The 144,179-nt window shown below is 41.6% G+C and overlaps 5 protein-coding genes and 1 non-coding gene across 7 annotated transcripts; 3 read left to right on the forward strand and 3 right to left on the reverse strand.

Moving 5' to 3' along the window:
* The first annotated feature begins 27,144 nt into the window (after positions 1-27,144).
* Positions 27,145-28,442, forward strand: RRS1 (ribosome biogenesis regulator 1 homolog). The gene has a single exon (XM_058831829.1). It carries the CDS (start codon positions 27,229-27,231, stop codon positions 28,312-28,314), a length of 1,086 nt encoding a protein of 361 aa, XP_058687812.1. The 5' UTR covers positions 27,145-27,228; the 3' UTR covers positions 28,315-28,442.
* Positions 28,443-30,842: 2,400 nt separating this feature from the next.
* On the forward strand, positions 30,843-48,444 carry ADHFE1 (alcohol dehydrogenase iron containing 1). Its single transcript, XM_058831942.1, has 14 exons — positions 30,843-30,964; positions 31,228-31,265; positions 33,551-33,594; positions 33,769-33,822; positions 34,959-35,113; positions 35,284-35,480; positions 35,883-35,960; positions 37,097-37,202; positions 38,440-38,592; positions 39,756-39,854; positions 40,790-40,868; positions 41,011-41,107; positions 44,240-44,397; positions 47,979-48,444. The coding sequence occupies exons 1-14, from the start codon at positions 30,909-30,911 to the stop codon at positions 48,060-48,062; spliced, it is 1,398 nt and encodes a 465-aa protein (XP_058687925.1). The 5' UTR covers positions 30,843-30,908; the 3' UTR covers positions 48,063-48,444.
* Positions 48,445-60,046: 11,602 nt separating this feature from the next.
* On the forward strand, positions 60,047-77,613 carry VXN (vexin). 2 transcript variants are annotated; one of them, XM_058832291.1, is made up of 6 exons: positions 60,047-60,284; positions 63,213-63,268; positions 68,994-69,141; positions 72,017-72,078; positions 73,736-73,821; positions 74,657-77,613. In XM_058832291.1, the coding sequence occupies exons 1-6, from the start codon at positions 60,218-60,220 to the stop codon at positions 74,841-74,843; spliced, it is 606 nt and encodes a 201-aa protein (XP_058688274.1). In that variant the 5' UTR covers positions 60,047-60,217; the 3' UTR covers positions 74,844-77,613. The 2 variants fall into 2 exon arrangements, with proteins under 2 accessions (XP_058688274.1, XP_058688275.1); XM_058832292.1 differs by having other exon boundaries at positions 72,020-72,078.
* A 14,271-nt stretch (positions 77,614-91,884) lies between these two features.
* MYBL1 (MYB proto-oncogene like 1) lies at positions 91,885-115,561 on the reverse strand. The gene is made up of 16 exons (XM_058833582.1): positions 115,262-115,561; positions 111,447-111,549; positions 111,250-111,321; positions 108,577-108,669; positions 107,181-107,401; positions 105,322-105,505; positions 105,027-105,101; positions 103,465-103,569; positions 101,983-102,216; positions 101,313-101,678; positions 100,695-100,837; positions 100,356-100,470; positions 98,642-98,758; positions 98,451-98,555; positions 96,355-96,534; positions 91,885-94,486 (listed from the first exon to the last, which is right to left on the reverse strand). The coding sequence occupies exons 1-16, from the start codon at positions 115,279-115,281 to the stop codon at positions 94,358-94,360; spliced, it is 2,262 nt and encodes a 753-aa protein (XP_058689565.1). The 5' UTR covers positions 115,282-115,561; the 3' UTR covers positions 91,885-94,357.
* Positions 115,562-116,069: 508 nt separating this feature from the next.
* On the reverse strand, positions 116,070-116,159 carry TRNAY-GUA (transfer RNA tyrosine (anticodon GUA)). The gene is given in 2 exon segments: positions 116,070-116,105; positions 116,123-116,159. It is a non-coding gene; the product is annotated as a tRNA-Tyr (tRNA).
* Positions 116,160-126,113: 9,954 nt separating this feature from the next.
* On the reverse strand, positions 126,114-142,186 carry VCPIP1 (valosin containing protein interacting protein 1). Its single transcript, XM_058830914.1, has 3 exons — positions 139,287-142,186; positions 134,250-134,336; positions 126,114-131,339 (listed from the first exon to the last, which is right to left on the reverse strand). The coding sequence occupies exons 1-3, from the start codon at positions 141,973-141,975 to the stop codon at positions 130,468-130,470; spliced, it is 3,648 nt and encodes a 1,215-aa protein (XP_058686897.1). The 5' UTR covers positions 141,976-142,186; the 3' UTR covers positions 126,114-130,467.
* Between the last annotated feature and the right edge of the window lie 1,993 nt (positions 142,187-144,179).

The raw sequence follows: 144,179 nt of genomic DNA on the forward strand, positions 1-144,179 counted from the left end.
TTTTATCACTTTTCCTGCTGACCTAAACCCACAAAAATTACCTCACTTGTCTTACAGAACTGGTTGTTACCAAAACTGCCCTATTCTGAAAAAGAGCTAAATGTCAGGTCTTCCAGCATTTATGTCTGGAAGGAAAAGGGAATGACGCTATTTTACAAATACAGATTAAGGCTTATACACCTAAATAAAATATTGAAATTATCTCCTGTCCAAATACCCAGATATTTTGACTTGTCTTATTTCTTGAATTACGTTGAAGCCTGCCTTTATTTTCCTTTCCAAGGAAGGATAGCAGGATCCTGAGGTAGAGTAAATGTTTTAATACAAAAGTAAAAGAAACATATTGTTCTATACTCAAGAATGATTAAGATGATCCACTTGTGGTCAAGCAAGTGCCTTTGGTGGGTGTCCAGCCAATTTCCGCAGTGCCATTATCTTGTCTACAATAGAGGAAACAAAAAAAAACCCAACCCTAAACATGGAAGATTTATCTTAAACATTTTTTAGAGCAGTTACATTCTTTCAAATAACTAACAAAGGTCCCACTACACTAATTAGACATTCAAATCCACCTAATGTCTTTGTTGACACCTCCCACACATCTCCTGATGGAGCTGTGGATAAGATGCAGGATCCACACTGATGCTTTGAGAGGCTACCTAGAACAGAAGCTGGACAGAGTTAAAGGAATAAAGTAGGTATTTATTAAAAGGCCTTCTAAGGATACACCTTGGGCAGTACAAGAACCAGGCCATGGCTACACCCAAGATGGACCCCCAGCCACGAGTTTTCACGCTTTTATAAGTTTGGGTCCATTTCCATATTGGGGTTAATGGTCCAATTACAGCCTCAGGTTATGAAGTCACATCCTCCCAGTTTGCTCTCCTCAATTTGCTGTTGCTTATACCTTTTTGGGCCTGAAGCTGCAATGGTGTCCTTGGTTCTCAGGGTGGAAAAGGATTGTTTTGTCTGACTACCCTGTGAAGAGAACTTGCTAACACGATATATGAAGTTCAGAGTTATATACCAGTGCAGTACAGAATCTGGAAAATATGAAAGCTAAAACTTAATGCATCAATAGAGTTATCTTAAGAACATCTTCATAAGAGAACTGTTGCAAAATCTCACTAATGATGCAGAAATACACAACTGGAAATTATGCAAACTGATGGTGGCTTTTGCACTCCTTTTGCAAAAATCATCATGCAACAGAATTCAAATTTTATGCACTGCTCTATACACACAGCGCATCAAACAAGTACATGCCCTTATAACATACTGTCATTTATGTCAATAACAACAAAATATGTCTGAAGCAAGTTCATCATTTGAGACAGAAAATTCTACAATTTTGCTCTGATCTTCACTATGTTCAAAAGGAACAGTAGATGCATTTTTGGGGCAGAAATTTGCTGCTCAGATGCTTTAAAAGGGGCAGGGGACAAACACGGATGGTTGGGAAAGGAGCTGTAGAGCTACAAGGAACCAGAGTGACAGCAGCAGGTCCCCCCTGAGGCATCCCCTGCTCTGGGTGCTGCCATCAGGGCAGCCCAGTGCCAGCACAGCTGACATGGGATCTCCCATGCCCATACGAGAACATGACCAAAACACAGCCCGGCCATCCTGGGCCGTGTGTACAGGTTCCCCACTGGATCACATCCTGATCCCCACTATGGACTAACACGCTGTCCCAGCCTCAGCCTATGCCCAGAGATGTGCCTGAAGCCCAGGGCTGTCCCAGTATCCCCCAGCTGCTGGGCTCCTGGCTGGGGAAGTGAGTTCCCCAGCTGGTTCCCCACTGCTTGGCCCCACACAGTTGTTCTGACTTTGACCCACAACAGCAGGTGCAAGGCATTTTGTGTTCTGTTTGCATGGAAGAACGTATGAGTTTGAAGCTAAAGAACATCAAGCTTTCCATGAGAGATTCACCTCAACTGATTTTAAGGGCAGAAGCCATCTACCTGAATGTGAGAACCTCGTCCCACGTGAGGTTCCTTAGACTCTGCCACCCAGCCTCCTGCACTGCTCCAGCAGGACACAGACTCCCCACAGCTCCTGCAGGATACCTCCAGCCCTTCCATGGAGTGGGTCATCTCTGAACACCTATGCCATGAAACTACACTAAGCACTGATTGTCTATATGCTAAAAGTGAAATTCCTCTTTGGTTTCCGACACTTAAATTTAGCTGTGACAGATGTTGCCATGGGAGACAAGTGTCTGAGCCTCCCATCACTGCCAGCAGAGCTTTAATCAATATAGTCAGGGGAGGTAAAGATCTGCCCAGACAGAATTTGTTTACTTTTTGGTGGGCTAAATCACAACCATAAGTGTCAGGGAACAGCAAGAGTGGGTCTGCTTTGGAAGGGTGTTGGGATCCAAAGGTAGCAGCAGGATAGGCAGGGTGGAAACCTTGCTGACACTGGGCACTTTCTGGGAGCATCCAGGAAAGAGTAGCTTAGCAGGCATGGCAATGGAAACCAGCATTAGCCAAGAGCCCTGTGACCTCACAGGGATAAGCACATCTAAGCTGGTCCTGAGTCCAGGCTGCCAAACCCCCAGGATTCAGAGGGATTTGCACAGATCCCTGAGAGTAAGCTACACGGTCTGCTCTGAGTAGGGGGTACCACAATTCCTCTGTCCAAGGATGGACATCTTGTTATGCTTTCAGGATGTCCTAGTGTACCCTTCCTGACCAGCTGCTGCTTCAGAAGCATTTGTGTCTCATGTAGGTCCTATAGCATACCTGCCAGCCCTGGGGAAATGCATTTGATTTTCCAAGGGATTTCAAGTAGCTATATACAGGAGTTTAGGCATCAGGCAACACCTCAGAGTTCCTCCTCGTAACACCCGGTTGTAATTGCACCTAAATCCCACTCCAGGTGACCTGCTCAGCAAATTGCCTGTATTCCCTCTGCCAGCAGTGGTGAGAGAGCTCCAGAGGCAGTTCAGCTGATTTTAGGTGAGTTGGACAAATGCTCCTGTAGAGATGTCTTCCATCTTTAGTAGAGGAAGCTAGATAGAATCACAGAATCGTTCAGGTTGGAAAAGCCCTCTGAAACCATTGAGTCCAGCAGTTAACCCAGCACTGCCATCCGACCCAATGCTAAACCACATCTCCACATGCCATAACTAGACTTCCCCTGGCACAAATTGAAGATATTTCCTCTTGTTCTGTCACTTGTTACCTGGGAGAAGAGAACTACTCCTGCCTCACTACAAACTCCTTCCAGGTTGCTGAAGAAGATTATAAGGTCCCCTCAAGCCTTCTTTTATTCAGACTACACAATCCCAACTCCCTCAACAGCTCCTCATCAGTGTGGGTACGGAGGGGCCCGCTGGGTCCGAGCTACTGGCTCTCCCCTGGAGAGGAGATACTTCTCTGTAAGAGCGACACAATGTCGCTCCCAGGGGTCTTTGAGTTAGTTATGTTAAACTGTTGTGTTTCATTGGTGTTTCCCCTGCTGTCCCACCCCAATACAGGTATCTCGGGCTTCCCCCCGCCCCTCTCCTTCCCCATAAATATCCCGGGTTTTCCTCTGTTCGGGAGATTCGCTGTTACCGGCACCCTTTGCCGAAGCTTTGCCTGAATAAAGGCTTGTGCCTCGGTGGAACGCTGGACCAGCTGTCTCGTCCCTGCTTCCTGTGTTGCCTGCCGCCGCTGCTGCCGAGCTGAGCTGAGCTGAGCTGAAATCACTATACTATTACTGAGCTGAGCTGGAATCACTCGACTGCTCGAAGCTGCTCACACGCGCTTCGGGCCAGCCTTTCTCAAGGCTGCTTCTGGAGAAGTCGCGGTGCTCCGGGCTTTCCGCCGCCGCGGCACATCAGATGTGCTTCAGAGCCTTCACCTGCTCCATTGCCCTTCTCTGGACATGCTCCAGCCCCTCAATGTCTTTCTTGTAGTGAGTGGCCCAGAACTGAACTCAGGATTCAAGATGTGGCCACACCAGTGCTGAGTATGGGGGGACAATCACCGCCCTGGTCCTGCTGGCCACCACTGCTGATATAAGCCATGATGCAGTGGCCTTCTTGGCCACCTGTGCATATGCTGGCTGACGTTCAGCTGCTGTCGACCAGCACTTCCAGGTCCTTTTCCTCTGGGCAACCTTCCAACCACTCTGTCCCAAACCTACAGCATTGCATGGCATTGTTGTGATCCACATGCAGAACCTTGCAGTTTACCTTGTTGAATCTCATACAATTGGTCTCAGCCCCAAGATAGTTATCTAACAACCAGTTAAAGTGGGATGGGATTTGTCCCAACATTTGTTTTCAGAGATGTGGCTGTGGCAGAGATGACTAAAGACTACAGCACATGATCCTAGTACAAGTTCCTAGTGTAAGGACTAACTAACTAACACTGAGGGCAACTACACTGCACATACACCTACAGTGTAAAAATCTGCCTCTGGGTCTTCTCAGAAGTCCCCCAGCCCTGGCAAAATTAATTCCCCGTTCCTTGGCTCCTGTTTGCATCTTCCTGGGACCTACAAACCAACAGCTCTCTGTTTTGTCTGCAGCACTTGAATCCTTCAAGAAGAAAATCTCTGTGTGACCTAATACATAAAGGGTCCCACAAAAACAGAAAAGACAGAAAAGAGAAATTTCCTCATTTTTTCCTGCTAATTTAGATAAAGCAACAATCAGTAAGCAGGTGGGACTCTTGGGTTCAGTGACCCAATCTCAGCTCTACACACCATTTCTCCTGAGCCCTTTCCAAAGGCAGAGAGAAGAAAGCATAGACAGAAAGAATACATGAGAGCATCTAATCAGATGTGTAGAGCACTCACTTGAGAGAGAAGAAATTAGCACTTCAGTTTCTGCATCAGCTATTATTTATTTCATCAAATGGCTGCCTGATATAAACCACAAACATTAATTGGCACAGAGAGTTGTGGTATCAAAGTTCTTTGTTCTTGTTCTTATGCCCCAAGTAACTATGGATTCTAGTGAAAAATTAGTAGAAATTACATCATTCATTTGCCTCTTTATACATCAACTCATCAAAAGCCTATTGAAATATTTCTTCCTGCTCTCTGCATCACACACCCCCACTAATCAGGCCTGGAAGTTTGTTAAGGTGATTAATACAACAATACAATATCTTGGCATGAAGTGATGTAAAGGTGGAGGGTGTAACAATGACAGAGGCACTCTTTTCAGTGGTGCCCAGTGCCAGAACCAGAGGCAATGCCACAAACTGAAACACAGGAAAAACCTTTTCACTGTGAGAGTGACTAAACCCTGGCACAGATTGCCCAGGAAGGTTCTGGAGTCTTCATCCTTGGAGATATTCAAAAGCCATCTGGACATGGTCCTGGGCAATGTGGTGACCCTGCTTGAACAAGGGGTTGAACAGGTGTCCTCCAGGTCCCTTCCCACCTCAGCCGTTCTGTGAGCCTGGGCTCATTTCATTCTCTGGGTCTGGAAGAGCACCAGTTGCATTGGGTCAGTAGGGTTATTGAAGTGCTTCCAGGCTGCGACACAAGCTGTGACCAGCAGAACTCGGGTGCCAAAGTTTGGAGACTGCTGAAAATCCCCACAGAAGAGAGAATGTTGTAAAAAGAAAATAGATTAGTTGGGCGCATGACAAATTCTGCTTTGCCTCTGGGAAAACTACTGGAAAAGGTCACTGATTCAATTTATTTTTGACCCACTTTAAACTTTGTAAAAAGGACGTGATTTTGTGAGCTCATTTACACTAGGCTGAAGAGCCCAGTTAATATGCCTTGGGTGCTAATCATTTCAATTAACAAAAACAAATAATTTTGACTGAAAAATGTAAGCAGACTCATATTCTTCCTCACAGCCAAATGCACAGGGTCTCTATTAATTTCTGTCAACCCACGAAGTGCAGTTAGTTTTATCTCCTCTTTTTGAGGCCAAACTTGGTATTTGGCTGCAACCTGCCCTCTTCAAAGTCTTACCTGTCACTCAGCAGGAAATCCACAATCCTGGTAGTTGTTTCAGGACACAGTTCCTCCTTCCAACAAAGGGCATCCTCTTCTGCTTTATGAAGCAGTCTTCCTTTCCTCAACAACGATGAAAGCCTTATATAATTAAAACTGTATCTCTGTTTTAAGGTGTTTTTAAAGACATGCTGAAGGAATGCATGAACAGCAAGGCACATAGCAATGGGAGTATAGAATTGTACACAGATTCTCCCTTAAACAGGAAGAACTGGTGAGAAACAAATTGCTGTGCTATGAAAGCTGACTGAATCAGAAGCAAATTAAAACAACCATTTTTCTGGAAAAGTAGAAACATAATCAATGGCATAAGTGTTAGAAACAGTTAATAGCAGAACTCTAAAAGGTTTGCATTCTTATTTTTCTGTAGCTCCCTCTAGCTTGGTAGCTGGACAAAAATATTTCTAAGTTTAGACCCATGAAGATGAAAACTAAATATAGGATATAAAACAACACTTTATGAAAACAAAAATCTAAAATTTTTAACTGTGGGTGTCTCTGGTAAGATGTTCATTCTTAGGCGACTCGATGCAGATCTTAGTCATTTAAACGGGAGTTGTGGAACTAGGGATTTCTGAGCTCAAGGACACTTTTATCCAGCTGTGTCAGTGTATGTGAAGATGTTCTGAACCTGCTTTTCATTGTCCCAATCTCTCTCCCAATTTCTTTTATTCTTCCTTCTTTTCTCTGCTTCCTAATTTAAACCCTTTTTCCCCCTGCTCTTATCTAACAAAGGCAGACATGACTTCTGAATTCCACACATCGCCCATCTGGAAATTGTCTCCTCTTGATACCATCTTCCTGTATTAGATGAGACCAGAAGGAATGATATTCTCCTCTAGAAACATTATGAAATAACACAAGGTGTTGCTCAGTGAAGTATTGAGGTTTTTGTTTCATGTCATCTTCCAGTAGTACATGGAATGTAAATTCACATGTTGTAACAACACAACAGAAGGGAGCACTGTAAACAAACTCCTTCAAAAACCTGAGGAAGTTATAACACAGCTCTGCCATCACAAGGTCCACAGGAGGCAGAAGGCCAGCCTAGCTGTTACTTAGCTAGGTATGGCCCAAACATCTTTGAAGACTTCTCACTTTCCAGCTGCAGCAGTCAAGCACTTCCTTCATAATTTATGTTATTATTGGGGAGAGTCAGGTGTACATTATGTAGTAAGGAGAAGACACTTCATTATATGCACAAAGAACAAAACTCCCATAAAATTAATTGGAATCATTCTACCATTATGGCCAAAGTCAACCTCAAGTGCAGAAAGTAACAGTAATCACAGAATAAACACCAGCCAACAATACTGTTTCTGTCTTAAATCAAGAAAGTTCATTTCAAAGTTGTAGTGGTCACACTTCCATCTCAACTGTAACACTTTTTCAGTGAAGCTTGACTCACTGGAAGCACAGTAAGAGCTACCCCTCTTTAGGAAAACAATATATGACTACTATTTCCTCCTATCTATGACTAACCCAAATCAGAATTTACTCTTTTTATAAATATTCCGGTATCATTTGACGCAATGTTGAAGGAAGATAAATCTGAAACCATTTCTGGATGAGGAAGAATCACAAAGATCATTCAAAGGAGGCAAATGCACTCATCTGTTAGAAATGGGAAGTGAAAGCTCTACAAGGATGGAACACTCAAACTATCTGAAGCACTTGATGGATCTTTTCCCACCCTCTGTGATTAATAGAATGCATAAGCTATTCAGTCGCCAAGCATTTTGCTTGAGGAAGCTTTGATTTGAAAAATGAGACAAGTGCTTCCAATGCTGTCATTGATAGGAAATTAGGTGATAGAAGAGAGCACATTTAAGCAGCTCTTAAATATTCATAATTAGAGCTGTCAAACTGCTATACAATCCCCTCTTTCTCTTGCATTTACCCAAATGTTCTGTCAGGAGTAATGCAAACAGCAAAGCAAGGGGGATGTGACAATACTAAAGTACTTCAGAAGTAATCATAGGAGAACAGAGTAAGGGTTTGGTTTTTTGGTCTAGACCACAGTACAGACATAACCATCAAGTCAGAAAGATGCACCTAAATAATTTGCTCTGTTGCAAGGTTTTGAGTTGCCTTACCTTTGATGAATGGTGCCCTCATAGTTCTGCTACTTCCCCTCTGTTTGGTGCAGTAACAGAGCAATTGACTTACCAACTTTGGATTGTTTTCCTAGAAGTACATTCCATGAGGTTTTCTCTTGTGTATATGAAGTTAAAAAATAAAATTTTTAAAAAAATATAAAACTATCCAAAGAAAAAATATAATAATTATTTGTAATTATCCAATGAAAAAATATATTTATTTTCAAATAGATAAATGAATATTATGAAAATAATATATATTTATATAGATGCTTTGATTCTAAAGCCCCGTACTGACAGAAGAGGTTCTCAAACCAGGATATCCCAAATACAAAAGTAGGTTTACTCAATAAAATTAAGGATTTGTTATGAACTTCTTTAACTTCTGTTCTTTGACTCTGTTAATTTAGAAGAACTACAACTCAGCTCTGCTTTTTCAGTTAGTTCTGTGCAGAGTGTGGCAAGAAACTGCAGAACTTCACCAGCAAGCATGAGATGTGCTTGAGCAGGCAGAGGCACAAGCAAAGCAGTGTCCTGGAGTTCAGGCTGCCCCTGACTGCACCACCTCTCTGCCATGAACAGTCCCAGAGGAGCAGTATCTGCTCAGGGTGCAAAATCTCACCATTTGGTTCATCACTACATAAACATCTTCTGTGAGCACAGCTGCTCCTACAGAAGACAATCTTTGCTTCATTCATCTTTTTTTTTCATACAGTTTGTAAAAGTATGAGTTCCTCCTGTGCTGAGAGGTCACACAAGCAAGCTGCAGCTGCAGGAGCCCCGGGACAGCCGAGGCCTTAACCTGATGTAAAGCACTCTGCAGTGGCTTCCAGCTGCCTTCAGGTCCATTAGGCTGGCCCTTAAGGTGCAGTGAGGACAGATTACCATTTGTCACCACAAATGTGTAACCACTGCTGGGACAATTGCTAAATTGAAACAGAGTTATAAGGTCGACTTGAAACGTAGAGAGCAGTACAAGGCAGTAATTGGTACACAGCAACACTGCCCTCCAGTTCTGGTACAGGAAATGAAGACAAATTGCTTTTGTAGTTGACACTTCAGGAGGATGTATGCATGAAGAATGGAATTACTTCCAGAGACTTTTGGATAAGTCCGCATCCCTACACTAAAGAAACAAGACTAGCGTGTAAAAATTAAAGGGATTGGCATCTCAGTTCTGAGATTATATATTTAGGGCTAGGGGAAAATGACTGACTCACAAAACATATTGATATGGAAATTGATTTTGTAACAGGAAGGAATGAAAAATTTCAAATTTATGCAATTCTACTGAAATGGAACAGAGTCAAGGACAGGCCGTCTTGGTGGTAGATGCTGAATGCCCCGGTGTGTCCAACACTGACATCCCCAAAAGGCAGGCTGATTCACAGCTGCACATGACAAACGTGTGCAATGAAAGATCTGGCAGACTCAAAGAAAGCAGCCCCTGCTGGGGAACCAAGATCCAACCAGGTGTTTGGATCTTTATCCCAAAATATGTGCACGCAGATCATGTCAGAAACCAGGCAGACAGAAAGGAGATTTGCGGTGAAAACAGGATGTGCTGAATGCATAGATTATGTTCATCCACATCTGCAAACAGGTTGATTGAATGTGAAATTTGCAGACAAGTATAATATAATTTTCTACATTTGCGATAGTCCATGTCTTCAAAGCTTTTGTGCTCAATCCACCATTCAAAAGCCTTCCTTTAGAGTCAGAGGGAGGAAGAACTACAGTGTTTTCCCTTCAAACTGGACTGTCTTGTACCACCTTGCATCCTCCTTAACAAAAAAACAAACATTTAGAGTAGCAAAATTGTAAAGGACTTTCAGGAGGACTGGACTTTATGGTTTGATAGGCTGGATCATTTTGACAGTTTCTCTGAAACAAGCAAGGCACTATTCCCTATCCCTTTGTTTAAGTGGTGGGTGGGTACTGAAACATTTCTGCCATCACTTTTTGATTTTATGTTATGTGGCTTCATGCTGAGCTTTAATTTGCCAGTTTTTATAGCTCAAGTGTAAGGAGTACAGCTGAACAAATGTTACTAACCCCTCGCCCTGCAAAAAAACAAAACCAAAACAAACAAATAAAGAAAAAAAGAAAAAGGCAACCAAAACCCTGCTGTGACTATTGATTTGCATTTGTGAACAAATCCACTTGGATTAACTCATGATTTATCTTTGACAAGTAATCTGCTGAATTTGCTAATGAGAAGCAGCAGCAAATGTGAGCAGGGAACATTGTGCTTTGGGCATGGTGCAGGCTCAGGTCTGCTGGGGAGAAGTGAAAGACTTTGCCCAAGCACCTTAATACTGGCCACCCTTTACCGTGTAACAGGACCTGGCTGAGGTTGTGAGGACACCCACACAATCTGGCTTCCCTTTTGAAAAGCCCAGGACAGTACTTGCCCTCTCATCAGCAGCACAATATTGTTCAGGCAAGTCACACTGAACTTCTGCCTCAAAGGATACAAGAGGAGAAAGTAAAAGTTACTGCATATCTTTCCCCCCCCACCACATTCCCTTCATGGCTGGATCCAAAGACCAGATCTACAGATGTTTTAGTAATCATCTGAAATCCCAGATTTCAGCAGTGTGAGCAGAAGCAGGGTGCAGCCTGGTGTTACAACAACACCTAAAGCATAGTTGTATAAGTGCTTTACAGCGCAGGGACACCCCTGGTTTTAGTGTTGTACTGAAATGTTTTACAGTATCTTGGTCTTTGACCATGCAGAGTAAGCAGGAGAATACTGAGAGCATTATAGAAACACAGCAGCAGGGAAACAGCATGAAATCCAGAGCCACTGAAGACAACAGGAATTTTCTGAAGAAGCTGACCTGGATCATTGTGTACTACCTCTTCACAGACATTTTCAAGATGTATATATTGCTTTAACACCGTCTCCCAGAGCACAGCAGTGCTGTACCTGAAAGCCCACAGCTTCAAAGAGAACAAAGAGCAGAAATCTCCTCTTTCCCTCAAAAGAAAAACTCATTCATTTTTAATGTGATCTTCTGCTGGTCCATCCCCTGAGCTGACTCATTCTGAGGTCAGACAAGTGCCTCTGGCACATGAGAGGTGCAGGGTTCTACAGGTAGGCAGTCAGGGGCAGAAAATGTCACCACCACTTTCTTTCAGCAGCACCCAGCCCCCAAACCAGGAGAGAGCTTTAGCTCTGTTATCATTACACCCTGAAAGTCCCAGTGCATGAGTCTCCTGGCAGTGGATGAAATAAATCTGCCATGCGAAATTCCAGGTAGGACAGGAGATCACTTGGAGGAGCCTCTGCGAGCACAGGGCATGCTGGATAAGACCAGTCTCACTACTGTGGACAGCCCCTTCTTCAGATCATAGGCTAGATGACTGGCTGCATGTGGAACCTTCAGGTCAAGGACTGAAAATGGGTGACACATAGGTGGGGCAAGAGGGAACCATTCAGCAAGGACAGTCAAATGAGTCTGTCCAGTTTACTGGCCTGCTTTTTACCTTTAACCCTCAGGAGATATGCAAATATTTTCAAGGAATTTCTTAAGTAACCTCATTGCCAAACCCATTTATATAGACTCACCATCATCTCAAAGTGCTAAAGTGCAGCAGAAAAATAGACTATGAATAAAAAATTTAAACAAGGGATGAAAAGAAACAGGAAAGGAGTGTGGAGGAGAAAAAAAATAGCTTCTTCAGAAGAAATAAAGAGAAGGAAATGAGAAAAAAAGAACCGTGGATAGGAAATACATACATCATACCTTGAATGGTCTCTACCTGTTGTGGTCCCACACAACAAAGATAGGATCATCTCACCTACCTGTGACACTTACTAATGAGAGCTATACTTGGGTTACTCATGTTGTCACTAAGATTGCTGAAGACAAACAAGCACTTCTAGGGCAAGCTTTGTCTTGTCTCATAGAAGCTACCCAGAGTATCTTGGTATCTCTTGTTTACCTCTACTGGCTCTACAAGAAGCCTGAACAACCAGCTCTGTGTGGCTCTCTAGAGTGTAGGCACCTAAAGCTGGTTGAGGTAACTAACAGAGTAGCATATCACACACTCCTGTGTGGTCTCTTCTGCTTCTTGGTGTTCCCAGGGACTCTTGAGTTCTGTGTTTCCCACCTCCCAGAGAGACGTGCCCACCAGAGAAAAAGATGTCATATTGCCAAGCTGAAGATAAGCCAAATGTTTTGGAAACCAGGACTTGGCACACCACAAAACACAAGACAGGCTTAGATGTCTCAGGGTATCACTGACACCTACTGCCAGTTTCTAGCCATAAAGCCTGGCCAAGTAGAAACCAGTGTATTCCCTCCAGTGTGAAAACTTTGAAAAATCATGTAGAAATAGCAACTATGTCCACTTAAATTTGTAAAATACAACTGCCTGTGGTAAACTGTCCTTCATGGGCTGGGTTCAGGTCTTGTTTAAATTCACCAAAGTTAAAGAGAAATTGTAACAGGAACAGAGCACAAGCCCCAGCAGAACAATAGCAGGCACATTAAGTAGCATCCTAATTCAGTTCACCAAATTGGGCACTATCCCACTTTATTTAAATAATTATAGTGAAAGAGACATTTATAGAATGAAAAGTTTGGAACAAAGTTAGATTTAAAAAGAACTGAATGAAATAAAAAGGTGCATTTTCAGTTGGCAGAAAGAAATAGGCTATATTTGGATTTTGGTCAGAAATGCAAGGACTGTTTTTATCGCCTCTAAATATGGTAGCAGAATTCTGAGGTCCCCGGTACTGGAAGTGATTCTGGAGGCACATCCTCTTTGGAAGAAGATTAGGGTAATTTTCCACACATTTGTGTTTATTAATAGAGGTGGGGGGGGGGGAGGGTGGGTGGGGGAAGAAAGATTCAAATGTCTCAGAATTGATGGAACCTTATAAAAGCCTCAGAGACAGGAAAAGCTTCTCTTCAGAGCCTGCACTATACACTCGAGCAGGCATCTTGCATCAAAGCATTGCTGCCTTCAGCCATCCACCTCTTCATCCCAAGAGAAGTTGAAAAATCACCAAGAATCCCTAGTCCATTTGAGAATATACTTTTGAATCTGTTTTCAGGCAGGTGATCAAGTAAAATGACACGAAGTTCAATTCACAACTATTAGTTAGGCAACAAACAGGGACGGTCCCAGTTTCTATCCATGTAGCCTTCCAAAAGGTGCTGGCAGAACCCAGATACCATTGCTGAACAATTACATGGCTCAGCTTTTTTTGTGTGTGGGGGGGTTTTCGGGGGTTTTTTTTTGGAGTTGACAGCCTGAGTAATTGCTGGGGTTTGGGATTTTTGGATGGATTTGGGCCAACAGCCAAGTGACCTTGAGCTCACCATGTTCTGCCAGCTGTTCCGTGATTCTGTCTGCCTACTTCTCACCTCCCTCCCCATTCTCACCTGCAGAGTGCAGGAGTGTCAGCTCATCTCAGTAGAACAACTCCCCTTGCTCCCTTCTACTCTGCAAAGAAAGGTCTTCAGACAGACAAGGCCATGGTTTTCAAGCTTATTGACTTCAGTGGAATAACTTCAGCTTCTACCTGCACAGCAGACAGAGTGAGGATGTGCACTGAGCACCACTGACGTACTAGTGAGGAGCTCTGGGGTTATGTAGCTCTTTTAACACTTTCGTGCAATCTTGTGTCCCCCACAACATCTATGACCTGAAGTTTCAGCAGGATGAGATGCTTGCCAGGGCTGAAGAAACAGTGAAAATGGGAACATTTCCGTGATCCAGAGGTGTGACTGCAGCTCATACTTGAGTCACCTTCAGCTGCCAGCTCTGGTGCTGACAGCAATATTTCTGAACAGACTGTGCAAATCTGCCCAGGACCCTGGGTGAGCACTTGGCTGCAGAAGTCCTCAACATCACAGGTCCCTTGTTACTTGTACCCAATCCAGGAAACTTCAGGTACACTCGGGATGGAAAGGCAAGCCACAGTCCACCTCCTGAAGTGCACAACAGCAAAGGCGTAAACCAAAATGCATGGAACCTCTCGGTACTTTGGAGATCCAAGTGCAGTTGTTGGCTTGTGGGATGGAAGGGATGTAAACAGACTACACAGCCCTCCTGAAAGCATCCTGTATATCTACATGCACCAACCTCCCTGTGAAACAACATCAGGTTAACTACATGTGTTCATAGAATTATTCAGAGGCTTTTAAACCTTGTGATCTTGCTGGCAGAGGAAAGCTGAAAGCAGGGCATTTATTTATAATGAAGGCATTTAGAGAAGACTCTTTTATCTGTTTACTGTGTGGTACCAAATAGAGGATTCTGTGAGCATGTGCATCAGATAACACTGAAAAATGTATCTACATTATTTTTGTTAGATATCTCACTAAAGTGAAAGAAAGACTAAAGGTCATCTGTCAAATGTAGTTGTGAGGCAGGAAAAAAATCCTCTCATGTTGCATATCTTGAAACCTTTCAGCTCATGGTATTTTTGTTGAACAGAGAAAATGTGATCAATGAATCATTCAAAGTCCTGTGCCTAATAATGGAAATCAAGAGTGCCTTTTGACGATGAGTTTAAGATGCTTTTATTAACCTGTCTCAAGATGGTTGATTGCTTCCTAATGTGATGAGATTCTCTCCGGCACTTGAATTTTAAATATTTAGAGATCCTTATTGTCAAATGCTTTTCAATAATACTTCCCAATAAATGAATTATTGTGCCAATTAAGCTCAAGGTAGTTTCTAATAAAATTTCCGTATTCTGTAAAGACTAATGTTTTACAAAGTACTTGCTAAAATAAAGGTAACTAACAAGAAGACGCCTGGAAATTAATGAGGGACTAGGTGGATCTAATTTTCTTTTTTGACTAAGTTTCTGAGTATGTAAATACTCTAATTTCTAATTCTAACTGTCTCCAGGCCTCCAATTAAATTTTGGCTCACCATAACAGTGCATATGTGAGTAGAAATTAATTCATCTATGCTCAGGTCCTAAGGAGCAAAGCCATTTTCAGCCTTAATGCTTTCTGATACAAAATCTATTTTGCATCTCATTGACTATATAGATTACATTCACATTTGTTTCACAATTCGGTTACACGGTCAGAAAAGTTCAAAGTGATGTCTTACTAAATGAGAATCAGGCTGTTGCACATAAATTTTCACTCCTGTTTCAGGATGACAATTCCTATTTCATTTACACAAAAGTGAAAAACAAAGAAATCCATTTAGATCCACCGGACTGTACAAATGGGAAAACAGAGTAAGAAAATTTTAAATTAGATGAGATGAGCAGCAGTGTTCCACATTTAAATGGCTACATGCTTTGTAGCGTTAGAATAGATAGTATTTTGTTCATACACACTTTTCAAAACTCTGACAGCTTAGGCCTTCTTCTTGAAAGACAGTTCCAGTACAAATTCTGAATTTATAAAAAGGAACAGAGCACAGTTTTTCATTAGGTTGTGCCAGCCCCATCTATTCATGGTAGAGGAGTTTCCTGTACCCTATTTTTACCTGGTGATATGTTAGAAGACAAATTATTACTCACAAATTAGGCTGCTATCTGGTCAAATTCATATTACTTTGCTTTATTGTACAGCTATATGACATAGTGCTCAATTGTCTCATCTGCCATCTGCTTTGGTGTCAAGATGTGCTTTTCCCCAAGTGACATTCTGTTGTCAATTGCAGCATTCTTGACATTTCAAAATGTCTTTGTTGAGAACTTTATGGTCTACTTCAGGTTTCCACAAAAAGTGTTTTTGATCACCACTATGGGACTTGCCGTTTGTGGCAGCCAAAGGGATTGTTCACCCTGCCTTTTCTAGGCAGCACCCTAGAAAATTCTGAAGCTTTTCAGTCCTTTCTCCCAATTCTCTGCCAGTTTCACAATTCCCTGCCAGTTTCACTTCTGAGTGAAGAATTCAGATGGGTTCACTCGGTCTGTTTGCTATTTTGCTTTTCACTTGATCTACATGTTCAATATTCTTCTATTAATCTGTACAATGCATGTATGATATCAGAAATCCATGTTGGTCCCATTCCATGAGGCCATAGTCATCTCATATAGGTCAGGACTGCAAGAGTTAATATGTTATTGAGACACTTACCTAATTGTTTCCAATTTAATTTAATATGGACTATATTATACTGTGTGTTTTATTATATTCTAGAAGGGGGAACCTCTCACTAGGCAGCAGTTGTGCACAAAATGATGTTACAGTCTCATGAGCTGAATAAGAAACAAGTGTGTGATGCTGGGAAAAAAAAGACAAAAAACCAAACCTAAACCATTCTTGTTCTTTGAGGTACTGAAAGGAAGGCAGGACATCCATTAGCCAGACTTGGGAGTTATGTTACTGATTTTCATTTAGGGTATCAAAGCCTAAGAAAGATGTAGGCACATTTGAGAGCTTTCAGGGGACAACACAAAGAATAAAAAGTCTGGAGAACCAACCACAAATGAGGATGGCTTAGAGGCACAATTATCATCACTGCAGCTTCCAGAGGTCCTTCCCTTTCACAGTGCTGCAAATGTGTGATTTTTGAATTCTTGACACAATCCTAGCCCACAAACACCGATGTGTTCTCTCAGGAAAACTTAAAAAAATCTCAGGAAAGTGTAGGGAATAGGCGGGAAAAGCTGCCTTCCTGAAGTCTCATCCACAGTGCCTGTGTGAGTATGTAATGCAAGTTACAAGGATGTTACTAATTGTCTGGAGTATCTGCATGATTTTTTTTCCCCTTCCACATCCTTTCAACAGCTTAGCTTAATTGTACTCTCTGAGAGTACCTACCTGTGTCTTGCAGATACTCAGACAATTAGTAACATCTTTGTACCAAAGTGTGCCCTAACTGTACCCCCAGAAACAAACAAAACAGAGCAGCTTTCTGTCTGGATGCTGTAAAGCTGTGTCCTTCTAATTAGTCTCACTGAGAGGCTGTGCACAAAAGCAGGCTCAGGTAGCTGGCAAAGCTGATGTAACTCAAAGCAACACCAACTTGCACCTGTCAAGGCTCAGGCTGTAGACCTGTACAACAGCAATGAAAGAATCTGGTTTGTAAAAGCTTTCTGGATAAAAATCCCACATAACTTTCATAATGAATTTAAATAACCTCTCAAAAAATAGTTTGTACCACACAGAAAAAGGTTACAAGAGCACTTCTGTTTCCAGAAGTGGTAATTAACATATTATTTGGCCTTGCTTTTTTTAGGGCTTGTAAAGTGATGTCCATGGCCAGCAGTTACTCAAGGACTCTGTTTTACTAATGTTAGCAGAGAACAATTTTACTGAGAAGCCCTAAAAAGTGCACAAGTGGACTCATCCTGAGAACAAATACAGAGTGTACATGTGAGTCACTTGCCAAAAGTTGTGTACGTTGAAACGCATCATACATCCAACAATCCATGTTCTATGGGTAACCACGCTCCTTCATGATGATATCATGGTGAGAATGCAGGGCTTTATGATTTTGTGCTCAGTGACATACACTACTGGAGAATTTTGCTTTCAGAACAAGAAGTTAACCACAAATCTCACTTCAAACCCTTAAATCAGTAAGACTCTTCATGTGCCTGAGTACCTTCCTGAATGAGGCTGAAAATAAGAGGAGTTTCCCCACCTAGTTTAGTTGAAGATGAAGCTGAGGGATGAAGTCAGTGTATTTTGATTTGTCTGAACAGCTGTCATCTAGCATTAGCTCTCATTATCTTGGCAAACCCCCACTCACTGCCCACAACATGTGGGAAACCTAGCTAAATTTTGCTCTTCTCTAACACAAGTGGTAACGTATTAGTGTACTTTTAACGCTACTACAGCAAAAGTTTGCTATGCATTTAATGTCAAAATGTGTTTTCTGGACCCTGAAAGCTCTATCATCCCCTCTGTTTTCAGACAGAAGCATAATGTGATAGGAACTTTTCCTTGAAAATTGCTGTCATGCCACCACCCTGAAAGGCAGCAAAACAAAGGAATATTTCAAGTCACTTTGGGGGTTTGTTCATCTGGGCTTTTTGCAAAGAGCAAGTTGGCAACAATCTGCTGAATTTTTCAAATTTATAATGAAACCAACACAGAAGCATAGCCTGTGTCCTGTTTAATCACATCTCAGCTAAATGGCATATAAAAAAAATAGTGGGTTTCTAAAAGGAAGGAACTGAAGCTCCAGTTCATAAAGTTCTTAAATTTATATTAATACAGTCTTAATTCAGCTTAATACGGTCTGCTTGGGCTAACACTAGTGGCTAACTTGCAAAACAAAAGTAGCTAGCTGAAGGGAGGCAGGAAAAAAGGTTTGCAAGGACATATTATTTTTATATGTATGTAATTTTAAACTGGTGTAATTTACACATAAAATGCAAATTTAAATGTGAAACCATAAAAGCAAGATTCATTTTCCTCCCAGAGGACAGCAATCAATACTGCAATCAAAGTGCATTTTCCTTATATGTAAAACAGATTTCACACCACCTTGAAAACCACTGCTAAATCCATTGAGATGATGATCACAAATCTTTGAATTTCCAATCTAGACCCAGCCTTTTTGTCTAATAAGATGTTTGATAGTATCCATCTACTCTTCTCATTGTTCAAATTGTTTGAGTTTGGAGGGTTTATTTGAAAGACAGGCCTAGTATCAGATGCTTCCTTCATAACAATCCGTAGTCTGAACACAATCTGTGAATACTCTCTGTCCAGTCCTAAATCATCTACTGGGTTGGTTTTTACTTTCTCTAATCAGCAAAAACCATAATGAGAATATGCTTTATTCAGAGCTGTTTTGCACAGCTTGAGTAAATTGGAATGAAGGAAAAGCTGTGATCATTCAAACCATTTATTTAAAGAGATGTTGCTCACCTCCTTCTTCCCTACTGATCTTCTAAGAGGCACTTATGAAGTATTTTTCCATGTAGCTTTCCTCTTCTTTCATCTACTCTCTCTGATTGTAGATGTCTGTATTTTCATTGGTGTAGGCTGCAAAACCTAGTAAGGCCAGGAAAGGCCTTACTAAGTGAGCGGAAAGCAATTTCTTTCCAACACGTAACACTGCCCACAGCAGATGTACAGGTGGGATTTTCCATGATCCTGTAACTGACCAGGAACATCAATAAGGGTTGAGTCACAAGCTTAATTCACAACTCAATAATTTCTCAAACTTACCATCAGCTCTTTCTCAAACTTACCAACACCTGTTTCTCACACTTACCACACTTATCATGCATTTATATCAGTGTATTATAGGAAAGTTCAGCCTGCCTTACTCACACAATTTAGTAGGTATGTTTGCCAGGTCCCTAAAAGTGCTCTGTAGACCGGCATCAGAAACTCATGCTCTGACACACCTAGACACTGAAAGTGACTGCTCTGCCCATCAACAAAACAGTCCAGAGACAGGCTACAGCAAGATTTCCTCACAGATCATGGCAATTCAAGCTTGGTGCATCTCAGAAATAATCAGAAACAATAATGGGCATGATCAGGGTAGAGCACAGGCCATGAAGAGCAGCTTCAAATACAGTGGCAAGTAAGTAAATACAGTAGGATTCAAGTAAGTAAATACAGTAGGATTAACAGGTGTTGTAGATCAAATTCAAGAAGTCCCTGCTCACTGCAGGCAGGAAGGACTAGGTGGGCTCTAAAGATCCCTTCCAGCCCAAACTATCCTATGATCCTGCATTTGCTGTATTGCAGTGAAGAAGAAAGAACAACAGAAGGGAGAGGAAAACAAAGATCCAGGAGACTGTTTTTGCAGAGAATCTCTGAGGCACTCCAGATAGAGTATTCTGGATGTAGCAAAGCAAGTATTTGAAAGCTCAGAGAGGAGGAGGCAGATGTAGCATCACCTTCAAGAGAAAAGGAAGGTGTCCTTTGTCAGAGCCAGGGATATTTGGACAGCTAGCGAATGTACATGCTTGGCCATGTAAATGCTAAAGAAAAAGGGGCAACAAAGAGCAACAATGCAGCCCAGCAAATACTTGTATTTCCGTACAGTACCTCACACTGACAGGCAGTCCAAGAAACAAAGACTGAACACAAGTTGTATGAGAAATCTGCAGGTTTTAAATCAAAAGTTAACAGTATTGGGGATTAAGTCATTCATGTATCCTTGGTTAAAGAAGCAAACCTTGTATTTTGCCCCTTTTGTTTATTGTGTGAATATATTTAGTTATTTTCATTTTATTGCTCCTAACTACTTCCACACACAAAATTGCCCTGCCCTGGTTTAAAATTTCTTCAGCAACTCAGAAAAATCACAGATTGAGCAGTTCCCATAGTACCTGTAGAATTCTGGAAATTTAGAATCTATCTTGTTTTGTCCCTTATTATGTAGTGCAGTTGATGAGGAACAGAGGCACATTGCCAAAAACAAAAAGAATAAAGATGCACTGTGAAGAACAGCTGATTTGGGTTTTTGGCAGCATGAGGGAGGCTCTGAGCAGCTCGGAGAGTCTCATCCCCTCCAAGGACTCAAGAGCCCTGACTGCAGATTAGGACAGGGATTTCCTGCCCCAGCTCTGAGGGCTCTGATTCAGCAGCAGCAGCAGCAGCAGGGAGGTTACCCTGTGATGGCCAACGTCATTCCTGCATCCAGTTATTCCCACTCCACCCATCTGAGATGTTCCCAAACCTTTTGCAGGAATGACTGAGCAGTCTGTGTAGCAACTTGTTTAGTTTATGATATATTATAATAAGGTAACAGCAAATTGCTGCCATTTTCCCTTAACACAGCAAGCTGTGAGCTCTGGTTGCTACAGGAAGAGGCATGGGAGATCTCTTCAGCTACATGAGAAGTTAAGCCACCTTTACAAGACAGACTTCTTCAAGAAGAGATTTGGTAGGCTGTATAGGTACAAACCATGATTGCTTCTCCAAGGAAAGCCATCCCTGATTGTGAGTCAAGCTGTGGCTAATTACCTCAGGAAAAAAAAACCAGTTTGAAAGATTGCTGTTCCCTCTCAAATGCCTAGCCACAAATTCACACTCCTATCCCAGCCCAGAAGCTATGCTGATTCAGCTACCCTGTGAGCATGGCCTAAAATGTGTGAATTGACTATGTTAATCTCTAGGACTTCTTTTTCAGCATAAGAACTATTTTAACCAAATCTGTCGTCACTTGGTAATGATGTGGAGCCACAGCCCTAGGCTGTATGACATTCAAAATGAATAATACTTGTTTAACAGACTTTCTCCTAATTCACTCTAAGCCACAACATACATCCTAAGTAGAAGCTCACAGAAGTTTACAGATTATTCTTATCTTACGAAAGTCACCTGTGGTTACATGTGGTTGAAATCCTCCTTAATATCTTGGACTGGACTTTAAAAGTTCCCTATTTATGGGTACAAAAAGATCTAAACAAAGACTATTTTCCTATTTCATTAGTAACTGTCAACTGGAAAAATATTAGCAAGATTTTGAAGTCTTTAATGTAGCTTTAAGAACAAAATGGTCTAAAAGCACACTGAGGACAAAATTTCATCCTGACAGATCAGCTTTGCTGCTGAATGGAAAAATGGGGGATAAAAGGTTACAAACTGTGTTTGGGAAGCCCTTTTCTTGCTGTCAAGTAGTGCTGAGGTTTGAAGACACCTTTGGCAAACTGGACTTCAGCAGGCATCTCCATGTCATCCGGCAAGGGTTGGGGGAAGATTCAGGCAGCGTGAAAGAGGAGTGTGAAATGGTTGTGGTGTGTGTATGAAATGACGTTTGGATCTATGTCTAGTCTCAGGTTCAAACTTCCCCAAAAGGTTTCTGAAGATTCATGGTCCTTTATGCATTGCATTGTCTTGCTTTAAGGTCAGGTCTCGTATTTTTTCCTTTACCAAAATCAATATTTACATCTCTTGCATATGTGAATGCTGCTATCTGCATAGGTTTAATCACATGCATGGAGTATCTGTACATGCACATAAAAGGATGGGATTTTCTATTGAAAACACATCCCAAGAAGGCCACTGCTGGGATATGGATTATTTCTGACTCATAAAAGCAAGAGAGTATAGGAACTGGCATGGTCATTGCCAGCAAACATACATTCACCCTTCTCTCAGATTCATGGTATTGAACCTCTTGCTCCACTTAATTTTTCTTGTGTCCTTCTGTCAACAAAAATCAGTAGTGGCACATCTTTTATGTCATGGATGAAGACTTACAGGTTTCATCTCACTTCCAGTGTTGGAGATAATTCCAACCATGAACCCAACCCAAGAACAGAGGAACTTGTTTTGTTCCTCTGTTTACAAGTGCAGACTTAATCAAGGACAAATCTCTGAGCATGACAGATTTGTTCTAAAAGAAGGAAATGTGTTCACTGGCTTTTTTTAACTTGTAGAAGCAGTCTCATGCCAAAAAGTAGGTCTACTCTAGACAGATGATAAGAAGGACTGACCCTGGAACAGGAATGTGTTACTATGTTGCCATTCTTTCCATCACTGCCTGATAAAGTTTTCATTCTGCTCTTTAAATTATCCTAAAAAACACTCAACAAAACCAAGCCACACCATTGCTGGTATTTCTAATATTAAGACTGTTCTACAAGAAAACTTTCTCAAACAAAAATCAGGTCACAGTTAAGCTCATAAAAAAAGCAAACCACATCACAATCTGTTCTCAGTCTGATTCCCTAATGCATAGCAAGATAGGCATCAAGCACTTGGGAAGGCCTCAAATTAGCTTAGCTTTGTTTTGTTTACCCAAAATCAGTTCAGTGAAACCACACAGTCACAATCAGTCAAATGATGAAAATAGATTCTGGTCTACCCATCACTTTCCACAGTGCCTGTAGTCATCCAAATCTTCCTGCTATCTCACCAGCTATCTGTGTTCTGGCTTCTGAACCAAAAATCAGGCTCTGCTTAGTTATCCACTTGTAACTGCATTCCAAACTACCTAGTCTTATGTTTTGGAACTAAACCTACAGCCTCCTGAGTTTCACCCGTGCATTTTTTTCCTAATAAATACAGCATTCTGCTATAATCACATTAAATCTTTGGATGGGAAATTTAAACCGGCTCATTTACAAACCGAACAGAAATGTTTTGAAGCATGTGAGCACAGATAATATCATGACCATCAACACAACTTGCTTAGAATTAAGCATGTCCCCTATGAGGTTGCTAGCAAGACCTTATAGTCATTATTCAGAAAAGGAATGCCCCATTATCTGTAATGAGAAATATAATTCTTGTAATAGGAAAAGCTCTGACTACCAGATGTATTTTCTTATACTGCTGAAGTCAACTCTCACATTTTATAAAAGATGGTGCCTTAAATCTTTGTAGTTTTTTTTTATTCCTTACAGGCTTTTTTCACATTGAATGGACTAGCAACTAGGAAAGAGTTTTTGTTTAGCCAAATTTGCATTCCTGTGTTTTCTTATTTGGACTGAAAAAGCACCTATATGTCCTAGAAAATAAGGTACATGCTGAAATACATGGAATGTATCTTACAGGGGTAAAAAAATACATCAGGAAGCAGAATTGGGTCCATAAATTGTTGTACTTAATATAGCTTCAGTGAGCAAACAACTTCTCCCTTATACAAAAAAAAAAAAATCCTACAGCACAGATTTTTACTTCAAAATGTATTGAACAAAGTCAGTGGAAGGGTATGATTCGGAGATAGTGTGGATATTTTAAGGGCACTTTCTACTATTTTCCAAAATTATCAGCACTTTGAGTTTACCTGATAAAAGTGTTCTTCATAACAATCCTCACAGCAGGCTTATGAATTGATTGAATCATCTTGTAACTACATCTACTGCCATCCAGAGGTAATTGGCAAAAGTTTGAAGAGTAAATCTAAGTTAATGGTATCACTAACAGTGAGATATGAATCCCTTACATTAGAGCAGCTCCTATCAAACATGAACTTCAAGTTGCAGCCCAGCTGAACAGAAACTACAAAAATAAAATTTAAGTAGGATAATTCTTTATTCTTTCTCACAAGAAAAACAAACCTGACAGTATATCATGTTGATGTTGTAGCTCTTTTGGTGCATCACGTATATCCTGCATTATGCTTTCAAATAATCTTTTGGACAAGCGTTTCTGCAAATTATACTCTGCCATCTTATGTTTCTCATGCAGCTAAATTTTTCATGTGGTTAAAAAAAAAAATAAAAGACCCAAAACTCTACAGCCTTCTTTGCCCCAAAATAAAACTGCACTCTGCAAGAACATCCAAACTCTGTCTGGTCACCTCCCAGTAAAGAAAGCAAGCAAACAGTACATCATTAAGCATATATATGCACATTCTGTGACATGTATTGCTATTGTTCAAACTGAAGAGATAAAGTACCTCAGGGAAAGGGAGAGCAATGATGAAATTGTTTAATTATCTATGGATTTTAAGTGCCCAGAGTTAGCTGTTGTCGAGTCCTATAGCTGAGCACAACCCACATGCAGTCTGTGAAATGTGATATTCGATATGCCAAAAGGAAAACAGGAGCCCCAGAACAGAGATAATCAAAATTGATAAACACTTCTAAAAAATAATTATTTTTAAAATTGCTGAAAAAGTCTTTTTTAAAAGCTGAATTAAACATGAGATAATAAAAAACATTCATTTCCTAAAAGCTGTTTCTATAACTGAACATTGGTATTACCCTTTCATCTTTTGGAAAACCCAGATTTACAGAAGTACACACACAGCTATTCCCTTAACAGAAGCCATGTACCTGGCTATAATCCCCAGCCCTAAACTGGGAGTACAAGCTCAAAGCATGGCTATGATTACTACAGCAAGCTCAGAAGCCCCTCCTCAGAATGGCACAATTTCCCAAAATATCCATGACTATTTATATATATATATATAACTATTTCTAAATTTCTGTTTACAAATCTTTTCCAAAATTCTTCCAACTACTACATTCCCAGTCACACTGTGAAATCACAAACTGCAAACGCCAAAAGCAGGGTCACGCTCTGAGGTGCAGATTCTTGGAATACACAAAAAGGCTGGAATTCAGATCAACACAGATGTTTCCAGAAAGTGATTTTTACCTTCTGAGATTCTTCTACATGTTTTCAAGTAAAACAAGATCAATTTCTGGCATGCTTCTGCAATTCCAGTGTTGATCATTAACAGTACAAGCAACTTGGGAAGTGCAATTGATATTACCAATCATGTCCTCTCAACTCAAGGCATCTACCTGAAGCATTCTAGACTTTATACAGATACAGACCAAAAGAACTCAGAGAGTTAGCTGCATAAGGATACAGGAAGGTACCTAGAGATCAGGGTAGAAGTATTAACCAGACTGCCAAAACAGTGGACCTTCCAGTTCAAAAGCTTAAATTTATGCCTAAATCTAGATAGCGCCTATGCACCTCTTCAAAGGACTGTCTTTAAAATTATTTTTATCTGCAATTCCAGATGAAAATATGAGCTTTCAAGACAAGGTACAAAATATTATCCAATGCCATCTTGTGGTAAACAAGAAAATAGCCCATGCCAACCAGATTGGACTTAAATACACAGGGATTCTGTTGCTCCATAGTATACAAATAATGTTCAAAATGGCTCATTTGGGGAAAATAAATTTTCTGGCTAGACTGTGGGTAAGTTGTGTTATGCTAGTCATTAGAATTTGCGAATCAGCTATTTGTTCTATCTTACAAACACAGCATTTTGTTTCATTTTGACAATACTGCTGTGGCATTACACTCAGAATAATTTCCATGACTCCGAAACTAATGTAAAGGCAAAGATGAGATAATAACTTACAAGAGAACTATACCTTATATAAAAATACCTATCATTTCCCTCCACTACAGCTAAGTGCTATCATGAGCTTGTTTTTTGGGCACCAGGGATCAGCTCAAAATATCATGGCCACATAAGCCAAATCACTGTATAGCTATAAAAGGATTCTTCTGTAGCCCATTTGTTTAAAAATAGCATGGAGGTATCTTTGACCCAGCTGGCCTTTGGGAGCACACCATATCACCCCAATCACCTCACTTATAATTATGTCTGTTGAGACATCTGCCAGATGATACTGCTTCCCAAATGCTTCTCCTCCCCTCCCTTCTCTGCAGGGAGATTTACCCACAACACCTGTCTCAGGAGTTGCAATACAGCACTTGAATTTTGATCCTGCAAGGAGCACTTAGTGTGACTGTTCTACAGCAAGGTGCATCAGAAAGAATCATATGCTTAAAAACACACACACCAGAAAAAAAAAAACCAAACAAACCACCAAACATGGGAAAAATATGTTCCTGTGTCACAGTCTCAATGTTTGGATGCCATGGCAAGTCCCTAGAGCAGGCAAAGGCAAGGGAAGCTGCAGGGCCCCATTGACTCTACGATGGTTCTACCTCTCTGCTTTTGGCATTTGCCTCCCCTCATGTGCTGACTCTTCACACAGAGTTTCCACCTCAGCACCACTCATGGTGGCAGCAAGAGGCAGATTTGGGGCCACCCTGAACCCCACACAAGCCCAGCCTGGGAATCACTGGGGATTTCATCAGTATCACTGGTGATCATCAGTATCGGAGGTGAAGGGTCCAGAAGGTGAAGTCCTATGGAGGAATGACCAAGGGAGTTGTTTTGCCTGGAGAAGAGGCTCAAGGGTGATCTTATCCTTCTCTACAACTAGGTGAAAAGAGGTTGTAGCCAGGTGGGGTTTGGCCTCTTCCACCAGGCAACTGCGCACAGGACAAGAGGATATAACCTTAAACCCCATCCGGGGAGGTTCAGGTTGAGTATTAGAAAGACTTTCTCCACAGAAAGGGGGATTAAACACTGGAATGGGCTGCCAGGGGAGGTGGTGGAGTCACTGTCCCTAAAGGTTTTTAATGAAAGACTGGACATGGCTCTCAGCGCCCTGGTCTAGTCGACACGGTGATGTCTGGTCACAGTTTGGATTTGATGTCCTCAGAGGGTTTTTCGAGCCTAATTGATTCTGTGATTCTGTGACTGGAAGTGTATGCCCACAAGCCACGGCGGCAGGTCCGCTGGCAGAGGAGCTGAGGCGCGGTGACACCGCAGCGGCGCCCCGCCGGGTCTCTGGGGAGCCACGGCTCCCTCTGGCGGGCGGGCACGCGGGACTACATTACCCGGCGAGCATTGCGCCCGCCCCGCCCCAAGGGCCCGGCGCTTCCGGGCGCGGCGCTTCCGGCGCGCTGACCCGGCGGAGCTTTGCCGCGCTCCCGGGGCAGCGGCGGCGCCGTTCGCACGTGGAGCCGCTGCCATGGCGGCCGTGAGGGTGGAGGCGGTGCTGGCGGCCGCCGAGGAGCAGGAGGCGGAGAAGCGGCGGAGCATCACGGTGGAAAAGGAGCTGGAGCTGGAGTACGACCTGGGCAATTTGCTGGCGGTGGACCGCAACCCCCCGCCGGCGGCGGCGCTTCGCGGGGCCGGCCCTCGGCGGGAGGCTCTGCTGCGGGCGCTGGCCCGCGACAACACGCAGCTGCTCGTGTCTCAGCTTTGGGAGCTGCCGGCCGAGCGCGCCGGCGGCGCCGGGGGCCCGCTGGTGGCGCAGCTGCCCGAGCCCACGTTCCGCCTGCCACGGGAGAAGCCGCCGCCGAAGCCGCGGCCGCCGACGCGCTGGGAGCAGTTCGCGCGGCTGAAGGGCATCCGCCGCAAGAAGAAAACCTCGCTGGTGTGGGACGAGCAGGCAAAGGAGTGGCGGCGGCGCTGGGGCTACCGGCGGGCGGGCGGAGACCCGTCCCGCGCCTGGCTGGCGGAGGTGCCTGCGGGCGCCGACCCCGAGGAGGACCAGTTCGCCCGGCTGCGGCGGGAGAAGCGGGAGCGGGTGGCGCGCAACGAGCTGAACCGGCTGCGCAACCTGGCCCGAGCCCACCGCGCCGGGAGAGCCGTGCCCGCCGCGCCCCTGCACCCCACCGGCCACCAGGACCGCGACGAGCTGCGCCGGGTCGCCCGCGTCGCCCGCACCTCCACCGCCTCGCTCGGCCGCTTCCAGCCGCGCCTGCCGAAGGAGCCGGCGGAGCCGCCCTCCCGCAGCGGCGGCAAGAAGCGCCGCTTCGAGCCGCTGCTGGGCAACCTGGCGGCCGAGCGCAGCCGGCAGCTGGAGCTGCTGCGGGACATGGGCAGTAAGAAGCCGGTGCTCGACATCACCCGCGCCGTCAACAAGCAGCTGCGGCAGGAGGAAGCCGAGGCGGCCGCTGCCAACAAGGGCAAGAAGCAGTCGAAGCGGGGCAAGCGCGGCCGGCGGCAGCAGCGGCCTGGGCGCAGCGGCAAGAAGAGCGGAGCCCGGCGGCAGCCACAGCAGAAGCCTGCGGGCGGTGGCACCGGCGGGGGCAGGAGGAAGAAGGCGTGAGGGACAGTGTGCAGCACGGGCTGGGGATGCCCACCGAGGCGTGGGAAGGGACTGTCACTGCCAGCCTCCTGCCCGGCGCTCTATTCACACACGTATCTGTCAATAAATGCGTTCTGACCTTTCTAAAACATCCTGCGTTTGGCTCTTAGCTGGTAGAAGGAAGGCCGTGTTCTCCATCCAAGGGAAATTGATGTCCTGTTAAGGGGGTCGGTAGCCCCAGTTCCCCCCACGGAGGAGGGTTTCACAGGAACTTGTTTCATAGGTAATGTTGCTTCTAAGTTAGCCTGCAGCATTTCTGCCAGGACAAAAGCTGAGCAAAGCTGTCCCGTTTTTAGGTAGCTGGGACTGGCACTTGGATGTGTCCTGGAGTTTTGATGGAGTAGCAGCCGCAGGTCCAGTTAAAGGATGTGGCTGCTGCTCTCTCCCTTGGGCAAGTGGCCTGACGGTGGAGCTCTTGCTCTGTAAGTCAACTAATGCCGTTCAGTTCTATGGTATTCAGGTTCAGTTGCAAAAGGAACGTGTAAACTTAGTGTAAGATTTACTGCAGGGCCTAAGAAATTGTACAGATTTTCTAGAGCATTTTGTTGATGAAAAAGGAAGTCAAAGCTGCTGACCAGCCATTGAGTTCAGCAGAAAAATGTATTGTACAGGTTAGAACCTATACAATAAATCTGTCCCTGTAGTAGCAGTAATCCATTGTTTTATAGAAATAATCTTACAGTTTGAGAGTGGGTAGTAGAAATTCTCTCAGACTTCTTCCCGTTACTGTTTTGAACTTTGTAGTGTCACGTGTACACTTGAAAGAGAAAATCTGCTGTCTCGGATGTGTGGCTTAGTTACAAGGAAGATGGTGTTCCATGGTAAGAAAGTTAGTAAAACAAGTTTCAGTAATCTCAATTAAATTAGGTTTTCAAACTCTGAGGTTTTTGAGTGGTTGATGATATTGTAATGCCTCGCTGCAAGTGAGTTTTTGAAAAAGCCAGATGACTTTAGCAGTTCTCTTACCTCGTTCTGTAGCACTTCAGTTAGGATGGCAGCTTTGGTAAAAAGCATCAGAAAGCAAGAACCTTTGTGTAAGGGAGCTGCTGTGGGCAGAAGGGGTATGTACACCTTGGAGCTTGGGTGGCAATGATAGACTGACCACTGCCCAACCTATGGGCCTTGCATAAGGTGCATTCTTTGCCTCTCTAATGCTTCTTGCCCGTGTGCTGAGCCGTCTGCAGCGCTGCAGCTGCTTTGGATTTGTCAGTGGCTGGAATGATCTTGTGGGCACAACTCTCTGTTGGCAACCCTTGAGTGTAAGTATCAAGGCAAAGCAGGGGCAACAGACATTTGGACAGGTGGAAAAGGTTGTTACAGAGACATACCAGACCTCTATTCTTCCAGGCATTTCCATAGGACACGTCTTGTATGTGCTCAGACAGAGAGAAGGGCTCTTTTCCCATACATATGCACAGCTGATGAGAATTCTGTGCTGCTCACAAGGCTTCTGGTCAATTTTCTCCACCAAAATCCCATGAAGTGGGTTCATCTCCAGCAGCAGAGTGGTTACCTGAGCAGAGGTGCAGATGCTCCTGTGATGTTGCCACTTTCTGGCTCTCACAAGTGGATGAACATTTTGCGGCTTCATGTGGGGGCCTGAGCAGGCCACTAACCTGCTTTCCCAAGCTCAATACCTTGCAAAATTTTGAGTTTTAGACTCATCTGATCTGCTTATAGAGTCATTGGATGGTATGAGTTGGAAGGGACCTTAAAGATCATCTAGGAAGACAAAGACTATGCAAAGGCAAAATACTTTTATCTGTTACAACAGAAAAACAACACTTTTTTTGTCAGAATCCAATGTTTCCTTTGCTTAATATTGATATACTACTCTGCTGGCAGCAAAGCAGCATATCTTACAGCTTAAAAATTTGGTTTGAAAATTTTGATCCATCCTGTACTGTAATTTACTGTGATTCCATAGAATTACAGAATTTTTATGGTTGGAAGAGACCTCTGGAGATCATCTAGTCCAAGGCCCCTGCTAAGGTAGGGTCGTCTAGAGCAGGTGACACAGAAACGTGTCTGGGTTGATTTTGAATATCTCCAGAGAGGGAGACTCCACTGCCTCCCTGGGCAGCCTGTTCCAGTGCTCTGCTGCCCTCAGTGTGAAGAAATTCCTCATGCTGAAGTGAAGCTTCTTGTGTTTCAATTTATGAATATTCCTCCTTGTCCTGTCACTGGGCACAACTGAAGAGTCAGAAAAGTATTTCACCAAATTTCAGGACCATGGAGGTTTTTTTATTATTTTCACTTTGCAATTCCATTTCTTTCAATATTTTTCTGCGCCAAATACACGACACGCGCTCGGTCCTGATTAGATTTTAGTCGCTCTTCATCGGCATTCTGTGCTTTATATTTCAGCAACCAGGTTTTGCTTGCCTTAAAACAGGCGTGAGTTGGGTTTTGACACGGCTGGCTGTAGTACCGCGGGCTGAAGGCGGACCCCTCTGTTCGGGTCAGCCGTGTGCGGGGCCTGGCAGCGGCGCTGTCCCGGGAGGAGGCGCTGCCGCCAGCCCGGCCCCGGCCCGGGCCGTGCCCAGATCCGGGCCATGGCGGCGGGGCGGGCGCGGGTGTCCCGCCTGCTGCGGCAGCTGGAGCGGGCAGCGTGAGTGCGGCGGGACGGGGCGTGGGGGTCCCTCCGGGTCCCTCCGGGTCCCTCCCCGGGCAGCCCTGGGGCCGCGGCTGGAAAGGGAAAAGCGAAAAGCGGCGGCCGCTCCGCCCCTGCGAAGCCCCCTCCGTGCCCGCTCCCGCTGCACACCGCCCTTGGAATGGGTGCTTACAAGGAGACTTTAGTTTTTCTGCTTTAGTTTCCCCCTTTTAACCATACCTTTTTTCTTTTTTTCCTTTTTTTTTTAACATTTTAACTAGTTGTCGGTGCCCGAGCCATGGCCACACTTATTCCCAAGGTAAGACTTAATTTGTGTCTACAGAATAGTTCTGTAGGAGGCCATGGCCCCGCAAAGGGCTGTATGTATCCATGTAACCTGGGCAGAGGGTGCAGGTAACAGGTGGGAAGGAACAATCTGAAGGAGAAGGTAAAGAGCCTGTTATTTTGCAGCTGTACAACGGTAGTGGTTATTGTTGGAGTCACTGTTGCCACATAAAGCACAGTTTTACTGCCTCCTGTCCCCTCCTTCCCCATACCATGTTGATCTGAACTTTGCTCTGGCTGTCATCACCTGAACCATCTCAACTTTAGATCTGCTTTAGGATACACACCTGTTACATCAGAAAATAAACAGGGAGCTGTATGGATAAAAAGTAGCTTTTCACAAAGGTGTGTGTTGGCCTGGGGAATAAAATCCCCTTAGGGTTTTATACAGTCAGTCCCAAGAATGCAGCTCACTTGTGCCAGTTGTGGACTTTGATTAGGGGAGCTGCGCTGAGTAACCCAAGTCACCCTGGGAGGAGTTTCTTTGGGAGTTTGCTTGGTCTGTAGGGTGGCTAGGAGAATAACTATCTGTCAGCCTCTAGGTAGTTGGTAAGTCTCCAGATCCACTAAAAACTGATGGTTTGGGCCATAATTTCAGTAATGTGTAACTCTAAGTATCATGGTTTCACATGCTTAGAACACTTATTAAAGAATTAACGTTGTCATTTTACATACAGAAAAGCTATTTATGTGTTTGGATACTTGTTTTGCCCAAGACCATCGTACAGCAAGACAATAGTGCAGCTGAGAAATAGAATTTCATTCTTTTGCTTGTCTGCTTGATGACCTACTCAGTCAATTCAAACTAAGCTCTTGCTAAACTGAAGCCTGAGGTAAGAAACCTCTCTCAAAGTTTTAGGCAGCAATAGAGTCTATAGTGTAGCAAGATGATAGCAGTTCAGTTGATCTCTAAATAGTGGGAATTGATTAATTGATTGAACACTGACTATAGCTGGGAAAAAAAAAAAAAAGCTGTTTGTGTTTCTTGGCAGTGTTCAAGGAAATAGTGGAATTTTTGAATTCAGTAAAATTTGCCCTGGAAGTTAAGTTTGGTTCAAGAATGCAACGGCAGGGCATCTATTATACTATCAGAAAGCAAGAGAGTAAATGGTTTGGACATGTCCTTAGCCTGACAAATTAATGACTGAAAGTACAGCAGACTCCAGCTCCAGGAGAGGTCAAACATGTACAGCCTGGCAAGAGGTGGCAATGAAAGAGCTGATAGCAGCTGGCCTGTGTTTGAATAGACAGTACGTAATGGGTTTTAATGTATCTATCTGTTACTGGTGTGGGTCAGTGCTTCAGTGCACCTCAGTGTGTCTAAGACTTATTGTCATGGCTTCGCTCATTGGATTGGAATCCAAATTGCATATTTTCAATTCATATAGCAAGGCATGACTTCAACAGGAAGAGCGGAATGCTTCACATGATCTTTTCGTGGAGAATAATGGGCAATTTCAGTTGATGTCATTTGCTTCACTCTGTGGAAAAATCAGAATATGCCAGAAATGGAGTTTTGTGATAATTCATGCAAAAATGGCATCGCAGAGAGAAGCTGTGACTGAAATACTCTCCTTATAAATATATTCTAATTAAAGTTAAGAGTAACACATTGATTCTTATTTATTATTAGCAGTGCATGCGGTAATTTTCTAGCAATTCAGTTTCACCTGCAAGTTCAGGACTAGGCAGAAGTAAAAAGAAGTGTAAACACCTTTTATTATTGCTCCTATGCATACATAAGGTGTTCTGTATTCAGGTGCATAAAGAAGATGACTCACAAATTTCTCTTAAACATTGTTTTGAAGGTTATCATGTAGCCCCTACACATTTCTAGCACCTCTTAGCTTGTAGGTAGCAGCTTGAGTGTTCTACACATGCTCAGTTCTACTTTTTATGTGCTGTTCTTCTCTTTGTAGACTGCAAACAAATTCTCATGCAACCTTCCTGCTAATTTATTCAGCTTTTATAAGAAATACTTAATTCTTGAAAGAACTTGAAAAAACTCACTTGTTTTGTTGAATTACATGTGTGAGATCAAGTACTTGGATCATTTAATCTCATAAACAGCAGAGGATGAAATGGGTAACTGTTATCCAGACAAGATGACATGAGCTGTGGAAATTAGTGATTCTGAAGTGTGTGAAGTGTGTGAAGATTAGTGATTCTAAAAGCAAAGGAATCTATCAACTCTAGAGCTGAGAAACAAATTGAAATAACTTATTGTTCCCTAATCCTGCTGTTTTATTTCCATTACAGTCCCTGAACGGCCCACCCCGGGGAATACAGACTATGCATTTGAGGTAGATTTAATAATAAAATATATTTCATTTAAAATTTGTATAAGCAATACTTCTTGACCAATATGGCATTTAAAAAATATTGACATTATTAAATATTTATGTTTCACTTTGAGTCAGTAGGGCCAGATGCCATTTTTGTTGAGAAAAATAAATGTGGGGTTTTTTTCTTTATAGATGGCCATTTCAAACATCCGATATGGAGAAGGAGTTACAAAAGAGATTGGCATGGTAAGCTGCTGTGGTGTAAGTCCATCACTGCTGAAAAGTTGTTTTCTAAAGGGTTGCCAGTGCTATGAATCCACTTAATAAAGGAAAGCTTATAAATTGTGTGGTCCTATATATCAGTGTAAAAAGGCTGGAGCATACTTTTGGTTGAAGAACAGAGGCATGGTGCATCAGTGCTGCTGTGGTATATGAAATGCAGCTCAGGGGACAATTTGGTTATTGATAACTTGCTAGAATTACACAACAATGTTTTCTCTCTGGCAGGGAATTTAATTCAGAAAGTTTTGAATCCTGGTGACTCACCAGGATTTTCTCAAGATCACTTTCATCTTTCTAGCACTCATTAAACTGAATCAGAGACTTTCTTTAAATTATCTAGATATTAATTCAGCTCTCAGCTTGCCCTGTGTAAGTGCAGAGTTTTTGTTTCAGCAGTATGAGATGATTCACCTGAATACATTGTTCCAGTATGTTTTTATCGCTGGCTTTTTTAATTTATAATTTTTCCTCCTTTTTGGCATTACTAGCATTAATAGATCTCTTTTTTATTTGAAAATTTGTGAAGTAAGATTATATAGTAAATTAAATTAGACAGAACCTGTCTTTAAACAGCACTAGGTGACAATTCACTTAGCAAAGGTTAGGATGTAGCATTATTTTTTTTCCTTTTGCCACCTCATTTTGATTTTTCATCAGTAAATTAATATTCAGTATTACATTTTCATTATTTTAATTCTGTGCTTTGGTAGGCAGTTAGTGTAGACAACCTCTGAAAAGGCTTTTTTCATTCTCACAGGATCTGAGGAAAAATATTTTAAACAATGTTTTATATTTTACTATAGTTTAAAGTGGTTCCATGTGATTCAACAACTTTAGTTTTCTGCTGTCATAAGATTTCAACTATATAAATTTGGCAGTCTTAAACTTAATTCTGCTTTCTGTATTCTACATGTGTGTGGTTAATGCTCTTTTTCTTCAACTGGTTTTAAATTTAATGGTTTTAAAAATTTTACAATAACCAACTACTTTTAAGTCAGGGTTTTATTATTATCAAATGGTTCAGTTTATTTGGATTAATGTTAAACAGTGAAGTGTATGATTCTATACCAGTTGTTTGGTTTTTTGATTCGTTACTCTAGGACCTGCAGAATCTTGGTGCTAGAAGAGTTTGTTTGATGACAGATAAAAACCTCTCCAAACTGCCTCCTGTAAATGCAGTATTGAATTCCTTGGCAAAATATGGTATAAACTTTCAAATGTATGATAATGTCCGTGTGGAGCCAACAGACCAAAGGTACAATTTCTTTCTGACAGTGCACTTCCCCAGGTAGTGCCTAGGTCTTTACAGGGTTCCATATGGCTTTTTAAACACCTCCTTGTGGCCTGTATGCTGGTCTTAATACTTAGTTTCCCTGTGTACTGGTTTTATCCTGACTAATTGGAAAATCTTTCTTGTGTTCTAAGTTTTCTGGATGCCATTCAATTTGCTAAAAAAGGAGAGTTTGATGCCTATGTTGCTGTTGGAGGTGGGTCTGTAATAGACACCTGTAAAGCTGCCAACCTGTATGCAGCCAACCCTTCATCAGAATTCCTGGATTATGTCAATGCTCCTATTGGGAAAGGGAAGCCTGTCACTGTGCCCCTCAAGCCACTTATTGCAGGTAAAGCATGAGGAGAGTGTGCAAAGAGTTCGGGCAAAGGGAAGGTGGGTCATTCTACTCTCTCTGATATTTCTGCTGAAATCAATTTACTGTGACTGTTTCAGCTTCCTTTGGGTTTACTTCTCCTCTAGTTGTATTCAGCAGTCATTTTGCTGTTTAATTCAGTGGAGGTAAAATCAGAGGTTTTATCATTACTTTGTTTAGTTTAGCTCAGTTAGACTCCTTGATTGAGAAAAGAGATCAAAGTGGAAGTTTCCCTTTGATCTGGTGGCTTTTGATCAGGGATACCCCCAAGATTTCCTGGGTCCTGTATTTTGGATGGTGTTACTATTGTGGTTTTATTATTTATTTTGCAGTATTATATATTTATTATTTGTTGTTATCCCCATTCTTCCTTTTCAGTTCCTACGACATCTGGCACTGGAAGTGAAACTACTGGCGTTGCCATTTTTGACTTCAAAGAACTAAAAGTTAAAACCGGTGAGGTTTTGGTGCTTTTTTGGGAGTTTTGTTTGTTTTGTGGGGGGTTTTGTGTGCTATTCAAGACAATTGCTTTTCCAATGTCTTTGTTATTTCCCTGCCTTGAAAGGAAAGGATACTGCATGTCGTTTCAGGTGTCATTTTGTTTGATTCAACTGCCACAGGCAAATTTTAAAAGCTTAAAGGTTTCCTTCTTGAATTAAATTTATAACATATTAACATAATGAAATACCTATGTAATACAGTGGATTATAGTTTGAAGGCAAAACAGGAAACTAAAATCTTTCAAGTCCTTAAATGGCAGAAAATGTTAATTTGCAAAGGAAATTTCTACTTACATTCAAGGTCAACCAACTGTTCCTTATTTCCTCTGTATTTTTCTTTCTACTTTTAAGATTTCTGCTTCTTTGTTGTGTAATTGCAACCAAATGTTCATTTTCCTGACACTGGAAACCTCAGGCCTGGGATGCTGTGCAAGTGAGGGACACTATCTTCCTTTGGCCTTTTCATCCCTGGCAAATAGAGATTAAGGCTAAAATGTCATCTTGAGCTTCGTAACTGTTTTAAGGTTTTGCTTCTCAACATGTGGATTTTATATGCCACACAGTCTGCAGAACTTGGGACCCAGATGGATGTGCTAAGGAGGTTTAACAAGAGCTCAAGAGTTTTCTAGTCTATACGTAGTCAATCTGTCTGTCTCAAAGCTACATCTTTGCACCCTTAACCAAAATACAAGGACATCTGTTTATTACAGATGCTGAAGACAGCAATTGGCAGTAGCAATTGATAGTAGATACAAACCAGTTTTTCCATCTTACACCCACAGAAGATGCAAATCTAAGAATACTGCAGATGCCACAGATGTTTTACAAGGTTGCAAACAGAGAGAGAGAACATTGTCTGGTATAATTCACTTCAGGCAAAAGTCTCAAATCATATAACTCTTTTAGAGAGACTTCATCATCAGTCTTACTTTCATAAATACTCCCTACCCTCCCTTCTCTCTCTTTGCATTCATGTTCATAGTTTCAAATATTTTTTCCCTTCTCATTGTCATGTTTTGATCATTAAGCTTATCTTGTCCTATTTGGTTGCAAACCATCTTTGACTGATTTTCCTTCCTTTACACATTGCAGGTATTGCTTCAAGAGCCATTAAGCCAACATTAGGCATTATTGATCCTTTACACACGCTGTCTATGCCTGAACGAATAGTGGCCAACAGTGGCTTTGATGTGCTTTGGTGAGTTTTCTGCATAGGCTGCTACTTGATGTTATTTTCGCTATAATGATTGTAGTAAAAATGTATTTTGAGAGCACTAGAGGATGATCTTTTTTTCTCTGTTTGCTGTTCTTGTTAAGGTGAGTTCTGTCAGACTTTCCTCATCGTTAGTTTCACTGCCTCCCTCAGAAAATACGGAAACAAATCCTGCATTTGCAGAAATATTAATGTTTTTGCAGTGCACTGGAGAAACTGTTTGCTTCCAGAATGGCCATTGTCAGGAAAGAGTCCAAATGTCCCTTTTTAAGGGATCATGGAGATAGATGATTAATCACAACTGTAATAGCATTTATCATGAATTACAGACATGGCAGGAAATAGAGAACAAGAATTTTCTAACAAAAGCCATGATGTGTCAATAAAAATTTGTAAAACTTATGAGATACTAGCAGAACTTCACCCAGATATGGTCACCTTTGGAACCAATCTCATAGTTTTATTTTCACTTGGCACAAAATTTTATTTGTCTTAAACCAACAGCTTAACTGCACAAAATGCATTGGCATTTCTATTTGGAGAGCCAGAGCTTACTTTGCTTCTGGGTGCTATGTATATTACAGTAATAGATATGTAATGAAACCGTGACTTCTCAACTGTGGTGAAGGACCCTGGCCTGCAATGTCTGTAATGGAAAAAAAGGCATTTGTTCATCAATGAAAATTATTTGTCTGCAGTTTTGTTCATCTTAATGGAGCCATGTAGGCAGTGCCCTTTTATGTGGTCAGGCTTATGAGTATCTGGGAGATGAGACTACTGGCAGTTCCACTTAGCTTAAATATTATACCCATAATTTTTTCAGTTCTTCTAAAAGAAAAGTACCTTAAGAAGTTTCCAGTGCTTTAAAGCTTTTCAAAGCTTCTTATGATTCCTGTCCCACAGAAAGGAAATGCACTCATTGCACACATACAGCCCTCTTCAGTAGAAAACTCTACAAGTGCTGGTGCATCCAACCAGGCTTTTAGCATGGTGTGAACTGATAGAAGGGGACTGAGTTTAGATTGCCTTCTGTGTGTTTGTTGGAGAGGAAGTGCTCTGGAGGTGCTGGCCCAGCATTCTTCCTGTTGTCTGTGAGATTGTATTTCTTGTTTCAGCAACTCTTAGACACCAGAAATAAATAAGAACCTGCATTCAAAGGACAGCAGGGCGGTAAAACGGAGCTCTCCCCCTTAAATAATTAATTTTTTAATCTTTCTGTTAGCCATGCCCTGGAATCATACACTGCTCTCCCTTACAACAAGCGCAGTCCCTGCCCTTCCAATCCCATCAACCGCCCGGCCTACCAAGGCAGCAACCCCGTCAGCGATGTCTGGGCTCTGCACGCTCTGCGTATTGTCGCTAAATATCTGAAAAGGTAACACATTTAACAGCCATCTCCCATGCAGTGTGCTCAGTCACCAGTGCCCTAAAAGACATGCTTGCAAGAATGTAAATTTTGGGCTAGAATGAGGCAAGCTGCAAGATTAAGCTTTTGTTTTCTACCCTGGATTTTTTTGTAAATAAAGGAAAATATTTTTCAAATAAAATTCAAAATAAACTTGGGATTACTAGTTTGTCATAAGGAGGTAGCTTTTTAATGCCTCTGTGAATCTATTTTAGAAGTCCTCAGTTAAAGGTATTTCAAGCTGTTCAGTTAATATGGGAGCAGCATTTACATATTTTTTTCAAGAACCTCCTTTCTATGACAGTATAAGGGGAATATGTAACAAACTGAATAAAATACTGCTAGTATTATTTCTGTGGCCTCCAGTGTAAATTAAGATACCTGCACATCCATCAAGAAGGTAATGACATGCACTTATGAATGTGCAAAATTATGCATTTATTGCAAACTTGCTCATTCTTAGGAGACCTTCAGTTTAGAATAGGTATTGACTTAGATGGGAGTTGGTTTTGATCCCTGTCAATACCGTTTTGGCCTCTTTACCGCTTTTGCATACTATGTGCGCTTCTATTAAAGATCAGTGGGGGGGTTTTTAGCAAAATCTTTTCACAGTACCTAGTGAATCAAAATAGTTGGCTTTTGTTCCTTTGGAATCTATTCATGAGATGTTTTCTTCTTACTGTCAAACTACACAAGGATCACAAGGCACAGGGAGGCAGGAAATCCTATCTTCTTCCCACACTGGTGGTGGAGTCTGGAGCACCACCTAATGAGGTGGTGAGAAAGCTGAAGTGATACTGGAGCCATGCATGGAAATACCAGAGATTCTAAGTAGAATGTTTTAATTCACCACTGAATTGAATGTGGTTAAAGTCACTCTATTTACATGATTTTTTGAAAAATGAAAGGAAGCTTTCCCTTCACTGAACCAGTATAATCTACTTAAGTGATCCAGATGCAAGATTGTTCTTTCACCGAAGTGTGACTTGATTCTGTTTCCATCATTTTTATCTCAGCTTATCTTTTAGATTTTTTGTGTATCTGTCCATAAAGATGCCCTCTGTCCCTTCTCCCTCCTGAATCACCTATCTGTCTGTGAATTCATTGGTACCATTTGCCTCCATGGTGCACAGAGCCATTAGAAACCCTGAAGACCGTGAAGCAAGAGCCAACATGCACCTGGCAAGTGCTTTTGCTGGTATTGGCTTTGGCAATGCTGGTGTTCATCTCTGGTGAGTACAGAGAAATAACAACCCCATGTGAGGTTAGCTTATAGCTAGTGTTTGTTTCAGATTGTCAAAGATGTTGCTGCCCTTGTTGCTGAATGTAGGGTAAGTGATTGTAGCCTGGCCTGTGATGCTGAAGGACCTGTGTGTTGTGACAAACAGATGGGCTCTTGTGATTTATGTGTATAAGGATTATGTATTCTGGATTGTGATACTCAAAACCAATCGCATGAAAATTACAAAACACAGCCTTCTTTACCTTCCTTGATAGTAAAAACAAGAGTAAAAAAGACAACAACATTTAAAGTGTTAGGTTTCATGCCAGCCATTCCACAGTGAGACAGTAATCTTGAGTTTTACCTGAACTTATGCAATTATCTATAAGTTTGTCTGTGGGATAGGCAGTCAGCAGTCTGAAATGAGCTGTAATTAATATTGCAAGGCAATATATTTTCATTTGGATGAAAATCTCCATGAAGCAAAGCCTCAAAGTGAATTGTGTGCAGAAGTTATGAGCAGTCATTCTCTTCAGAGACCTTCCTTTCATTCCTTTTCTTTGAGCAAGTCTACTCTTTTAATTATATCTTAAAATTAAAGTTTATTTTTCTCAGAGAGTGTGAACACATAGGTATGCAGAGTATGATATTTTTGGCATATCTACATTACTTTAGGAACTGAACATCTTTCAGTCCAGTCAGTGAAGTAATAAAACTTCACACTCACAAAGTAAGGAGGTACTGTTTCTTACAGCTAGGTTCCTGAGGTGCAGAGGGATGAGGGTTGTCTGTACCTAGTATCCACACCATACCTGTCAGTACCTTCTGAGTATCTGTACTGAAGAGACTTACATACTGAAAACTGACCACAAAAGGGACTGAACACAAATTATCCAAATACCGGGAGAGCTGCCCTAACCACTCTCTCTCTGCTCTCTGTTCCAGCCATGGAATGTCTTACCCTATTTCTGGTTTGGTGAAAACTTATAAACCAAAGGATTATAATGTGGATCACTCTTTAGTGGTAAATCTTGTTTATTTTTGGGTTTTTATTATACATTTCAAATATCTGTTGTCTGTCATTAATGAGCATTAAAGTCCATTGAAGTTAAAAGTACATGTCCTGTTGACGTGTTTTATTCTTTTTTTCTTTTTTTTCCCCCCAGCCACATGGCCTTTCTGTGGTGCTGACATCCCCAGCAGTGTTTGCTTTCACAGCACAGATACATCCTGAGCGCCATTTAGAAGCTGCAGAGATTCTAGGTAGGAATATCTGTGGGTACAGTTCTCGTGTACAAATGGAATTCTTTCCAAATGACATTTTGGGATTGAAAAAAATTGTGTGCAATCAACTGCCATTGGTTGTTGGGGAGGGGTTAAGTTTAAAAGCACAAGATTCTGGAATTAGATGTAATGCAAATGCAGATAGAATAATGCTGATTTTTGATACTGAATTATGTGATTAGAGGAGCAAGCTGGAGAAATCTGATTCCTGGCCAGAAAAGTGGATGGCAGAAATTAATCTGTTGCAAATCAAACAAGAGTAGCTGTGATTGACAGAACTCTTGGTGCTTTATGAAGAGTAGTTACCATAAAGTGAACCACTGCTCAGGGGTATTTGTTAGCTAAAAGGAAGGATTTTGCTTACCAAATTCTGCTGTGGCAGTGAATTAGAATAGTGATATTCTGAATCACTCCTGCTCTTTTTTCTATGGCACACAGCTGTGGGTTTTGGTCTTTCTAACGTAGACCTAAGCTTGGTTGTAGGTGTTGGAATTTCTCAGTGGCTGATGTCAAGGGAAAGCTTTTCCTGGAGTAGCTCTTCTCTGGACACATATGTAATGACTATGAAGAGATTAATGAACAAAATGTCCTTTTCTGCTTTTTAGCAGAAAAAAAAAGTGAATGCTGCAAGCTGACAGCTCATTTAAAGGTTATTTTCTCATACAGTGCCTTTTTATGTGTGCAGCCCATCACCAAAGGGTATCCTGAGAGAAAGGATAGCTCTTTATTATACCTCCAGCGTGACTATGTGTAATAAAGCAGCTTCCAGTGATGTAATCTCAGAGCTGTTAGCAGTCTAGCTGTGACAGCATGGCTCTGCACTGAGCTAATTTATTTATGTCTAATGTCAGGGTCTTTGCCTGCACTAGGTTTTGTGTCGTGGCTACACTGTTGCTAATAGCCATGCTGGCTAAAGTGCAGTCATAGCCATATGCACAGCAGTGCAGGGAGTGGAGAAAAAGTGGTTAGGCCACCTCTCCTGCTATTTGGAAAATTTGTGTTCAGTCCCTTGTATGGTCAGCCTTTTGTATGCAAGTCACAGCAATCCAGTCATGTATATGACTTGCTTGTGTAAGTAATCTCAAAGCATTTGGCTTCTCAAGGAATAATGGGACTTTTATATAGACTTTTATATAGACAATATCACCGTATTTTATAGAGGGTGTAAAACAACATGGTCAGAAAACTGCATTGGGTGAAAGTTCTGTGCATTTCATAAATGTCCTGTAAGGTTGTTCAGGCTTCCTCTAAAGTATGCTGTCCTGCCTATGGTCAAAACCAAAACACAAACCTAGCTGGAATCATATACTAAGCAATATCTGTGTTCCTACAGCAATAGCATACAACTAAAACTAGATGAAGAAAATGTGCCTGGATAACTGGTCAGCACATCATATCAGAAAATTTCAGCTCTGGCTCTTGATTTTATAACAAATGACTGAAAAGCAGTTCATTTAGGTTTTGTGGTATTAACTTTGCCATAAATTCTGTCTCTAAAAGTTCTGTTAATTTTCTCAGTAGAAATTTTAACTACGTCATTGTATGCCTTGCTGGAAAGGGATTCTGCCAAAAACATGTCACATGTAATTGAATTTACTAGTTCCCATCTGGGGTGTTTACTTCTGAGTCCACTCCAGAGTCCAACTGACTACAGTAGCTGATTCAAATCTGTCATGTTGCCAAATGCAGTGACTAAAAAGGTATTTTATGACATGAAGCAGATTACTAAATAGTTATGTTGTATGTATGTACAGCTGTGTATTTGGGTACAACCAGAAAAAGCTTGATACCTCCCTGGGTGTATTCTTAAACAGTTGAAATAGGTGTGCACGTGGCCAGAAATTTTCTAAGTGCAGTCAAAGACTGATGAATCTTTTAGGTTGAGCAAAAAGAAAGTACTAGAACTACAGCAATATTTTAAAACTGCCAATCACATTTACTGTCATGTTTTATCCTCTCTTTCCCTTTTACTTTACTATCTGAAGATAGTATGTTTATGTTCTAGTTACCCCTCCACAGCAAAACCCAGGGTGAATGCAGACTTCATGGCATAGCCCAAATAGCACAAGATTTCCTACAAGACTGTCATATTGATCAGTTTTTCCCAGACATTATTTGCTAGATTACTGCCAGTCTTACTACCTGAATATCTGAACTCTTCAAGTGGGCTTGTAAGTCTCCTGTTCACTTAACTCCCTTTGAATGTTACACTGAGCTGCATGAGGATCACAGAAGATGCTTCTCCTGTAGCTATGTATTGCTCTTACTCATCTCGCAGTATAGCACTTGGACCTAACGTAGTTCTGGTGTAACATCACTGAGGTTACACCAGAACCAGTTGAGCTCAGGTTACTTTGAAATAAATCATATGGAGGAGCTTGGGTCTCCTATCTGAACATACTTTTATTGTTAGTTTTATGTAAGTCCTGAACATTCATTGAAGAAGGGAACACAAGCTATTCTGTAGGAAATATTTGTAATCTTTCCTTTTATATTGGTGTTTTCGTTACTGTTCAATAGATGTTTCAAAGAGAGCAGTTCCTCCTCTCTGGTTCTACAGTACCCTACACAAGTCACCACATATTCAAACAGCAATAAATTTAGAATTTACTCAACCCACTGAACACTGCCCTGCTGTCTCCTGCCTTTTTCAGTCTGCATGTTGTAGTCCTCTCTGTGAATGTGTAATTGAAGGGAGCAGTCCTCTAGATGTCAGCAAACTCAAGGCCTTAAAATGAAGTTAGCATTTGGCACACTGTCATACAAATAAATACCAGTGACGTTCATGCGCTAGCTTCTTTCCTGCCAGCAGTTAGTCAGGCTGAAAAGTGCTTCTCCCTGTAAGCACAGAGGGAAAGGAAGTTAACCTCATGTGGCAGTTAGTCTTTTTGGCAGTAGTTAACCTGCTTCTGATCTTGTTTTATTTCACCTTTCACAAACTGTTCCAACTGTAAAATGAGGACTGATTCTTCTTTTTACTTCATGTTGCTTTTAGGGCAGTGGCTGTTATGTATGGATATGTATTCAGCTGATATTATGATTAAATTAAGTCCAGGACAGGCTTCCTCTGCTCCCTCCACCCTACAGTCAAGGCATTATGTCTTATTTTAGGAGCTGACATCCGCACTGCCAGAATCAAAGATGCAGGGCTTATTTTGGCAGACACACTCCGGAAATTCCTATTTGATCTGAATGTTGATGATGGCTTGGCTGCAATTGGTTATTCCAAAGCAGACATCCCTGCATTAGTCAAAGGCACTCTGCCTCAGGTAAGACACAGAGCAAAACAGTTTTTCTTGTCAAATGAAATACAACAGATTTTGGCAAAAACAGAAGTGCTTCTTTTCCAGCAAGTTTTATTTCTGTTCCTACATGAAGACTATTTAAATGGAGAAAATTATGGATAGTCAACTGTATTTTGTTTCACTCCACAGCTTAGGCTTTTCTTTTCAGCGGGATGGAGTGCATGCTGCAGTTTTCACATGGATTCAGAAAAAAGGGCTAAGTGTTTGGGTTTGGGGTTTTCATGTTACAGTTTTTTAAAAGAGGATGTTTTTCATAGGCCTGTGATTTTTGTAGTAGATACTGTTTTTTCATAACTACCTCTCTTAATAATGTGTGCAGGTGGTCTATAGATAACGCCTTAATACCAAGTGCTATCTGGTAAGAATGACCAAACTCACTTTGCATTAAACTTTCCATATTGAGAAGTTGCATTTTTCTTCGCAGATGGCTTTTTTGTTCCATTGACCCCCATCAGAATTTGAAATAAGGTCCCCTGGGATGATATAGATTAAACTTGTAATACCCTTTATTGTTTCAGTGCCCACAAAGACACTGCAAAAAGCAACACACCACTCTTAAAGCAAAATCCAGAGTCTTCCTTGTAAAAAGAGAGTTTGATTCATGTGCTATGGACCTAGTATTTGTTTCCACCAAGTTTCAAGGGAAATACATACTTTGGAGAAAGCGAAAATTTTTTAGGCCAAAACGTTCACTTTTTACAGGAGATCCTGTATAGTTCTTCTCACTCATGAATCTCAGAGCACCTTAGAACAGTTGTATAAACAGTAAATATTATTGTTTCTGTTTTATACCTGAGAAAGTGACACAAAGGTGCAACTACTTAGGATCACATACAACAGAGCAGTGGCAAAGCCAAGAAGAAAACTAAGGTCTCTGAGCACCCATTAGGTAGGTTATGCATATACATTGTTATGAGGCATTTGGAGGGTTTGTTTTGATAAACATGTTTCTTCAAAACAATCACTGAATCCAAGTTTTGCATATCTGGAGGAGAGTTCTTCACCAAAAGATGTTGAAAGGTTTTTCTGTGTTCTTATGGCATCAATGATTAATTGTACTGTGTAAAATGAGATGACTTAACAGTTTCTCAGCCCTTATTTTTTCATATGAGATGTAATATTATGTAAACATATCAGTGTTCCTTAACAGTCTGTTAGTAACCATGGGTTAATCCATACATTCATTTTTTGCTATAATATTTTTTGCTTTTCATCTTGCAGTAGGTTTACTTTGTAATACAGCAATGGCCCATTCACATCAGGAAACTAATGTGGTGTAAGTGGTGATAGCACTAAAAATTTTGCCAAGTATATTCCATGCACTGAAGTGTAGGCTGCAGGCAAAAACGTAATCTGACTCCTGGGATTTGGAGTGGGACCTCTGTTGGGACAGACATCAATGCTCGAAGTTAAAACAGAATTTTATTTCCCTTCCTAAGTGAGTCTATTGAAATTGATCTTATTTACAGATAGCAGTTACTCTAGTGAAGAAGATGCTGTCTTAAAGTTCAAGGTGGCTGGGTGGTGGTGTTTGAGAGGAGATGGGGCCACTGGAAATCAGAGATTGTGGAAAGGCTATTCTCTGTCCACCCACCCCCTGCAGACATCCTGGAGGCAGCCACAATGGGGCTGAGCCAGTGATGAGTCCAGAGCTGCTTGGTTTGGCACGAGACCAGAGTGCATTGAGTCCGACTGAGGGAGCCAGGGCCTTGCTGTCTGGGCACCAGCAAATATCAGCAAGCTTGTGCAGAGGTAATGATGGTGCCTCTGTGTCGAGCATACGGGAGGAGCACCCGTTTGCAGCCTTCTGTTGACAGAGCTGGGAAATGCTCCAGTCTGTCAGGCTGTCAGGCTGGCTGTCTCCTGTCACCCAGTGTGATTTTACAGATAACTTTGGACATCTCAGTGCACAGAGCTGCAATACTGGCTTTGGCCCAGATGGTCCTAATATGATGAATTTATGAATACTTGAGCACTGTGTTGTTATATTTTGCATATTATGAGTCTGAAAAAAACAACACACTGTTGCCCTAGTGCTGTTTGAATTTTCCATTTGGTTTCAAAACTTCACAGAAGAATCTTAGTCTTCTCTTTGGCTGGATCTCTGTGTAGCAGCACCAGTGTCAGGAATGGGGAAAGAGGTACCATTTGATTGCTACTTATGCACCAGTAAAGCTTCTTCTGTAGGTAAAATTACGGATGCAGAGCTGCACTTCTCAGGCTTCTCACAAACCATGCTAACCATGATTATGAGCTGTGAATACCTCACAGGTGACTTCTCACCATGCTAGACCACTGTTTCACGTTGATTTGGCAGTGCAGTGGCCTCGGGTGCTGTGTAACCACATCCAGCCTGCCCACAAGTGGCATCTGTGCAGCCTTGTGCTGTGGCATCGCCCTGGGCAGTGGGGTGTGCTCTGTTCCCAGGGGCTCAGCTGAGCCTCCTGCCCACGCAGGGCACTGGGGGAGCCCCTTCCCCTGCATCTCACTCCAATACTGAGGCAAGAACCTCAGCAAATCCACTGTCTCATATGTGAAAAAAAGGAGGGAACTTTAAAGCTGGAGGGCAACATCTTCCACAAGGGAGATGTTGCAACAGGTTGCAGCAGAAGAAACTCTTGCCAAAACACACCTCATCTGAAAAGAATGTGTTCCTAGTGTAGGCCTGTCTTTGCAGACATCTCTAACTCTCCCCAGCATTTCAATAAATGTAAAATCATTGGTTGTTGAGAACATGAAAGTTCTAATCATAACCAGTATGAGTACACTGATGTTAGGCCCTTTCAGCTGAATGTTTCTGCATTAACTGGGTACTTACACTAATGCAACTCCTCATCCTCAGCAGCACAGGGCTTTTCTGAATTGCAGGCCCTGCCCTTGTGGTTATTTTGTCAAGCAGAGCACTAAAGCACATACCTGAGTTTCATTTCAGTCAGTGGGACTTTAGCACCTGAGCATTCTGTTGAATCAGTGTACAAATGAAGACTTTGTACAGCTCCTTTGTATTCTGACTCCAAGGTGTGGGGCTGTTTATTAAGCAGTTTCATACTGTCCCTTGCTGTGTCTCTTTTTTGGAGTCTGACTTGCAAGTGCTGTTTATTCTCCCCATTTACAGCAGCTCCTGGGCCTTGAGAGATGTAGTATTTTGGAAGTCTTGGTCCCTAAAACTCTTAACTCCTAGTTCAGGGCTGGCAAATTAATTTTAAAATGAACTACATTCTCAGGATAATGTCCTCCAGTGTACTGACATCTGTGATGGAGAAGGCCCGTGTTTGCTGTGCTTGACTCTGAGGATGAACAGCATTCTGATCTTGCTTCTGTGTATTTAATTACACTAAATTTAATTTTATCTTATGTATTCTTGAAAGTACTGTGCAGTTGATGATGCTTCAAGTTTAATTATTTTATTACTTACTTTGCAAAACCTTGTTATTCACTATGAAGGATGTTAGTACAGAGACACATAGTTCACCTACTGGTAGGTAGGTATTACAAATAATTTTGTTGGTCTCCATTTATAATCCAGTTTTTCTTTCATCTTGCAGGAGAGAGTCACTAAACTATCACCACGTCCCCAAACAGAAGAAGACTTATCTGCTCTCTTTGAGGCTTCCATGAAACTTTATTAGCTTAAACATGTTGTTCTGGAAAGTGTGGTCTATTCTAACACAGAGGTAGTTTCTCATAGATACAGGACTGAACTTGTTTAGAGCATGGAAGAATCTGGGTACCTTTGACTTCTGTTCCATTGTACACTGCCAAAAGGTCACGTAATTCATCTTTAACTAAACGGTGCTTTGAAGTGTGGACTTGACTGTGGTTTCTTTCTTGCTCACTAGTCAGTGGCATTGACTTGCATAAAAGGTAGAGCAGATTTCTTGCATTACTGAAGGGTTTTTTTGTGCTTTAGAGGTGGTCAAAGGTGAAAATTTTGTTCTAAGGGATATTTCAAACCATTTTGCAAATTCTGCTTCTATTTAAATTATCCATAATTTTGTTATAAAAATCCATGCTAGTTAAGAAATAATGAAGGTAATTTTTAATTAGGGAGAGGAAGTTCCCTGCAGAAAATGTCAGCCTACTGTATTCTGTTCTGCTTTATCATCTTTTTACCATCTGGCTGTGCTAAGAAGGCTATTGAACTGGGGTGCTTTTTCATTGTTTGGTTAAGAAAAATATACACACTTCATAGCTGCTTGAAAATTTGGTTTGGTTTAAAATTCTGACATATATTGTCATACATTTATCTTTCCTCTTGTAATCTCTATAATTGTTATATGTTTGTCCTTCCTTTTATGCTGTATGTGAGGTGTTCATCAGAGGAGCAAAACCAGGGTAAAACATGGTCACATACTCAACAGGAACCATGTAACAGCAAGACAGCATCCATCATGGTCATTCTGTCTCTCTGAAGGCAACATCTCCCTTTTCCTGCTGTGTTCTGTGGAAGGAAGCTCTCAACTGTATCTTGCTTTGCTGTAAATCAATTGCTTCTGCTGGGCTCCTGCAGGTGCTGTCCCTCAGAGCGCAGCCACCAGCCTGAGGAAGTGGCTGTGTGCTGTGGTTCAATATTAAAAAGTGGTGGTGAAGCATTTGGCTGCACGGTGCCCCATGGGGAGCACTGGTTAAATGTGGGAACGAGCGTGCACCTTCCGAGCAGTTAACCTGGTTAACCTGGAGCAGTTAAGCTGGTTGACTGTCAGCTGAGAAAGAGAAGTGAGGAAAGAAGAAAGGAAACTAAAATTTTAATATTATTTTCCTTTATTTAAAAAGTTCACGTGGTTGTGTATACAGTTTGTTTAAATCAGATTCTGCTTCATGTTGGACTCTTGGAGCATCTGATTCATGCTGCAGCATGACAGCACAAGACAAATGAGAGAAGAACCTCGTGACTTCTGGTGTGTGTATTTCTTTCTGCTGGGGAGGGAGCACTTTTCAGTCACCCTGTTGAAGGCTCTGTGCTTACACCTTTTCATTTGTGTGTTTGTCTGATCAAACTAGTGCTGCCCTATAACCTGAGGACAGATGTGTACTGGATATTGGCACTGCATGTGTTTCTGTGCTGGTAAAACAGCTGGATGGATACTGTTTGAGGACTGGTTTTTAGAATCACAACAGGTTTGGCAGCCATAGGACTGCACTGCCACTGTGTAATACACATGCGATTTCCATGTCCTTCTGAACCTTTCCCTCATTGAAATTGCCTACAAGTACCTCTGTAATGCAGGGTGATGTAATAACAGGGGATTCACTTCATTATATTGTGCAAAGCTGACATGTTTGGAAAACAACCACCTTTTTGTCAAAACCTTTTGTCCAGCCCTGTCATTCAAAATCAGGCTGGATGAGGCTCTGAGCCCAGTCTAGTGAAAGGTGTTCCTGCCCATGGCAGGGAGGCTAGAACTGGATCTTTAAGATCCCTTCCAGCCAAACCATTCTGTGGTTCTGTATAAACTTTTGGCCTGTTTTGTCTTTCCACTTCTGTCTTTCTGCAGTCTGTGGTTGCAGTACAGATTCATTGAGGCAATCTTTTTGTCCAGAGCCTAATTCATGGCAGTCATGCTGTTGCTTAGGGGGAATATACTCTCTGGGGAACTGAGCAGCATGTGATTTCATCACTGCAGCAGAGCACTTTGATGGGCTGCTTAGGAAGGTAGCATTACTTCTTCCAGCACACTTTTTATCTGCCTTTTATGCCAGTATGGCTGTTATTGGCAGGCTGCATTTTCAACTGACAGAACCTCACACTTATACCAGGTAACCTGCAGCTTCTGATGATTCATAAAATAAACCTCATATCTCCTTTGATACTCTTATTTTACAGATGAGACAAAGGGGTTTATGTAATACCTAACTTAACAAAAGCAGATGGTGCTGTAAGAAAGGACATTTCAGTTTTTCACACCTCTTTGGCTGCGTCAAGGTCTTCAGCTGGCTTAAATTGGTTGTAGAATCTCTCCCACAGACTCTCTCTGTGCAAAGCTCTCTCACAGACTTCAGTCCCCACTGCCAATTATTAGTTACTGGTTGAGATTTTCTGAGGAAAAATCCAGGGAGCTCTAGTTGCCCCAGAATGCTGTCTTTCAAATAATGATGTGACAGGGTGTCACATCCTGGCTCCTGGGCAGTGGTAGTTTTATTCTCAGCTGAAGAGCTATGTGGGGTTTTTCATGTATTATCTCACTAAATGACTCTGTGCTGGTATTTCTGTGGGGAGCTGGGATAAGACTGTAATTGTGGGTGCCCAGTGGTGGCTGGGCATGTGTGTGAAATATGGGAGGCTTGTTCTTGTGGCTCCTTTTACTGCTGTGTTATTCAAACCCCCTGTGATGGATCTGTTTTAGATTATGCTGAAATGCAAATAACAAAAATAAACTTAAGCTTGTTTGAGAGTGTTTGAGAGCAGCATTTAATTCTGTATTCTCTGAGCTCTGTGCAGGTAAACACAATCCAAAACTTGGCCCATGTGATCACTCTGTCCATTTACATTGATTAGATTAGTTGTGTGGAGCAAGTATGAACAAGTGCTATGTAGTGCTGGTGAAAATACCAGCAGGTATAGTTTTATCTGGAGTACCAAATGAAAAACTCACTTCACAAGGTAGAGCCTGCAGGATTGCTGCTTGGGATTTACAGATATGAGAGCAGCTGGTACAGTAGTTTGTCCATCCCCTAATTTCCCTTGCCTCTTTCCATACCAGTACTGATTTTTCTCAGCAGTTAAGAAGAGAATGAAGCAAAAAATATGTACCTAACATGCCTACGTCTTCAAAAAATCTCACCCTCATCCTGTATGAATAAACTTGGAAGAAACTACACCTAGTTTAGTGTATATGCTCATTCCCATTGAACTGTCTTGTGCTATGACTGTCACCTTCTGTCTTGTGGTTTGCTTTCCATCTCCCTGAGACCTGAAAAAATGGATGAGAAAGAGCAATGGTTAAGGGACACAGCCAAGTTCTGTCTAGGCCCTTTCCGTAACCCCTGAGTAAATCTGCTTAAGTATCACTGTGCTTCAGGACGTGCAGTGTGCCTTGCAGTCAACAGCTCCAACCAAATAAATCCATCACTGCATTAAGTGTGTGCAGAGGGGACAAGGGCAGCCTGATGCAAAGCAGCAGAAGGCCGAAAGGTAGGGTCTCCATTTTTCTTCAGACCATCCCTGTGTCCTTCCTGAATAAAAATGAACTTAATTTAAATCCAAGCACCAGCTAGTGAATGCAGAAAGTGATGCCACCATTTTCCTTATGTCTGCAGCAGCCACAGCTCACGCAGCGTCACACAAGCTGCTTGTCTGCTGCAGTGTCGGCCCTGAGCAGTGAGAAGAGTCTTCCACACCTAGCCATCTCTGCTAATCCTGCCTCTAGGTCTGATTTACTCTTTGACATACCACGTGGCCACCTGTAGAAGAAATTCCTCTGAGCAGTGGTGTGGCGAGACTGTCAGTGACCAAATTTGCAGAGGTCTCAGCTCTCTTTGCATGTGCATATTTTTCAACCTTTCTGCTTACCTGCAGTGTATGTATGAGAAATCACACAGGGTCAGTTTGTCATAAAATGTTTAGTGCATAATTTTTAGGTGAGAATAAGCAGAAGCTTCTACTGTTTGCTCTGATTTTCTCAAAGAAAGTGAGACCAAAATAAAAGCCCCATGATAACCTGGGTTATCATTAGGAAGGCTATAGTTCCCTTAGATGCAATATTCCTGAATGCAGTTTTATACTTTGCCTGTTCTAGTCTTACATTAACCCACTAAAATGCCATTCAGTTTCTTTTTTTTCCCCCATAATACTGAAACAGCTGCCATGAGTGAGTTGGTAGAAAATGTTGTCCAGCCAAAAAATAAGAGGAAGAACCGTTTTACACAGCTCAACGGAGTGGTAATCAGGTTCTTAAGTTAACTGCTTTCCTAGTAATAGGAGAGGAAGGTGGAAAAAATACTTTTAGTCTTTGGTTTCTATTGAAGAATTACATGTACCCCATTTTCAGAGAATGCTAAGTACAACAAATGGCAGCAGATATTTTCATTATTTCTCAGAACATGGGAATTAAAGGGGAAAATTAATTTACATCCATGTGGTGGCATAGTTAAGTGAAGGCAGAGGAAATGGGACTTGTGTCCTTTGGATATAATTAATGTGTTAATTTGTGTTACCCTGTAGAGCCACACAGCTAGGTTCCTCAGCCACAAACACGGGCAGTACATACACCCTCAAAGTCAACTGAGCAGCAAAGGAATATAGGTTGTGCTGACACTGTAGTCTGAGCTCTCATTAAATATTTAATTTAATCTAGTATTACCTTATAATGAAATATATCTCTCATAGCCCAAAATGGTTTATTGATGGGGAACTTTTCCTCTGTGTTACCTGACTTGCAGTGACTTTGACCTACTTTAGCAGTGCACTTGTGCTTTTTCTGGGTGTTTGACCATACAGCCTTAAATTAGCAAGTTGACATTGAAATGCTGATTTACACCTGCAGTCAAATGGATCACACATGTTAAAGACTGATTGTCAGCAGCTCCAATATGTTATCGCTTCATTCTCTGGCATTGTTTCTTGCCTTTATGGGATTTAAGGACAACATTGTGTGGCATTGTTGTTATGGCTATGGACACAGCTGTGGGGGACTGACACTGTGTATGGTCGTTGTCATTTATCTAAAAGCTGACATCACTTTCAAAAAATGACTGTGAAAGTTTGGGTGTTTGTGTCTTGCTGTATGTTTTAAGACAGCGCTGGGAATAAAAAAGCTTTTTTTGCTGGCATAAAAAAAACCCAAAACTGTTAACATTGAATAACTTGCTCTTCTGACCTTTTCACCTTAAGGAAGATTAATGGTGGTTTAGATCAGAACATCCCCCCTGATCAGGGTCTGAATGCCTCAGGGATTCAGACAGACAAAGAAAGTCATTTCACCCCTAGGTCACCAGCACAGACCTGTGGTGTCTCACTAGTGACCACTGGATGATTGCTCAGTAGTTTATGTGCAAGAGTTGGTGGTCATAATCCATTTTCCAATGGACAGGTCTCTGCCTCGTGAAAGCTGTCACCATGTTCTTATCCAAGCAGCAAGAAATGGGAATTAACATGAACAGCCTGCATTGCATTTGCCTTGCACTGCTAAAATCTCAGAGCCTCTGTGTTTCAGTGGATCAGTCTCTCCCCAGGAAGGGTTGAAGCTGTGCTGGTGCTGTTCTGTGAGCAGTGGGACCTCGGTGTTCCCTTCTGGAGGGCTGCAGCCTCTGCCCCCACCTCTGGAGCACACAGGTCTCATTCAGGCACACTCAGAGTGTCACCACCTGCATTTAGGACATCCTGGAATGTCATGTCCCACAGCTTTCATGTAGCCATCTCCCAGGTTTAGTTCTTGGTGTGGTCAAGCTGGCATACTTCATACCTACTGTACTTGCATTTTCAATGGGAAACCTAAAGTTAGGTCTCTCAGTTGGTAAAACTGAGCAGAGAGCTGGCGGGCAGGTTTTGATTGTAAAGTAACTCTTTGTGACTTCTCGTGTCAAAAATTATAATGTCACCAACCATAAAGCCCAATTGGGAGCCTACCCAACAGAGCTGAGCTAAAAACACTGGGGTGCCCAAAAAGGGCAGCCCAGGGTTGGCTGACAGGCACTAAAGCTCTGAGCATGTCCTTCGCCAGGGACATCTGCATGCACACAGCAAGCCAGGCTTTGGGAAAAACTGGCAGACATGTGAGTACAGCTGTTCACAGCTGAGATGTTGAGCCTGAGTATATAACATGGTTACATACATGGCTACAGAGAGAAAACATTGGAGTGCCAGGATCTAGGAGGCTGAGAGTCAAGAGGATCAGAGTTCAGGGGGACATCTAAGATGAGAATATGCATTTTAAAAATAGTGTAAAAACCTGGAGGATGAGGAATCTAGACTTACGTAGTTATTAGGTGCTATGTCCATAGCAAGGCTACAAAAACTCTTTCCTGTTCCCTTTTGGGTTTCTTTTCTCCCAGGGTTAGCTCTGTAAAGTACTTTCCTAGTAGTGGACAGAGCAATGGAACAGATTACAAGTAGAACTGAAGTAATAAAGGCAAATGCTTAAGTGTAAAGGCTAACAGGATAAAGGAAAAGGACAAGTAAAGATCATGAGTTCTGCGAAAATCAGAGATCTCAGAGGCTGCTGCGTGACTTTAAAAGTACTGACCTCTATGTAGCTTATAAGCTTGAAAATCCTCTCCTATGTATTTGCAGCATTAATTCCTCTTGTTATCTGAGGTGATCTACTTTAATCAGATTCCTACAAACAAGTCAAGTGCTTACAGCAGGAGATCTTTGACACCCCTACTAGCAGCGTCAGTGGAGAGGACAGACCAAACCAGCAGGACGATGAGATACATCGCCTCATCTCAGCAAAAACTGTTTTAGGATAATTGGCATCAGAGTTTCCCCACTCCAGGCTCTTACCTGTATGCTCTGTGGTTATTTGATGTACTGGTTGCACAAAAGATACCTCAAAATAATCACATTTCAAAGACACAGCAATCCTGAAGCCTGCTCTGTCACAGTGCCAACTCCTGTGCTACCTTGCTTCTTCACACAGGCCATGTAACCTGGATCAAAAGAGGACTCATAAATTTGATCCTGCTTTTGTGCCTTTAGTGCAGCTTTTACTTCCTGTTTTCTAAGTTGCTAGCCCCATGGTCTCTGAGTCCAAATAATGATGGTCCCTGTTTTAAATTTAATCTCATTTTCACACAGAGCTTAAGCCAGAGGAGGCAATGCCATCTGATACCCTCCAAAGACCTTTCATCCCCATTGGAGCACATGTATTGCATGTGGCAAAAGGAGCTTGATGGCTATGTGAGGACACACAAGATATGTAAGGTGACAGTTCAGGTTGCCTTACTCTTTAGACTTATCCATTGGAGAAATCCTAAGTATTTTGTGCCTGGTTACCCAAGAGTAGATTTTACTGCATATGGTGCAAGACTCAGGAATGCAGTTGCAGCAAGAGGGCTACCACTGCCTAAATCCAGGAACCACAGGACAAGCTTTAATGTGCTTGTTTTCCCAAAAATGGTTATGTTTATTGCAGGAGCCAATAGTTGAAATAATCTTAAAACGTTGTAAAGGAAAAAATTTGTGTGAAAAAACCCTATCTAAAAAATCATCGTGGTTTATCAGGGGAATTAAAGACCTTACTGATCAATTAGCTTGAAAAATTAAGAAATCCAGGACAAATGTAGTTGAAGATTAGCATCTTAATGAACTATTGTTGTCGCAGCCCGGTTTGGACATATCGCTCCTTTGTTGACATTTTTAATGCTTTCTGTGGATTACCAGTACATGACCAGTATATGAAAGCTTGTTAAGCCTCCACGTGCTCAACCTGGCCCTAGCTTTAATACTGGCTTAGTGCAATCCCTGCTGTTGGCACAAGCTCTATGGGACTGGAACCTTGTGGTGCTGGGCATTGTGTTTCTACCTAATCATCATATGGACCTACTCAAGTGTGTTTTACAAGCTTAGGGCAAATTTGTGAATGCCCAATTATCTCTATATAACTTTTATAAGAGAAGCCAACCAGGGTTTGGTGGTTTTTTTTACTTTTTTCCTTTTTCTTCTTATTTTCAGAATTCTGCAGTATCTTTCTGTAACTAGTGGGGAGATGCTTTCAGCCTGGCTTCCAGGTCTGGCTGGTATTTCCTTTCCCGATTAGCAGAGAAGCCTGCGCACTCGTCTTTTCAAACTACACCGCTCTTGCATCTCTCTCTCCTGGTTGCCTGTAGAGAATTTAAAGTTCAAAATGTTTTTGAATGCCTCAATCTTATTCCCATTCAGGAAAAAGATGTTACAGCAGCTTCTAGGCAGATGCAAATTCACATTTACTTTTGAAAATTCTTCACTTATTTACAGACCTTTCAGCCATACAGTGCTACTTCAGTTTTAAACTAGTTTTGCTGTCTGCTACGAGTGTGAGGTGAAGTTACTGATAGTGTATCTGTCTCTCCATTCCTTTAATTCAGAGAAAAACAACAGATTATGTATGAGAAACTCACTTTATAATTTGCTTTTTTGGTGTGTTTCCTTTTCATTTGTTTGCAGTTGAAATTCTTTGGCCCTAAACTGAAACAAAGCGATTTTCCTTCCACAAAAAAATGCTGCTGTCATTGCATCAGGCAGAAGTGGTTTAGAGTAGATGCCTGCAGTATGCATGTGCAGTTTTATCCCATCTTATTTTTAAATGGTCATCTGTGCATCCCTCTGGTTCACAATCCTTTTCCAAAAATACCTGGGGTTTATCCTTATCATATTGCCCAGCTAACTGTAAGAAATAGGCTCAAGTGGCTCAGTACAGATTAGATTTGCCTCTTATGCAACAAGGTACAAGATCCAGGGAGAAGCCAGGGACCTGCCTTGGGAAGAGCTTTGTCCTTCGTGGGCCAGGGAATCCCTTGGCAATACCCCTTGCACATGTTGAGAGTATCAGGTTGCTTCCCAGCAACTTCACTGCACTGAAAAGGGATTCATTTGTTCACAGAGGCCAGGATAAACATGGTCCAGAGGTTTCTGATTCTCATCTTAAATAACTCAAAGTTTTAATTACAGTTTTTGTAGCCGCATTTTTTTTTAAAATTTGATTCCTTTCAAGTTTACCAGCTCTGGCATACTTGGTAAACAGGACAAGCATCTACATTTGTTTCTTCAAAATAGGTCCTAACAGATTCAGGCTTTGGAAGAAACACCCTTGCCAACTCCCCAGAGGGAAATTCAGTTTATGGGATTTTTCTGCCATTTTTACAAGGTTTGCTGAGACTTCTGCTGTTCTCAATTTTTTTTTTCCTTTCAGCCTCAGCAAACATTTCTTCTTCTCTGCCTTTCCCTCCTTTCTACGCACATTCCCAAGAATCGAATACTTTCCCTGTCCCAGACCTGCAGATAAGGTTAGATGTGTGTTTTTGTCAGACGGCATGTGTCTGTTCTCATGTCCGGAGCTCTCCTCCTCTTTCTCCACCTCCTCTTCCTTCTCAGTTGTCCCCATTCACCTTTGGTAACCTCGTTCTGGCACCAGGAAATGTTTTGATCCTTTTGCTATCAACACCAAGAGTGGGTATTTGGTGAACTTCATTTTCACAGCATACACAGGGAGGAATTTGGATTCAACATGTTGACTTGGGAGTCTTAGGTCAAAGATGCAACCCAGGGCAAAAACTTCTTAAGGTCTTCTCATGGCTGCAGTGGCACCGTGTGAGTTAAGTTCATAGCTTATTCTTCACCTGGTTTCTAGACATTTTATGTACTTTGGGGATCAAAAAAAAAAAGATTCATAGAGTCAAAAACTGTTTGATTTTCTCCTCCCACCACAGACTGGGCTCTTGTTAGTGAGTAGGGAGCTGGAAGGAGATACCATGTGAGATTGTCTGATGTGCCTCTGCAATTCCTAGGTTGCACATTGTGGAGAGTTTCTTCTCCAAATCAAAAATTGCTGCCTATACTTTATCAGGTAGCATGCTATAGAGGTTTTGCAGTACACTTCCTGCAGATATAATTACACCTATTTCATAACTAAACCCAACATTGGACATTTGCCCAAAATATCTCCCACATGGGTAGAAAAAAGTAGCCCACAATATGTGCAGTTCTTCTCTTCAAGCCACATTAAGATTTCATGCAAAACCCTGAGCATTCATAGTGCTCAACTACTCTGGAAGACCTGGACAAAATGAAGATGCAAACTCCTTTTCATGGACAGGGGAGAACTCATTCCCAAATGAGGAACTCAAGTTATATTATATCTGTCCTCCTGAGCCCTCTTTTTCTGTCTGAAAGTGATGTGAATGCCTTTCATCAGCTCTCTGCACAGTGATCTGTCCCCAGAGCATCCTGTGCCTTGTAAAGATGTGTCCAAAGCCTATCTGCCTTGTAACAGAGTGACTGCCAGCTGGTGACCAGCTCTAGAGTCTCACTTCAGTTTCCACATCACACCAACCCCCAAAGAATGAAGAATCCAATACTAGTTCTAATGTAAAACTCCACCTATAATTTGAAAATATCTGTAGGTCATACCTAAAATTAGGAAAACAATGACTTAGGTCCAAAAGTGCCCCTCTTCTCATAGGACTCTGAATATCTGAAGCTTAAATAAAGGGTGGGTTAGATTTGTTATAGCTTTTTTTTTTTTTTAATCGACTATTCAGTGTTGGTCTTCATTATTTTTTTTTTATCCTTTTGAAAGCTTTTAGAGCCTCCTGCATAACCGCCTCTGCCCCATTCAGTGCTGAATGGACAGTGCGCTGATCTTTTTCTCGGTGGGTAATGGATTTGGGTTGATTGCTTGACACAGGGACAATAGGGGGGTAAACAATTGCCTTCGCACCCGTGCAGCTCCCCATCTGTTGAGTGCGTGCGCCTTCAGAGGCAGCCGGGCAGGGACAGATGAATGCGCCAGCCGAGCCTGATGTTAATGACATCAGTCATACAAGCAGAACATGTGGCGCAATAAATCAAAAACTAATTGAACTTTTGGTTGATTATATTGCCGTCCCACTGCCTGCTCCAAGCACGGCGCGGTTCCCTGGGACAATGCCCCCCGCCCGCAAAGGCTTTGCTGCCCCTGGACAGCAGGAGCCTGCCCTGGGAGGTGACAAGTGACAACAGCTTCTCTTTGCTCACTGCTTTCCTGAAACAGCGACACCTTCCACTCGACCAAAATGCTTCCAGGCTCAGGACATCTATTTGACCAATATTTATTATTTCAAATAAGAAACGTTCATCAGTATGACAGCGACAGCCCATGTTCGCTGGCACTTTCCATCTGGGACTGTTGGTGGCAGACATCTATAGGAGAGGACAGCACTTGTTTTTGTGTTAATTAGACACACACGTGGTAGTAATGAAGGCTATTCATTAGACTGATATAATTTAATATCATTATTCACACTTGAAAGTGCTCCAACTGCATCAGTTGTTGGAGCCTGCAAGCCAGAATTTTCTTGGGTGTCCATGGCAGCATTAAGTCATCAAAAGTTGAGGGGGCTGATATTTATAGAGATGAAAAGGAACAATTTCTGATGGGAGTATTAAGAAATGAAAAGCTTTGCAAGAAGACCCTTTATTGAAGTGCCTAAATATGGAATTAGGCCCCAGAGCCATCAAGTCAGGAACCCATCTATGACTGAGCCACCTTTCCTCCCCTTGCAACCACAGACGTGTAGGGGGCATGGAGAATCTATGCACATCTGCCCTTCTTAGACACTTGCATTTGTAATTTTATGCTTTTTGAATTTACTTTGAAAAACCCAGGATTCCAGTGTTTTTTTATGAAATGAAAAGGTAAAGCACAAAATGCTTTTCTTAACACACCTAGAATCATCTCCTCATTATATGTAAGGAGCAAATTTTTATGGTAAATGTGTTAAAGTACACACTTAGCCAAATTTATTTAAAATATCTTTGCAGTACTACTGTAAACATTTGCCAATAGAGTAGACTTTAATTATTAGCTTTTAATTGCAGAGGATTCTCCACACTGGTAAAAGGAAATGTAAAATAAAATGCTCCTATCTTAGTAGAGGCTTAAGTAAGAGCTAAATTAAATCTTTGTGTTAATATTATTCATAGAAAGGCAGATGGGAGCAGAAAATGTTGCAATGAAGAATATGGAATGAGATGAGATCACAGCATCAGTCTGTCCTTTGTAGATCTGGACAATGATCACAGAGCCAGATTGGATTAGTGAAACCTATTTACCAGAAGTTCAGAGCGGTTGCATGAAGCTGAAAGGCAGTCAGTAGGGAGAGGCGGAAAATGCACCAGATTTACAGCTGCAGCGATGAAAATTTAGAAGTTTTCACCACTGTGATTTCTTCCAAATGTGAGTACATCAAAATCTAACTACAGCTACGGTGTTGTCTTTTAGAGGGGTGGGATGTTTAGCAGCGGGGAAATATTTGAGGAGAGCAGCTCATCTGTTCTGCTGTGCCGTGCTCTGCCTGCAGCCCAGCCCTCGCTGCTGCTTTCTCGACCTAATCCGTGCAGGTGCTTCAATACTGTGGCTCTGTAAAATCTTTGCTTTGGCAAAATTGGGAGATCTGGAAGCGGTGTTGCTGTACCTATGAGGTAACTGCTAAAGTGACAGCTTGCAACTGTGTGGCTTTTCTGTGTAATAGAAAAGAGAATGAAGTTCTGCGAGCAGTTAGAAGTGGGTGAAGTGCATGAATGTTGAATTTAAGTCTGCTGGCTCAATAAGTGGAACATTTCCAAAGCCATGCCCTGGAAATGAATGCATGATTAACATTAATTGCTTCTAATGAAGAGTAAGAACCGGACAAAGCCCAGCCTGCATTTGATTGAACAAATTAGTTTAAACTCAATGGCTGCATATTTCAGCAACAAGAAAGCAGGGAAAAGCAGGGAAAACAAATTGTGGGGCCAGATCAGATCTTTACATGCAAGCTGCGAGCATGAGCTCTCAGCTGCTTAATTTTGGAATATAAGTGGAAATGACAAAGTGAACCATCACTGTAATTCTATTTGTTGCCCAAAATCTGGGCTGTGCATACAAACATCCTTTTGCAGGCAAATCCACATACATCATCTGCAAGGATTTGTTCCTCTCTTCCTTCTCCAACGCTCTGCAGAAGTTTGTGTTTGCAGGGACAGCCTGGCAGCCCCAGTGTTTGCACTGCTGCCATTGTATTCCCACGCAAGTGGGTCACTTCTGGCTACCTCTGTGATTCACCCTTCTTTCAATGCCTATTCAAGTAATTGCATGTTTGCTGGTGCTGTGACTTCCCTTTCATGCCTTGCCTTTCTTCAGCCCCTGTAAGCCTTTTGCCACTCATTCTGGCAGACAACAGGGGATGAGGGATCATAGGTACCCTGAAAGTAGGTAAATTTATTACTGTTAGGCACATTTAAGTGTTGTTCCTTTTGCACTAGCCTGGGTAGCAGCTATGACAGCACAAGGGCACTTGCTTCTGGTAGAAATCTCTAAAGAACTGTACTCCTTACACTGTGTGGTAAAATACCTAAAATACCTAAAATACCAGAGAGAAGAAGGCAATTCCTTGCATCGCTAAACTTTTCTGCAGTTGAGGGTTTTGCTTATGAGCAATTAGTTTAGTCCTCCCACAGAGAAATTCCAGAAGTAAAGCTGATGGAAGCAGCTTCAAAAACAACTTACAGCCTATTCCTAGGTTTAAAAAAAAACAAACCACTGTCATTATGTTTGTCTGGTTTTCATCCCCCACTCACCATTGTTTAAAATATAAAATGTGTCCTGCAGGAGAAGACAGTAAGGATCCCTGAGGATATCACACTGTGCAGAACAAACTGTAATCACACTGACAGCTCAGCACACTCTAGGCAGGCAGATAACTTACTTGTGACAAGCGCAGTGTGGAAGTGCCCTGTGCTGCAACAGGATGCTCACAAGGACCTTCCCATTTTCCTCTCCTGTTGCACAGGCCAGAATTTCCTCTCCAGTGGGCTCCTAATGCTCAGGACTTACATCCTCACTGGGGTGTGGAGGGATGGCTGTTAGACACACACAAGCTGTCTAGGAAGAGTGACTTTGGTCTCACTGCCAGCTCTGCTTGTAGTGGAGCCCTGGAAAGCCCAGCCACTTGTTATTCCTGCCATCTGAGGAGTTTGGCTGCAGTAACGAGCAGCCTTGGATGACCTCCAGCTGCTTCCACAGCTCCAAAACTCTGGAAGCAGTAATATACAGCAGCTATAAGCACTGCAAGCTAAATGTGTGCCAACAAGGTAAAGGAAAGCTTACCTGGGAAGTAGAAGTCACCCATCATCCTGTAACAAACCTTCCTGGCTCTTCAAAGCCTTTGGATTATACATGGAGCCTGAATAGGAAACCCCCATTCACGTGCCTTGCCCCCAGGGTCAGCCTTTAGAATTGGAGTTAATTCTCCACATTTGGCAGCTTTCTGCAAGCCTGTTTCTGTCACTGGTGGCTAAATCCTGTAGTTCTGGTAGCCTGCAGGGTAAGTAAGATATGATGAGAGGGAGAGCTGGGAGTATCACAGAGTCTTGCAGGCCAGTTTTAAGTCTAACTCAAACAACAAGAGTTTAAGGATCCTTCACTCAGTCCAGTAAAACCATCACCTAAAACCAATTGCTTCAGTCCAGACAAAAGCTTGGCTTTTGGCCCTGGCATCCTGTGTGTCTATTGGCCAGTGGTTCTATGATTTTTGGTGTCTTTGTGGGTCTAAGAAATAAAAGTGAGAAACAGACTTTAAGCAAAATGTCCCAAGCTAAAGAACTGAACAGGTCATTTTGAGGATTGAAAAAGAAAAGATTAGGCTTAGTGCAAACGCTGCGCTTTGGACATCGTGCAGTAAAAGTGAAATAATGTCATGAGGGAGTTTGAGCTTATTGATAAAGGCCCGAGAATTTATCTAGTTAAAATTGATAAATTTTAACTAGATAAAATCAAAATAGTCTCTGAGTTAATGTATACACTACTAATTTCCTACTGAAATGATGGCAGGTGGGAGGCCAGGTCAAAACTGAGAAAGGAGGAGTGTTCCTCCTGGAAGCCAATGGGAGAGGTGCAGAAACCTGGGAAAGGCTGTAGTCCAGTGGCCACAGATTTCTGTATTGTATAGTTAGAGCATGGTCTCTGAGATCACATCAAAAGCCACTTTCTTTTGGATTGTTTCAGCTGGAATCTTCCTCAAACCCTTTATTCTTCCCCCTCTTCCCACCATGCCCCCAGTGAATTCTTACAGAGGCATATGTCCACCTCCACAGCACTCTGACCACGTTCCTGTTCTTTTTGCAGCATGTAGTCCTGCCCGAAGACGAGCCAAAGCTACGCAGCACATCCTCACAAAGAGTGTAAGAAAAATCTCCTTTCCTTTCCCTAATTTTTTTTTTTTTTTTTTTTTACATTCCAGTTGGTTATGCATACCCTCAAAAGGGCTGTGGGTAAATGGGAAGCAGATCTTCCAGGATAAAGAAGAGCATCCATGTCTGATGCAGGGAGCAGGGTGGGAAACAGGAGGGGGAGTTTCTGTAAAGCTGCAGTTTCTTTACAGAAGTGCTTTGAAACAAAACAACAAAATGTGGTCTTGCCATGCAGAGCCAGTCAAAATGAACATAGTGGTTTATCAACACTGTCCATCTGAGGGAATCACAGACTGATTTATTGTCCATAGAGCCTTCACAATAAGTCCAGAGAGATGTGCAGGAATGAAAAGTCAGCAAATCATATCGGTGTTAATCAAGTAATAATAATAATAATAATGTTAATCAAGCAGCCAGTATCCTAGAGAATTTGGGAGAAAAACACCAAGCAATGGACTGTAATTTTGACCCTAAAAGTTGGCACTGAGAAGCCCAGAGAGAATGTTTGTCCCCTGACCCCAGCAGTGCTTGCCTGTCCTTGCCTCAGCCTTGGTGCAGAGGGCACAGAGGAAGCTTTACCCACTCCCTGTAGACAAGGTACCCCCCAAATTAAAATAACTGAACATTTTTCATGCTCTGAGTAAACGTCTTGCAAGTTCAGGTGCTTTCACACATGGGTGTGAGGTTTCTTGTCTTCAGACAGTTTTCCCTCCTTAAATCCACTTGACCCATTCACAACCCCTTCCACAATCATTTTAGCTGATTTGCAGGAATGACAGTCTCTTCTGCACATCAAAACACTTCTTACAAGTTTGAGACTCTTCTGCTGAAGCATTTCCTCTCACAACAGACCTCTCACTTCTCTAGTACTTTGCTGAAGTATTTTGCTCCCTTTTTCCATGTCCCTTCCTACTTCCCAGATCCATCCTCATTTTCAGAGAGCCTTTTCTTTGTATTCCTGATTCCCTGATCTCCATACAGAGCTGTAGGTCCTCTTGTTTACCATACTTACCTGTGCAGTGGGAAAAAACCTCATCACAGTCACTCCCACCCACTCTTTTGGTTATTAAAGCAGATCACAGGATCCCAAAATGTCACAGGACACCTGAAGTGGTCCCCAGGAAGAGCCAGTAACATGTCTGTCATTTTTTGTGTAGAAACTATGCATGTAAATATTTTCCCAAATTGTGACAGTCTCGGTTTGGTTGGTTTTGTCCCATAGCTCAGGCTGAGGTTTCAAAATTACTCTTCATTCCAAAGGAAGATGAGTCAGACTGCTGAAGTGTTACTCAAACTTGTTGAATGTTACACAGTGGGGTATTTTGAGATACCCCACTTTTACTTGTTAAACCTTTGATATATTTTTTTTTACCATGCAATATAAAAAACAGCAGAAAAGTCCAAACCAAAAGTCAACTATTCTGACTTGATGAAACAAAATGCTCAGACAATCTATCTCTTTTTATTTTTTTTTTTGGACAGTATTTCTCATAGAACTATTCAGCTGAAAAATTTCAGCTGGCCTACATCAAAATCAAGGGAAACTCTATGTCTGTTATCTTGTTCCAAATCTCAGTAGACAGTTGTTTCTACTAAATGGAAGCATCTAATATTTAATTTGGATTGGATCAGCTGCTGTGACACCACTGTACTCATAAAGGCCTAAGAAAATAAGATAAGAAAGTTTTGTTGCTGTATTTTAAGAGGATTGGGTTTTTTTTTTCCTTTGGGGCTTTCCTGACCCCAATTAAGGATGTCCTTTGATTGGCTCTTAGTCATGATGCAGGCAGCATCATATTAGCAGTGGGAACACCAAGCCTGAGGAATGGTCTGCAGCTCCAGCTACAAAAACAAGGATGACTCTCAAACCAAAATGACTGGCACAGTCAGCTCTTAGACATTCCCCTTCTTCAGTGGGATGCAGCTGCTCACAGCTCGTAAGCAAGCATTGAACTAATTGCACATACTGGAATAAACATGCCTGTGAGGAAGCTGTGATTGCCAATTTCTAGACCCACAGAGGAGTCGCAGAATGATTGTTTATTTTTCACTTTTACATCTGCACCTGCAGTCAGAGCTGTAAAAATGCCTCAGCCAACATAAAATCTTCTGCTCTGGTGATTGCAGTGGATGCACAACTTTAATCCTCAGCAAGGACAAAAATAGCAACCAACGTGGACATCTGCCAGACCTTTTTTTTCACAGCAGAAATACTCAAGCAGTGTAGCATTAAGTGATTTAACATTCAAATTACTGACTGTGGGGGGTAACTTCCATCACATACAAGAACTCATCCCAAAAGCGTGATAATGACTGTGGAAGGGCGACAGAAAGGAGGAAGCACCATTTTTTTTTTCAGTTGAGCATTCCACCAATATGTATACTTGCAGTTCCTATTGCCCTGTTTCCAGTGATAGTAGATCCTTCCCTTTTCTTCTTCTAGCCCCAAAATCCCTTGGATAGAACTGTCTGGACACCAGTACCTGTCTACTTTGCAATAAAGTAGAAAATACCCCTGTGCATGCTTGAGCTGCCACATTAAAAATTAGCTCAGCATTAAGCCATCAAAATAACTCTACAGATCTGGAATTTTCTCCACTAACAGGCACATTGTTGTTCAGACTCTAACTTTCAGAGTTTTATCCAAAGCCAGATATTTAATTGTCACCTTTTCTGGAAAGCTGTTGGTTGGCAGTAGGATTTTAAGTCCAGGATGGTAGGAACAGCCTCTGTGACCGTCCTGTGTCCTCTGTTCCCCTTCCCTCTTAACACAGCTAATTCCATCAATGGGTATGCCAGGCCTCAGTGCTCTCATGTGCATGGCAAAGTCCATAAAAAGAGAGTTTGCTGAGCTCTGATTTCAGAGTTGGTGTCCTGCAAACAGACTGGGCTGGTCAAAGAATTTACAGGTTCTAAAAACAGTACGTTTTTAGAGAGCAGTTTGCTAATTCTGCATAGTTTAGCTGACTCTGCCATCTGCACAGATTTAAATTTCCTGGTATGTCTAGAAAAGAAAAGTGACTCCCAGTTGATCTTTCTGCCTTACCCTAGGTACCCTAGAGAAATGTCAGCTCCACTTTAGATCAAAACCCAGCTACAGCAGGTTCAGTTTCCTGACCTAGATAAGTCTTTACATATTACAGTAATGGGTGAGGTAGCCAAAGTCACTGTGAAATCTTGAATTAGGAGATAAGGAGCTCCCAAAGTGTGCACAATCAAATGCTGCAAAGATGTTCACTGAAAATATATTACAGAGATTGCACTGTTGTCTCCAGCTGTAATGGAAAATGGCACTGCAACTTATTTATACAGGTTCTGCTGCTTGAAGACATTTTGGCACTACTGACATCATATGTAACAAGGAATCTCAAAAACATATATAATGTGCCTATATAATTGTTGCTATTAATCAAGACAAAAATCCTCTTCTTTTCCCCAAACTGTATTTCATCCTGTGAGACATGCAGGCAGAATGTTAAGTTTCAAGCCCATGGTGGTTTACACTGATCAAATAAGCCACTTTCAGGATTAGAGGAGACTGCAGCCAGCATCCTACTTACCAAAAATGCTCTTTTCATGACAATGCAAAATAAGTGACCTCAGGTGTCTCAGTAGCAGAGAGTTGATGACATTTTCTGTCACACACCAGCAAAGACTGAGTGTGACCAAGAGGACATTTTTTCCAGAGATGGCGGGAAAAGCTGAGCTTTGTGTCCTTGCAAGCTGAAAGAGCTCGGTTCACACGAGGCAGGCTCCAAGGGCTGTCATTAGGGACCCCTGCCAGCCACAGTCTGGTCACACTAGTCCTGAAGACAGGTGTGGTCACTGGTGTCACTGTGGTGAAGGGGATGCTGCCCTGGTGAGCAGCTTGTAAGGCACGTGTGGACACAGGAGCCTGCAGCCTGCAAGGAGCTGCTGCAGAGGGACGTGGAGGTGCTGGAACTGTTCCAGAGGCAGCAGGGAGGGAGCCAATGCCAACAGCTGAAGTAGCAACAGGAGGCCTCTCACAACCAGCATCACCCTCCTTCTGAAACATCAGAGCAATGCTGAGGCTCAGCTCCTTTGGTAGCTCCAAATTTGTGATCAGCAGAGCTGGGAGCCAGCTGCAGTCTCCTTTAGCATCTGCTTGTCTTCAAGGACACCAGCAGTCCCTTTAGTGAACACTGGGCATGTCTTTAAGTAGTTTACAGCACATGGAGTGTGTTAGGCTGTGTGTCAAAACCCACAGAAATAGGGAAAAACCCTTCTTCAGCCTTGGATTAGGCTTTGGTTGCCTTACCTGCCTTTTCCAGAAGTATTTTTGCCTGTTGTTTGGCAGTTTCCTGCTCCTCATCCTACTACTCAGTAGGATTTAGGTAATGTGGCCTTGTCCAGACTCCTGAGGGTACATGGAGACAAAAGAATTAAAAGTGGTTAGGTTGGGATTTTTCTTCTTTCCTGTTTTGGAAAACATGGGTTTGCATGTGTTGTTATGCCTGTGTAAAAAAATCATATACACAGAATATTGTGGATTAACGGTGAACTGAATTAAAACTTAATTAGAGGAAATGGACAATTTGGTGTGAGGGGACATGTTTGAATAGGGTCTTGTTTTTATCTTGAGTGTGTGTTAGAAGGCAGAACAATAGACAGAATTAAGGCTCTTTCTATGCCAATAGCTGGCTGGCCAGTTGTTGAAACAAAATAACTATATTTATATTTAAAACATGTAGACAGCAACTACCAGCCATCAGTTAGATGCAACTAACTGCTTTTCTCATAATCTTCCAACATAAGTAAGTCTAATAGGAAATAGTCTGAATAGTTGCCACATGTCTTGTTTCCTTGCTGGTTTGGATCTTTACCCTGTTTAAGTGTTTCTCTGTATGACAGCAGCAAGTCTTTAGGGAAGAATGAAAAAAACCCAACAAAGTATGAAACACTCTGTCCCTGCTGTTGGAACTTTGATCTTCATGAGAAAACTCTTTCCAGACCATCGTGGATAACAGTCTTGATGAATTCATTTCTTTGAGGTGTATCCCTGTTTTTCCAAACTCACATTAGCTCTGGCCTTCCCAGTTGCCTGTGGCAGTACAGTGAGTGCCATGGCTTAGTCATAATTGATTAGAAAATAACTTGATTTTATTCATTCTTGTTTTCAGGGACTGTTGGGGATACCAACTGATGCTCAAAGTTGCAGCTGTCACTGAGTTTGTCTGTGTGAGCTAATGTTTGTAAAAATTAATCTCTAGGAGCACAATTCCTCTCTGCCTCATATCCTCTGTAGTCATTTATGAGGTACAATATGTAATTAAGCACAAAAGACAGGAGAGACTATAAGGAAACAGCATTTGTAATTCGCACTGCATAAGTTTGACTGATTGCCCAAGACATGATGCAGTAAGAAAATAAATCTGAGCTGTCTCAGAGGCATATCCTATTCAGAGAGCTTGGAAAGGAGCACATTTGAGTCTCCTGAGTCAGAATACAGAAAGGTGCAACTAAGTAGCTGGGTCCCAGAAAGACTCAGCAGGATTTTTCCCTACTTCCATACACCGCACAGAAGCTGGAGCCAAACAAAATCCCACAAATCCCACAGTCCTCACCTGACAAAATCCCCTTTGGATGACAGCAAAGCAGAAGGAAGAACAAGCAGCCTTTCAGCTCCCCCGTGACCTCGACAGGCCACCTAATCCCCAGGGCCAGGTGTAACGGGGTGGTTTGCCTCTCCCTGTAGGTGGTTGCCATATCGGAGCGCCGGCCCCACCAGGGTGACCTCCTGCACGTGCTGTACGAGGCCAGGGGCGAGGAGGAGGCACGAGGAGTGGGATGTCTGCAGGGCGGCCAGCGCGGAGCCTGCCCCGCCAAGGGCGCTGCCCAGCACGGTAAGTCCAGAATTAAAGCCCCTGATTCCTCCGTGGTAGTGATGCCTTGAGAGGGCTCACCTAGAACAGAGACTAGTTAAAGGATAAAGCAGGTATTTATTGAAAGGCTTTAATGGATACACCTCGGGCAGTGCAAGAGCCTGGCCAGGGCTACACCCAAGATGGACCCAAAATGGTCACAAAATGGATGACTGGTTGCGAGGTCTCACACTTTTGTAAGTTTTGGTCCATTTGCATATTTGGGTTAATTGTCCAATTATAGCCTCAGGTTATGAAGTTACATCCTCCTTGTTTTTTCCATTGTTTATACTTTTGGGGCCTGGAGCTTATCGTTGTCCTTGATCTCAAGCTGGAAAAGGATTGTTTTGTCTTCCTACCCTGTGAAGAGAACTCGCAAATACCTAATATGAAGCTCAGAGTTACACACCAAAGCAGCACAGATTCTGGAAAATATGAAAGCTAAAACTTAGGCATCATTCCCCAACATTTTTAGATATTGCAGTCTTCCAGTTTGCAGCAAAGCAGGCACTTTATTATGTTCCTGGAGGATAATTCCATGCTTAAAATATCCAGTGGAATTAATGAGATAATGACCGTGGCGTTGCTCAATTTATTCAGTCATAAACACTCCCTGACAATATTTTAGAGATGATAAATTGTAAGTTACTGAGTTTGCCTGAGTCATCTTCTTATATAAGATCCCTGTTCAGTTGCTTAGAATTAGCCAGAAAATAATCACTTGGGACGAATTTTCAGGTTCTGGACAACAGCCACAGACCTGATTTTTTGGCAACTAAAGCTTGTTCAGCATATTTGCGAGAAACCGTGAAGGAAAAATAGAGCTTGCCAATACAAAACCAAGGAGATGAGTAAACATAAACAGAGTGGCCATTCAGCTCCTCTAGCACTGGTGTGTTATGTTTGGAAGACTGAAGCTGGAGCAGGGTTGTGCAGTTTCACATGGGATGGCCTTTTAATCAAAAGCACATCTTTTGTACTCCTATGAAGAATCACCCCGATGCAGTCAAGTCATATGCCTTTAAAGAAATCCCACATGGCATGTTTATCCAAGAGGAATTGGACATTTGGATCTTAAAAGGTGCAAAATCTCTAGATCAGGTCCATGAAGGTGTATGTTCCTCACATCACCAATCTGCAACCACACTGCACATAAGCCATCCCATCAAGAACACAAACCAGATAAGAGCAGGGCCTGGGAAACTGGAAAGGAAGAAACTGAGCCTGGGACCATAGGAAAAGATCTCAAAAAGATCTCAAGACTAGAGCCAAGATGTGGCTGAAAAAAAGAACTGGAGCTCCAGGACTGGAGCAGGAACAGGAAGAGGAGTGGCTGGGGCTGGCTACAGGGTAAAGGATGGCAGAGAGCCAGAGAGGCAGAAAGGAGGGACTGCTGGTCTGTGCTGTTAGGGGAGGTGAGAGGTGAACCATGACAGATAGGTGCAAACAAGAGACAAGCTGTAGGAATCTGAAAAGAAGAGCAGAAAAAGGGTAAACAGGTCTCATAGGGGGAGAAAGGGAAATGAGTATTCAGAACTTGGAAATTAAGTTTAAATTAGAACAAAAACCAAACAAGCAAACAAAAGAACACAAATGAGGCCATTAGCATGTTTGTTGCTACCATCACAAATCCTGCAAAAATAGCAAAGCTGAAGGACAGTCCACTCCAGCATGTGAGAAGGCACTACTGTAATTCACACTGCAGCCAGCCACCACTGCCCTGAGGGGAGCAACTACAAACCTGAAGCCATGAGGATTTTCTTTGGCTTAGATGTTTTGCTAAAAGTTTGCAAGAGCATTTTCTGTATCTAATAAGAGGGACAGGCTGAAGAGAAGACTCAGACAAAATAAGAGAAAACAAAACCAAATAAAAAGAAAAAATACTGGCATTAGCTGAAGCACAGATGATCCACTTGCTGAATACTGTTAGTACCTAATATGCAAGATGAGAGGAGGTAATTGCATTAACTTTGACGTGAGGGATACAGTAAGGTACCTAATGGAATTACTGGAGGGGGGTGGAGCAGGAAGCTGGTTAGGATATTTATCGTAGTCAAATATTGCCCCCAGAAGGAGGAGACAGTTCCAACTGCTAAGTCATGCTGGAGACAGCTCTGTAAGCAGCACCCTGGCTATTTCTGTGTTTGCTGTCATTATTTATATTCCATTGGTCACAGCAGTAGAGAGGTCCACATTCCCACAGCCAAATAGGAGGATTTGGCCTCATGAAAAAGTCTGGCATCCCTCACTCATTTATTTTCTTGGCACAGTGAGCAGGAATGTCAATGAGCATTTATCCATGGATAAGTTATCGGATGAGCAATTACTTGAAACTGAAGGGTAGCTTTCAGTGTTGAGGACAGCAGAGAGAGATGTCACTCAGCCAGAGGCAGAAAGGTGGAAATCCCTCCCTGTGACAGGGTAGACATCTCTGCCAGGTTAAAATAACTCTCCAGAGCAATAGAAAGGAGAGAATGATCTCCTAGGCAGGACAAACCTGCAGTGGGGGCTGAGGAGCAACATTTGCCCTCTTTTCCTGTAGAGATATGTAAGTGTTTACAGAGGGGCCAAGGTCTGCTAAGCTTGGTCTGCTAAGGGCAGCTCATCATCTCATTTGAAAAGTCCAGGAGCAAGCTGAGAGACTTTCCAGAGTGACTTAAGCAGTTCCACAATCACTTATTTTGACATCACAGTAGATGATCACTCTGCTCTTTTGGCTATAATCAAATCTGGTGGGACTATAACCTGTATTTGGGCTCTGTCCATGTCTGGGTTTTACTGCACAGAAGGAAGTTTTTCATACAAGCTGTGCCAATGGGATAATTGCCCCTAATATCATGCTTCTTATGCTTTGCAGCAGGAATTACTGAACAAGAGTCATCCAAGTCCCATAATCATCTGTTGGATGGAAAATCTTTGGTAAGCAAATAGAGCCAGACCAACTACCAATGCATCTTAAAACCTTGTACCTGTCAGCATGTCCCACAGTAACATCATGTCAGTCTGTTGCAGCACCTGCAGATTCCACAGCCTTTGTTAAAGCTTGAAGCATAATTCATGCCATAGGATCCCTTAGCTGGGAGCAGAAACTGGCATAGGACAGAAAACTGCCCCTCAGGAGCCAGGAAGAGTGGTGGGACAGAAACAGGCAGGCTCCTGTTCTGGATGCTCAGGCACCTGCAAGAGCTGAAAGAAATTAGCCTCTTGTCTCTCGGAATTTCACAAATTGGGACAAAAAATAATTTCTTAAGTGGAACAAGCATCAAACAATTTGTTTTCTGCAGAATGCCAACCTGACACAATAATCTCCAAAGTCAAAAACATCAATAAAGAGTTGATGGGAAAATTATCATACAACCCCCCAGATGTGCTCTCTAATAGAGAGAAAAAATATTTTGGTTAAAAATTACTCACCTTTACTAAAATATTCTCCCTCCCTTTGTCTTATGATGCCCCCCTAATTTTCAAAGCCCCTACATTTAATAAAAACTAACTTTTTCTAAGAGAAAAAAAATTAAAATTTAATAGTTTCTGGCCAGCACCGGACCATGCTGTTGAAACTTTATGGTTTCAGAGGCCGTTTTGGATGGCTGAAGCATGTTTGCTAACTGATAGCTCGGCTACACTTAAGAAAAATGACAGTACAATATTAAGGATGGTTAAAATGTTATTCAGTGTAATGAATCTAATTGAACCTACCAATAATTAACATAGTTAAATTTCAAAGGATGCTTGCAAAAGTGATATCAAACATCTCTAAGACTTAGGATACTGGAAAAACACACCTAAATGTACCCAGTCTCAGATTAATCCTAGGAGAAATAGAAAGTTTAAGACCAGTTATGGTAGTGACAATAATATGAACATTTTTTTCAGGATCGCCAGTAAAATCAATGTGTGCTTATTGCCTGAAATAATGAGATCACCTCATAACTTTTGACTTTTTTTTTCTATTTCTGGGCAACTCACACTTTAACTTACCATCTTGGAGGATGTGCTAGTCTCAGAGACCTGTTTATGGGAAAACGTGACTCAGTTCTGGCAGGCAATTTATGATCAAGTAAGACAAGGAGGAAGTGGATGATCAGGCACTTGTGAGGCCATGGCAGAACTGGAGCATAACCAGGGTGCTCCCACACCACAGAGCAGCATGAAACAAAACAGGGAAACATCTCTGAATGCTCAAGAAGCTGTGCTGGCTGAAACAGCTGCTTCCCAGGCAGCTGCAGGGGTGGGGAGCTGCAAGAGGCAGGCTGTTCGCTCTGCACAAAACCTCACTGCCTCAGGAAACTAAATGCAAAAACCAGGGAATAAAAAGTTCTGCAAGTGTCCCTTCTTTGATGAAAGGTGTAACTCTTGCTCATACAAGACCTGTGCTGAGCTCAGTGAGAATATTCACGTGAGCAACTGGTAATTGTGTGGGTGAGAGTTGGGCAGTCAAATCCTTAACCTGCTTTCTCTTGTTAAGAGATTTGCAGCATTTATTAGTTTTCTTAAAACAGCCTCTTTCCTCAGATGAACCGGTGTCCCCACTCATCAGTGGCATTTCCTAATGATGTGCTTTATCCTCCCACAGATTCCTCCATCTCCAGTTGCCCATATCACAGTGAAAGCTGTGGCTGTCACGGGCTCGCCCACACGCGACCGCATTTCTACGGAAGAGTAAGTCCCTTCCCACCCTCCAGCTGTGCCTCTTGTTTCCCAAAGGCAGGAAGAGATTGGTAAAGGTTATGCTGAATTTATTATCAGCCATGGCCATTTATACAGCTACCCCAGTGCCCATTACAGCTCTACTTTATCACTAGAAAAAAAATCATCATAATTTAAAATGAAAGTATTTTCCCCCTAAGAAGTCTGTAATATTTGCCCTGAAGTGTAATTAGAAAAGGTAATTAATTGAAGAAAAAAAATGTATGTATTAAAGTCTAATTAAGGAACAGTTTGAGTGCAGTACAAATGCACTCATCACCAGCCAGTTAACCCAGACATGGATCTGGGTGGGATTTGAGGTGCCACCATTGTCACCTGACGGTAACTCATTGCCACAGTGTCCTCCACACTCCATACACAGAGAGGTAAGTTCCTCTCAGCCAGTGGAGCTCTCTGCTGCGTGGTCCCTGGGGCTTTGGTGGGAGGGCCCAGCTCTCTCCTGGGTGAGCTGGGCTAGAGAGGATGGGTGGCATCCCACCATCGCTCCTTGCTGGGTGGCAATGGCTAGAGAGGATGCACTTAGAGTGGTCCCACTTGCAGCCCAACCCCTTGTGTGAGTGTCCCCTCTGACAGGGAGGGATCCAGGGCACCAAGCTGAGTGGTGGCAGCTGCAGCATCCCAGCCCCTGACCCACAGAGCCCTTGCTCATTCCAGACTTGCTGGTCCCAGGGCTGGGCCAGGCACGGGCACACCTTTTCAGCCAGGCAGCTCTTGGTTCTGAGTAAGGAAGCAGGGAAGAAGGGCCAGGGAGAAGCATTCTGTACACACCTCGTGTTTTATTTGTTAGCCACAGGCAGCGCTGGAGGAAGACAACAGAGTATGACCTGGCCCTGCCACCAACAGCAGAAGCTTCCCTACCACTGACAGGAGGCAACCTGTGTGGGACACCCAGCCTCCTGAGGAAGATGTGGATGAAGCACAAGAAGAAGTCAGAGTACCTGGGGGCAACAAACAGTGCCTTTGAGGCAGACTGATAAGGCTCAGCATCCCTTGGAAAGGCAGAAGGTCCTTTAGCAGGACAAGGTGCTTTAGAATCAATGAGGGAACAGACACAGCACAGCTCATCCAGGAAAATTCTATCTTTTTTATTACTTGATGCCATTTCCTCAGAACAGTGGGAGAAAGGCTAACAAAGGTAAAAACAGTGAATATGATGCAACTCAATGGCATTTCCTTGTTGCATAACACTAAAATCCCAGCTATCCCACTAGATTTGCATCTTGACTCGATGCTGAGACTACTGCTGACCCATTCACCATTTTCTATGTCCTGTTTGAATGAGCTCGGACTTGCAACAAGAGAAGCCTACAAAGAGGTTTGTGTATTCCTGCAAGGAAACAGATTGATTACAGAGTGCCATTAAATCCCAGGGACCTACTTGTTGTGCACCACTGTTTGTCATCTTTGCCCGCTCATATCATGAGATAAAAATCTCATCTTGCGATATGCTTGGCTGAATGACACATGCTAAACAACCCTTTTCCTTCAGTTTTGGTGAAAAGGGAGGAGTAAAAGAAGCAAAAATTCTAAAACAATGGGCCAGAACTGAGCAAGTTTGCAAACATATGTACCAAACTTTGCTATGTGAAAAGTGATGTGTGTTTTAAGGTGTCCTGCCAGATCAATCTATGAGCAATAGGGAAACCTCAAGGGATAATTTCTGCCATAGAACCTGCTTATAACTGAAATGGTAGTCAGCAATTTACCCTCTACCCATGTGATAGAGGATATTACATTAAGTGCACAAAATACCAGGAGGAAGGAAAGTATGTAAATGGTGCAACTGGATGACTAAGTATGAGATATTTGCATGTAAGAGACCTGTGCTTATGAACAGATGGATTTAATGGAATTTGCTTTAAATTTTTTTTTTTTTTAATTTTTTTTTTCAATTTAGAAATTGCTGGTCAAGTCCCCTTTGGTTTTTCTCTCAAAAAAGAACAAATAAGTTTTACAAAAAAAGTTTTCACCACTGTTATGGACCATATTATATTAGTCATGAGCAGTACTTGCCTTCTGTGAGTGCTCTCCTAGTTACTATAAAAAACCACTGGTTTCCCTAAATACAGAACTTTAAATATAAAGTTGGAGGAGGCGTATCTCCTGTTGTTTATGGTAATGATGACCTCTAATCTAACCGCCAGTGCACCAAAGTGTAAATTAAAAATAAAGGTCTGACTCTGTGACAGCAGCAGAGGGAAGGAGCTCCCATCTGAAACTTGCTTGCCTGCAGCCAGTGCAGTGAAATGTGCTGAGATGCCATCACAGACAGTGCCACAGTAGTGAGGGGCAGCTGGCCCTGGTGAGGGGTCACCAGCTTAGGAGTACCAAGGGACCACCTGGATGGGAGGGAAAGACAGCCAGGACTTCTGGCTTTGAGTGGAGCAGGGTGGAGCAGCACACAGAGGAGGTTTTGCAGCTTCACAGCCTGAGCAACCAAAGTTCATGGGATGGGAAAACAAATGGAGCAGGCCAGTAGCTTTACAGAGCCTATGGTCCTGATGGCTGCAAGAAGGGCAACAGGGAAAACCTATCTGGGGCTGGACATGGTGGAAATGGTAGTAGGGAGAGGATGGAAGTTCTTACTTAAAAAGGTACTGGTACTGTGGCTTTTCATGCTGCTAGAGACAAGTCAGTCCAGAGTCTGCCAAGGAGAGAGAGGCACTACACCTTCATGAAATACCTCTGTCAGCCCTCCGGTTCAGCTGTCCATCATTGCTTCAGTCACAGGCTCCTCCTTCAGAGGTGCTCAGCTGGTCAGAGGACAACTTTGCACCTCAAAACCACACAGACTCTCCCTCCTCATTACCAAAGGTAGAAGTCCTTCTCTGGCCCAGCAGCCTGAGACAGGGATGATCTGCTTTCCAGTTTTTATTTCTTGCTCCTGGGGAAGAAGGAGAATACAGTTCCTTATGAACAACGTGCTGGCAGTGGTGACCCAGCATCGACCATGTGTTCTCTGCCCTGGCATGAGAGCAATGCTAATACCCAGTGAAGGCTGCACACCTGAACAGTGTGCAGAAACCTGAAGCCTCTCTCAGGGGTCCAGCCCACCTTTGAATTCTAGCCTGGCACACTGATCCTGTGCAATAGTCTGAGCACCCTCACCCTGCCAACATCAGGTCCTCTGTGACTGAACCAAGCTGGAGTCAAGAGTTTCCTGAAACTCTTTCTACAAATATCACTAACCAAACTTCAGCCCCCTCCTCAGCCTATAGAACTCCTGCCAGAAACCCATGCATGTATTTTTACACATATAGGTAAACCTAGTGAATTCAGTGGGACTGCTCCCTTGCATAGCAATACATACATTCAAAGAGCAAGGAGAAGACCAACCACTGCTTCTCTTCTTTGGTCTCATTTCCTAAACAAAGGAAAAATAATTATGATGCACAGACACTGGGAAAAGTCCATTTACTGAATTAGGTGTAATCAAGAGAGTGAACGTTTGTGGTACCTGCCCTTGTAGTTAGCATGGCCCAATTACTGAAACACAGTCCAGGGCAGCAAGAGTTTTGTTTGTTGAGGAAGTTGCATTGTAGTAGTAGTAGTAGTATTTAATTTGTTAATTAATAGCTTTGAGCAGTATGAGGATGGAGGCAAAGATGATTAATATTTCTTCTTAATAAGTGCTGTATCTTGATGTGTATTTATGCTTTTCTTATTTATTTATTTATTTATAATTTGGATCTACAAGAGAAGGAGCTATTTACAAGAAGCATATTAAATTTCCTTTTATTCCAGGAACTTCTGTGGACATTTTTGTATTGTAGTAGATATTTATTTTATTGATTTAAAAGTATGTTCTATTCTTAAAAAAAAAAAAAAAAAGCAAACAATGGAATAAACAAGTAGCATGTGGTTACATATGGGTCTCGGAGACTTAAGAGTTTTTGGGAAGCATTTAGCAGTGAGTAAAGGAGGATGTATGGTACTGAAAAATGGTGAACCCCTGATAGCAAGAACATGAACATGAACATGAGCTTTATTCTCCACAGCCTGAAAGTGTATTTGTGAGCAGCTCCAGTATTTCACAGGTGATAGAACCATTTTGTTATCAGATGTGCAGAGAAAAACCCTGATACTGTCAGCAGTCAGAAAACAGATACACCTTTACACACCTGACCTCAAGCACATCCCAGACACAACATTTGCATCATCTCTCTTCCATCAAACAAGTCCAAAGACAGAGATTCCTGAATGGGATTTAAGGCTCTGGTAGAGAATAAAGCAAATTGAGTTGTCAGCAAAGTCACTGAACTTACCTTGAACACAATGCTGACTTTGGAGAGCCTCTGCTGAACCACAGCCCAGCCTGAGGTGGATGGCACAGGACTGCAGGAATCCAGCCTAGGGAAGGTGACTCAGGACTGCAAGTGGAAAGAATTCAGGATACAATGAAAAAAGGCATATGGTGTGGGCATGGTTCACTAACCCAGACTTCACAGCTCTCCACTAGAGGATGACTTACTCCCTGCCTGCCACACTGCCCATAGTCACATAGCTCTGGTGAAAAGTTGGCACATTTCTGGCTCTTCCATTACAGACACCATCTACGTTTAGTATGAGCAGCCAGGGAGTGTCCTCTTGGTGAGTGTCCACACCACAGGAGCTGGCACAGGTTTTTTCCAGGACCTCTGCTGGGAACTCATCTGTCACTACCTGAACTTTAGCTGTGCATTAAAAATACCAGCATGAGTGTGGAAGAGGATGTGGATGTGCAATGTGTTTTCCAGATGAAGTTGTACGGAAAGCTGCATTAGGTTGACTCCAGCACACCCTCAGAAAAATGTGAAATAATGATTACAAAAATAAGTGAACTTTACCATTTTTCCACCAAAGACAGAAGTTGTTCACCGTGCATTCAAAAGTATTGACTCTGGCACTACCAGACACAAGCCTGTTGTCATAATCTCTGAGAGGATGCATTTCTCAGATATGTTTCATGTCAATTTATAATTTGGTGTTCCCCAGAACTAGAGACTGACTAGGGCACTGACAGAAAGAGAGTGCATGATGACAGTCCATCCCACTTACAGTAATTTATAATTAATTTCCCCCCCAAAAAAGTTTTCTAATTTCTGCTCACCAGTTCAAAACCATCTTTGTGATAGAGCTACTCACTAAAATATGCATAATTATTTTGCATACCACTTTATTTAAATAAACTGTCGTGAATTTAGGCTAGGCTAATATATAAAATAATTCCTACTGATGCATGAAAAAACCACATCCGATATGCTTTGCCTGTCTTTCTTCCCCTTTTGCTCTCACTTTACAGGTCCTGTAGCAAACAGGGTTGCCAGAAGAGTTAATCACAGACACATCACTGTTTGAGGGAATACCACACACTTTATACAGAAAACATTTAAACTCAAACATTGACATCATCAGAATAATTTTACTTCTGTAAATTACCCAGCCAGAAAAGTTGCAGTATCAGAAATTGCACACACAAAAATTGAAACAAGCCAGATTTCTCAGATGAGACCCCTGATAAGAAATTCTACAAACAATACAGTTGTCAAATAGACACAATTATCTATGCAAAGTTTTTAGAATCTCAGCATTAACTTTAGAGATGATTCACAAGAGAGCAGCTAAACCCTAAACCTTCGAGGTGAGTAATGATGTTATTCTGAGTAGTCCTGGTCTCCCCCTTATGATTACCTCCTGTGAGTATATCATCAATGTACTGGTAAACTTTCACTCCCTATTCCACTGGTAGCTTTTCCAATTATTTTGCCAACACACGGTGAGCTAAGGTGGGTAAATGCTTGTACCCCTGAGGAAGCCCTGTAAAGGTATATGGTTGCCCCCATACACAAAGGCAAACTGATGCTGATCCCTGCAATGGCACCATACAAAACATGTTTTTAATATCAGTAGTGGTCATGATGCTGCATGCCTGCTCCTGGATGGTGGCTGTGAGCTCAGTGATGTTTGGTGCAGCCGCTGTTAAGGGGTCTGTGTCAGCACTGAGGCAGATGTAGTCTACAGCTAATCTCCACTTACCATTTGGTTTTCACACTGGCCATACTGGGGAACTGGAAGCTGAGTGAGTGAGGATAATAATTTCCCATATTTTCAAGTCCTCTAGTCTGGGGGAGTCCAGTCCTCCCAGGCCCCCAAGGGCAGTGGATAGGGTTTGGCATTTAAATTAGAAGGGGGAAGATCTGGGGCCATCTGCAACAGCCTAACTTGGTGGTTGGTGGTTCCAAAGGACCACTGGCACCCCAGATTGTCATGCCAAGTTCTCCCTTTCAAAACATCCAGTCCCAGTAAACTTAAAGGTTTAAACTTAAAGGCTGTCATGGTAACAGTTATGGTAGCTTCCTCTCCCAGCAACATAAGCCTAATTGCAGTGGTAGTTACTGGTTCTGGCACATTTACTACAAGCAAGAGCCTTTGGGATGGGACAGCCCCTCAAGCAGTGGCATCTTGTTTAGTCAGGGCTGACATCTGAGCCGCAGTGTCCACTAAAAATGCTAGTAATTTCTTCTTGGGTCCGGGAGCTCCCATCAGTAGATGTCTCCATTTCCATTATCAGTGAGCTGTCCAACATAAATCAAGCTGCTCCTCCCCTTCACACCTAAAGGGAATGGAGCTTTCAGTTTCCCTGCTTTGTTTAGCACGCTTTCTCCCCCGCCTATGTCGATTAAGGAGGTATGCTCAGGCTCTTCTACACTTCTCTGTCCTTGGTTTCTCAGACGTTTTGTCCAGCCACTGTAATACCACCTCTTCTAACTTGTCCAGGGGAAAACATCCATTAGTTTTCAGAGATTCTCTTCTGCCAACCTTGTCACCAAAGTGCCTCTTGTGAGTGTGCAGGCGGTCCCTCCACACCTGACTGGCACAGGGAAGAATCCTGTGTGAAATCCTCAGAATAAATCAGGTGGTTCAGATTAGAAAGACATAGAGCAGCAATTTTGAGGTACTGATGTGTTCACCTTGGCATGCCTTTTCCAGCCCCAGCTCCTGGAGCTGTAGGCTCCTTCACTCTCTCAACCCTAACCCTAAGCCTAACCTTGATGGCAGTTTGACACTGGGCCAGAGGTCCTCATTGCCACAGGTGGCACTGACTAAAGTGTGGAGCTGGCAATGGTGGCACCCTGCCCTGATGCCCTTGTAACACTTTTTTGAGTGTCAATGTGCCTGGAACTGTAGGCTCTGTAGATCTCTGAAGCCTAAACCTAACCCTCTGGGCATCTTGTCACCAGGGCTGAGGTCCCCAACCCCACGGGTGGTCCAGATTAGAAAGGTGTAGGAGCAGCAATATTGGGGCCCTGCTGGGATCACCTTGACATGCCCCCTCCAGCCCCGGTGTTCCTGGAGCTCTTTGACTCTCAACTCTAATCTTAAACTACATGTTACTCAAAACTTCTTTTAAGTGGCAGAACTCTTATTTAAATATATGGGCACACAAATCACTAATATAAAACCTGAAGTATTTAGAAGGAAAGAAAGGAGTCGAATATTTAATTCAGTGAGATGAAGGCCCAGAAAACCTCAGGAGTTTAGATCAAAGGGGGACAATTCAGGATGATATGGAAGCAGTGTGAATGCCATCAGGTTGGGGTCCCCACTAAAAGAGACAACATATTTAACGGCCTTTAATTAATAAGCCCTGTGGTGTAGTACAGGGCCTCAGAGCTGGCCCAAAGGTGGCAGATCAATTCAGACACTCACTGGCAGCCCCCAGTCCCAGCCAGGTGTTTCACCACATCAGACCTCCTGTCCTGTAGATTCACCTGCCTAACATTTGACTCTGCTTTATTTTAGACTGACATTTCCCTACTGAGCCGTCACATTTTGCATAGCAGTGAAACAGCAAGAGGTAGCCCACAATCTATTCATCTGATGCTCCCTTTTTTGGGGAGGATGGGCTTCATTGGACCATAAAGCAGAAGAGACATGCAAAGGCCCCTGCAGCATGCAGAGTTCTTCACCCCTGTGTCTGACGAGGCACTTTTGGGTGAAGTGAGCCCTGGGCACAGCCACATCAGGAGACACTCTGCCTGTGATGTGCCAGCACAAGCAAAGGTGGGGCTCAGGAAACAACAGTCTCTTCATTATAGGTGTTGCCTTAGTAACAAGGACCACAGTACACATAGCAAAAACTTCAGAAATTACAGCCCACCTTGGCAGAAACCTTAAAGATCATCTAGTCCCAATCCCCTGTCATGTCCAGGGGCTTCCACTAGACCAGCTTGCTAAAACCAGCCTGACTGAACTCTTCCAGGGATGAGGCATCCACAACTTCTCTGGGAAACATGTTCAGTGCCTCACTACCCCCACAGTAAATAATTTCTTCCAAATATCTAACCTAAAGCTACTCTATTTCAGTTTAAAGTCATTCCCCATTGTCCTATCTGTACATGCCCTTGCCCAAAGCCCATCTCCAGCTCTCCTGTAGCTCCCTTTAGGCACTGGAATGCTGCTCTAAGTTTTCCCAGGAGCCTTTGTTTCTCCAGGCTGAGCAGCCCCAACTCTCCCAGCCTCTCTCCATAGGAGAGGTGCTCCAGCCTTCTGAGTATCTTCATGACCCTCCTCTGGACTTGCTCCAGCAGATCCAAATCTTTCTTACCTTGCAGGGCCTCAGAACTGGACACTATAGCCCAGATCAGGTTTCATATTACTTATCTATAATGAAGTCTTATAAACTGTGTTCATCAACATTCAGATTCCTATAATGTCTATTCATTTAGTCTCAATTACAATATATAAAAATCCAAGCCTGGCCAACAATTTTTTAAAATAATTTACAAATAGAAATATCAAGTTATTTAGCTGACAACAACATACTGGAAGTGGGTCATCCCATTAGCTGAAGAGACACAAATATTCTAGGGGGGGAAAAAAAACCAATCAAATAAGAAATAAGCCTCAAATAATTTTCCTCCATGGACAAACCCTTTGACATGGACATTCCCAGCAGCTGACATTCTGGGCTTCTGAGCCTCAGGGCACCAGCCACATGCAGCAAAGATAAAGGTCTGTACAAAGCTGATGTGAGGCAGGCAAGGCTGTGAATGAAGGTTGCTGTCATCTATCCTGCAGGGTTGCAAGGGGATCCTTTTTTTGTGACTGTTGCACACACCTCAGCTGACACCTGATGCACTCTGGCTGTCAGGCTGTTTTGGAGCCAGGCACAAGGCTCTCACCAGACACTGGGTCTCCATGTGGAAAGCAGAGATGCTCAGTGGCTGTGCAGTGCCTCAGGTAATGCCCTTCCTTCCCTGATCTTCGCCACCTAAAGAAGTGAGACAGTGTGACAGAGTTACCCCAGCTGTGCAAAACAGCTACAGTCTGGTTGCCACCACTCCAGTGCCTGTCTTGCTCACATCGGTCCTCTCTGTGGGTAAGGAATGGGAAACAGCCATGCAGTCCCTTCCCCAGGGACCCTGTGGAGCAGAAGGACTCAGCCCATTCTGGCTTCCTTTGTGGCTCATGACATTCCCAGCCATGCCACAGCCAGCCCCCCACATCTCCTCATGCAAGGGAAGGCAGGTCAATGCCATGCTTGCACATAGCAAACCTGTGGAACAGGGTCTAAGCCCATTTGCAGACCAGCCACAGCAGCTGGACACATCGAGGGCCTCTCTGCAGCCCATGCCCTCAGCTTAAGCTGCCAGGGCTAAAAATACCTTCCTACTGCTGGGCTGGAGACACTCACATAATGAAAACTTAACCAGCATGATCAATAGGGGTGGAAACACTGTGAACCCAAGCATTGTGTGGGTCAGCAGCCTCAGCCCCTTCAATAAAGGGTCAGATAAACCATTCCTCACCCAGTCCAGTTGCTAAAGCTGGCACCAGAAGCTCCGTGCAGATAGCAGGGTGAAGAGGAAGACTGCACATTCCAGCTGGTAACAGCCTTTGTGCAAAAGCAAGAGAAACAGCTTATTGACACAACTCCTGTTTTTAGCCATGAACGGCTGGCTTACAGCAGCCTTGCCACCACACAGCAGCCCCCAGCAGGCATCTGGAGTATTGTCTGAATTACCAGGGCACACATCACACACCAGCATCATCCTGACACAGAGCACAGCTCTGATACTAAGTCATCTTCACAGATTTTCTCAGCCTTCAGGTCATCCCACTGAACACTGGATTGCCCAAGTCCATAACCAGGTTTTGGGGGTGCATCACCCTTCAGAAACCCTGCAGAGATGTGGGAGGGTGGTACATGCTCTTCCCAGAGGGTGGGAAATCCTTGCCTTTCCTTTCTGGGTATCCTCTAATGGAGAAGAGAGGCAGGCAGGCAACCACCCAGGTGTGCAGAGGTAAATGCTGCTTTTTTCAGGCACAGGTTCCATCTTCACATCTCTCCCTATGTCACCAGCTAAGCTGGATGGCACCATTGTCTTCTGACTCCTAGGTGCCTGCATTTCTCTCAGGAGACTGTTGGTATTAAAAAGCTTGCAAATTGCTGTTCTGCAAGACATTTAAAGGCTCAGTAAAAGCAGACATCAACAAAATAAAAATCTACTCCAGTTAATCCAAGTGCCTAAAAGTAGGGTACAAAACTGCTCTGCTGTGATTAACTTACATGTATCTATAAAGTCACAGAATTGCATCACAGCCACCGAGCTGAAAACTTCAACAATGACTGTAATATAAAATGGGGAAAAGTAAGTTTCAAAATTCAGACAGAACAGGCATAAAATTAACACACAGTTCCTGACAGCCCATGGACTGCTCAGTTTTCAGTAGTTCACCTGAAATACAAAGCCAGCACATGATGCAGTCATCAGAATGCTGAAGGAGGCTCTGACCAGTCCTAACCTCTGGGACTGTGCCCTGCTCCCGTGGAAGCCCTCTTCACAGGCTCCAGAGGAGGGGGCTCGCTTCATAGCAGAGGAATGCTTTCACAAAAGGGACCCCACAGTGCAAACTTCAGCACAGTCTGTGTTTAGTTGCTCACAGTTCTGAACCTGATGCTTTCCATGAGGAGCAATATTTTTGGAAAGAACTCAAGGCAACTTGAACTCTTCCTTTTTCCAGGATCTGACAAATGCTAAAAATCACTCTGCCCTCTAATCTCTTTTTAGATGCACCATAATACACTATTTAACAGATGTTTGGTGTGAAGTTAGAGATAAATGTGATTATGGAGCTAGTTTTATGCAATAGTCAGGTCATCCAGTTACAGCAATAACTTTTGCCCGTAGAAATCATGAGGTCAGCACCAAAACCCCTTTAGTAGTTCTGCCACAGAACCCACAGCAGAAGGAAAAGTCCCAAGTCACCTCCTCAGAATCTAGTTGTGCTGCCAGCTGGAGGGCTGTTAGTTAAAGCAGATTATTTCAGAGAGAAAGTAGCACATGCATGAGTCCTGCAACAGCTCACTGCAACACAGGACACAACAGCTGCCTCGCCGAGAAACACATGATCAAGGAGATCCCACACTATGCAGCCTCACACTTGCTGCATAGCGTGGGATAGGTGTGCACAGAGGGTAGGTGCTGTACAAAACCAGCCACTGACACACACACTTTCCCCTGTGGCTCAAGACCCGCTCCCAAATGACAGTGCAGAGGTGTCCTGCTGGGGTGCCGAGCCAGGGGACATTCAGCTTCACCCTCTCCCAGCCAGCAACCCCTACCACAAACCACTGCAAAAGCAGCTGTTTTATTTCATTTCCCATGAGGAAATAGCACAAAGTCAATCAGGGCAAATGCACACAGATATTATCCAAATTCCTGCATCTTGATAACCACAGAGTCCTGGCTGATGTCACACACTGGGAAACAAAAGGACTTCCATCGTATGTTGGACACAGTTACGCAAAGTTATTCTATTGCTGTTCCATAAACATCCAGGATAGCTGGACATGTGTCACCTTAGGCTGCACACAGCTGAACAAGAGGCTGCCTGTCACCAAGACCCCAGCCTGGTTGTGCACTGTGACCCATGGGCAGCACTGCACCTCAGGATACTGGGGGTTGTTGTGTAACACATGTTGCAGGGCAGGGACAGCACACCAGAAACATCCATTGTGTCTGCACCCTTGTGTACAGCCAGCTCTGAGTCTCTGACTATGTTTTATTTAGGTGGCACAAACCTCAGCTCGTTCTGGTGCATGGTCTGGTTATGAAAATTCCTCACAGAAAACATTTCACACAGCACAGTATGATAAGAAAAATATTACCACAAATGGTTCAACATCTTCCAGTGCTATGAGGCACCCAGGTGTGGATTTAAACCACTTTTAAAAGTAAAAACTAAATATTTTTGTGTTTCCTTGTTCACATGGGAAGGGGAAAACTTGAAAATATGGCTTCACATGGCTCCAGGCCATGTCTGTCAGAGCAACTGTGTGCCCCTGAGCACTGCAAGGACAGACTGAGCAACACAGAGTCAGGGCAGTGCCTGCATCCCTCACCTCCCCTGTTCATTTCAAACCTTTATCAGACTTTCAGAATCAAACCCCTCCTTTTCATTCAAACCCAAACAGAGTTTTTAGCATCACCAGCTGACTGCTGCTGAGTATGAGGTCACAGCAAGGAAATAAGTCCGGCAACTAACCCAGCAAATGAAGGTCACTGCTATAGAGTAAAGCTATTGAGGTGTCTGAAGTTCTTTCTTCGTCCAAGATCTGTGTTCCGCCTGCTTTGCAGCTGTTATACTGCTTAAGTAAATCAATAGCCAATAGCTTCATTCATGTTCTGTAAATAGCCAGAAAGACTTTTGTTCAGGATTATGCACAGAAGAAAAACCGTGGTCCATAACTATTATGTTACAATGTAGCTACTTCTATCCTGCCATCACAGTCTTTGTGAGGCAAAGAATTGCAAAAAACTCTGCTTGAAAATATTTTGTACCCAGTCATTATACATAAAAACATCTTCCAAATGATCTCTCAGGTTTTCAACTAAACAAGAAATAAAATTTAAAAAATTAAATTGAAAAGACAAAAATAAATTCTAATGGGAAAAAAAGTTACCAGGGTACAATGAAAAGTGCTTTGGTCCAGCCACCACCTGAACTTCAGGTGTGTGTGCATGTGGATTCAGCTCCAAACTTCACGACATCTAATATCAACACTCAGTAGACACACAGATATGCTGGCACTCTAGGTGGTCCTGCTCACTTAGCTCTACAGATTTTAACTAAATCAGCATTACCTTTTTCCCCTATCCCGCCATAGTCAGACCTTGCACAGTCATGGTGAATTTTTTCAACATTTTTAATTATTTGCATTTTTGGCTGTTTAAGCAGAGCTGGCACCATGCACCTTTGCAGAGCATGCCTTTGCATGAATGCAGTCTCTAGCAATAGAGTTTAAAGGACATAGAAGGATGAGGTAGACAAGGACTGATACTGACAGCCAGATCCAGTGCCTGCCCACCTGCAGAGCTGAGCTGCTATGGGGCAGGGAGCTGGGCTGGAACTGGGGTGGCTCACACCTCCCCTACCACACAGCCCAGCAACAAACCTTGGGAAAGATGAACACGAATAGAGGCTGCAGGTGCTTCTTCCCTGAAATTGCACTTGCAACCACCAATTCTCTTCAAGGCGACATTTCTCATCTTGCTGTTACCTGTTCATTTGAACCTGGAGAGAAGCATGCATGCCTTCTCCTGCCTTCCCCAAGGGCAAGGAACACAATGCAAACCCATACAGGGCCAGGCTGGGTTATCAACACAGACCCTGATGACTCCTGGGCAACTGTTTACCAGCAGGAAACATTACAGAGCTGCTATAGAATATGCTGAGTTTAGAGGGTCCCACAGGGATCTTTGATTCCAACTTTCAGACTTACACAGGACTGACAGTGAAACTGACAGTGACAGTGTCTGTCATGAACTGAACTGAGGCACTGGACCTAAAAGCTATACTGAACATGATTTCCAGAGGATTCAAATTCTGCAGCTATTTACAGACACATGGAAGAGGGCCGGGCCACTCACTGTATGCATGAGATGGGAGCACTTCAGGTGAACAGAAATTCCCCCTGATACATTGTTAATAGCCATGTTTGCTCCTGAGCCATTGCTGAGGGAGGGAGTCAGATGGCACACGCTGTCACCACGCTCCTCAGGAGCTCTGCAGAGAGAGAGGCAACTGCCACCAGCCAGCCACAGCTCTCCTCTCCAGGGCCAGGACCAACGGAGCCCCTGTGCCTGCTCAGACTTTTGCCGCCTCCACTGCGCCCTGAAAAGGGTGACCTCGGGTGACCCAAGCCATGTTTGCCATTTTCCCCCAGCCAGCCAGACAAAAGCAATGGAAGATGTAATATGTTTTGCACATTTGCCCAATGCAATTAGCAACAGGCTCTTAGCCGAGGGGCTGCATTGTCACACTCAGCTGGAGCCAGCTAAGCTGATTTGTCCGTGTTCGAAAACCTCCCCTTTCACAAGCCAGTGACTGTGGTCAAAGGACAAACCAATGAGGTCCCATGTTGGCCCCAGCTGCCAAAAGGTCCAGCCCCTCCACCTGGCCCTACAGGGAGATTGGAAATTCCTCTCTCGCTGTTGGACAGCCAGGTCCATGCTGCAGGAACTTCCAGGCTCCCTCATTCTCCTGTTCTGCGCTGGAACTCTTCTGCCCCAGCTTGGCTGGCCAAGTGGCTAAAACACCCGTGCCAGCACTGCAGGCCAGTATTTGCAAACCACACAATGTACAAACACAAGCATAACCATCGCTTACTTGGCCCAGGGGAAAATGCTTGCACTCCAGAGTGCTCACCACAAGGCACAAAAGGAACATCAGCTCAGCAAGCACAGGATGCTCCATACCCAGTCACTGAAAGTTTGCTAAAGGAGATGCTGTATTAATAACAAAAAAACCCTCCAAAAACCAACCAAACAAAAAGAACAAAAAAAAAAAACCCAAAAACTAAAAAACCCACAACAACAACAACAAGGCGGGGGGGGCAGGGGAAAGAAAAAAAACCCTCTCCTCTTCCCGCCAAAAATTATGCAGCAGCAGGTCCACAGAGAGTCTGCCAGATGACCCGCTTGTCACACTCATAATTGCTTCCCATCTGGTGTCTGGAGCACACAAAGCCTGGCCGTTTGCCAGCGCAGGACGACGCACAAACTGGCCTACTTCTGGTGACACGGGCCCTCCAGACACCGCTGATCCCCTGTTTCCGTATGGCTGAGGAGAACGTGGCATTCATTTGTAAATTGCCGGCGGCTGATTTATCCGGCTATTCGCCCCGCTCAGCCCAGCTCACGCTTCCCCTTCGCTGCGCAGCCCCAGCCCCGGCGGCGGGGCGAGTCCTCTCGGACAGCGACTTGCCACAAACACTCGCTCGGCAGCGTGAGGAGCGGGCGAGCAAGGACGCTGTCCGGCCGCGCACCGCTCGGCTTTGAGATGAGCGCAAGCCAACTCATCCCTGCATGTACATGGAAGCACAAATTCAGCCACTCGGGTGTACAAAGCTGATTCCTTTTCCAAACTCCTTCTTTCCACCTAATGTGTAGGCATAGGTCGTGCTGCTCTGACACTTCCTACAAAGGCTTTTGAGATACTTTGTATCACTGCGTAAGAGCACCTGCGATAAGCACTTTTCTCTGACTTTTCTTGGTCTGCTCTACTGGTATGTACTACTGGTATTTTTGTAATTGGTTGGTTTTTTTTTTATTTGATGCCTGCTGGTGTAAGAACCTGACAGCCTTAGAAAGCTAAGCAAATATTCCTCAAACTATGGGACAAATCATTTTGAAGCACGGTGCACAACACTATAAGGGGTACTGTGAAGCTCTGATGGTTGTGCAACCACCAAACATCACTTTTACAAGGAGTAACTAAGACCTAGTAACTGGTCAATGGTGAGCAAGGAAGCAAATGCTGAGTAAGCAGAATTCGCCCTCCCCAAAAGAGAAAAGCACCCCTCAAACAATGACACAGGACAGTCACACGTGTCCATCACTGCCAGTCCATACACAGCCCATTCCCATCTTGCTTGCACTAAGGCCATCAACATCTATGCTCTCTCTTTAGAGGGTGTGATAACACAGGAAATCAGGGGTCAGGTAAATAATCCAGAGGACTCTAAAAATAAACCCAAATTAGAACTCAAAATTTCCATAAAACGTAGTAGAAAGTAGACAGAACTCTCATTGCAATAGCAACTGCATCACTGGGGTGATACAGCCCAACAGTGGGCACTGTCAGAGGGCTCCTTTGAGTTCTGTACCTCACAAAAAACACACACAGCAACGAAGCAGAAGAGAAAATTAAATTAAGAAAGGAAACCACACCACCAACAGAAGCTGCAAATGAAGAATGCCATATTGCACATCTCTTACTGCAGATGCAAACAGAAGCTGCACAACTACAGTTTCTTCATTAAGGTGATATAGTGACTATGAGCATTTGGATTTTTGTTTCATACAAAAATGTAATACTGTGTATAAATGTCCAAAGCTTACCTGCTCTTCCAACACATCACGCTAGTGGAACTACAAGGATCCCATTGTTCCCTTCAGCTGCAGGGCAAGAATCCAACCCACTTGAGGGATAAGCTGGCTGTCTCCAGCAGAAGCCACACACACCAATATGCTGCAGCTTCAAGAGGACCAATCTTTTGGCTCTGCTGGCTCAGAAATAGTAATCCATAGCTTCCTTATGAAAGTAAGCATTTAAGCCTGTAAAGCTTCAGCTTATCCAATGTCAAGGAAACTTACGAAAAAAATTAAATGAGGTCTAGCATTAGAAGGCATTAGTGTATTTTCTGCCTAGGTACTGAACCTTTATCAGAATATTTGTCACAAAACCAAATGAAAGAATCAATTTCAGCTTCAAAATTTTTGCTGTTGCCATTATGTGTCTTGGTCACATATATGGTGCCACACTGGTCCATTAATATTAGGTGTTATAACCCTTATTTCATAAAGCTTGATTCACCCACAGCATTGGATTTGTTTTAGTTTGATGCACAATAAAATGACTCTAGTAGAGTCATTCTCATGTAAAATCTGATTAACAGCAGTAGGAACTGGGATTATTCTCACCAATCAATTCTTTAAAGACCATTTCTTCCAAGTAAAAGTCAGACCCGTAAGAAAAACTTCCAGTTTTCATGTAATAAAACTTGGGACTGTAGTCCCTGCCAAACTGGCTGTCCATCTGCTCTACTTTGTTTTGCTGAGGAAAAGTCAATACAGAAAAAGGAACTTGCAACATCATTAGACTTTGCTTTCCTCTACCTACATTTTGCTCCCATTTCAGACATCAGAAGCCAACCATGAGACAAACAAAAGCCCTAGTCAGTTCATCTCACTTGTCCCAAGTGATGGAAAACTTCACAGTTGCAAACATGAGCATGTCTGCAAGTTGCTCATATGGTGGTCTGGCTATGACAGCCAAATCCCCAGCAAAGACCCTGTAATAGCCAAGAGTTTGCTTATGCAGCTTAAAGCTAGATGATACAAATTACCAGGACCTATTTCTGAAGAACTGTCTCGTCTAAGTCCCTCTGGTCCTTTTCCTTCAAGAGATTACCTTAATTGTAATTTATATTGCCACAAAACTGGGAAAGGAAATGGAAATTTTGCATTGAATACACGTTTCTATCAAAATAAGAGAATTTAAGCTTGACACTAACTCAGATTTATACATGTTTGTGAGAACTACTTAGGGGAGGAAAAAAATAAAATCATACTGCACTGCTTACACTTGCATTTACCTCCCAAGACTCAGGTACACATACTAAAATACTTCTACCCTACAAATGAAAGGAATGCTTTACACTATCAGTGTTCATTCCTCAAATTGTCTTCTATACATAAAAATTTTGTTACAGCTTTGAGAGACAAATACAAACTGATAATCAGATACAAGTGGGTTTACATGCACGTAAGGATTGAAGCAGGTACTGCCAAGGGACTGCACCCTTCTGTGTAACCAACCCACTGATTTCCACATCTGCTGTGTGCCCAGTCCAGAAAACACAGGTCTCTTGCAGTTCCACAGGCACTCACCCGTACATGTTGCTTTAACAAGCACTAAGTGTTACAGTTTTCAAACAAAAGACACTTACAGTAACCTGGTACATAGATGCTTTATTTCTGACATTAACGCGGTCTGTATTGTGAGATTCTCTTACATAAAAGAAACGTTTGTAGTACAACAAAAACTAAGTTAAACAAGGCATTTGTTGCACATTATGTCAAACCTTAGAACAAAAATATGGTAATATGTATTTAGGTTTCATGCAAGTTTGGCTGCTGCATGTACAATTGACCTATAAACTGAAAGAAATGCCAATGCACACAACATTCAAAAAGTAGTAAGATGCCTGACATATGAAAGATTAAAACCTTCCTGCTAAAGCAACAAAGTAGGAGTTAACTAAACGATCCAACCAATACCAACACAAATTATTACTACTTACCATAAATCTATGTTTAAACTTGGTATAGGTAGCTTTGATGATACCATTTCTACTTCAATATACCATCCAGATTCTAGATAGTCATTCTGTCTTAATGTTTGACTTCATTTTTTGTGAATTAAATGCTGTCTCCAGCATTACATGTTGCTGTTAAATCCATTCAGGTAATGCAACCTAAATCTAGTGCTGCCAAGAATTCCTCTGAATTTTACTAGGCCACGAGTAATCCTGGCATGATGGGCATTTTCTGATCCCTTGCTTATAATAGGATTCCCGCCCCCCTTAAAATTTTGATGTGAATTAAAAACTGCTAAAAATGTTTGTGCCTATTACTATCAGAGCCAATATCAAAAAGCTCGTAGAAACAAGGATTGTATAAGCTTTGAGATGCTTTAAAAAAGTTTAAGAACCCATTACCTTCCTTGTGCCGCTCATCCCATGTTAAAATTCTCCATTAATTAATTCTTCTCTACCGTCTTTGATATTAAAGTGTTAGGAACACTTTCCACGCCCTGCATAGTACTGGTTGATCTCATAAAGTTAACTAGAGAACCTGACATCATGTAATTTTACATACAGTGCATATGATGCTCGCTCTTTCCATCTCTCATAGCAGCAAGCCGATTCTGCCACGATCTGTAGCAGCACACCCGGGAGTGGAGAGGAAGAGTGTTTGAATTATAAATAACTAAAACTACAGTGTACAATTCTATTTACCTGTCAGTATCTGTTGAGAGCACTCCATTATAACTTGCTCGAAATTAACTACATAAAAATCTCTACAACAAAAGCAAACCAAAACATTCCTTCAAAACCAAAAATAAAGACATAAAATAAGTGCAAATACCTAAAATAGGCAACTAAAGCAAGTGTTGTGACCTGTATACCTTTAAATAAGGACAAAGATTTTTCATAAATAAAAGAATGTTCTCTTTGCTCTTCAAACATTTAGTCATATAATGGTCAAAGTTAAGTGCAGATACAATTGTTTTGAGATCCAAGGTGCCAAGTTTCTTAAAAAAAAAAAAAGAATAAAATATATATATTGAAAATGCATTAGTTTTTAGTTCCTATGCAGGACAAAGTACTCCTCGGTCATGTATAAGACTCCACCATTTTTTTCTAAATATATTTAAACAAGGTACAGGAACAGTTGCTGTATAATACAGGAATACCTTGCAATTATGTTGTAGACCAACATGATTTTAGGGCTATAGTGCAATCTTCATGTAGATGTAACATACAGTATAGATTTTTTACACTTCACCACTGTAATTCTTCTGCTATTTCATATATTTTGAACTTGTCCTTTTTTTATTTTAGCTGTTTTAACAGGAAACAACATTGGCCTCTAGACAACCTGCATACATATAAATATCTACATTTAAGCTCTGAAATGGAAATAAATTATAAAAACAGACTCCTTTCCAATTTACAAAATTTTGCTTGTTCCTACATACTGTACAATACATTCAACAATCATCTCATTTTGAGATTTATGAAGAAAATACTGATGCTTTACACTAAACTTAATTCACCCCCCTCTGCCTACTTCTAGTACCATTTGCAAATAAATATATTTAACACTGTAGTTAATTTCATTGTTTTGCAGCATACCAAAAAAAATTAGTAGTGCAACTTTCTATCCTTCCTTTGTACTCCTTTCCATTGTGTTTCTTTATATACTAGAAAAATGCTACATAAGCAAAAGCACATTCAGTCATGTATGTTGCTCATTTGGAAACCAGTAACAACCTATAAACCTACTCTATATTGAAAATGCTCTAACAGATAAAAAAGTGATGCAAGTCAAAAGAATAAATATGAAAAATAGACCTAAAAACTGTATGTTGTCAGTACTGCAATGTATTTTACCCTTCTTTATATTTTATGGGGTTACTCTTTTAATATCTAAAAGATTCATTGCAGAACTGTTTGCAGTATCCCTTCGTAAAGAATGCAAGAGCTTCATATCTGTTCGTTGTCAGTCAAAAGAAGAAAGGAAGCTTTAAGGTAGCTTTAAGGTTTCCCTTGGCAGACTCTCTCAAAGACTTAATTCCCAAGTATCACACTGGAATAGTCTTCAACATTGTTTCAGTTTCAATGGAAAGAGATGGTTGTCAGCTGCAGTGACCATCACAGTATCAGAGACCTTGAACTGCTGTTGGTAGCTGTATATGTGCTCAGATACCTTCTTGCTTGTTCTGTCATTATAAGCTGGTCTTCTGTTTTTCCATAAACAACTGCCTCCCAGTCACGATTTGGCTGCATAAAATAAGATTCTGTTATAAAGGTTCTTTTAACTAAAATACTTGAGCAATTGTCATACAATGTTTCAGAGTAATAATAAATTATTAAAGCCTAGCAATAGTATATTTTATTGAGAAGGATCCAATTCTACAGTATAATACCTAAAACTTGTGCCAAAGCTCCCTCTCCACCCCTTAATCCAGTTCCCCAGCAGTGCATCTGGGTTATGCATCAAGTTCTAACACATAAAGTGAGAAACACTTTTCAATAGAGTCTAACAAGTTCAACAACTAATACATAAAAGGGAAGCTAATTAAGTTTTCTTCTCTTTGAATATCTTCCTCTTTAAATGTGCTAAGTTCAACAGGCTGAAAAACACATTACTGACAGCTCTCTGGAGACACCAAGGAAGGTAAAATGATTTGGGAACTGAAAAAGAAGATTGTGAAGAACTTTACTGAATCAAGTGTCAGCTGCGGAAGAACAGTCAGATTTTTGGGGAATACATTAGAAATGGCAAAGGAATTTGGAATAACAATGATGAATGGAAGAAGAATTTAGCTACTAGTCCTTCTTTTTTCCATGAAGCAAAGCCTACATCTTCACATGATGTACTGAACCTTGAGCTAATTAATTTCAGCTCCAAATTGGACCTGACACTGGCTGATTGTAGCATGATGAAGAATGCAAGACCCTCTCCCTCCCATATTGAGCTAGAAACTGATCCAATGGATCAGTTCTGCATATTGATTCACAAAGAAAATTAGCTGTTTGAGTTTCTCTGTAAATTTAGCAAAACTTGATTGATGGAGGGAACCTGGGGTTAGAGAGGCCACAAAACTGAGAGGGAATTTCTCTGGGGAAAGAGAAAAAGGGAAAAAGATAGTTCAATGAAAATATTTGTGAGTATGCTATGACTAAGTTCTCCTTTTGAAGTATCGTAAAGACCATACTTCTGGGCCAGATAGATGCATTCACCTTTGCTGCAATTCACAGCAAAAGATATTTTTCTATTTTTTTTTATTTTAATATCACAATTACATGAACTTTGTTCTTCCTCAAAAGAAAAGATCAGAAAGTAATACTGTTGTCTTGCGACTTAAAAACATCATCGTTAAAGCAATTAAGTAGAATATGGAAGATCAGGCTCAAGGTATCCTGTCTTTTGGGTTTATTTAAAAAATTTCATTAATACAGAGCTGTAGATATTCTGAGAAGACAAAAATACTTTATACATTAACTCCCTATGGGACAAATTTGAATTGGTACAAAGTCAGGTCAAAGAATCTCTTCTTAAAGCTTGTGATCAGGACAGAGGGAAAACTAGGTGCCATGTTTTTTACCAGTATGGAAAATACATGGATGTAAAATACATGAATGTAAAAGAACAGGCATGTCACAAGAACAATTACCAAATAGAACCTCTGTTAAGCAGATAAACTCTGCTTAATGAATGCCACTGGGCTTATTACGAAGAGCAAGCACCAGACAAATTTGACAAACTGAAGAACTAAAGAAGTTTAGTTTGCACCAGGTCGAGTTTTTTAGCTCCTAGTCTTAGGCACCCAAACCTGTTTTGTAGGACTCACCTACCCTGCTTCCCGCCATCCCCCATAATCTAAATCTTACTGAAACACCAGTTTGTTTCACTGAAACAAGGCATGAAACATCAGGGTTGTATTTAAAGAACTTTAGCGATGAATAAACACTTTGCAGAAAAATGACCAACTTACAAGAAATAAGAATCATGGAAACACTGAAACTGGATCACTGGTTTCAACAATTCTAGACAGAAAAGTTAGTTCAAGAAAGGAAAAAAAAAAAAATACAAAATTTCTTTGTTAACCCATTAACAGAACTAACAGAATTCTTTGCATCCAGACCTGAAGAGTTTTCTCCATTTTGACATTTTTTGTAGCACATGCATTCAGTTTCTTCTTAATTACTGCATTTGCTTTGTTTGCTGGATCTGTATCCTGCTTTTCTGATGACAGGTTACATCTGTTGTCCTGTATTTCCAACAATGGTGTCATTAACAAAGATGTGGTATATGCATTTTTTGACTATTGACAAAAAAGAGAGCAGGGAACAGGAATAATAATTAGTAATTAATACAAAAAGACTTCAACTGCTGTGTTCAGAGAAGCCAAAATGTAAATAAAGCAAATACTATCAGAAAGACCCTAGGAAAGAATCTGAAAAGAAAATGTAATGAACAGTATATGAAGAACTAGCCTGGTCCATACTGGGATCCACAGTCAATACCAGGCATAGTACAACAAGCAGCTGCTAGCATGGGCTAGGTATCACTGAGTAGACAGTTTCTTTACTCTAAAGCCACGCTACTCTGATAACATATTGTTAAGAACAAGATTTGATAAAGTGGTAACTACAGAACATTTTTAAAGAAAAAAGCTTGTAATTCACTTCTAGGACAATTCCTGTGAAAGTAAGGTCAAGGAGACTAGAGTCAAAAAAGTAGTATCACATCAGTTTGAGGGGGAGGAACTGCTTAAAGAACTGAACTTCGCACTAGATAGATCATTCCAGAAGAATTTTATATATTGGTCTATGGAAATAAAAAGAAATTAATCCAGCTTCAGTATACAAAAGTGGAAGACATGTATTTCAATTTTAAAGACCAAAAATTAGATGACAACAACAGTGGCATAAGTAGTTGCTTACATAAACACCCCATTTAGCTGCATTAAACCATCTTTAAGTATTTATTCTACCTCAGACTTTATTTCTAAATTATCATCACATGGACACACAATTTCTACTTAAAGACTGGTATACTTTTCATTTTTAAATAAGATGCTACCACAATCTCTCTTGCTAGGAGTCAATGTTCTTGTTGCACCAGCATTCCTCATGAAAATGAAGAAAAATCAACTTTTCCCCAGTCCTCTGCCTTTAACAGACCACAACATCATGGTGTTATCTTATAGCATGGACTCAGTGATATACAATAATGCGTCATAACAAGACATCACTAAGAGAACAGCAGCCATTTTGGTCATGACTGGAATGGCTGCTCCTCCCAAGAGGTGTTCCTGGGGAAGCTGGCAATTCCCACTAGGTGGCACAGCAGCCAATACCCAGCAGGAAGGTACCAACGCTTGGCACAGAGTATAAGAGGCACTTTAAAAGGGAATTCAGAAAAACAGCTGGAAAGAAGTATGACCTAAGCACCTTACACAGCCTTTTTAAGGACCTTGGCTCCTACATCCTGTATACAGCATTAAGCCTAATCAAGGATCACAGATATTTACTCTTTAAGAATTAAACACATACATGCATGAAGAACTCATTAGAACAAAGTTTTCCTACAAGACTAAAGAATAAGCTATTCAATTACTCAACTGAAAAAAACATTAAGCTTCTTTTTAAAAGAAAGAGGCACCAAAATAGCCTCATACATGATTTCTTCGTGTCTTGGTTGTTGAGGCAGAAGTATTGAAATTCCTTTAGGCAGAGGAAGCACACAAACTTCTTTTACTTGCTTGATATTTCTTAAAGTATTCCCCTACTATGTGAAGCAGGAAAAACATGCTGCCTAATATGCAATTAGGTATTTTCAGAACACATTTGCCAGACTGTCAAGCATGCACAGCACAGGAGCAAATGTCATCTTCCTGATACATTACAGAAAGCTTCAGCATGCTGTGTATGCTAAAGTTTATAGGTAACCAGCATGGAAACAGCTTTGCTACAAACCTGTAAAGCATTCACATTATTTTACTTACTCTGAAAGACTGAAAGGAAAAATTCATGCATGAATTCAAGCCCAATGCTCACCTATTTCTTAAGTACTTAAAACAGTATTTTAAACTGAAGGTATTTTTCCCTTTCTAGATGTATTAATCTAGCAATTTCAATCCAAAAATTTATTTTAGTGGACAGAACAAAAGATACACAGTTCCACATTAATATTGTTGCCAGTGACATTCTTCAGTTAGTTTAGTGTAATTCTTACCTGTACATCTAAACTATTATCTTCTGTCAAGCGCTGGGCCCCAACTTCTTCTTTTTCCTGTGAATCTAGGACCAGTGACTTTCTGACTTTTTTAGAAAAGTTGTGCTGAAATAAACATTTTGCAGATACAAATTGTAAGATATTATTTAAAAGCAGTTATTCCCTATTTGAAATTACTATTGTCATGTTACCTCCTGCTTGCAGTTTTTATACAAAGTGTCATCTTCCTCCTTGGGAAATATATCTGTTCCAGTTTCCTCTTTCAAAACTTCCCTAATGTCTTCCTCCGAGAAGGCAAGTGGTTGTGACTAAACATTAATTAAAATTGAAGAAGAAAACACAGGAAGTCTATTAGTGGCCAGTTCTTATAACATTCTACTTTCAGCTAATATGGCCAGAGAAGAATCTTGCAAAACATAGCAAGAAAGGACCTAAGCCACTGTAGTTAAAAACCACAGGACTACATTTCAAGGCTATGAAGACCATTTTAAATTCATTTTACTCTCCATTATTTTTAGTCAGATAAAATACATATATGCACACAATGCCCCAAAAAATGCAAGGTAGCATTGAAAAAGATGAGCTACTTGTTTGCAAATGGTTATCCACTGATAAAAGGGATAAAAATAATTTATATATACTAAATACTTACATAAACACATATGAGTATATATATATATATATACACGCATAAAAACGTACTAAAAAACTGTACTAGAAATGTGCTACTGTTATTGTGAAAAGAATTTATACCAATTTTAACACAAATCTTTGAATAAGACATTGATAGTCCTAAGTACAGTACAGAATTTCACAGAAGCCATACAGATGGCTCCTTTGTGTACCAACAGGAGAAGAATTCCCTTAAGCCCTCAAAACTTGATTTTGAACAGGAGGTTAATAGTGGACAGAAACAGGAATGCCAAACCACTCCATTTGCATAGTGAGGGACTGTGAATCTATAGGGTAACACAGATGGTGCCAAGCCCTGTGGCAAAGTCTGAGCTACCTTCTGTGTTTGCAGAAAAGAGGCAGTCAATATATATTGGCTGGAATCTTTTCAGAATTTGAAAAGCATATGTCTCCTGAATTCCAAAAGTTATTATGCATTAACATACCTTAGCTAGGCTAGGAAGAGAACAAAAATTGAATTCATTTGGAACAAGCTAACAAAAAAAGGTAACATTATCTATAGTCAACAAAACCAAAAAAAGTGTGTGACAGCCAGCAGAATCAGAGGATCATGAACTGCTATACTAAAATTTTGGGATTTAGGATGAAGAAAACTGCAAACATCACTCAAGATTATCACACTCTGGTAAACACCTAGTTTCAGTCCTAGTGCTGTAGAAGAACCAAAACCAAAGAACAACTCAGCTCTTACATAGTCCAGAGGATTCAAAGATAATACAGTTTTTCAAGTGAAATATGAAAGTTGTTTAAAATAATGAGGTCATACTCATCTCCAGCAGCTTGTTCTTACAAGATTATCCAGCTGGAGAACCTACACCCATTCATTCTCTGACTTACAATTTTTCATTTGAAAAAACAGAATACTAAAGTATTAAAATTAAAATTTCAGGCAATTATGCAAGCACTTTGTAAGAGATATAGTGTTAGCAAGGACAGGCAAATTTAAAACAACTCACAAACATGAAACTGATACATTTAAGATTAGTGTGGATCAAATTATTATATATACCAAATTACTACTCATGACAATGTCACCATAGTATGCTGAAGGACACAAGTCTAACAACCAGATCCAAAGCAGTTTTGACTCACATTCTAGCTGTTCTCTAGGACAAGAAAATGCTTTCCAAGATCACACTGAGGCTTACAATACCTCAAAACCAAGAGGGCATTTAGACTTCAAGAAAGAAAAGAAATAGTATCATCACATACCATGAGTCTGAGGGGACCATATTTTTTTTCCTGAGCAGCCAAAGCATTTTTGAAAGGAGTTGGTGTCCTTGGTGTTGAACCCAAAAGAGATCTTCTCATTGTGGGAGTTCTAAAACTATTCAAGCATAGAAAAGTGTTCATACATGCATTTTAACATTTTATCATTTAATCATTAGAAATGTAATAAAATTAATCTGAGAAACATTTTAAAATACCTTCATTTACACAACAGATACCACCACCATGAATCTGAAAGTACTGAGATCACCACAGCATTACCCCATGGGCATTAAATTTTAATTTAGTAACACCACCAGACATTTGACATAATAAACCTACCCCACATTTTCCTTTTGGTCTTGTGGTGTCATTTCCTTGTGTAGAGGAGTCGTAATAAGAACTTTCTGCCCACAGATTGGCGTTGATGTAAATGCAGGATTTTCAAAGTTATATTGTTCATTTCCAGAGCAAGTGTTGAAAAACTAAGAACAAGAAGGGGAAAAAAAAAATAAAAAAAGCAACCTTACAGGACAAAATTTCATCATTGTGCTGAACAGCAAAAACCCCCAAATTATATACCTTTATCTGAAAGACTTTTACTGACAAATCCCAATATTCTAGACTTACACTTATTGTCAAAACCTTGATTTTCTTCTTAAAATCCTTACTACTTATTTAGGTCACAGAGACAAAAGGTCTCTATCAACAATTATTTGCATGAGAAAGTGTGAGCTGAGACACAGGTTGCCACTGCTGCTGCCACCCTCCCCATCACTCTTCAAAACAGAGGTTGTCTAACAATATACTTTTAATATATTTACCCTTATGCAAATGTTTTAAGAGGTTTTTCAACGTATTTATTTAGGCTACAATGTACTACTAGGGAAGAACGTACTAACAATTTATAACCCACCCATCACAGTCTTCATGTTTAGCCACACTTAAAACTACACTCACCTGTGATGGAGAAAATGGTAGTGTTTTCACTGGCGTCCGCTTTAGTGCAACATTGACGGCATCGTTACACAAGCCATCATTCAGATCAGCAACCGGGGACTGCCCAACACGTAACCTCTTTTTCTTTCTCAGGATAGCAGGTGGATTGCTGAACTTAGTTAAGTTTGAGCTTGTTGAAAAAACTGTTTCCTCATCCCCACTGATGTTACTGTGGTTTTTGCCATCAAGCATAACGCCGACATTATACTGGCACTCAGCAGCCCCCTCACTGTGTTGAAGCCGCATTAGTTTTACTGGAGCTGGCTTGACAGGGGATACAACAGCCTCAGACAGCTCAAAACAGGTATCACTCCATGCTACCGGATCCTATGGGGCAAGATGTAAAACACAAGCAGCCTTATCCAATGTTACTTCAGAATGTCCAAGCCAGTCTATCAGCCCTCTACCTCCACAAGCCATATACTGCATTATTCTCTCTGTGTCTTTCATACAATCATAAAACACTGGCTATTTTAAAACACAATTCTTTTAAAACAGGCAATAAAACACTTGATAAGGCAGAAATTATAGGCAAATACAATATAAGGTAATTTTAAGAGTATTTTACACATATTGCGTAATTTGACGTTCCTAATTGGACACTTCTTTTTAACAAGGAATACAAACTTACAATTTCCATAAGATCTAGTGTCTCTGCAAATTCTGGAATGGTTTGTAGAGGTGTTAACATTCTATTTGCTTCTACACCCAAATACTTAGGTGGTGAATTCTGCTGAACAGGTGTGATGCGGGTCTCATCCATGCTGTAGAAATCACTTGTTTGTTCCTCAAGGCTACTTAGTGTATTAGGCATACAATCCTCCATGATAAAATTTCCAGACCAACAAGACAAGCTTCCAGCTTGCTAAAAAGTTATGAAGAAACATGTTAATCTTATTCAACTTAGAGGCTGAAAAGAGTCAATTATGTGACTGCAGGGTAGAAAAAAAAATGGTAGTGTGTGGAAAGACTAAGCATAACTATTAATTTTGGCATTTTCAAATACTAATTATCTGCTTCAATTAAAGAAGTTAGTCTTCTCTTTACATTAACATGCTCAACATTCTCAAATTGTGTAAGATTTTTGTCTTACCTCACATTCATATCCTATTCACACTCACAACTTAGGTAATTATGGGCTGTATTGGAAGCCATCTCTGATGCAACTTTCCTGCGTACCTGAACATCAGTGTATTATGAAGTCATCTTCAGTACAGAACACTGAACTTCTAATTTTAAGATTAGAAAATGTTTCTAGAGTGTGAAATACTACGTGTTTGATCTGGGCTTTCTTAATGCAGACTTTGCATTAATAGTGAAGTAAACTTCTAAAAGGTTATCCCATTTCAGTAGGCTGTTTAGTATGCAAGAAAAAAAAAATTTAATTTTCACTGGAAATCCAGAGGCAAACCAGATGCTACTAGATAAGTAGAACTACACTGTTTCAAAAGAATACCAGGAATAACTCCACCACATAAAATCTGAAGTTTACCTGTAACCTAAACTAGTGGGCAATATGGTTGGGTTACTTAGGTGTCTGATATGCACAGCCCCCTAAGGGAATCAGTGACTGTCATCTGCAAATCATCCTAATTTTACAGAATTAGTGAAATTCTACTGACTTTCAAACAAATTATGTACAGTGCATATTTATTTAGTGTTTGCCATGTCCAAATGTGGATATTAAGTATTGCAAGCACTCACACTGAAGTTTATGGAAAATATAATCTGCAGGACATTTCAACATCAAATGGGGCAAAACCCAAATATTTTTCACCTTTCTCTGAAGCACATGATCAACATTGCTGGTCCATAAAATGAATGGCAATGATATCAAATGAGTCACCTCCTGAAGAGGATTAAAATACTGAGTCTTTGGAACTGTCAAATTGCTGGTCATATTTCTGCTGTCTTCACAGTTTAGAAAACTGTGTTAAAAATAAGTTGTCTCAGTTCTAATATACAGATTTTTGTTTTTCAATGCAAAACAGGTTTGATTTTAGAGGGTCAGGTGATAAAAACACCACATTAAACCACACAACCGTTCCTGAATTTATGAGGATTAACCCCAGTAATGCATATTCAAATATTTAGAGAAATTTACAATCCTTACAGAAGACATTTGTTTTCTTCTGATTTCATTCTCTGCTGACATAAGTAGCAATTCAAGTTCCTTTATTTTCTTTTCCTTATCAGGATCATCATCAATAAATGGCTGCTGAAAAATTTAAGAAAGAAGCCATTACTATTTTTCACTTTCACCACCCCTTCACAGTAAAGATTCTGTATTATAACACAGTTGTATTTTTAACAGGAATCCAGAGAGGGAACAGAACTGTTCAAGCTGTACCATATTTTCTAGTACAGAAGTCACCCACAAGTGAAACAACTCCAATTACCAGGAAATGGATCTGATGTTGAAGTGGTGTATAAGGTGGTACCTTAATTGGATTCTAATATGGCCTGTAAGTTACCACCATGCTAAAGTACTTTCTGAACTGAAGTCACTACATTCTATGTTTAATAGAACCAAGTGCTGGCACACTGATTTATGTGCCTGTGTTTTCACATGCCTTCTATAATTTTGTGTTATCTATCCTCATTAAGTATGCAAAAAAATGTTTCAAATCAGCATTTTCTGACACAGGTATTTATACAAGCAATCCCACCAGTACTATCAGAAAAGAATATCAACTAATTGGTTTTGATTGGTTTGTTTGTTCTTGACCTCCTTAACATTTTCCATTATTGCTATAAATACAGGTGAGGATATATGCTATCACCAGTTTAGAGAGTACTTCAAGGAGCAGAACGCATCTTACACTTTTCTGTGTAAGGCAATCCAAACTGTCAAAAGGCATTTGAGGCTTTGTTGTGACTTGTATTCTTATACCATTATCAGGGAAGAAAATGCAACCTAAAACAGATGATCTGCATGGGGAAACTTCAGGTTAGGTAAAGAGGTCTACAGAACTCCTCTATCCAACACAAACAAAACATGTATTATTCCCTGTGTCAAAATACTTCTTTCACTAATTCCAAGTTCACAAGAATTCTTCCAAGGTGTCATATTAGAAACCAAGATCTATATTCATTCTGCACCACATGAGGAATTTCAGATATATTCCAAGTGAACCAAAAAAGCAAAAGGAAATAATATATCCAATTTCTAGTTGTTTTAAATTTTCTTAATTCTTCAGCATTTAGAATGCTGCAAAAGAGTATCTTCAACTGATTGAATTATGTTTATCAGTGGGAAAGAAATAAAACCTAATGAAAACAAAAAAGCACAGCCAGAAGTGTAAGTCACACTAAGTTAAGTTTTTCAGATAGGGTTGTATATATTACATATATGTAAAGTCTTGTCTTTAATTCTCTCATAAGCTAGGTAATACTAATCACAGTTTAGCCTCAAAGATTTAACAAGTTGACTACTTTTTAAGCCATATTTCTGTCAGAAATAAGCACAAACATCGCGTTTCTGGGATACAGAGAGCTTCATTTTTCCTACCTAAAACTACCAACTACACTAGCAAGCTTACTTACAGAGGAACCTATATAAATTTAGGTGAATGATAAAGACTGACAGACATTTTGAAGAGACATCTTTTAATTTTACTGAATAATATTATGCAGTAAATTTTCTTTAATTTATGAAGGCTGTTAACAATTTACCTGAACTATGTTGGAAGAAGATGGAGCATGTTCTAGACAGCTGCCTTCTGGTGAGGTATACTGATATGCTGGAATCTAAAAAGACAAACACTTTACAAACCCTCAAGAAAAGGAAGCTATAAAATTATCTCTAGCTTATTGTACATAAAACATTTATGGTTTACAAACCCTGAATTGCCATAAAAATCACAAAAATACTCAACAGATCTTCAAACTTTCAGATTTGTTTCTTGTTTCAAACCAAATCAATTATTTGAAACTGGGAGATACTTACTATTCTAAATTTTGAACTTACATGTGTCTGAACAGGCACATAAAACTGATTCTGAGTGTGCAAGTGTTCCATAGTCAGACAAGGTTGGGGCTGAAGTTCAGCAGAACTAGCACTTTCAGACTTTATAACACTTTGCAAATATCCTTCCTGTTCCACCTTTCTTCGCATTGTTGAATTCCAGTGATTTTTAATTGAATTATCAGTCCTAAAATAAAATATAAAACAGTGACTGGCTTCCAGATCTTAAAAATTAATACATGACACAATTTACAGCATTTGTAGAGTAGGTTAATCTGAAGCCACATATCCAGAAAGCTACTGCAACTTAGACTAATAGTTATCTGCTATCAGTAGGGTTTTGGCATAATGACTAGAAAGCCATTTTTTTAGAACTTCCTTCTACTAAACTTCAAGTGTGCCAGAAATTCAAAGCACAAAAGGAGAAAGTTTTGCTTCTGACTGTAATCATAAGGGGAAACCATTTTTCTTAGACATTTGTAATAATGTAGTGAACACACAGTTATCTACCCCTCTGCTAAAAATCTGCAGTACATGTAGCTAAGCAAATTACCCCACTGTCCCACAACATAATAAAGGCACTTTGGCTAGTGTTTGCCACTGGAACACATCTCTTCTAAAATTGACAACCTGTAACCCTCACTCTGCATTTTATGTGCAGCTCTGTGGAAGAACATCCTACTACCTCCTCATGCCCTTGATTGTGAATAGGCTAAAACAGGCATGGCATTTTGATAAGCAGGCTGAAATCACTTTTAATACTAAAACATTAAGGCAAGAGTAGACTATAACTGCATTACTGTCTAAAATACTAGCATCATTATTCCTAGCCTTAGGTAAAGGTACACAGAAACAACAATTGGTTAAAGCCCCGTTCTTTGTTTGACTCCAAGAAGTATTCCCTTTTTTCATCCCACTAGTGTTGGACTCTACAAATCTTCTAGGTCTATTATCTTTAGCAGTCTTTAGCCAAGAGTGTCAGATTTATTGACAACAAACAAGCTAGTAAATAGGAATTTTTCTGTCAAACCCATCTTTACTCCTCAAAATTCTATTTAGTTGCAATCCATTCTCTTGTCATTCCTCCAAAGGATTTACTATGAGCCACAGATTGTGCACTTAATCAAAACACAAAATTTTTAAGCACACATCCCTCATTACACCAAGATAACAAATGCTGACATTCCTTAGGCACAGCTAGACAGTCACCTCTTGAACACACAAATTGAATTCAGAAAAGGACAGCTTAACACTGAATTTCAATTAACAGTACAAAAGAATTATTTTATTAAACACTTCACATGCTAAAATTTTGTTTTCCACAACCACAAACTGTCAGTGAAACTTGAAAGAAATATAAGGCAAACAACACATACAATTCATTCTAAACTTAGAGACTTCATGATAACCAACTTTGCAATGCATGACTCCTAAGCCTGGACTTTCGAAGGTTACTAAGATTTTCTTTTACAAGGGTCTAGTTCAAAAAGTTCCATACAAAAAAATCAGATCTTAAACCAGGAAAGTCACCCTCAAATACATATTAATGAAGGCACCTATCAAGTTTGATATCAATCATTTTTCTACTACTACTTGCAGTTAATTCAGTTCAGCTCTATTGTAGAAGTTTTTAAGTGATTAGGAGGGCTTTGAAGATACCTTCAAACCTTTAGAGCTCTTTCGATGCGTTTTACATCTATTTAAAGAATACAGATCACATGTGAAAAATTTTTAGCATCTATCAAGATAACTATGTTTTGGTGTAAATCTAGGCAGATGCTCTCTGACTAACAAGTTCAGATTTGAAAGGGTACTGAGATGAGCATATTCCAACATCTAACACAAACAGAGTTGAAAAGCACCTTCCAGGAAGAAGTTTTGCTATTTCAGCCCATCGGTTTCCCAAACGCTTGTGAGCTTCATAGATTATTCTGTCTTCCTCTTCTGTCCATGAAGACTTCTTTACCTCAGGATTGAGGTGGTTATGCCATCTTTCTCTGCATTGCTTGCCTATTCTTCCTTTCAGGTGTTTTGCAATTAGAGACCAACGCTTTGGACCATACTTCTGAACTAATTCAATAACCTGGAATACAGATGAAAGCACATTATATTTTCAAAACCTAATTGACCTAATCAAAGGCTGAAAACACTGATAATCGCACATTTTAGAATAGCATTATAATAGTCAATTGATATTAGGCCTAAGGAGGCAGACAGTGACTTGGGGGTTTAAAATGATTTTTCAAGAAATCAAAAAATTACTAACTCCAAAATCCCTGAGTTTAGAATATAAGTATATACTGATGAAAAGATTAATTTAGAAGCTTCTTTTATATCACCCACTTCATAAGCTGACATTAGAAAAGGCCAAAAAAATAAACTGGTAAAGACATTTCATTTGACTGTTTTCAACAACATTCATATGAGGAAAGACCCACCCCTCTACACCTAGAAACGGAATGAAGGTTGGGAGTTTTCACAAAGTCGGAGCTTTTTCTTAAAAAACTAATGAGAACTGTAAAAAATAGATTAGGGAGACCATATTCATAAATTGACAAGCAGTAGTTTAAAACATCTTAGAGGAGTTTTTAAACAGTACGAACAAGAAACGAATTTGAAATACCACAGGAAAGCTGTATTTGCATCTCCCTACCATGTAGTCCAGGTTGTACAGGCAAAAGGCTACAGTATGGATTAATAACAGCAAGGTGAAAAAGGAGCCTAAAGCATTGATAGCTCCTTTACACAAAGAAAGACTTCCCAGAATATTCTCAGCTGAAAAGAAACCAGAAGGATCATCAAGTCCAATGGCCCATGCAGGGATCACTCTCACAACCTTGGCATTATTAGCAGTATGCTCTAACCAAGTGACCTATCTCAGGGTTGTTGCAGTAGGTTATGAAATAATTCCCCTCATTCCCAATCCCTTCAAGTCTGGTGGGTTGTAACCAAGACCTTTGTAAACAAGACCTTTGATCTTTACTGGTACAAAGAGACACCCCTCTACTTGGTAAGCTAAAGCAATTCAGCCAGCAGTCTCCCTAATGGGAAATTAAATGCTTGAGCAGACCTGGTGTTCCATCTACTTAACAGAGAATTTTTTTTCTTCTCATACATCACAATGTAACAAAAGTATCCATGTCACAAGATGCATCAGACATCAACTACTTGGGAATGGAACGTAAAAAAAAAGTACACATTCTTAGCAGTCATTTGCCAATTTTATTAAAGAGCAGAGTATCAATTAGTTTTTGTTACCCTCTGATCTTCTTCTTTAGTCCAGGGACCTTTAATCAACTCTGGGTTTAGTACCTTCTGCCATCGATGCTGGCACTGAAAATCTGAACGATTCTGAAACAGTTTTAGAAGACCAGTGTAGCTGTTAAACTCTTGAATACATAATGGTGTTAATACATCCTAGCATGAATTATTAGCTTATTTTAAATTAAAATACTTCTTTAGAAATTTGTTATAGTATAATAGTTAAATTCTCCCTTATTATTTCTTATTCCATTTGCTTATAAAAAACTCTTCTCCGGAAAAAAAACAACCTTGCATGAAGCTCTAACCTAATTATTTCAATGTACTAACTTGATAATCAATTCAGAACTTACTATTCTTTAAAGAAAAAATTATATTTATTTTTGTTCTCATTACTCCACACTTTCTCTGAACTTTGTGGTTGATCTATTTTTGACATTAATCATAACTTAAATATGGAAATAAATTTTTTAAGGAAATACTTTTTCTTCCAAATAAAAGAATACACTTTTTGCTAAATCCCAAATGAATGTATTTTCAGCTCTTTACTAGAGTGTTAAGGAAAACAGATTTAGATCAAATTTAGTTAACATGTACTAATTAAACAACATTGCTTTTGCTGGTCAGGACAGATGGTGCTTTTCTGTAGCTTCACTAAGGAGCTTTTGAAATATTGTTCCCAGTTATGAAAGAGAAGTAACCTTCACTTAGCATCCCAGAAACTGTCTATATGAAAGGGTTGGTTCAATGCTTAGAAATGTGCAGGTAAGAGCCTACCCCAAGACAGCATACTTTTTTAACACTGGGACATGATTATTTACTTGCTTCAGTGAAAGCTGTTGGATAGCAAATACCAGTTGCAAGGTTTTGCTGGTCTTGTCTACCAAGTAAAGGAGTTACAACGCTAAGATGAAGTTAACGAAGTAGCAATATGCAAGACCAGAAAAAACACCCAGAACACTAACTGAAATTACACTGTTCACAGTACCTTCAAGCTAATCACAAGCAGTAACTATATGATTAAAAACACACATTTTTTACAAAATTTTATCATTTCCTGTTGAAGACAAGTTGTAAAATACTCAATATAGAATAGCCATTACTATTTTGACAAAGAACATTTTAAACTGTGGCCTTTTAGTGCTTTTATCTCCCAGACATTTCTGAAATCATAATAGGATTTGGAGAGAAGACCAAAACAAATGATGGAATGAAACAATATAATCGTTTCAGTCTGCCTTAGCCACAGAAAAAATCAAAAACTATTACAAACTACACTCCCTCTCTTGAGAGTGACATGAAAGCCATGTTCACTTTTTCGGGGCAGAATAGAGGGAAAGTTTACCCTTGCCCAAGTCCAGGAAAGAAATGAGGGTTTGAAAGCACAGCAGTTTGAGGGCCTTTACAATTCAAGATATCTTTGGTTTTCCCAGCAAAAGACCATCAGTAACAAGTGTGAATTACGCAGCCTCTATTATTTGGCTGTTGCAACAGGTCGCCTAAAAAGGCTGTGCAGGCTCCATCCGTGGAGATAATCAAACCCAAACACTGCCCTGGGCAACCTGTTCCAGCTGACCTTGCTGAGCAGGAGCTGTGAACCAGATAACCTGCAGAAATGCCTTCCAACATCAGTGATTCTGCAGTAGGCATCTGATTATGCACATTTCCTATGATGACTGAGTAATGTTTTTTCAGCCTCACTTGGGCCCAGATGAATAACAGTTCTTTTGTCTCCAGGAGCATTTCTTTTCAGCTGGAGAATTTTTTACTAAACTGTTAGATCTGTTAAATGCAACTCCATACTACACCTGCATATCAGTATCACCAAATATATTTTCAAACACCTTAATATAAAAGGTTTTTTATTCTCCTCTGTCATCCACTAATTTCACTGATTTTTATAAACGAATAATGTACATGTAAGGAATATGGATTTGCTTATGCATGACTTAAATTTAGAAGCTTTGAGTTTTTTACCTGATATCTATATTTTGCCACTTGGAAAAAAAAACAGAAGCATCACAGTTGCACAAAAAAATATAATGAGGACAATGCAAAGTTATAGTTGTTCAGCATTTAGAATTCAAGTCCTTTTTAACCTTACAATGGAATTTCATGCAACCACATCATCCCACACAATATTGTAAGAACCTCAAAGGTAGGAGGAGGTGTAATTTTTTGATTTCTAATATTTCGACATTTAATACCACTTCTAGGAAGTGATTTTAGCCTTATATTCTACCATATTTTTACAGTAGGCATTTGATAACATTTGTTCAAAAGAGAAACAAACACCATCAGTTCTAGTTGTAGGTACTTTCTACCATTACCAACCCACTCTCCTAACTGCTTCAGAAGCAACCTTATACTCATGGTGGATATAGCCACCATGAGTAACGGAAACAGTAAGACACAGGAATATACTCCATCATGAAAACAAATAGCACATATGAATAGAAGGTATTTTTGATCACTTCAGACTATCACTGAAGACTGAGCCAATAAGGTTCTTCAAGGTCTGAGCTAGATTTCAAGTCTGTTTTAGAATCATCCTCTAAAATGGCTTTTATTATATGCTTCTGATTCTATTTCACTTCACTTCCAAATGAGACATATGTCTAAAATAAATAAATATTAAGAGAACTTAACTGAAACAGAGATTGAACTTACTTGTAGATGACTAGCAATGAAAGCCCAATCATCGGTACCATTTTGCTCCACCAGCTTCTTTAGCCTTTCATCCTGTTAAGACATAACCTCAACCAATAAATTTTACATGCTCCCCCAATACAATATTACATAATAACATATTTCAGGAGCTAAGAAGCTCAGGTAGGGATCAAACTAAAGCAAAAAAAAAGTATTACCTCTTCACGGGTCCATTTCACCTTGCTACATATCTTCTTCAAACCTTTTTGCTGTGGTACTTCATAGTCATGATCCATATATTGAAAGTCATCATCTTCCTCACTGAAAGTACAACAGAAGAATGAAGAAGATCAAAACAGAGTTTAAAATACCTCTGAATAACTTTTTCTAGTTACTTGTAGCTTTTTTACAACATGTACATGTTGTTCTAAAATGACATATGGGTTTTGCATGATCTGAAGGTCTGCCTCCAGCAGATCATGTCGAAGTACCAAATTAATTTTAATTTCAAGGCCACACACTGGACAGATAACTCATGCAAGTCAAGATTTAAATTTGAACTGAAAACTACTTTTTAAGATTCATATATTTCCAATGCATTTTTTTAATCTTTATTTTACACAAATAAGCTTACAGAGTAGTTTGTTAGACTCCAAAATACATTCACCACCATAACGGAAACAACAAACACAACAAAAATATCAAATAAGTAAATCTCAACTTCAGATTTTAAGTGGGCTCCTGACTTGACTAAACGCATTGCCTCGGTGTTACAGGAATTAGATACAAATCTTTGAAAACAGGTATGTTCCAGAAGAAATAACTGGTTTCAGTGCTGAGCCTCAAAGCTTAGACCCAGAGGGGCAGGGCAGCCAGGTACCTCTGCGACTCCGCGTAGATCACGCTCCATCTACTGGAGAAATGCCGAACTCCACAGCCTAGATAAACAAAGCCTTCCAAACAGGCGGCATAGGGAAGTGTTTCATGGAATCATCGCTTAAACTTCTGCGTCAGTGACTCATGTTAGAATAAATTCAAATACATGCGGAAACCTAGGTCTAACAACGAGAGCTGCAGTGCCCCTGCATTAATTATACCAAAGACACAAAGAAGGGACTCCCATCTAAATACACCACTTAAACTAAAAGCAGTTTCACAGTGCAATTTTTTCTCCATTTTATTATTGGCACAAAGCACGATAAAAAATATCATATTCAGATTCAAAACAAAAATTATTTCTGCTCATCTGCGACAATTACTTCAATTTTTCAATCAAAAGTATAAAAAAACCCTTCCCCAGTAATGCAATTAATCTGTGCTGGTATCCCGAGAACAGATTTGATGGGCAATCTCTCCATTATTTTCCAGAACATGCAATGATCAGCACAGGATGCTGCTTAACCACTTACACATTATTTGTTATTTCCCATTAAGTCTGTTCCTGTTAGCTACCAAGAACATACTTTATTTAAAAGCATTACCACAGGATAATAAGTGCCCAACTCCTGCAGACTTGCTTCTACATCCTACATCACATCTGCATTTTCCCTACTTAGCTTCATGATGCAGCAGGAAAACATAAATTAAAACTTTGCTGAGTTGCTGAAAGACAAGGCAGCAAACTTGTAGGAAGGTCAACAGCAAGTTCTTCACCACACTTCAAAAAAAAAAAGGGGGGGGTGCAAATGCAGTGATTTTAAGAGGTTTGCATTAAGTGGCTTAAGACTTAGAAAAAGAGAACTTAAACTCAGAAGTAACAGATTTTTCTGTCTCCCTACCAACTCCTCTTTTGCCCACAGGTATTTGACAAACTTCAGGGATCTATCTTAGGACTGTAATACCAAAATACTCTTCTCATAATACCATTTCATACCAAGCAGGCCATACAGCTCACTTATAACTAAAACCAGGCATTCTTGTAAAGCCCTTTGTCAACACGACCTCCTTACCTATTGCACAGCAAACTAGCTCGTGAGCAGTCTCCAGCTATGTGAAAAGTCACAGGGATTCAAAAGAAGAGAAGAGGTTCCACGTACACAGCAGTGATGCTGATTAGAGCACCAGTGCCAGACAAGGTGGGGGCCTTGCTCAGCTGCTGTTCAGAGTCCTGCACTGGGAATTCTCTGGCTGCACGCATGTCCCACAGCCACACCGGTGCCACTGTCAGACAAGCAGGCATTAACCTTTCTTGAACAAACTTTGAACTTTCTTGAACTAACCTTTCCTGAACAACCACCTAGTCCTGAGTTTTGTTTAGACTAGTGCTATGATAGACAATAAATCAAATCCAGATTAATTACTGGGACCCCTACTTTAAGTTTTCAATTAAAAAGATACGATTTTTAAACACGTGGGGTTGTTATAGCTCATTTGACAATTCTTTTGCAGCTATGAATCTGCTAAAATACTGCACCAAAGTGGAAGGCAGACACCAAGCTTCATCAAATAAGACACCTGACACAATAAAGTATGTATTTTGAGAGATCTGTGCTAGCTGTCCTTGCAATTCAGAGTTGAGGACCATTAAAAGAAAAAAAATCAAGCTTGCAAATGCAACAACCAAGAGCAGTTTAACATTAAATGAACATAAGATTAAACTTAATACCATTTGGTGCAAAACAATTACACTTTCTCCTTGCTCCACACCTAGATTAAAAGACTTGAAGTCACTTTTATGTAAACTCATAGCTTCAATTACTTGGTTTTGGAGATACCATCATCAGACACTGACACAACATCCACCTTGGGCTACCAATCTCTAACCAAACCTTCCTCTGCTATCCACAACCCACTGTACTTTCAATCATGAAATCAAAGCACTCCACAGCCATGGGAGATAATACAAGCTAAAGTTTGACAAAAATGAAACCACTGTGTGTAATACCACAGGTGAAAGTCCCTTAAACTACAAAATGCCGATTAGGAGTGCCAAGAAACATGCTGTCTCCGAGCTATTCTTGGAGACAGCCAAGGACAGACAGCTTCAGCAGTCAGCCTCTGCAAGCAAAGCCATTTGTGGCTTACACAACTAGAACACCAAAGCATTGTTTTCTTGTTTTAGTTGCAGTTTTGCAGAAAAATATTATCTTATAATTTTTTTCCACGTAAGAGGAAATCGCAGAAGCAGTTTTAATATGTGTAACTTTGAAACCACCCCCAATTCCATGAAAAATATGCATTCACAACAAACCCCAGATACCATAGATAACTCACCGAGTATCCTTTCCTTTCCTAACCCTAATCCTTCTCTTATATCTCTTTATAACTTTCCAGAAACTGATTTAAGACAAGAATAACCATAGCGACAAAACAGTTCTTCAAGACCCACCTTCTGAATACAAAGCAAAGACACACCCATTTTCATATCAATATAACAAAAGATGTATGAAAGACATCTAGGGCAGCTGCTGGAGCTCTTGTGGAAAATGGTATCTCTCAGGAACATTTCAGGCTAGATTGTGATATCTTCAGTCAAAGAATATGTCAGATGAGAAAAAGTGCATTGAACATACTAGAAGAATCAACAGCCCCAAACCTTACATCAAGGCTGTGCCAAAGCCACTTGGGAGGTGAAAAGGAAAAAGTGTTACTCCACCAGAAGGAAAATAACCAGCACGGAAAGCTACTGCGGAGACAAGTTAGTTGTTACTGACAAGATCAGTTGCCCAGGTAAGCTACAACAAAGACGACCTGAGCGAAAGCACAGAAGTGAGAGCAGCTGCCAGGGGAAAGGCGGGATTCGCACCCGAGAGGTAGTTCCCAGAAGTCCGGGAGAAGAGATACCTGCGAGGGTGCCGGAGAGGGGAGGGAGGTGGGCAGTGACAGCCGAAGCCGGGGCGGTGGCAGGAGGCCGAGAGCAGCGATGAGGGGCGGGGCGGCACCTGGCTGGGATCCCGGGGCGCGGGGGGAGCACCTGGCCGGGATCCCGGAGCGCGGGGGGAGCACCTGGGCTCGTGGCAGCGGCGTGGAAAGCAGCACCGCCCGGGAAGGGATGGGGGGCAGAAAGCGCAGAGCGCCCCGGTCCCGCACTCACCTGCGCCGTCTCTCCGCCATCCTCGGCGCGCACCATAGGGGGGGCCGCCACGGCCGCGGGGCGCAGCACGGAGCCCCCGAGCCGCCCGGGCTCCCTCTCTCACAGCAGGGCAGGGACGTAGCGGGACACCGGCGGCTCAGAATGCCTCCAGCCGGGCAGGGATCTTCCCAGGGCCCGCTGCTCCCCGCGGTGCCCGCAGCGCCCCGGTGGCCGCCCTCAGCCCCGGCCTGGCCCCGGCGCGTCAGGCATGGCTCGGCCTGGCCGCTGCCCGCAAGGACGGGGCGCGCAGCGGCCCCTTTCTCGCCCCTACTGTGCCTCGCTCTCCGATGCTGTCAGAGCCGCCGCGGGCTCCGGCGGCGCCCGCCGCCCTCCTTCCCTCCGTTCCCGGGCCGCTCTACTCCGCTGCCCTGCCCTGTGCCCGCCCAGCCCCCGCCGCGCACCGGCCGCCGCCACCGCCGCTCGGGCTCAGCCGCCGGCGCTCGCGGCGCGCTCGGCCGGTGCCGCCCGAATCTCGCGCGCAGCCTCCCCCCCGCGAGCCGCCGTTTGAATCTGCGCAGGCGGACTGACGCCCCATTGGCCGCCGCCGACCGCACGCGGCTCCGCGCGCCGGGCGGGAGGGGGCGGGGCCTCGCGCCGGCGGGCGGGCGGTGTGACGGGGCCGGGGCGGGGGGAGCGGGGCGGCCCCGCAACGCCCCGCCGCGAGCGCCCGCGGGCCGCCCCCGCGCCGGCCGCAACGGCGGCGGCTCCCGACGGCAAAAGACTGAAGGAGTAACGGTGGGGCCGTCCCCGCGCGGCAAAATCAAGCCTCTCCTTCGAGCCGGAATCGAACCAGCGACCTAAGGATTCCCGCGGGCCGCGCCTCTACAGTCCTCCGCTCTACCAGCTGAGCTATCGAAGGGAGCTGGCTGTGCCTGTCTCTCCACGGCATAAAGCCTTTCTTCCGGGTGCCACTGATGATGCGTGTCGTAACTGGAGCCGAAATTCCCTCCCCAAGAGCAGCTGGAGCATAGCGGCGCGCTCGGGACGGAGACCTGGAACTGCGAGCGGCCCAAAGGCCCAGCGGCGGCTCCCGCACCCTGGGCCCTGCAGCCGGCGGCTCGGTCAGCGCAGGGGGCGCGGCGCTCTCGGCTTCTCACACTCCCGCACCGGGGGCGAGCTATCCCAGCGTCCGAGGGCAGCGCTTCCCGCTTCCCTCTCTTGCCGAAAAATCCATGCTCTATCGTTGCTCGCCTGCTTGAGGAGCGGGAAGCGCGGATCTCATCCATCAGCCAGCCAGCGCTCTTACGGGGCTCCTGCCCCAGCCACGGCACGGGTCTGTTGGGAAGAGGCCACCCCCAAACAGAATCGGTTGGAAAAGACCTCTCCGATCACCGAGTCCTACGCATGACAACACCGCCGTCAACTGCACCGTGGCACTGAGAGCCAAATCCAGTTCTTCCTTGCATACCTCCACGGGCGGTGACTACACCAGCTCCCAGGGCAGCCCATTCCAATGTTTAGTCACTCTTTCCGTGGAGAAATTCCTAATGTCTAACTTAAACTTCCCCTGGCACAGCTTAAGACTATGTATTCTCATCTTGTCACTAGTTGCCTGGGAGAAGCTGAACCCCACCTGGCTGCAACTTCCTTTTTGGTAGAAACACGGGATTTTGCGTCCTCGTGTGGCTATGCTGATGGACACGTGGACTTCACAGAGCTCCTGGGAGAAAAAGGTCGGAGCACCTGCTTTAAAGACAGGTGTTGGCAGCTGCACAGTAAAAAAAAAAACAAAAACAGAAGGGTAGGGACAGCATTTAAAGGTGATCAGTCATGTTGTTCACTCACATCTATTGAGGGGTTACAAGGCCAAAGCATCACTTTTTATTCATTGCAATGTGTTTCTTACTTTAGTGGTCAAAACAAATCATCAAAACAGCAGATGGTTTCTTATCCACCATCTTTTTTCCAAATACATTTTTTTCAATGGTTTACTTAAGGGAATTTGCTAACCACCACCACCACAGAGGCAATGACATCCTGAAGCTATCACCATTGTGAAGTAAAAGCTACTCTCCAGCAGAACCTCTGTGTGCTCTAGGTATTTCCCTACATGAGTCTTGAGCTGGAACTATAGAATAATTTGTGTTGGAATGGGCTTTAGAGATCATCTGGTTCTAGCCCCCATGCAATGGGCAGGGACATCTTCCACTCGACCTGGTTCCTCAAAGCCCCATCCAACCCGACTTGGAACACTTTCAGGGATGGGGCATCCACAACTTCTCCAGGCAACCTGTTCCAGTACCTTACCACCCTTAGCAAAGGGTGGTAATTTTTTCTCAAATTCCTAATCGACACCTACTGTATTTTATTTTGAATCCATTCCCCTTTATCCTGTCCCTACATGAGATGCTCCAGTTATGCTTTAAACTGTATCTAAAGAGAGGTACTCCACTCCCTTGATCATCTATGCAGCCCTCCACTGGACCTGCTGCAGAAGCTCCTTGTTTCGCTTGTTGTGAAGAGCCCGGAACTGCACACAGCACTCCAGACGTGGTCTCACCAGAAGAGGGGCAGCATCATATCTCTCGACCTGCTGGTAGTGCTCTTCCTAATGTTCCCCAGGGTACCACTGGCCTTCCTGTGCACCGGGCACACCGCTGGCTGATGGGCAGCCTGTTTTCCACCAGGATGGAATACACAGAAGTTATCTGAATAAACGAAGCCGTGTGTGGAGTCTGCATATCCACGGTACTGTGTTCTCGGTGCATCCCCACATCCCTGGGGCTGTTCCCGGTGCATCCCCACAGCACCGTGGATGTTCCCGGTGCATCCCCACAGCACCGTGGGTGTTCCCGGCGCCTGCGGGAGGGAACGCCGGGCTCGCAGCGCCCCCTGCACGGACACGCCGGATCTGCAGGCGGTGGCACAGCCCCTGCGGCGCGGCAGGGCAAAAACGCACCCCAAACCCACCAAAAACCTACCAAAACCTCAACTTCACCAGCACCACTGTTCGAAGGACGAACTCGTACTGTTTCATCTTTCACGAAGAACATTAATTCCTTGAGGGTTTTATTTGTAGTCTTTGCTAATAAGTATTCAGCACCAACCTGCATTCCCCATGATGCACTTTCAGTATCCAGAGATGACAACGCAGCAGGTTTCCCTACATCAAAGCTCTGACAGGAGTCTTTGAACTACAAAAGCTGTAATGAAAAAGTAATAAAAAGCACCCTGAGACAGGATTTGTGTCATCAGCCTCATACAGTAAGAAACGGCATCTTTTAGCACTCATTTATATTTAATTCAAAATGAAAGGAGCCTGAAATAAAAATATTATTGTCTAAATAGGTACCTTCTTGTATATTCCCATAGTAACACGTGTGTTCCTAATTTGCAGGAAATAGATCCTGAAAACATTAGCTGAAGCAAATTGCTAAAATAATAAGTACTGATGGTCCTGTTGTTAAAGATAACAATAGCCTGAAGATGTAGTTTGTTATGACATCCAGTAAACATTCTCCTTGGAGTTCACCAGAAAGGACATACACACCTCACTTTTTTTTAAATCCTGTTACTGTCCTGCGTGACAAGGTCTAATGTTTGGAGTTTCTTTTGCTCCTACATGATTAAAAATAAAATTATGGAGATGCATCCCTCTCTCTATCTCTTCTCAGCTTCTAGTAACTTCACAAAACCAAGCCAGAGGTCTACCACTCTCTGTTGAGATGTTATAAGAAAGAAGGCACAGACACTATCTCTGTAGCGGGATATGGACTGTCCCCTCCCATCCCATCCAAGCTGTTGTGGCCCACAAGTCACCAGGATGTTTGACAGGCTTCTGATAGGACACTCATCAGCCAGCAATATCTGAGTCCCATTGTACAAGAACCACTTTCTGCCTTTGTTTGCCCTTCCCAAGTCTCCCTTGACAAAGGAGAGCCCAGTTCCAGCCTAGACCCAAAGAACATGACCAGGTGCAAAGACATTGTGGCAGGTTCAAGGTGTCAGGAGGAGGAAAATCCTAGCTCATAGACCTTGAGTCACAGTGGACATACTTCCAGTGGCATTTTTTGCCACTTTCTCATTACCTTAGAACTGTTTATCTGGGTCTCCTGACAATTCTCCAAACAACACTTGAATCATCTGTTGGCATTTGGATCTTGCTTGGGTTTTATAGTGTTGGCCAAGTACTAATAGCAGTGGGCAACACATTTCCAAATACAGGGACACTTGCTCTTACCTAGATGATTCAAAGAGCAAAGTGCCCTGGAAGAGAGAGAGTGATGGCCCTATCATTTGTTCCATTATTTATTCCTTCTTGTTTAATTTCCTGCTGATCTTCAGGGAATAAACTTCTATTAGGCATTCATTGTGACCTTAACTAACAGCAGATTGCTCCTGCTGGGAAACAGGTCCCTTCCCATGCAACACTGATGCTTCAAAAAATGTCACCAAGCTGAAGTGGTTATGAAGGTACCACACTATAAGGCCATATATTAAGTCTATATGTATACTATTTTTCACTGCTCTAATTTGGTGAGAGTTCCATCTGTTTCCTGATAAAGCCTTTAGTGATTAAAAAATACCAGTCATGATCCCACTGCATATTGTCACAAGGAAATGATAGAAAAACTCTGAAGTCACATGCAGAAGTTTGTAATTCTTTGCCGCTATGCATCGAGATCTCATTGTGAATTCAGGCAGCTAATTTAATATTTCTCTAGAAAATAAACCAGTACATGGATGCTTCTCCAGAGCCACAGGGCTTTTAACATCACTGACTTGAAGTTAGGAATAATCAGTCTGTCCTAAATGTTCTCTCTGTAGTTTGTTTGGAAACCATACAACAGAGGAACCCAGAGTCTTTGTGAAGATGATTCTCAGCAAAAATAATCGACAAGGCAGGCAACTGACTGTTTCAGTATAAGAGAAGAATCTAGAAAAAATCTGACACAGTAAACTCAAGAATCAGTCTTTTGAATTGTGGAAAACAAGAGGATTATTTCCTTAGCAAAAAGTTTCCCAACCAATTGCTGCTGGTTTCACAGAATTAAGATCTATAAAGTAAAAGAAACACTTGCATGATTGCAAAATAAAGAAAAAGCTCAGTGTAGGTGACTTTACAGGTCTTTTACTAGGTACTTTCCTTTTAGTAGTCTTAAATACTTTATCACCAGTTGCTTCACTGACTGCAGTCTTCAGAGCTCAGCACTGGCTGAAACACCAAATATGTCACTCAAACCACATGTATCCATCAAGTCTTCAGCTCAGCTGCTTGACTTGGTCTCCATTCAATGTCACAGCACCACTCATTCAGCACCCAAGGTGTTCTTGCTTGCATCATCCTGGTGGGGTTGAGCTTCCTCCTCACGTTTGGAGAAATTCCCAGTGAAGAGCACAAGGATACACACCAGATACTCTCTTAAATTAAAATAGTTTTTCATATGATAGCACCTTATTATCTGCATCTGTTCTATGCCTCAGTACTGAAGATTCCAGCTTGTCATCTGCACTCCAGTCATGTCACAGTCAGTTAAGACAAGCTGCTGTTCAGAACAATTTCAACTTGCTATGTGTCTTCAGAGTCATACTGAGTCTTGTTTTATTCTTTTCTGTTTTTCCATCTGCTTGGTATCAAAGATTCTGAAGGACGATATTCTATTCATTACTGATCTGATTTTGCTGGAATTCTCTCTAAATGCTTCTCATAACATTTTCCTAAAATGTTGAGTCTTAAAGGATCAGCCCCTTCACCCAGAAGAGTTAGCAAGTTCTGGACACTTTGACTCAACCTATTTATACAGCCTCTTGCAGAGGGGAAGAAGTACTGTTACCTCTACCTAATTCGATTAGCCTGTGTTCAGACACAGAATAATTGCATGTACTTTGTGATTTCATGAATTTTACTTTACTGTATTGACAGTATTCATGCTAGAGTAGGAGGCTTAAAGGCTACCATACCACAAAAATACCAAAATATAATAATCTCGTGTATCTGGATGGGCTCAGAATTTATTCTGGTGTGTTAACCTCCCAGACAATCATGTATACAAAACATCTTGCATGTTTCCAAAGCAGTCTATATCAGCTTATCAAGGAGGCTGTACAATTATTGAATGAATTCTGAGATGGCCTTGAAATCAAGCCTTGGAGTGAAAAAAAACAACCACTGTTCCCAGGCTCAGAAGACCAATAAAGCAGCTCCAGGGATATTGCCCTGCCAGTGACCAACACTAGGATCCTCTTGCAGAGAGTGAAGGAAATGGTGTCATAGCACAGCTCAGATGCATGCTGTCACTTTGAAACCAAGCTCTAAGCCTCACCTCATCTGCTGTGCAAAGTACAGCAGCAGCTAGACTGATTAACAGCATTTCTTTGGAGACAAATTTCATTTGGCAACCACATCTCCTATGGTTTCAATGGCAGAAGCATTCACTTAAATGAGGCACTATACAGGCAAATATTACTTTTTAGAGGCTGAAAGTTGAACAGTCTTGAATCAATGAAAGAGGGAAAAACATTCCTAAGTTTATACCCAGACATTACCTATCATCTTGCTATCGGCTCTCACAATAATTAGTAATGACACCATTGCAAGATTAGATTATATTATTTATCTCAGTTAACAACCTTTCTAATTTCTCAAATGCCACTTGTTTGTTTTGGAAATTATGGAGAAATAATTTTACTAGTTCTGGTCAAGTATGCAAACACTTTTTAAAAAGTATTTCACCAACGTATTTACAACTTTGGAGACCAAAGGGGACATTTGCAAGTCACCTGTTAATCAGGCACCAGCATTACCCCATGGTTTTAGAATTATATCCTAGCAAGTCATCACTAGAAATGCAAGAGAAGTCAGCTTAATTCTTAGGTTTTTATCCACTCCAGGAGTAAACAATTACTCTTAAAGAAAGGGACCAAAGCTATCAGAGCCAGACTGAGCCAATCTGACAGGCAGGCAGCAGTAACAGCGTCCTGGCAACTGCCTGAGCTAGATTCAGGCAAGCCAGATTCAGCCTAAATTCAATAGTACCCTGGTGATAGATGGAAAGCACTGGCTTGATTTTCTACCCAAAAATCAAAACCATTTTATAAAAACAACAGTGTTTTGATCTCCAGCTTTCCAAACTAGCAACAAGACTCCCAAGACTAATTACAAAAATAGGAACCACACAAACAAATTGGCCAGTATCACAACCAACACACCCAGGGGTGCTGGCCCCTGCTGCTTTCATAACGGTAGTTTGCCTCTTTATCCAAAACAGTGTTGCTCCCGTGCCCTGCAGAATTCCAGCAGGAGGGGAGCAGAGAGATCAGAGGGTGCTTACAGATGCAAAAGACTGCATACCTTTATCCTGGCCCCACTTCTCCAGGCAGAACAGGTGTACATGGGAGGTCTTCAGTTACTGCAAATGTATTTTGTATTTGAGTTTGTGAAAGGTTGTGATTTTATGAGAGTTTACAGTGTAGAACCTCAAGGTTAGGGTTGGAAAGAAACAAAATGTTAAATAAAGATTATTTTCACAGTGGCAATAGATAACTGGGAAATTTTGGACTTCTGGCTTAATAGAGACCTGAGAGTTCAAAATTTCCAGACTAAGGAGGGAATAGGCTAGCTCAGCTGACCTCAAATGCAGGGAAAAAAAACAAACAAAAAAATATGCTGGTGAATGTGGCAGGGTAAAGAAGTAGTTACAGTTAGGGAAAACAGAGGGAACGAAGAAACAAATAGTGACATTTAGTTTTTTCCATTGTACCGTGCCTTTACTTTTCTTATTTTGAAAGCAAAAAGAAGCAGGTACTCTTGACCTTTATTTTCTGCATCCCTCTTTGCTGCCTGCAAAAATAATTGCTATTTCCAGCATCTGTCTTAGGAAGCCAGGAAGGGCCTTATTCTAGTTCTTATTCTAAGAAAGACACAGTGGAGAAAGAAGTAGTGCTTTGTATGTGCAGTGTTCAGATGTAAAATTTGGTATGTACTGAGCAATGCTTGGGCAGATTTGAGCATACAAATAGTTAGAAATTAAGAGTTATTTCATTCCCCTAATTTTAATTAGGCTCTTGCTTTTTCAGTGTGCTTTGGCTTTTTTCTCACTGCCACAAAACCTACACTATCATGGAGCAATGTGTGGTAAGGTCTCACCCCTTCTCTCCCACGGGGTTGAAATGTATATATGTGGAAGCTTCTGCTCCTGGGAGAAAAGAAATGTGGATTTCAGGGAAATCCCCAGATTTGGAGCGAGCCACTGCGGCTTCTTAAGTTCCACCATGGATATGGAACAACATAAAACATGGTTGCCCTACCAAACTACAAGGTAAATTTTTAGAAACACTGATAAATCCTTATGCATCTTCTTCCTTTCTCCTGAATACACAGGTAAATACTCCCTTCTCCCAGGAATCTCCCTTTGTTCCTTTCTGTGCCATATAAGGTTTCTGTGCTTGTAATAAGGTTTCCTTACACATCAGTCTAATTTGTGTGAAATTCGATAATTTGTTGCCTTTTTCTGTCTGTAAGAGGTGCAGTAGAAACAGAGGACAACAAATATGCAAAAACATCCATGGTAAAAAGGATATAGAATAAAAGTTCAAGAGACAGATGAAAAGCAAAAAGGAAAGTTAGCCCAGCATCAGAGGAGACCTCTTGATGATTCGCAAAGGCAGCACAAACACACGTGGGAAAGGAGAATTTAGGATCAGGAGGTAGTGTCTGGCAAGCATTGCTCTACATTTACACAACAATGTGACAATCTAAAAGAAACTTCATTTTAAAGAAAATCTTATACACTGACTTGACAAAGTAGCCTATAAAATCAAGCTTTCTTATTCTGAAAGAAGTTGCTTGAGGTATGCCTTATGGGTTTTTTAGAAGTGACTGTCCATTTCACGCAGGCAGACTCCACAGACTGTTGGCTAATAAGAACCACAGCACCATTTAAACCTTCTTATAATTTCTGGTAACTTCCTTCCATCTGCCATCTCTCTTTTAATTTTTCTCTTATTGAATACAAGTTTCCAAACAGCACAGACCCCGTCCAGACCTACAGGATCACTTTAGAAGTCAAATTAGATTTACTACCAGCAAGACAAGCCACTAGAAGTATTATTTCCAGTGGAAAACAAAATTAGGTAGTCTTTTAAAAACAGAGGTGGATAAAGTCCAAATAGAAATCTGTGCAGCTATCTCATTCATAATCAATGTTTTTCAGTAACAGAACAAAGAATAATAGTCTTTCTGAAACCTCTTAAAGTGCCTGCAAGTTACTGCAACAGAGGTCATGCTTATACTGAAGCCTAACCCCTTTGACTGTTAATAAATGTTCAGAATAACCCACTATACATCAATTTAAGTAATCAAAAATAATCCATTTCAAACCAGCTGCAGCAACAGGGTTTCTGCGATGTCAGCTTTGGCATCTGTGAATCCAAACACCTACTTTTCTTTATCCATTTCTGAGTAATAAATACTCAAAACTACACAAACCAGTAGAAGCCAACATATACCAAAGCCTCTACATCAAGCAAAGCAACATGATTTCAATTAACTTCTGCAGTCAGTATAAGGTGTTTGAATTGACTCTGTAATACCAAAAGCACTTTCCATAACTCACTACACATGCTGATGAATATCCAAGGTTCACTCCCACTCTGGCCCCTAGGGATAAGATTGTATTTTGAGTTTTATGGTGACAGGAAGCTGGGGTTTTACAGTGATGCTACAACAGATTTGCTGTGGACATGCATAAGAAAAAAAAAAAAAAAAGACAAACCAACCAAACAACAAATAACAACCCAAACCAAACAACTCCAATCCAAAATAAAAATTTAGACAGATATAAACACTGTACAATTAATTGCAGGAGTAAAATAAAAACGCTTTGAAAGCACACTTAACTTTGTTGCTTCATACATTCAGTACTGGTTTTGGCTCAGATTATAAGCACTGTGCTAATAAAGATGAGCAAATTTCTAGCTTAGCATTAAGCATTTAAGCTTTTGAAATACAAATCTTCTGAAGGATAATTTTCAATTCTTCCTGATATGACATGCAATCAAAATTAACTCTGTGTATTTACACCCATCATTTTAAAGAATGCTTTAATGCTAGCACACTTGGAATTAAAGCCTTTCAGTAAATACAGGAAGAAGTAACACAAGAGTTTTGCAGATGGGTTTTATGGCTTGTTTCTAGGCTCAGTTTTGATTAAAGCCAATTTGTGAAACAAAGTACCACATGTAGCTGGTGGGAAAAGCATAGAGATAATTTAAATAGTTGTCAATATGTTCATCTTTGAGTATTGCCAAATTTTCAAAAGCCTAGTTCTTCCAAATTGTACTATTCATACTTGAATATTACATGCATGCATTAAAATTTTGCTTTGAAATACATTTTGACCAATGTTTCAAATCACAGATTACAAGGTATCTTAAATGCTGACTTGGTCAGCATTTTTCTACATCTTTGTGACAACTTTGAAGATTCAGGTCTTGAATTTTGGTCTCAAATATATATGGTTTAGAAATCTCTCAAATTCAGAGGTCCTATGTGTTAAATGAAATATTTAGAATAGGCATGAGGTCAAAAAAACCAACTTTTTCCTTAAAGAGCTTTTCTCTCAAAAAATTCTTTTTAAAAAGAACGATTCCTACAGGAAAATGGATAACATCAGATTTTACTTTTCTAAGAATTGTATCAGTTTTTCAACTTCTGTACTAGTATTCATATATGCAAGTATAATGTAATTTATATGCAAAATGCAGAAATTAATATATTTTCAACTGACTCATTTTGTAGGCAAATCAGCATTAATTACACAAGCTAATGTGTGAAAAGCTAGATAAAAATTACACCTTATAAAACCAAAGCAGATGTTTTAACTTATAGTTTTAATATAGCAATCAAAGAAAATTCCAAATACTGTACAGTGAAGTGTAGTATAGTACACTATATACTGTTATAATACACTATTGTTACATTACAGATAAAAAAAATCAAATATAATTAGTACAGCAATCACAAATAAAACAAACCAAACCTTGCTGGATAACAGCCAGTACTGTGGAGATGGTATACTTTCTATGCTAATTTGTTTTTAATTCAACATGTAAAGCACTTACTTTTTAAAAAGATTTTTTTCTAAATATATACACTATTTTAATTCCTATTTATACATTTTAAATAGCATTCCCTCCTAAAAGTGCACTCTTTCATTTCTTGGCAATAATCCTTATCAAACGTAAAATAACTCTGAAAATACCACTCTTGTGTCAACCTTTTATTGCTCAACCACAGGCATAAGGGCTCAGAGGGAATCCTGCATTCTAAAGATCTTAAGCAACTTCTTCATGAAGCTAAACTGATATCCACAAGCAAAACAAAGAAACCACTCTCTGTTGTGGCTTTTTTTAACAGAAGGATTAACTTTATATTCATATTATTATTATTTTACAAAAGCATGTAGATTCTGATATTTAAAAATAGGAGCCAAACGAATATAGAGATTAACAGTGGCATCTTCTTATATCATTCATTTTCCATACAACTCAGATTGAGCATCACTCTCCCAACTGTAAACATACCAAGAATTTTGTTTCCTGGCATTTTCAGCGCATTGAAAAAGTAGCAAGCGACTCCACTAACCCTATGACAGTGAAAACAGATTCTACTTTATGAAAGATTGTAAATCAAGTATTTTGGCCTTGCAGGGCTGTTAGCACACAGCCCTGTGGCACTGTGCCCCTGTGACACTGCTAGAGCACTCTGTCAGAGGCAACGTCTAGCTTGTATTTTGTAGCCAGCACAAGACTAGTAAACTATATGGGATTCACAAAGCCAACAATGCACACAGCTGTTTTGTGACTACAACAGGGAAGACATCCCAAATACATTTGATTTCATTTGAAAATTTGCTATTTCTTTTCCCTCTCTGAAATGCAAACAATTTAGAGAGACACAGTGCTATCAAAAAGTCAATCTTACTAAGTAGCCAGCCATTTGTAGTAAAAGTCTTGCATTTCCTGGAAAACTGGTCTGTTCTCCCAAGGCTTCCCATATGCTCATCAGCAATCTAGTTCATTCCCCATTTTATTTTTATACTAGGTCTGTATTTTTAGTAATCATCTTTTCTTTGGGTTATACATACTAAGCCATAGTAACATTCAGGGTTTTCTAATAATGTGTCTTCTTTGCCATGAGATGCAGTGTAGCATATCGTTGGCCTTCAGACAAGAAAGTAATCAAGGTGGGTACTCAAAACCACAACCTCTTTCCACAGGCAATTTGGTAGCAAGAATTCGGGTTGGTTGCCTTTACTTTTCAAGAAAAGGGCACCACTCTTGACATTTGAGAAGTCCTACTGACACATCTTCTCATCCACAATGAGCCGAAGTCTTTGCTGCCCTTGTACCCCACCAGCATTTTCCTGACTCTAGCAGGGAATTCTAACAAGCACACTGGTGCTCCTTAGGCACACAGATTTGTGTCAACTTATATCTGCACCCAGCACCAGCAACCAAATGAAACATCTGTTCCAACTTACACTTCAGTGTTCTTTATTTCACTTCTTCTGCACAGTCACACATCTCACTGGCACACAGATGAAGTTTAGCTTCACTTGAGTGTATCAAAAGCAATCTATCTTTCTCAAAACTACTGATATTGAATGCATGAAAAAGCTACGTGAGATAAGAACACTGCAAAGAAATACGCACAGTCCTGCCTTCCAGAATTCACACCAGCGGATCTTGTGATTGACACCATTTTACCAGTCCTGTGAGACCATCTTCTTTTAGGAACTGGAGGTTTCTGATCTACACGACTTGAGTGGGCCCGAGATGACACTAATGGTGAGTCAAACAGAGCTATTATCTGTTTCTATGTCTATTTAGATAAGAAGCAAAATGTCAAATTACTGCTGAAATGGGAAGCGTGTCAAAACTAAACCAAGCCTTCCTCTTTACACAGTAAAAGGCACATGAACTTCTGCAGTCTTACCAGAAAGGCATGAAAGACGCAAGCATTTTTCCTTGAAATAGAATGATGTGCAATAAATATTTCAATTTATTTAAAACTTGAAATTCTCTCATATACACTGCTCACTCATTATTTTTCCAGCCAAGGAAGACTTTTTTCCTAAAGAAAAGGTTAAAACTGTCAAAGCATTGGTTACCTGGTTTAAAATACAAGAGATCCAGGAGATTCCTCCCGCTCAGCCTCTCCCAATTGAAATTCTTTCCCAGGAACAAGCCATTGCTATACTTTTCTAACGTTGTCACAAAGCACAAGCCTCTACTCAACATTTTCTATATAGATGTAGCCTTCAGCGAGCTAGACTGATTCATGGGAGACTAAATGTTTTCAGAAGTCATGGCAGGCTTCCAGGTGCTGCATGTGCATCCTGTTTCTCATTGAATAAGCCCTGCCAGTTAATCAGTGCATCAGCAAGGTCAGTTCTGGCAAGCCAATTACTTCATACATTCCAAGTTTCCAAACTGCTAACTTACCAGACAGCAATTTGAGATCTTAACATTTTTCATTTATTTGTGAAAATGTGATATTTATATTTTACCTCTAAGTAGTGTACAAAATCATAAAATATTTGTACCATCTACATAAAAAGTTAACCAACAGAGGCATTTTAATTTACTTTGACAAAAGAGAAAGGCTATTCTTTAAGTGACTCGCTTCATTTCAGTTCTACATACAAAAATAAATCCTTCCTCGTGGGACATTTCATCATACTAACACACTTAGAACTGTTTAAGTGATTAGAAATGTAAAATGTGAGGAGACTTTTCTGAATACAAACATATACAACACAAACCACATTTGTGAACTGGTAAAAACCTACATGTGCACAAACACAGACTTCAGTATTTAAATGTTCTTAATTCCTTTGAAGCTGTATTAACATCTTTTCATCCATTCAATGTTATTTTACCATGAGAAGAAGCAACAATAGTGCATTTAAATGACTATGAAGATAGGAAGCAAAGTGCAGTATCAGAAACACATTCCATCCTTAGGGAGCAAGCACAATGGCTGCTTCTTAAAAACTAGCATTACAGGTCTGATGAACACACTACTTAAGTGGATATCAGCTCTATTATCACTGATGCAAGGAAATCTGCATCACAATCTGAAGTGAGGCTGAGAGAGGTGGGTAGTCTTTATAGACACTGAAACAGCATGTATTCCTTGTTTCCACAGAGTAAACAGCAAGCTTCTAAAAGCTCAATTATCACCAAACACTTTAGGATAATGTGTGTTAGAGAGTCATTTCCTTCCAATAAATTGTTAATTTGCTCTTAAGAGGACAGCTGTTATTTCATTTTTGCCATTTCTAATCAAAGCTAGCAATCCAATTCTAAAAGAAATGTATTTGGCATTGAACATTTGCTCTTACTTGAAATTGCCAACTTTTCTCCCGTAATTGTCTCAAAAGTTGAGCCACCACCTGACCAGATTGGTATTTGGGAGGACATGCTACCAAGAGAGCACCAAAATGGTTGTGTTGGCTCAGACAGCCATGCATAACCACACCACATTCAATGTGTCTTCATCATATGCTATGTGGCCTTTTTTCTAACTTGTTTTATAACTGACAATAGGAGAACTAAGACTTCAGTTTACTAAAGTTACACTTATTCCAAAATTTCTGAGAGGAGGATATGAATGAAAACGTTATTAAATTGGAGAAGTGCCAGAAAAATGTAATTAAAAGTACTGTATATTCTGCATTATCAAATTGAGAAGAAGTTTAGTTTCAATTACTTTTTGAAATTTACGCCTAATTTACGATAACAGTGTATTATTATTGGAATTAAGTACCTGGGACAGAATTAACTTTGCCATGTTTCTAGTTTTGCCTGTTCTAGCCCTTCCAGTAACCTTAAGCTAGCATGGTAAGAACCTTGCATGGGCTTAAATTTTAAGACTTTTAAGAAATTAAAAATTACAAAGAATTTTCAAGAACCCACATGTACAGCAGATATTCATCTCAGTGCATTTCCTAATAACTAATTTACAGGTAACAGAGCCAGCCTGGGCAGCAGTATGGTAATATTGAAAGCTATTGCCAATCACATGCTTATCATGCACTGAATAAGATGATATAATCTTTGACATACATACAAGATTTAGTAGCTAATCACTTTGTGTGGCCCAGCCAATAAACATTACATTTGAACAGTAATTTCTTCTACCCTTATTAGATTTTAACCTATCAAGAGTGATCCATTGGCTCAGTTGCATTAGTGATTCCTGCATCTTGACTATCCATCTCCTCAAGCTCCTCAACAGAATTTCCCTTTTGTGCTTTAGACCTTGCAGGGAATGTTGCTCCCACAGAATTCACCATGTTACCATCAGTTGATTCAGTATTCAAGTGTTCAGTACCACCTGGTGCAGAGAATGATTCGGGTAAGGCAGCCTGAAAGCTCCCAGTTTTAGCAGTTGAACTCACTGCCTCTACTTTTCTTTGAGATACATCAACTGATGCTGACTGCTCTGTATTCTGATCCCGCAAATGTCTATCCATTGAAGCCTGAATAGAAGAGACCATTTCCTGCAACTTTTTTCTCTGTGCCTCAATCAAAGTGGGGTCAAGCTGCCTGCTGTCTCTCATTGTCACAACTCCTGGAGCAATTCGAATAAGCTCACTGTTACCAGAAGCAGCTGTGAATACAGAAGGCTCAATTTTAGCAGAAGGACTGAAGTCCGTTTCTGTGCTATGCTTTCTTAAAAGTGGTGTTTCCCTGGCTCTTTGATCATGTTGTTGACTACTAGATGCAGTTCCTAGGGAATGACCCTTTCCTTGAAATGCAGTTATGTTATGTAGTTGTTCAGATTTCTTTTTCACTACTCCACCACTCCCCAGCTTCAGCATTCCATGTGAAGGACTTGCTTCCCTGCTTCTTGAAGTAGCTTCTGCTCGCACTTGACTTAAGGCCTCTTTAACCAGCTCTTCAACGTCAGGACCGATTGGGAAGTGCCCAGCAGCATCCACACACAGCTCTAATCTGTCTTCTGCTGCATTGTACACAAAGTTTTTACCAGGTAGATGTGGAAAAGTGCAGTGCTTGCCATCAGCCAAACCTATAAAGATAGGAAATGTTATTCAAAGTGCTAACATATTTCAAGGCATGTTCTGAACACACAGTAATTACTGTATTTAAATTTACTGAATCAAGTATGTAAAATCAAACACTGAAAGTTACTACTGTGGGAGAAAAAACTTAGGCTTTTATGCCATATAACAACCACAGTATGCTGCAAAAATACTGCCTTTATGATGACTCTGATGAAGAGACAAAACTGCACTATAACAAGATAAAATAACCACACCACTACAACTTGCAGTTCTATGCTTACAGTAATGTAAAAAACCATCCAAACCCCATCACTACCATCACCCCACACCCCTAAAACCACACAAAACCAAACCATCAAAAATCAAAACCAGACAACTGACAAGGAGAACATTTCAAAACACTTTCTGGAGAAATACTACTTAAGACTACTTCAATACTAGTTAGAACTGTGGTAGGATTTCTGGTTGCCTAACTGCTACTAAGCCTGAGGTATTTCAAACTAGCTGTTTTGTCTTCTTCTATGAGAGAAGTGTTGCTAGATTTACAGGAATGTTTCAAGCTTACTGTATTTAGTAGTCCTGGAGATTATAACTATTAACCTTTACAAAACAAACATAAGGCATAATATTTTTGATCTGCTGTTTGTTTAATTGTCCCACTTACAATTTGACCAATCCGTTAAAACTGAGAGTTCACTAGATAATTTAAAGTTCTGAAGTTTCTGTGTGCCAAAAATGGACAACATTCATTTTTCCCAGTTTATCATCCTAAAACACAAAATAACTCTTTCAATTCTGTCCCATGCAGGCTGTGGTAAAAGCAGTAATGTATCACTTCAGTGATGGTGGCTTTCTGTGAGTTAAAAGCTAACTGCAGATGAAAACTGGGCTGCAACCATTCTCTTCACTTTAGTTCCATCAGCTATACATGGAGAGCTACAATAAAAACAACACAGTTTAAAAGGTGCCAGGAACAGGTAAATTATTGGGATTTTTCCTCTCATTCTCAAAATTCTTGAAGAAAACCACCAGAAATTATTCAGAAGGGTAGAAACACAACAAGCAAATTCTATTTCTGTGTTACCAAATACAATGCTTTCAAAATGAGTATTCTGAACAACAATGGAAAAGGCCATTCAGTAACTGGATAAGTTATTGTTTGTATACTAATGAACCAACTGATCAATCTTACTTATCCTCCACAGCTTCTGATCCACATGTTCACAGTTGCAGAGGACCTACAAATAAGGTTTTATTCTGAGAGCTTCAGACATGTAGCTCCTTTCTTTATATATCCAGGGGAACCAATAACCAAACAGCCAAAATGCAGAACACCTACCTAAGCCTGAAGAATATAATTTTAAGTACATAATTTAGCAGCTCAACTTTCATTTGCAAAAGAGGGTACAGTAACAATTCCTATGACTGACCAAAACTGCCTCTGAAAGTGCAATCCCAAAATCTCAAAGTAAGATCTTAAACAAGATCTATTAAATCAAGTTTCAATTGATTAACAGTACCTACACTTCACAGCTTTGTTCCAAAGGTCCACTATGATAGGTGCATTATTACATTACCTAAAAGATTACAAATAGGTAAGTAGCTTCTTGGAGTGGAAAGATTGTGCACACTGGAATTGTTAAAGTGTGCTAATGCTGAAATAGGAATTGTACCTACCAATGTGGTCTGTATTTGAAAGTATTGCACTTCTTAGTATGCAGGCATTTTGCACTATTATATCCTACAGCCTTATTTCTTACGCAGTAAGCTGGGAAAAATGGCTTTTAAGTCACACATTTTCTGCGAGTTGGGTTAAAATTCCTTGGATTTATTTCAGGCTTTCAAACCTGGCTAGCCATTAATTGGTCAAAAATACTCTTTCCATCAGGCACTGGTTAAACTGATTCACTTTCCACAAACAATATGCCAGTCGTTACTGTACAAGCATAGTAAAAGAAGGAAAGCTAAAAGGAAACATATCTAAGACACTTGCATATCAATTCTATTATCTAGGCTAATAATTCAGTGAGAGGTAGTGGACATTGAGTACATCACACATTTTAATTTATTTCCAGAAATAAGTAAGATAAGGTTGATAAAACTGCGTAAGAAAAAATCAAACAACAAGAAAGCAGCAAAGGAACCATTATAATAGCTGAAACCACAGGAGATAAACTGTGAATGTAAAGATTTCATCAAGAAAATAAACTTTGAGAGAAAATAACTCCTTAGTACTTTCTTCTCTAAAGAAACAGTTGCTATTTGTTATAGGAAGTATTTGTAAAGCTACCTAAAAATCAAATATATTCTACTTGCTTGGTTATTCTGCACAGAGCCCAAGATGCAACATTCAGCCATTCAAGAAGCAGATGGATAGTTTTGCTTTTGAACAATAATCTTAGGAATATGAAAAACAAATTTAACTGACCATTTAAATTTAAAACATGCAGTACTCCATATAAAACATCTACTGAGAAGCACATAAGAAAAGTAAACTCCTTATCCACTAAGTGCCTAAAGTAACAGGAATAAGTCCTCTGATTTTCTTATTGTTTGATCTTTACAGGAGAAAAAAAATCAAGAAAACAAAGTCAGTTGATTTCTTATGGCCATATCGTCACTAAAAAAAAATTAAAAAAACCTGTTTGTACAATTCAGGAAGTGGAAATTTCAGAAAATAACAGGTTTAAGTTCAACTAAATAGGTTTAGGCAGATTCCCTAGTCTTTGTCTAAGGTAGCATTAGGAGTTCTCCAATATTACAAGAATGAAATTTTTCCATAGTAATAGAATAAAAAAATACATAGCATATTTATGCTTACAAGTGCTTTCAAGTGACTCAATACCAATTTACAATTTTCAGGATTTGGAAACAGAGGAAGGAAGGAAGGAATAAAAACAAAACCAAAAAAATACCTGTTGTTTTCTTCATTATGCTGTAGAATACTCCACCCTGCTGAAACAACTGAGGAAGCCCCTTTGCGTAAGACCAAACATCTTCTCCTGTAAAAATCAAACATGAACTTTAAAATTAAACAGTTGCATTATCATATTACAAACAATGGCTGAAAATATAATTCCTTTAATCAAAAGTTGAGTCCTTGCTCTCTTCTATGCAATTAAGAATTTGAATTTTTATTGCAAAAGCACAGAACAGGAGCCTGGGACATTGAAAGACTTTCAGAAAAACATACCACTGTCTGCAGTCAAATATCCTACATGTTCTAGTACAAAGGTTCCCAAATTTGATTTGATCCAAGGTGCAGTTCCTGGTTCTTTGCCAGGCCCTAAACATGAGTCTCCATTCCCTTTCTACCTCTTCTTTCATCATTAAACTAGGAAATTACTTACACACTTCCAGAATTCAAGCACATATCCTCACTCATTAAAACTTGAATTCTACATCCCTACACCTTCTCAAAAATTAGAGTTCAATTTCACAGCTGCCACACAGCAGACTTAATACTGCAGCTGAGACACAAACATCCACCCAGGCAGCTGCATAGAAGCTGTGTCTGTACCTTGGTTTTCTTTAGTTAGAAACAAAATACCAACCAACCATGAGGCCCCAGCAGTCCTGTATAACCAGTGTTTCTCAACAATGCCAAAAATGGCATTGAAATGTGACAACTTTAAATACCATGGAGAGAAAAAAAACCCAACCGAGACTACATAAGGAAAGGAATATAAGGAATAGAAAAATTGGGTTACAGTGATGGAATATCAGTGACCTAACAGCACCTGCTCAGTAAGTTCAATTCTGCATTTTACCTATACCCTTTTCCTTATTTTGCTAACCACTTACCTGCTTCAGAGAGGTGACATGTGCTGTAGCTGTCTAAACAGTACAAACAAAAAGTTCTGATAAATTCTATTCTCCTGGTGCAGAAACAACTACTGTACACACACATTTTCAGAAAAAAAAATGGTTTTCCAACTTTCCATCAAATATTCAGGGAACATATCAAGATATTTTCGATAGAAATTGCCTCCTTCTGTAGAGACTGAAATCTCAATAACCACATCTCTCAAATTTCTATTAAGATTGGAAAATGTAAATCTTCAACTACAGTTAACTGGTTGTACTACTTGGACAGAGGTAGCTGGAATGTGTGAGACTGTAAAATACAACCCACCAATGTCTTTGCTTGCTGTAGTAAGGAAAATAAACTAAAAGAGCACAGGAGGCACAGGACTCTGTATGCTTGCCTGCTCGTCTGTTCCCCACAACTGTCACTCACCTCTCCACTTCAGGCATTACTCAAGCCCCCATTCTTTTTACCAAGGTACAGTGCACATTCACCACATTCTGTCTTTAGATGTTTTAAAGGAGACCTATATAATCTGATTATTTTTGAAAGTATTCCTTCAAACCATATATGCTCAGACTCACTGCATTCATTTGCACATCAAGCTTATAAATTTGGTCTTCACTTCCAAGATGAACATCCAAGTAATAAAACAACCACTCTTCTTTCTTATTTTCTATGACCTAAGGAAGAAAGTCTCCTGTCACTGCTACCTGTGTCCTTACTCTCACTGACAATTTGAAATGCACTTCCCGATGCACAGTGTCTCTGGAGCATTGCTGCTGTGCCCTTTCCAAGTCTTCCTGATGGTTTAAACACTGCCCACAGGAGTCAAAATAATCACTGCACTGAGAAGTAACAGAATAATACAGCTGTCAGCCCACTGAAGCCAGAAGAGGCCACAGCCAGCAGGACTCCATCCTAAGGACTCCTTTACTGCTGCATCAAGCAAGCCATTACTATTTGAAGGACTCCTTTTCCTTCCACAAGACAGCTACTGGGCTTAAAGAAGAAGCCCAGTTTTAGAATTACTGACATTTTCCAAGGACAGATTCCCTATGTGTTGTGGGCATGATTTTTCACAATTTTTCAGCTTTGCATAAGGGAAGCATCACTGTTTAGATAGCCTTTTATGCAATACTAACAAGTACTACATGCAGGAAAGCAGGGAGAGCAGGGCTCACAATACAAAAGCATCAGCCACTGAAAGAAATACAAACCAATGACACTGTTTTGATAGACATCTCCCACTGGAAGACCAAAAAAGCCCACAGTTGCAACTGGACTTTCCCAGATCAGAGGAACTAGTGTGTGTGACTCAACTAAACTACATTTGAGGTTTGCACATTTTTGTTGTTAGTTGAGTTTTACAGTTTGTTTGGGATTTGTTTGCCATGGTAGCAAGATGTTTATAGGTCACAAGTTAATTTGGGTGATCATTTAGTTAGATTAAAAAGTCCCTCAAGACACTACAATTATCAAAGAGATTATACTGTTCCTACTCCAGTACACACTTCCTCAGACCAGACCCCAACCCCAGAACATTAAGGTATGGGAACAAATCCAGACTGTCCTACCCACAAACAGGCCTTGTTCACTGGTATGTTAGCCTGCAGCTGCTGCAAGGCCAGGACTGTCACTTCAGACAGCAGAGAGAACATACAAAGTGCAACACAAATAAAAAACTTAATTGATAAACATACATTATAGGGAAGTACAGCTGGCTTCAAAGCAAACTGTTTAATTCCAAGAAAATCCTGGCATCAAATAATACATTAAATTTAAACCTGGCTATTTTGATTCCCATGATGAATTCATCAGTGAAAAACAAACCAATCAAAATCAATTCATATCTGGCTTGCACATATTCAGAGTGCCTCTCCATGGGTGTAATTAAATCTGGATTAAAATATAATGCTTTAAATATGTTAATGCAAAATTCCAACTCCTTTAGTAACTTCCCTATAGAATTCTATATTTTAAGCTAAACAAAAAAAAAAAAAAAAGAAAGCTTTACAAAAAATCATGCATAATATGTTAATTGGTCCAGAAACTACAGTATTTAATTTCCCAGGGCTTTTTTAAAATTATATACAGAAAAATTAAAGAACATGATCTAAAATTCTAATAAGTAGCTGAGATCAAAAAAATTCTAGTAGCTGAAATAAAAAATATTTCAGCCTACAGGAGACTCTGTATGAAAGAAAATGTTTTAAGCACACAGAATGAATAATTATGGATGTTTGAAGACACACTTCCACTACGTACATTGGGAAAAGAAAAGTGTGTCTGGCCCAATGAGCTATCTCAACAGCATCTCCCCTCTACACATGCTAATCTTACTGTATTACAGGAACGTTTTTAGCAGAACAAAGTTAAAGCTGGCTTTCAGACCTTTGCAGCAGTTCTTAGCAGTACAGAAATGTTGTTGAGAAAAACTAAGGCTTCTTGTCCCAAAAAGGCTGAATATGCCACCTTGAGGAATTGCCACCCTTAAGAAAGTCCTAAGCAAGGACTCAGGAAGTTTGTTAATCTGTTGAAAAATCACAATTGAAAATCACAGTCTATTAACTAGATTTCTCCCACAAGTATTTCTAAAGGAAAATGAAGACCCAATTAGAAAAGTGATGATATAATAATAGTATCTTATTCAGTAGTCGCATAAGGGTTTATAACTGGTTAGTTTATCACTTGCTGTTGCTTTTACCTCTATTAGTAATGCACAATTACTGAATGCAGGCAGAGGAGGATGAGATAAATTCTATTCTAACCAGTGCTCTTAAAGCAGAATCTAACAGTAGTGGTGGCAGAAACAACAAGTCATTCTTGCATACAAGACCAGCTCACAGTTTATGGATAAGCACCTGTAAAATAATGAGACACACCTTAATACTAAAGTAACCAAGATATTTTTAAAGCATGCCAGTTTTTTGAAGTCAGTAATTATACTTTCAGCAGTATTTCCTGCAGACAGGAAAGCACTCTTAAGCTTAATCGCAAAATTAAGACAACATTTAAACCTAACTTTTTCCTGCACTTTGGAACTGGGGTGTAAATGTCAGTATGATGAGGTGAGTAGTGATTCAGCACACTGTCTTGTAAAAGACACGGGAGTAAACAATCACGCTTGGAAAAGAATCAAAGTTCTGCTTGATGAACTTCTGACATACCACTCTGTGATTACGTAATTGTTTCGTTTCTGAAACATCACATGCTTTAGCCACACCAAATCCCTCCAGCAAAAGAGAAGGCTCTCACAAAAAAAACCTGTAAACATGACTATTCAAGTAGAGCTGAATGCATGATAATTACAGTTCTACTTCCTGCCAGAAAGCAGCAAGAACTGTGAAAGAAAGGCGAAAGAATGGGGGTCCAAGTCTCCTGAGTTCAAAAGGGAAAATAAAAACCACAGGCACCTGATAAAAGTCCTTTTGTCTTGAATTATTCACAATCAGATTTACATAACCGATAATTTAGAAATATAGCTTTGCAACCCTATGTCCAGCCTCTGGAACTCAGACCCATGTTTAGATTCTTTCAGTTTTTCCTGTTTATATTCTGAAATAATACTTTTCTTAGCTCTTTAGAAAGACCAGATCTTCATTTAAAACTAACAATTACCTAATGAGAAAATGTCAAGTTGATTTGCTTAAACCAAGACAACTCCCTGTGGGGCCAAATGTCAGGACTTCATCCTATTACCAAAGTGAAAATTTTTTCCTCAAACTTCCAATGAGCAGACACTCAGCATCCCCCTTCTCACCCCTGCTCTTAACTTATTTCCTGAAACCTGAGGGAGATGTAGGAAAAAAAAAGCCTGTAGCTTTCACACATACACTTCAAATGTGTGCTTAATGAGAGGCAAGAAAAAGAAGTGAGACAGGACAGCAGAGGCAATGCAACCACCTCTAAACAGCAATTTTTAAGAGTACTTTACAGCAAAGGAAGAACAAGTATCTCATATACCTCATATATACATTTCTAAAAGTCACTGACAGAATGTTCTTCTAATAAAGGAATAAGGGAATTAACCTGATTAACCATGATTTAAGAACAAGGGGAATGTGTATGTAACTACAGTTTGCAACATGTTATCTTCTACTTCAAAGCACAATTTTGAACAGTAACACGAAGTCATCCTTACCCATGAGCGTTGCCAGAAGACAGAGTGAATACATCTCCTTGTCGACTTGCTCTTGCAGATCCTTCGAGGAGATCTTACTGGTCACAGCAACATCTTCATGCTTCACAGCATGGGCTGAGTGTGCTGAGGCAGCCTGCCTGCCTTCCTCCTTGCCCTTCAGGATTTCTATGGCAATCCTGTCACCGTGTTGCAAAGGAACAGGCTCGTTTTCCATGCCTTCTTTGGGAGGCAGAAGCTCTTTTGGAGGAAAGCCGTAGCGAATACATTGCAAATACGGGGGAATATTAAATTCTTTTGCTATGCCTTCCTGGAGTTCCAAGAAGGTGGTAGTGCACTTCAAGGTAAGCATTGACTGCCTCCCATCATTGGTGGTTATTCGAATTTTCTTTTCTTTTGCAGATGTTGGAGAATACGGGGTTTTAGTTGGTGTAGCAGGTGCAGATGAGGGCCCCTCACGAACAGCTCCAGGAGAAGCAGTCCTGGGTTGCCCTTTATGCTCTTGTTTCAATTTTTCACTTTTCCGTTTCTGCATTACGGAAGCCTGGTCCGCAATATTCTGCTGAATAGTTCTTTCAGCTTTGCTCATATTCAGCTCCTCCTTGTGCAAAGTTTTAGTCTTCTGTCCAGTCAAAATTATTTTGGTTGGAAGCTGGGACTCTAACTCTTGTCCTTGCTGTACATCATCAGCTCTTTGGGCGTGAGCACCATCGATATTTACGGGGGTATAATCATCAGGGTTCCTTTTGGCTGTTTGGTGCAGTATTGTGTTGACAACTTTCTGCACAAGAATCTCACTACCAAATTCACCGGGGAAGTGCTTGGTAACAAGTTTCATGGCGACATCATACACGTTGCTGTTCAAAGAGGTGTCACTTTCATACTGGAACCAGTAGACAGTCTCTCTCACCACTCTTCCACCCCACTCTAGAGTTATAGGAAAAGCTTCAGGCAGATTGTCATATTCTTTACCTTCCCAGTAATGCTTGAATCCACAGCCACATTTGCCACCTGAAGACCTAGTATTAGTTCTGTCTCCATCAATATACAAAACAGACCCATCTTCTCTGACACGACGCATTAAGTTACCGTGGCACCAGTTACAAACAGTTAAATTACTCAGGCCATAGTCTGGTACCAGCACATCCTTCACAGGATTGTAAGAACACACCAAACTGTTCAGGGGGAAACTGTAATTTTTGTCAGGCCTTAGCTGGCCGTGAGTACTTTTTGCCAGATTGTACAGCTTCCCTCCAGGAGCCAGCCACTCTGGGGGAACATGATGCTCTGAAAGAGCCCCACAGATGAGGCACCTGTGAAGACGGTTGTCCATCACTGCTTTTTTGGCAGCTGCAGTGACCTCTTCGGGCTGGACCCCTATTACACCAGTCCTTCTGTAGAAATATTGATGCACATCAGCTACAAGACTGGGGTGGATACCGTGTTTACTCATGAAAACCTCCTCCATTGCAGCAACAAGCCTCATCAAGTACTTATCCTGCAAACTTCTGTCTCCTCCAATTATACAACCACCATCCTCCTCTAACATGATGTACTTTTTGATGAGGTCTTGAGGAACTCCCCAGGCTTTAGGAAGTAGCTTCCTAGGCAGCTTAGGTAAAGCAGCACCTTTTATTCCAACTAGAGGAATATAATGGTTACGTCCTGAGCTACTCCACGCAATACAGATTGGCTTGTTCAACATGCCATCTTTCCCCATGCATTTTTCCAGAGGTATCAGACCAGGGAGGAATGTTGCTGAATAATCTCCAGAGCTTCGCATTCCACTCAAGGAGTCTAAGAGGATGATAGGCCGGTGAAGCACGTTGGCCAGACCAAAGATGTGAATATTCCTAAGGCCCATTGGCACACCTTCTGGAGGAACAAACAAAGGGTCACATTCATTGATAATATCCTCCCACTCTGCAGCATCAATAAAGTCATGGAAAAGTGCCTTGTAGTGGCTTAGATTCTCCTCAAAATGCTTCTTTAGATTCTCACGGAGAGCGTGCCAGAACAGTTCCCTGCCAACAAGCGCTCGTGAGACTGCATGGACAAGGCAGTGGCCATCTCCATCCACGTGGACAGGAATGAGGCACTCTTGACTGTTATTGGCCTTCTTGATGTCCTCCAGGGTGTCGTGCAGGTAGATGAGGCTGCCGGAGCGGTCCTTCCCGTAACCCATGGTTTCGACGTGCTCTGGCTCAATGAGGAAGGCGCGGTCACCCAGGAGAGAGCAGTCAAAGATGTCTCCCTGGTTCATGTCCGTGAGGAGCTTGGCTTTCCCAGTCTGCTTGTCCATCCCATAGCGGGCCAGGATGGGGGCCAGGAGCTTGCAATGGTAGTTGGACAGGCCATTGACTTTGACGAGCTCAGTGTTCCTGCGGGGCGGGCCGGCGCCGCTGACGCCCAGCAGCGCATTCCGCAGCAGGTTGTGCAGCACCAGGTCGGGGTCCGTCACCTCCTCCACGGCCAGCAGCTGCCGCTGCTCGTGGCGCCGCCCGCAGTCCGTGCACTCGATGCTGCCGCTGCCCTGCGGCCCGTGCGCCGGGAAGAACAGTCGCGCCTGGCATTTGGGATCGGGGCAGGTGCCCGAGAAGATGCGCCGGTCTCGCTTCTTGGAGGCGGACGGAGGCGGCGGCTGCGGCTGCTGCTGAGGGGACGGCGGCGGCGGCTGCTGGGGCTGGGACATCGCTCCGCTCCGCCCGGGCTTCACCCGCACCCGCTCCTCCTCCGCCCTCACAGGCGCATTCCCTGCGCGCCGGACAACGACCGCCGCCTTTCAGACGCCGCCGGTGCCGGTGCCGCCCGTGCGGTACCGAGCGCCGCCCGCCACCCCCCGCACGACGCGGAAGCCGCCGCCGCTCTCACCGCCCCTCGGCCGCCTCAGTGCCCGCAGCACCGCGGCCTCGCGCACTTCCACGCCGGCGGCGCACGCGCGGAGCCGCAGGGGCGCATGGGAGCGATAGTTTCGTTCACAGCCAAAGCCCGACGTAGGAAAGGGACCTACGTACCATGGAGAGACTACAGAGACCGTGATGCCATGCGGCGGAGAGGGGGGAGGGCGGGGGAGGGGCGAGCCTCCGCGGGTTGCTGGGAAGCGTAGTCCGCGGGCGGGTGGGCCGGGAGGGACGCACAGGGCACTCGGTGGCGCTTGTTGCGCTTCCTGCGGGAGCGCCGGGGGTGGGAGTAGGGTCTGAGGTGACACCTCATGCGTACATTCCTGCTCTGTCTCTCTCGGGTGTTGGTCTGAGGTGACACCCCACGTGTTAACTCCCCCTCTGTGCCCCTGGGGTGCTGGTCTGAGGCGACACTCTACGCATATCCCTCCTCTGCCCCCCCCGGGGGCTGGTCCGAAGCGACCACCCCGCGTCTACATCTCTCCTCTGCCCCCTCGCCCCCCGCTTGCTCACACCCCGCAGGAGCACCGGGGCGAGGCTCCCTCCCGGGTCCCTGTCCTCCCGGACAGGCTGCCCAGCTCCAACACACTGCTGCCGGTAAGGGGCTGACAGGAAGGGACAGGGCGGGGGCCGGCCCCGGCCTTCCCCTCAACCGTGCTGCTGACGGGGAATCTGAGGGCTTCCGAGGGCTCCCCGGGCACGGTGGTTTCCAAAAGCACAGGAAGCAGCGTGTCCTGCCAGGCAGAGTCCCCTGGCAGGCAGCACTGCCTGCAGGCGTGGGCACACGGGCTCTGACCTCAGCCTCTGTCCCGACAGCCACCGCAGCCAGGCCCGGGCGGCGGCGGCTGGGCTGTGCCTGCCCTTTGGGCTCCAGGTGTGCTGGAGCACACTCGGGGTGGCTGGAGCTCAGCACACCCTCGCCGAGGTTTCGATTCCCCAGAAGCCGGGCCGCCTGCCCGGGGGGTGTGCTATCTGAGCGGAGGTGTTCCCCGGCTGCCGGCTGCTGATAGCGACAAAACAAGGCTCAAGGAGACGCGAGAGCAAGCTGTTAACACGAGTGATCCCTCCAGCTGGTGTCACGTAAAGAGATAATGGGGGAACGGAGCTGGCGCTTACGTTATCTCCAGCGGCCGTCTGAAACGATGCTTTTGCCAAAATGAAATGGAATAATGTTCACAACTTCCAACCTAATTACAGTCGGCTGGCAGCATATTCATGTGGAGAGCTCAAGGAGGGATACTGTCAGCAAACTGAGGAGTTAAGCTCTCTGAAAGCTATTCCAGATAGAGATTTCTCCTTAAATTAAGGAAAACAAAAGCTGAATGTTGGAGGACAAGGTGGAACCTCGCAGGGTATTTCCAAATACCAGTGACCTGTCCCTATGAAGACAACGGGAAAAAAAAAAAAAAGACCACTTCCCCCCTCCTCCATCACCCTTATTCTACCAAACATCTGGAATTTACATCCCAAGGCCTCACCTATTCTATAGTCACTTAAATTATCTAAAATTAGAATAAAAATCATAGAGATTGTATCAGAGAGATAGTATTGTGCTTGTACTTTCCAATACAAAGGCTTTGTTTCATTTTCATTAATCCATGAAAAGTAATTTATGCATCTGACATTTAAATTATAAAGATTCAGATGATTAATACATACAGGGAAAAAAAAAATCTGTTTCTGTGCTTTATCACAGGCTTAAGGGAAAAAATGGCTCCGGGCCTGGCCCTGTGACAGACTGAGCACTGCCACCTTCCAGTGACAGCAGCTGAGCTGTGCATGCTCATTCCCTTTCGGTTTCAGTAATTTGTCAATCACAGAAAATATGTGTGTGTGTGTGTGTGTGTGTGTGTAAATGTATGCATTCCACAGTGTAATTTTTTATCTGCTCTTGTAAAATATGTGGCAGGTTTGAAGAAGAAAAGATGAAAATTACGAGACAGATTTTCATTCTTGCCTGCTACTAATACTTTTTAATGTGTATGACAGTAAGGTA

This window comes from Poecile atricapillus, chromosome 2 (assembly GCF_030490865.1).
Source record: "Poecile atricapillus isolate bPoeAtr1 chromosome 2, bPoeAtr1.hap1, whole genome shotgun sequence".
Lineage (NCBI taxonomy): Eukaryota > Metazoa > Chordata > Aves > Passeriformes > Paridae > Poecile > Poecile atricapillus.

Excerpts from the sequence above, each read along its gene's own strand:
- ADHFE1 (XM_058831942.1), top strand. The coding sequence starts at position 30,909 with ATGGCGGCGGGGCGGGCGCGGGTGTCCCGCCTGCTGCGGCAGCTGGAG. Across the intron at positions 30,965-31,227 it reads CGGCAGCTGGAGCGGGCAGC|TTGTCGGTGCCCGAGCCATG; the intron begins GTGAGTGCGGCG and ends CATTTTAACTAG. Across the intron at positions 33,595-33,768 it reads ATACAGACTATGCATTTGAG|ATGGCCATTTCAAACATCCG; the intron begins GTAGATTTAATA and ends TTTTCTTTATAG.
- VCPIP1 (XM_058830914.1), bottom strand. The coding sequence starts at position 141,975 with ATGTCCCAGCCCCAGCAGCCGCCGCCGCCGTCCCCTCAGCAGCAGCCG. Across the intron at positions 134,337-139,286 it reads TCTTCTGGCAACGCTCATGG|GAGAAGATGTTTGGTCTTAC; the intron begins GTAAGGATGACT and ends TGATTTTTACAG. Across the intron at positions 131,340-134,249 it reads CATAATGAAGAAAACAACAG|GTTTGGCTGATGGCAAGCAC; the intron begins GTATTTTTTTGG and ends CTATCTTTATAG.
- VXN (XM_058832291.1), top strand. The coding sequence starts at position 60,218 with ATGCACCAGATTTACAGCTGCAGCGATGAAAATTTAGAAGTTTTCACC. Across the intron at positions 60,285-63,212 it reads CACTGTGATTTCTTCCAAAT|CATGTAGTCCTGCCCGAAGA; the intron begins GTGAGTACATCA and ends TTCTTTTTGCAG. Across the intron at positions 72,079-73,735 it reads TGTTGGATGGAAAATCTTTG|ATTCCTCCATCTCCAGTTGC; the intron begins GTAAGCAAATAG and ends ATCCTCCCACAG.
- RRS1 (XM_058831829.1), top strand. The coding sequence starts at position 27,229 with ATGGCGGCCGTGAGGGTGGAGGCGGTGCTGGCGGCCGCCGAGGAGCAG.
- MYBL1 (XM_058833582.1), bottom strand. The coding sequence starts at position 115,281 with ATGGCGGAGAGACGGCGCAG. Across the intron at positions 100,838-101,312 it reads TACCATTTTCTCCATCACAG|TTTTTCAACACTTGCTCTGG; the intron begins GTGAGTGTAGTT and ends TCTTGTTCTTAG. Across the intron at positions 94,487-96,354 it reads AAATGGAGAAAACTCTTCAG|CCAAATCGTGACTGGGAGGC; the intron begins GTCTGGATGCAA and ends TATTTTATGCAG.